The sequence below is a fragment of the Hemicordylus capensis genome, chromosome 4, assembly GCF_027244095.1.
Source record: "Hemicordylus capensis ecotype Gifberg chromosome 4, rHemCap1.1.pri, whole genome shotgun sequence".
NCBI classification, from domain to species: domain Eukaryota; kingdom Metazoa; phylum Chordata; class Lepidosauria; order Squamata; family Cordylidae; genus Hemicordylus; species Hemicordylus capensis.
The window spans coordinates 33818360-33962538 of NC_069660.1; the positions used below are offsets into that span (position 1 = coordinate 33818360).

Consider the following 144179-nt stretch of genomic DNA (forward strand, 5'->3'; position numbering starts at 1 on the left):
ACTAGATGGAGCTTTTGGTACAAATCTCAATAACCTTCCTGGTCCTAGCAACATAGTTTACTCAGAAATATAGGCCTTTTAAACATTCCTTTGCTTTAAATCTAAAGCTATATTGTTTAATTATTACCCTTGGGGTAAGATATCTCAGTTGAATCATGCCTGGCAGAATCTTTTGCAGGCAATGAAAACATCCCAATTTGAGTCTTGTGAGGAAAGAGAAGTCTTGGCAGAGAGAGGAAAAGAATTGGATCCTTTTACTTTTCTTTGCAGGTTTCTCTGTTTGATGAGGTAGGAGGTTGAAGATATCTTGGGGCTTCAAACAGCTAGGCAGAAAGAACTGGAGAATATGAATGCTATCTTGTCTGTGTCCTATTTGATTGCAAAAGTTAGAAATTTGAGGATTTGGGAAATTAAAATGGCCAGGAAGGGTCAAGTTCTAGGTCTATTGATATGGGTATCAATATTTGATATGAGCATTGGCATTGACAATCATATGTTCAAAACTTCAGTTTGATTGCCAACTGCTTAATTCAGGGAAATTCTGTAAATGCCACGTTTATGTTTGCAGTAGCCCTAAAATTCATAGTGTTCTAAATGGACTGCCATTGGGTTTGCCAGGCTGAATTCCAGAGATTTTACTCTGCCTTTCTGATCTCTCATGAAACACAAGACTTGGCTCACAACTCAAGGGGCTGCATCACATTTCTTTAGGGGAAGATCCTCCATATAGCTGCCAAAGCCTTGACTAGGAGGAGAGTTGGTCTTGTGGTAGCAAGCATGACTTGTCCCCTTAGCTAAACGGGGTCTGCCCTGGTTGCGTATGAATGGGAGACTAGAAGTGTGAGCACTGTAAGATATTCCCCTCGGGGGATGGAGCCATTCTGGGAAGAGCAGAAGGTTCCACGTTCCCTCCCTGATATCTCCAAGATAGGGCTGAGAGAGACTCCTGCCTGCACCCTTGGCGAAGCCGCTGCCAGTATGTGTAGACAATACTGAGCTAGATAGACCAATGGTCTGACTCAGTATATGGCAGCTTCCTGTGTTCCTATGACAAACAAGTGGGTGATGCAAGCTGTAGTTAACTTCCCACATTTGTAATCTAACTTTCTTCCAAGGAACTCAGAGTGGCAGAGGTTATTCTATTATATCCTCACATCAGTTCTCTAAGAAACACTATGCTATGAGATAGTGACTAGTCCATATGAGCATCCCAGCTGAACCATAAACAAAACCCAGATCATGATGTGTCCACTATACTATACTATTCGTACCAAGCACCTAAAGTGTTCACTGTTGCACACTGCTATGTGCATCTCAGCCATATAAAACCTTTGATCTTGAGTAAGGCCTTCCTCCACTAGTAGAACAGTTTCTGCATGTGCACAAGTGTGCTAGAATTATCTCAGTCCAGGGCCGGTCAACCATATTGCATAGCATTCACAGCTGTCCACCTTGAACACCATTCCTGTCTTGAGAATAAGCAGTCCTATTCCAGATTAATTAAGGTTTTAAGCAGTCCTATTCCAGATTAATTTCTGCATGCCAATTGGCTGTTAAAGACATAGGAGCTGAGCCCATTAAAAAATGGCAACCTTATTTTCAGTAGGTAGCACCCACAGTTGTATTAGTCAGGAACAAGTCCTTAATCAGCCAGGGTTCCAAATCACATGAAGGTATCCACTGTACAGACTACTTTGCCCAAGGAGGCAAGGGGCAGGTGGACACATCAGTGGTGGGATGTGACAAGGGGGCAGGGCAGGTGGACACATCAGTTGTGGGATGTGACAAGATGATGTGATCCCACTGAATGCATGGGTGAGGTGGTTGTCTGAACAAGGCTCCTGAAGGTGGTTTTTCCATGTAACAAATTGTACTGGATTAGAGATGTATGCACTGCATCATTTGTGAAGGGCACATTGTGTGAGAGTAAGAGTGAGATAGGGATTGCCCTTTTAAAATGCACACAGATCACAATCCAGACCCTGTATGCCAGATGCAAGCAATTTTATCTGCGAAATTCTTAGCAAATTCGCCACAGCAGGCTACAGCTGGATCTCCCACCTGATTTTGTGGCCCTGGATATAATAGACCACAAACTACTCAGAATAGCTCCCCTGATCAGGGTTCCAAATCATGTGGAGGATTGGGCTCTGTCCTGAGCTGACAAATGCCAAATGTTTATTCCCTGGGGGTGGGGGATGGCATGATGAATGGATGTTCTGGTGGCACCGAGCATAGCTTGCAGTCATGATCCTATTCCTTCCTTGTGTGTTTGCTGAACATTTCAGATACATAGGAAGCTGCCGCATACCAAATCAGACCATTGGTCCATCTGGCACAGCATTACCTACTACTCTGACTGAACGAAGCTCTCCAAGAAAGACAGGAGTCTTTCCCAGCCCTCCCGAGAAATGTCAGGCAGTGAAGCTGAGATGTTCTGCACATACAACATGCTTTACCACTGAACTACCGGCCCCATCACCAAGGGAGACCGTCTGCACAGAGCTACAGCTAGAAGCTATCTGCGATTATATGCTATCTTCTTTGGAACACTCTTTCCCCCCACCCCCCAGATTTGTTCAGCCCCCTCCCTAGCTGCTTGTAAGGCCCTTCCTGTTTTGCCAGGCACTTGCCCTTTAATTTTTTTCCTTTTCCTTTTCCTTTTTCTAAATTGTTATTGGTATTGTTGTTGTTCACCACCTAGAGTCTTGGGAGGAGGCGGTATATAAGAAAATTTCAATCAATAAATAAATATGCATTCAGAGTCCTCTTCAGTTCCACAAGATAAGAAGGATTCCAAATCCATCTTCTTGATAGGCAGTGGCCTCAGCTACAGGTTTGGGGGAGCCCTCCGGCAAGAATCCTTCAGTGGCCCTTCGTTCTCCTCACAGCCATGGCTGCTGGCTGCTTGCATGTCAAAAAGAGAACTTATTAGCAGGCAGGCAGGCAGAGGCATAGGAACATAGGAAGCTGCTATATACTGAGTCAGACTGTAGGTCCATCTAGCTCAGTATTGTCTACTCAGACTGGCAGCGGCTTCTCTAAAGTTTCAGGCAGGAATATCTTCCAGCCCTGTCTTGGAGATGCTGCCAGGGAGGGAACTTGGAACCTACAGGTAGATGCTCTTCCCAGAGCAGCTCCATCCCCTGAAGGGAATATCTTACAGTGCTCACACTTCTAGTCTCCCTTTCACATGCAGCCAGGGTGGACCCTGCTTAGCTAAGGGAACAAGTCATGCTTACTACCACAAGACCAGCTCTCCTCTCCCTGCTACTGCTCCTGATCCTCACTGCTGCTGGTGCTCTGCCTCTCTGGGTTGGAGGCAGGGTGAATGAGGAGAAATAGGAAGAGCAGAGCCACCGGGCTTGTGGCAGTAGGCACTATGATAGCATGTGGTAGGATTCAGTAGGTGCCCAATCAGGATGGCCCTGAGATCAGCCTTGCTGTAAGTGAGGTTGGCCAATCCAGATCTGGGTATCAGGCGCCTGGGCTTGTTGCCCTGCCTTGTCAACAGACAGTAGATATTCCTGTTGGGGGTCACAGGCCCCTGGCTTCAGACTCCGATGCCCAGAACTTCTAGCCCTTAGCCACTTTTCATCTCCTTGCTCTGTTGGCTTGCCCAGGTCTGTTGCTTCACTCCAAGAAGTACCCGACTTGATAAATCAATATTTTCTGGCACCTGGGCAGGACCTGGAAGTGGAGCCCAGCGTTTTGGGGGAAGTCCAGGTTCCCAACGCAGCACAATATTCACACCAAGGCGTATAGCTGAAGAAACAACCTTGCTGAGGGCAGGATAGAAGAAACTAGCTACAGACTTGGAAGGGGGGCGGGGAGAGAAGCCAGTCTGTCGCCTGCTAGCCCTGGGCTGACTCCATACTTTGTTTCCTGCCTCTTTTTCAGCCACCTCCTTAACTGAGCATCTCTTGCTCACCTGATGAGTTTCATGGCTGAACAGGGATTAGAACTCGGGTCTCCCTGGTCATTGTCCAACACTCTAGCCACTACAGCACACTGGCTCCTACACCACACAGGCATGGCATTAGAGCAATGTCCATCTGATTTTTGTCCCCATCACTCTGCAGTATATTGCCTCTGAACATGGGGGCTCCATTTAGCTGGCAAGGCTAATTGCTAGTGATAGAAATAGCCACCATGAATTAGCAAGAGTTCCAATCTCCCTTCTGCAGATCGTAACATCTGAAACATTTCAAGTTTGGGGAATCCTTTTGCATGTAGCCTGGCAACTAAGCATGCATATTAAGCAGAAAGTATGCATGATTTGTAATTGACTTTTTGGGTTAGGAATACACACACAGAGAGAGAATTCCAGGTCTGGCTACCCACGACAGTAGTCTGTTACCCTAGGTAATCATCAGACCCATTTATCCAGATACCTGGACAATCTGGACATTGTGATTTCTGCCTCCCACAAGTCATTCTGCTAAAGGAGGCTACAATGTATTGCTCATAAGATGCAGGTCCTCCAGTTATCTGCTAACAGTGTAGACACTCAGGTTTGCCGGCAGGTGGCAGAGACTGCCTGTTGTGTCTGTGACTGGAACAATGCATGAGCAGTGCAGCAGTGTGCTTCAGTTGCAACCTTGCCACGGTTGTGAAGGGGCTGTGATTTAGCACACCCAGCAGCAGCGACACCCCTGCTTCTCTTCTCAAACCAGATGCTGCCGCTGATCCTGCTGCCCTGGGCTCCCCATGCCAATCTGGAGTGAGTAATGAAATCCAACCCTCTTGGCTCCAGTAATGATGCTGGTTCCATGAGCCCCTGTGATGCTCCGATAGTACAGCCGCTGCAGCTCTTTCTTTCTTCTGTTCTTCCATAATCTCAGGCTGTCATGGCGACTCCCAACAATGTTACTCCCACCAACTGCAGCTGGTGGCCCATTTCAGCTCTGGAGAACGATGCGGGCAAATCCATGGAGGCAGAGGAAAACCAGGACCTGGCACACCCTGCTTTCAGATCCAAGGACAGGCTGGTTTTGTATCACTGGACCCAGTCATTCAGTTCACAGAAGGTAAGCGCTTCGTGGGGTTCCAGAGAGCGAGAGAGATTCTTAGCCAATATTATCCCATGCAGATTCTTAGATATTGAGAATGTGAGTCTGATAGTTAAAAAAAACCAAAACCAAAAAACCAAACCAAAACAAAAAAGGCAAAAAAGCAGGTGGCTGTCCCTTTGGGATGCACAAGGGATCTGCTTGGAGTCAGGGTGTTTAAACCGAAGTGTGCTTTGTGTCTGCATTTCTGCAGTTTCAACAGCCTTTGTTTAAAGAAGGGGGAGGGGAGCCCTGTCTGTCTCTGTCTGGTATGGGGGTCAGATTTTCCCGTTGTGTTTGAAGAGGCTTTTCATTTATGGCTTGTTTCCTGGGGCTAAACACTGAATCTTAAGTGAAGGGGGTGGGGGGGAGAGAAGCCTAGAAAACTGAATTCTGTAACACTTGACAGGTAATGAGGGAGGGAGGGAGGGAGGCACGGAGCTTATTTCTTGTATATACATTGTAGAAGGCAGGACTGGGCATCAGTCTCAGAAACGTACCAAAGAAAACCATTATTTCTGACACTGCAGTCCTAGGCTGAAATCCTCTTTCCTGGACTCTAAAGTCTGTCCATAGTTGATGTTGTGTGTTTAAATGTTTGTTTTAAATGAAAAGTAAATGACATTCCCCTCCTGATTTTGGAAGGCTCCATCGGTAGCTCAGGTTAGGGATTTGCCCAGGATGAAACACACCTGACCTTTATTTTCCATAGTCCTCCGCACACGCACACACACAGTACCAGACATTTCTCCTTGCATTTATTATATATGGGAGCTGAATTATGCATAGGGGAGAAGATGAATGGACCACTTTCTTCAAGGCGGGCAGACCTTTAGTTTCCTTTGGGAGTAGAACCATCTCTCTTTGGGAAAGTGATGTGAGGTGAGGGCCCAGGCTGCATGCACAAAGAAATCCCACACTAATCCACTGAGCAGAATATGGGCAAATGTTCCCTTTTTGGGTAGTGGTGCTTGCTCTGCATTTGCTGTACCTGCATAACAGTCTCACTCCTTCATCCTCCCTTTTCTCTCACCTGGCCTTTCTCCTTTTAAAGCAAAACAAAACATGAAAATGTCTTCTTACAGGGATTTTCTTGATGCCTTTATCTTTGCCTCTGCCTGGGGAGGAAAGAGTTAACCAGTTACTCAGACATGCTTTTCTACAACTAGTCCAAAGCTAGCCCCACCTCTGCCAGAATGGATGGGACTCCATAGGCAGCAGATTGAACCATTAAAGTGACAGCACACCAAGGTAGCATTGCTAACTGGGTCTCCACTTTGATGAGGTTCTGTTTTTAAAGATGGTTTTCAAGGAAAAATGGATTCTCGGTGCTCTGAAATGTAATCATAGACTTGATTACATCCTGGGTTAAAGTGCAAGTGAAGAATATTCAGAGTAGCAGAGAAATTATTCAAGGTGCATTTCAGATTAGAACTCCCTTATGCGAATAGTTACATCCCTCTAGCCACAATACAATTTCAGCCTCTTTCTTTGTGAAGACACCATCTCCTTACTGCTGTATGTCAGAATAGGATTCAAAGGTCAAATCCTGAGCACACTCAGAACATTTTCGGATTTAGCTCTCCTTGAAGAGATATATTTTGTCTTTCATGGTGTCTGATGTCTGCAGAAACAGACCATGTCCAGGGTTGAATATGATGCCACAGACAGAGAATCAGGTTGACACTAACAGCTGGTAGCTTTTGTTTCCCTTTGTTCAGGACCATGGCCAGAGCACACAATGAATGTGGCCATGTTCTCCCAAAGCCATTTCCTCTTACAAATAGAGAAGAATAACCCTCACACACTGAGGAGTCAAATCCACTTCTTGTATAACTTAATTACACCATGGGCTTATGAGCTCTAAAACAAAGCCCTGAACATGTTGTTATAGGTTCATCTTCCTAAATTCTTCTCACACAGAGAGCCTGGAATTTTGTGCAACAAATGGGTGACTTTTTCAACCACAAAACCCAACTCCTATTATAGGAATGAGATATTCAAATACTTACTTTGTATTTGCTATATCTGCAAAACAGTCTTTCTCATTCAGCCTCCCCTTTCTCTCACCCTTTCTCCTCCTCTTTTTAACATGAAACATTTATTTTCATTTAACTAACCTAATTTGCATCCTTTAAACAATCTGCACAATTACGATATCTGGTTTTACAATTTTATCTTATTTTATTTGCACATTTTATGGTCAGGGGCTGGGAATGAGAGATGACTACAACTAATAAACAAGGTCTGTAAAGACACAGATAGGAGTATTGGGGACGGACTGAGATTCATGGCAGCAGAAGACGTCCTTGGTCAGCATCTGTTTTAGCTGCAAAAACTAGCAACACAGTTTCAGGATTATCTCTGCAAGCAAGAGAACTAGAAACTTGATTTTAAAGAGAGAAATATGAGATTCTCAGGATTCTGCAAAGCTACTGATTTTCCCATGATATTAAGCACCATATTCAGTTTTTCACAGTGTGTTGGTGATAGCTGTGGGATCCTTAGGCACCTTGCTAAGACATGGAGATTCTTGGGTTCCATTCCCTATTTTGTTTTACTAGCTTGGTTGTTAATTCCAGCTGGGCTAAAGAAACAGATGTGAGAATCATAACTCTGAGTAGGGTTTGCCAGAGTTGTCTGAGGTTTTATCTAGAGTTGTTTCTGCGTATGATTTGATAATTGCCAAGAAATTTAGGACAAAAAAAGGAAGTACTAAGTACTTTTGCACAAAACGCATAAGCAACTTGTAGAATTCTCTACTACAAGATGTAGTGACAGCCAACAACCTGGAAGGCTTTAAGAGGGGTTTGGAGAACATGGAGGAGAGGTCTATCAGTGGCTACTAGCTGGAGGGCTAGAGGCCACCTCCAGCCTCAGCAGGATGCCTCTGAGTACCAGCTGCAGGGGAGTAACAGCAGGAGAGAGGGCATGCTGTCAACTCCTGCCTGTAGGCTTCCAGCGGCATCTGGTGGGCCCCTGTGTGAAACAGGATGCTGGACTAGATGGGCCTTGGGCCTGATCCAGCAGGGCTGTTCTTATTATCTGAGTCACCAGAATTACAATGGGTTAAATCAGCTGATAGTCTGTCCATTCATTAACCAGTTCAGTTACATGCTAGGCTCAAACTATATGTTAGGGATGTGCAGAACTGGTTGACTTGCAAACCCCACTGCCACGAACTGGGTTGTTTCGAGCAGTTTGATTGCAAATGGCTTTGAACCCGTTTGAGCCCAGCTGATTGGTTTAACCAAACTGGTTTGCTTTGGTATAGTTCAGTCTAAATTCAAACCAAATTTGAATTGGAACTAGTTCGCTTTGGTTTGGTCTAAATTCGAACTGAATTCAGACCGAACTGCACCAAACAGTCCATGCACACCCCTATTATATGTTACTTTAAGCACATGCTATGCAGTTGTGTGCTTCTTTTTTCTTTGTCCAGTAGCATGTGGGGTACCATTCTGGATTGGGACAATGGGCGGAGGGGTGCTTTACCCTTTTGCTCGGCCACAATCCTGATCTGGGTTGCACAAACACACCCTGCAGCTGCTATTTCACCAGGATGAAAAGCTCCCATGGGAGCCAATGGGAGATCTTCTCACCCGTCAAATAGCAGTTGGATAGGGTCAGGCTAGGGACCATGGGGTTAAACGGCAAAGGGTTTAAATCTTCCTCCTTTCATGGTTCCAGTCTGGATCACCTAATCTCAATCTGGATCAGTGTCAAATTGGATCACCTTGTATGTTCTTGGCCTTGTGGTCAAGGTAAAGTATGCCGTCGAGTTGTTGTCGACTCCTGGTGACCACAGAGCCTTGTGGTTGCCTTTGGTAAAATAAAGGAGGGGTTTACCATTGCCTCCTCCCGTGCAGTATGAGATGATGCCTTTCAGCATTTTCCTATATCGCTGCTGCCTGAAACATACCCGCAGAGATTTGAACCAGCAACCTCTGGCTTGGTAGTCAAGCCATTTCCCCACTGCGCCATTAGGTGTCCTGGTCTTGTGGTAGCAAGCATGAATTGTCCCCTTTGTTAAGCAGGGTCCACCCTGGTTTGCATTTGAATGGGAGACATGTGTGAGCACTGTAAGATGGAGTGGCTCTGGGAAGAGCATCTGCCTGCTTTCATGCAGAAAGTTCCAAGTTCCCTCCCTGGAATCTCCAAGATAAGGCTGGGAGAGACTCCTGCCTGCAACCTTGGAGAAGCTGCTGCCAGTCTGTATAGACAATATTGAGCTAGATGGACCAATGGTCTGACTCAGTATAAGGCAGCTTCCTATGTTCCTAACAAAGTTAAAACATGCACATAACTGCACAGCACATGCTGAAAGTAATGTGTAGTTTAATTCCAATATTTGATACTTTCTGGCAGCTCTTTGATCTGAGGGTTGTATCAGTCTCAAAACAACTTTGTCAGGTAGTTCATTATTCTCTTTATTGCAGGCAGGGAATTGAGGCACAAAGAGGATTCCAAAGCTTTTTGACGACGGGTGGGTTCAGATGACTACTGGCACATTCTCCCAACTTCCATCCCCAAGATCTGGAAGTCAGGCAGAGAATGTTGGGTGAAGAATCCCAGGAACAGACTTGAGCAGGTTCAAATGTCAAACCCACAAGGAACATTCCGTCTGGACTGAGAAGTTACTTGCTTTTCTGAACCGCTGCCCCCTACCTCATGAAAAGCTCAATAGAAATGAATTAAACAAACAATATTAACAAAGATCTCATTTATTGATTGTAGCAACTTGCCCAAGGCCACCTTGTTTCCTCATAGCTGTGGATTCACTCAAGCAAGTGCTTCCCTTGTAATCGATGTTTAATTTCTTGGAGATAGGATGTGGTTCAGGTCTTCTGGCAAATGATTTTCTTTGACCTGGAAACCTCCTCTACCAAGCGCCCAGTATATGCTGGCTGTGGTTACTCAGTGGTGAGTGAAAGACATTTTGCACATACTCATGAGTAATCTTTTTGCCCAGGAGTCTCGGACTTTAACCAGGAACATCATTATGTAGGCTGCATGCTAGCCTACATGAGCTACTGTGGAATATGTGCTCAAGCCTGAGAGCCCTATCCAGGCATTAATGTGTATTAACTTAGATAGGTTTAGGTTCAGCCCCTGACCTCCAGTATCAAGCCACAAGCTCTTCTCCCATTGCAGTTTCCAATTAAAAGAGTGTTGCTTCCTCTTGTGTATCTTTGCTGGTGTTCTATTCCATTTAATTTAAACTTAAGGTCATGAACAGAGGTTAGTGGTCATCTGTCATTCTGTGAGCTCCTTCCTAGCCATTGGCCAAACTCCTGTGATGTCACAGCATCACATCTTGTTGTGACATGAAGAGAAGAAGGATGGAAACAGCTGGAAGGAGGTACTGGGGCCAACATTATGAATAATTTGCCTTTATGCCCCATCCTTCCTCCAAAGAGGTCATGGTGGCATAATCTGTTTTCATAAAACTGAAGCAGCTCCAGAAGGCCTGTGAGACTTCAGTGGGATCTGACAAGTGGTGGAGCAGGAGAGCACTGGATTATAGCCTCAAGTTATTGAGAGGCAGCTGTGGGTCCTTTTCATGGGCATTGCTGGGAAAGCAGTAGGGCTTCTTACACTCTAGTGCAGGGGTGGGGAACCTTGGCACTCCAGCTGTTGTTGAACTACAACTCCCATCATCCCCAGCCACTATTGTGGCTGGGGATGATGGGAGTTGTAGTTCAACAACAGCTGGAGTGCCAAGGTTCCCCACCCCTGCTCTAGTGTCTCTTGTCATAGGAAAATAGGATGCTGCATTATACCAAGTCAGATCACTGGTCTATCTAGCTCAGTATTGTTTACAGTGAACGGCAGCAGCTCTCCATGGTTTCAGACAGGAGTCTATCTTGGCCCTACCTGGGAGTTCTTCACACATGGCTTTATGCTGTGGGGTATCCAAAAAGCGTATCTGCTTCAGAGCACATTCGAGGCAGTTTAATTTGGGGGATTAGATGGACTGTTCACATAGCTGTCGGCTCCTCCCCGCATTCCCTGCAATCTTTCTCCTGTGTGCGTTCCCGCTCTGGTTTTTTTCTGCCACCAATCACATCCCAGGAGGAGGCGCAAGATGCCTCCCTACATTATTACTTTTTTTTTAGTTTGATAGCCAGCCGGATTTTCACAAAAGTGACAAGCCAAAACAAAAGAGCACTTAACCCCAACCTGCTGAACTGGATCCAAATTTTTGCTGGTTTTTATAATAAACTTGCCTTTGTGAAATCATTGCTTTCTCTGTGTGATGAAGAAAAATCAGCTCAGACACAAGGGGATCAGGTTACATCTAACCTGCAGACTCCATTGTTAAGCTGCACAGACATGGTTAAGACTCCACAACATCTGCATATGTAAAGCTGTGTTCCTATGGTGACCAGGCTTCAATAAGATGAAGCTGAACTTGAAAGCATAGGAAGAACCACATTTTGCACGTGCTTGCATTTAGCTCAGGAATTTCTCCGGCTGAATTATCGGCAATGGCCCCTCCACACATCACAGAGAAACTCTGGGGTATAACAGAAGCCTTGGAGTTGTTTTTTTTTAAGCCACTGAAAACAGAGGATTTTTTTAAAGCCAGACATAATTCAGGCTAAGGAAGAATGTGCAGCCATGATTCAGGAGGAAACAGAGTCCTGTCTGTACTGGTCCCTGATAGCCCGCAGTGACTTCAGGGTAAATTCAGCTAATATGCAAACTGGTACACTCCATTCCAGAGGAGATTTGAACACCTTGAGCTTTTTGGAAGAGCGGTATAATAGTTTTAATAATAAATAAATAAATAAATAATAAAAGCCATGTGTGTAAAGCACACATGGAGATATTAAGGATTGAACCTGGGACTTTTTGCATGCAAGTAGAAGCTCTACCACTGAACTATGGCCCCATCCCTAAAGAAGTTTTCTTCATTGTAAGGCCTGGGGGCCAGTGGCAACCTCCATCAACCCTAAGTGCAGCCCCCTGACTAATTGTTTATTAGGCCTGGGTGAAGCTGAAGCTGATGGGAAGCTGCCTTATACTAAGTCAGGCCACTGGTCCCTCTAGCTGAGTATTGTCTACACCAGGCCTGCTCAACTTCGCTCCCCCTCCCAGCTGTTTTTGGAATACAACTCCCATAATCCCCAGCCACACTGGCCAATAGCCAGGGATTGTGGGAGTTTTAGGCCAACATCTGCAGGAGGGCCGGAGTTGAGCAGCCCTGGTCTACACTGATGGGCAGTGGCTCTCCAAGGTTTCAGGCAGGAGTCTTTTTTGCAGCCCTGCTTGGAGATGCCAGGTAGTAAACCTGGGACCTTCTGCTTGCAGAGTTCTACCACTGAGCTATGGCCCTATCCCTAGCAAAAATGACCACTCGCTAAAATGACCAGTGCTGCACTTTGCCCAGTGTTGGGTAGGGGGCTCCTTTAAGGGAAACTGAGCCCTCTTGAACTCCTGCACCATGGAGGAGTTCTCCTGCCACAGAGTCTTAAGTGAGGGCTGCGTCTCTCTTAAAGGGCTCTCTCAGCACAGAGAAAATCACGGTACTATGTCAGTAAAGTAAGAAATGGCTCTCGCATTGAAGGTCCCCCCACCACCGCCAGAGAGGCCCCTCTGTGAAAAACAGTGAATATCACTGCTCTAAGGGGAATATCTTACAGCTCATAGTGTTTGCATATAGTCACCCATCCAAATGCAAGCCTAGGAAAACCCTGCTTATTGCAAGACTGACCTAATCCCTAATAGTGTCAACCATGGAGGTATAATTAAAATTCAAGAAAAATAAGGATTATCATCTTTGATTATAAGTGATATTTGGGGGGAGCTACCCTTTATTATATACATTTTCCACGGACCCCCTGAATTTACCCTTTGGACTCCAGGTTAAGAACCCCTGGATTAGATTGTTCTGGAGGGGAAATGTCAAAGTCACCAAAGAGGTTGTATATTGTTAGGATGATATGCAGAGAGCCAGAAGGAAAGAGGACCTGAGTCCCGCTAGTTTCTTGACATCCTATTCATCACCTCAAGTCCAATAATAAAAGCCCTCCTGGATCAGACAAAACATTCATCTAGTCCAATATCCTGTTTCCAAACAGATGCTTCCAGGAACCCCACAAAATGGGTATAGAGTCAAGAGCCTTCTCTCCATTGGATGCCACCCAGCAAGTGTTGTTCAGACTGTGGCATATTGCCTCAGAACCTAACAATTTTGTGTAGGCACTGTGGCTAATAACCATTGATGGTGTTATGCTTGGTCAAACCAATGTCTCTTATACACAAAGCCCTCTAGTTTGTGTGTCTGGGGCAGGGATACTAAATCAGTTCTAGGACTATTACACTTTGAAGCTGGCGGAATTTAGCAGGTGCTAGAGCACTGGTTGCCAAGCTGGGGTCCTCCAGATGTTGCTGAACTACAACTCCCATCAACCCCAGGAAGAATAAGGGAGTTGTAGTTCAGCAACACCTGGAAACAGAGGCTCTCTTCCCCTTGGACTTCTGAGTGGAAGCCCGGGGCCTCCATAATCTCCCCCCACCCAGCCAAATGATCTTTTGTTTGTCCTTGGTGGTATGGTGGCCGGACTGTGTCAAGTTACATGTTGGAATGTTTCTGCGGATGTACATCTGCATAAATTGTCTTGTACATCTTTACATTCTTGCAAATTCTGTTGCTTAAATATTGGATCCTTTGGAGACAGAGTGGGGAGTGGGTAAAGAAATATGTGATATGGGAAATCCGTTGAGTTGCTTGTTGAAATGTTTCTGCCAATGCATATTTGCATTAAAAAAAAACCCACTTGTTTTATATTCTTACATTCTTGTGTGTTCAGTTGCTGTTTGTGCCCTCAAGAACCCATGTGTTAAAAATACTGTGAGGCTATTCTCACGAGGGGGGGAAACCAGGCTAAGGGAGCTTAGCTTGTTCCCCCCATCATGAGAACCACTGGGCTTGCAGGCAATCCCAGTGGTTCAACAGCGGCTAGCCACCAAAGTAGCCTTCCCCTTAAACGAGGTTAGCGGAGCAAGTGCTCCACTAACCCCCTCTGTAAGATTGTGAGATGCCATGGCGCAGCTCTGCACCGTGGCAACTCGTGAGTAGACCCCTGACTGGGAGGCTACAACAAGCCTCCTGGCCTCGGCGGTCTCCCCAGAATGCCCTGTGCACTTGCGTGGGGCATCCTGGGACTTCCAGGGGTGGGTTGGCCCCCAATCGCCCCCACCCCATAGGCTTTGTGACGAAGCTAGTAATCATGTGAGTTGATCACTCACGTGGCCGTGTGTGGCCGCCCAGGGCTGAGCTCAGTCTGCTCGTGTTGGGCTCTACACACAAAGTGTGTGTGTGTGTGTGTGTGTGTGTGTGTGTGAAGGTGATGCTTAACTTGCAGTGGTGGGAGCGCTCCAAAGGCCTTTAGGTGATGGTGCTTAACTTGTAGCGGGGAGGGGGGCCTCCAAAGGCCTTTGGGTCCAGGCTTCAAAATTACCTAGGTATACCTGGCTCTGTGGTCGTTAGGACTGACCGGGCAGCACAATCTTTCCTTTTTACCACTGCCTGGAGGGCCCCAGGTTGGAAACCACTGTGCTAGAAGAGTCCCTTTCTGCAGACAGCTATCCATCTGGTAGAGTGAGCCTAAATGGATGCCATCGCAGCTTTCTGCACCGAGCAGGGGGCTGGACCTTTGCTGTTATTAACATCCTATGACTCTAGATCAGGGGTCAAGCACTGGCAGCTTGAGCACTGGTGGTGCCACGCCGCTTCTGGACACGCCGTTTATACTGGTCACACCCCCATATGCCAGAACAGTGATGTCTTGGGGGTTATCCCCAAGCCTGCAGCCAGCACCTCTTCTCAGCAGCAGCCTCTCTTCTTTCTCTTCTTCCCCCAACCTAGCTTTAACTTTAGTGGTGTGGGCTGCTTTTTTGCTGGATTGAGGATTTCCCCAGCCTGGTGAACAAGCAGCCTGTGCTGCAAAAGTTAAAGCCATCAGGGAGAGAAGAGAGACAGAGAGGTAGCAACCGCTCTGTCTTTCTCTTCTCCCTACCCCCCACCCCATCTTTGGATGTAGCTGTGCAGGCTGCTTCTTTGCCAAATTGGGGAACTCCCCAACCCACCAAAAGAGCAACTTGCACTGCTAAAGCTGCCAGGGGAGAAGGCTGCTGGAAGCCCAGGAATGGTTGGCAGGGCAAAAGGAGTGGGGCATCCCCTGGGCCGGCATGCTGCTTGCCTTTCTGCTATGCTGTGCCTGCAGCAGCCCAGCTAGTCCTTGTGTTTCTTGCTTACCTTTTCGGTGCGGGTGTAAGGGAGGGAGGTGGTGTGGAGCTGGCCCTTGGGCAGGGTCAGCGGAGCCAACTCCTCCCCACGCCCTCATCTCATCTTCCAGGCACACTGAGATCCTCGGGGTGCCCAGAAGATAAGTGGGCAGGAGAAGAGAAAGGTGGTGTGCCATGCAAAATCATTTCTGCAATATCGGTTCGCTTCTGGCATGTGTGTCAACCTCTGATCTAGAACAACTAGCACAAAACCAGCAAGCATGTAACTTTGGAAGGGGTCTAGATAATGGAGCATCACTGCAAAGTATCCTAGAGGGGAGAGACAAATAGAGTCAGCAGGCCAGGACATTTAAAAAAGAAAGAAGGAACTCCTTCTTAGTTATGAACCCCGCCGCCTATTAAGATCTTCAGGGGAGGTTCATCGGAGAGTGCCACCGGCTCGTCTGGTGGTGACTCTAAGGAGAGCCTTCTCTGTAGTTGCCCCAGAGCCGTGGAATGCACTTCCTGCTGAGATTAGTGCTGCTCCATCCCTTTTGGCTTTTAGGAAACAACTAAAGCTCTTCAGCCAAGCTGTTTAGCTATTTGGTTGTTTTTATGAGTATTTTAATTTGCTCATTTTAATATGCTTTAATTGTTTTTTAAAAATTGGTTTGTTTTATTGCTGTAAACTACCTAGAGACTTTGGTACTGGGCGGTATACAAATTAGATAGATAGATAGATAGATAGATAGATAGATAGATAGATAGATAAGTTTAGATTAGGGAGGGGGGGAGAGAGAGAGAGGATGTTATTGAGAGAGAGCAACACAGTAATCAGGTACTGAATATTGTCTGCTTACACAAGTGTAGCAGAATGGATCTGAAGGCTGTTTCTGTAAGTGGAGGGGGAAGAGTGTGGGATCATGACCAATGCCATGCCATTGCACAGAAAGTCAAAGTAGAATTGGAAAAGAGGGAGAGGGAGAGAAATGAGAGGGAGAGAGGGAGAGAAAGCAAATAGTTTGCTCCTTTCCTGTTCTACTGAGAGGACTGAAACCTTGAAAGGAAACCATTGGATCTCAAACTGGAGATCCAGCTTTCATGGTGCAATAAGGCCTTTATTTCACTAGATGTTTCTGAGGCTGCTGGACTCAGATTTTAATCCGAAGGGAGTCCAAAAACACCTGGGTGCCTACCGGGCACAAGGTTCAGAGTAAGACTTGTGCACGGTGAGCACCACAAACCAGTGTGGAGTGCAGAAAATGGCAGAGGCAGGCACATGGGTGAGAGTCCCAGGGCAACACAGGAAGGTGCCTTATACTGAGTCAGACCATTGGTCTAACTAGCTCAGCATTGTCTACACGGACTGGCAGCAGCATCTCCAAGGTTGCAGGCAGGAGTCGCTCACAGCCCTATCTTGGAGATGCCAGGGAGGGAACTTGGAACCTTCTGCATGCAAGCATGCAGGTGCACATCCCAGAGCAGCCCATCCCCTAAGGGGAATATCTTACAGTGCTTGAGCACTACTTGAGCAGAGCATCCATCAACAAGCCCACACCTCGAAGCACACTACCCTCAGGAAGTCCAGGTCAATTACAGGGTTTAAAACAAAAGAAGTAAAAGCAGAGGGATCTTCTAAACAGGGGTTAACTGGGTGACAGAAGACAGAGGGTCTTTATGTTAATCTAAAGAAGCAGTGTGGGAGCTGAGTGGATGAGGTAGAACTACCGGGTGGCAACACAAAGCAAAAGGGGCTGTTAATGGAACTGCCTCGAGTGTGATTGGCCTGCACCCCCTAGTTCAGGTGAATGTGGGGAATTTAGCTCAAAAGGGGAGACAGTTCCAATCAGCCTTAATTTGCGCAAGCGTATGGACTCAAGAAAATCAGCTTGAGAGAGAGGTTTGAATTAAATAAAAAAGGAGTTTATTAAAAATAAAATCAGACTAAATTACTATGTGGCCATAGTTTAAAGGCACTACAAATATGCTAAGAAACAGACTATTGTAAGGCACATTTATCTTAAAGTTCCAAATTATGTGTAAATTCCCAGGCGGGCTAGAGAGCTACTTTAAGATAGAGGGGCAAGATTTCAGAAATAAGAGAAAGGGATCGATTCAGCTCCTGAAGGAGCTGGGCAAGAGGCTATATCACCTGTCCTGGAGTGGAACACCCAGGTGGTCTGCTGGAGTCTCTTGTTGAAGTCTGCTGGGGTCCAGAGTGAGAGGCACTGAGATGTTTCGCAGTGGGAGTCCCAGGTGTAATATATACATGAGGAAGCACACTGGGTCATGGAATTAGAGATACTTATATCCCAAAATGTGCCTTGAGGGCACTTGTCTTTTGTCCTGCTGTGCTGAACAGGGGAGCCCAGACAACTTTTTTGTTGTTGTTGTTGAATGCATTGTGTCTTGATAGTCCTTCCTGGATAGGAAGATGTGTGAATCGCCTATGGTATTCAAGGCTGATTGTGAGGACAATTGGAGTGTGCAGGTGCGTTTAAAGAATCTCCTGTGCTGGGACTGACTCCCCCAATAATTCTATCAACAGTTTCAATAGGCACACTTTCAAAGTTACATCAATTACTCATCCCTATTGTAATGGAGGCTGCAGATAAGAAACTTGTCTTATCTGTCTTTTCTCCCTGGTCTGATGGCCAGGTATTGTCTCTTTGTGAGAGGAAGAGGGGAGTTTAGATTTCATTCCAAGGCTGAAATGATCTTAGATGCCAGACACTTGCAGGAGCTAGTCCTGGGAGCCTGCTTAGCTTGGCACCCTTTATAGAGAGTGTGAAGCTAATCCCCTTTCCAGTTTGTTGGCTTGCAGCCAAATCTAGGGGCGACCAGTCCACTGCCAGCTAAGTGACTTGTCCCCATGTAGAACATAGACTGGGAGCTCACATTGCAGTGCAGCTCATGAGCATAGCAAAAGTGCAATTTCCAAGCCTGGAGATGCAGTTGCAACCAGGGAGGCTTCTGGGAGCGAGCTGAATAAGCTCAGCTGGTAACAGGGCTCTGGACATATCAGTTCAAGAATGGGAGAAGCCCTGTTCCTGTGTTATCAAAAGAGCATCCCCAAGGGCTTTCTTGCAGGGCCTGCCCCCGCACCGATGCTCTCAGCAATCTCACGGGATTCTTCCTATGATGCAGAATGCTGGTTTGTCCCTTTGAGGATGGGGCCATGGCTCAGTGGTAGAGCATCTGCTTTGCATGCAGAAGGCCCCAGATCCAATCCCTGGCATCTCCAGGTAGGTGTCGTAAATCTGTCAGGCTAGCCAGACGGAGCGTAAAACAGGCAGAGGCAGAAGTAGAATAGCAAAGTCTTACAGGAAGAAATTCTCCAAACCAGGTTCAGTCTGAGTCAAATCCAATCAATCCAACAGAGGCCAAATCGAAGTCCACAGGCAAGGTCAACACAGTCCAGGGTCCAAACATGGTCAACGCAATACACGAACATAACCGATTAGCTCACAGGAAATTGACATTGCTATCAGCAGGGTTGCTGTGGCACAGTCATCTTAGATAGGCTGACCCCTGGTGCTGTTAATCAAGAGTTCCTGAGTCAGCAGCTTTGTCTGTTGTTCTACGCATGTGGTTTAACTCTTGCTGTCTCTTGGACCGACGCCTCTCCACAGCTGAGACCGGTCATGCCTCCTCCACAAGAGCTGCCTCACCTGGCTCTAACTCCCCGTGCATCGGACCCACTCTCCTTTGCAACTTCTGGTCCTTGCCCTCCCTCCTCTGCTGTAACCTCCATCCCCTCCTCCAGCTCATCCTCGGAGTCTTCCAGCATGCCCATGACAGTAGGGCTGGGAGAGACTCCTCTCTGAAACCTTGGAGAAGCTGCTGCCAGTCAGTGTAGACCAGGCCTGCTCAACCTAAGCCCTCCCCCCTACCCCACTGTTTTTAGACTACAACTGCCATAATCCCTAGACATAGTGACCAATAGGCAAAGATTACGGGTTGTAAGCCAACATCTGCAGGAGGGCCAAAGTTGAGCAGCCCCGGTATGTAGACAATACTGAGATGGATGAACCAATGGCCTGACTCGGTATAAGGCTGCTTCCTAGGTTCCTGTGTTTTCTGATGAGAAGACTCTCTCCACAAGTATAATGTTCATCTCTGTAGACAAACACTGTAAGCATGGGCAGTGGGGTGGGGGGCTGCAGAGTGCAGCAAGGGACAGGGCTTACAAGCACACCCATGGAGATGCTCTACATGAGTGTCCCCACTTTCGATAATGCCTGAACAGGGCTAAGGCGTTGTTCTGATTGAGTTAGGATGGGGTCAGGTGGGTCCATTCAGACTCCCCTTTGTCCTAGGAGCTTTGCTTGCCAGTCTGGCAATTTCTCTTAATGAAAAATGCAAGAGACGTTTCTGCCTTCCTCAGCTTCAAGGGACAAGCTTCTATGTGACAGTCTCACTTGCTGAAATTGAAAACTCAGATCCAAGATGGGAGTGGAGGTGCTTTAATAACAAAAGGCCAGTGGTTCCAGACCTTGGGTCCCCAAATGTTGTTGGACTAGCTCCCAGCATCCCCAGAGACAATGGCTGGGATTTGTAGTCCAACAACCTCTGATGTCCCAATGTTGGAAACTCCTGAAATAGACCTATCTTCCTCCATTATTTTGTTATGACTTCTAACGCCATGTAAGCCAGTGTCCACTACTGCATCTTTAGGCATTCAGTAAGTGAATTCTATAAGGGAAACATGTGTTGTTTGATGGAGCACTTTCATTTGGTGAAGAATGCAGCTGCCAGGGTTCTCTCTAGAAGTGCTCACTCAGAGCATATTACACCTATTCGTTAAAAGCTGCACTGGTTGCCAATTTGTTACTGGATCCAATTCAAGGTCCTGGTTATTACCTTTAAAGCCCTTAACGGTTTGGGCCCTGGATACCTGAAGGACCACCTGCTTCCAAGGGTTTCTGCCCACCCAACAAGGTCATCAGAGGTGCCTTTGCCCCATATACCAATGATGAGAGATGTTAAATTGTCATGCACATGGGACAGGGCCCTCTCTGTTGTTGCCCCCAGACTCTGGAATGTTCTCCCAGTTTACATTCGCTCTGTGTCTGCTTTAAAAAAACAAAACTAAAGACCTTTTTATTTACTCAGGCTTTTACCTCCTAGATGCTGCCACATTTCTCAGCTTTCTTGCTTCTATTTCTTTTTGATTGTTTCTTGGTGTTTTATAGTTTTAATGTTTAATTGATTTTTAGCTTTTAAATGTACCTTTTAGGGAATTTTATTGTGTTTTAACTTTTATAGACCACCTTGAGATGCATTAAGAAAGGCGGTATAAAAACTGATAAATAGATAAATAGATAAATAAAATTTGCCTCTCCGGGATCTACTGCCAATCTTCTTCTGGTGGCTGGTATTGTTAAAAGGGAATTGAACAGAGCTTTCGTTGAGAAAGCACCTCACCATTTGCATGGGTGCTATTGGTGGGGAGAAGTGCAAAGAGGTGAGAAAGACTATATTTTAGAATAAACTAATTAGGATAAAGCTTTCCATGAAGTGCCATTGGCTTCCATTTCTGAGTGCATATTTCACAGCTCATTGATTAGACATGAATAAAACAGAGATCCCTATTGGATACAGCAGTTATCTCAGTATCATTTCTTCAGGGCTATTACTGCCTCTCAGTAATTGAGGCAAATAAATATACATGGGGGCTCCTTCATTTAATTAGTTTCTTTGCCTTATGTTTAACTATAATCTAAATTGGCAATCCCATATATAAATTAACGGCTAATTTCTTGTGGCTAATTTTGTTTAGGGGCTTTTTTCTAAATACACACTTTATTTCATTTTTAGCAAGCTGTAATTCTAAGAACATTAGGTGATGATTAGTTTTTCGGCTCAGGAGTTGCTTCTTAGCCACCTGCTACACATTTTGTGCCATTTTAACTCTTTACACAAATGTGGTCTTTTAAATCCATACGCAGAAGCTTGGGGCCAAATTTGACATGGTGACAAACACATTCTCATCTCTTGGGTCCTTTTAAAATAGCAGCTGCAGGCGAGCTTGAACCAGCTCAGAACAATGATGTGGATGGAGGGGAGGTTTAACCCTTTGCTCCCATACCATTTCCCCAGAGAAAATCCACCTCCCAAAGCAGTTGATTTGCCCCCCAAAGATGCCATTTGCTGCAATTATACTTTCAGGGGAAAATAACAAGAGTGGATTACTGGAAAAGAAATGCTATGAGATCATAGGATTATATCACCCAAGTGGCCAGATTGGGTGGTTCATGGAGTCGTTCTGAACCCACTGATGCCGAGTTGTATAGCAAGTGCTAAGCCCAAGTTGTTTGCAGGCTCATAACTTTCGGCTCATTACCTTTAGTTCAACCCCTCATAATTGGCATGTCTCTTGTGTGCCTAGAGAGCTCTAAAAAATCAGCAGCACTGAAATGCAGCTTTTGCTGCAGCATTGAATCTGGAGGTGTGAAATGAATCTTAGGGCATTAAGAAAAGCTAGCTCTACCTATTAGGCTGGGTGGAATCTTGCTGCATTGAGAGACTGTAGAATTTTCATTGCTGGAGAGTATAAAACAACAAAATTCTAAGCAATCTTCTGCCAAGGATGCTGGAAGTACAGGATTATTTGCTTCACATTAAGAAATTACTGGAGTCTATTCTGAATTTATGGACATATTTGCACTAAATTTTTATCATCAGTTATATGAGGGAAAGCCATGCCACTGGAGAAAAGAGACCACAATTCAGTGGTAGAGCGAACTTTTTCTTGCAAAAGGTCCCAGCCAAATTCAGTTCCTGGAATCTCCAGTTAAATGTTATGTAATAAAACTAGGAAAGGTGCTTGCTTCAGACTTTGGAGTACTCTAACCATTGCTAGTCAGAGTACTGGGCTAAATAGTCCAATGGACTGCCAGCATTAGGCTGTGTCTCATGTGTTTAATCTTGCGGTCACAGCTTCCCTCAAAGAATCCTGGGAAAGGTAGTTTGGTGAGGATGCTGGGAATTTCCCATGAGAGATTCTGAGACTTTATCAAAGAAGTAGAATTCCCCGTTCCCTAGGGAAAAGGAATTACTCTTAACTTGGCTGGTCTGTTGTTTAGCTGTGCCTCATTTGTCCCTGATTCTATGAAGTTTGGAATTGTCAACTCTGATTTTGTGAGGGCCCGCCCCGAAGCTGAGATGCAATATATCACCAGCAGTACCTTCAGGAATGCACCAGTTGTGTTCCTTTATACATAAGATATGATATAGTATCATCTATATATCATAGCAACTTCAAGTGGTAGAGTGTCTATCAGTCTGGAACAAAATGGTTTGATGAGCACTGAGCATTCTCAGTGGGCCCCAAGAGACACAGAATGTTGAAGGTATCTGTTGCCAAAACAAACAAACAAAACCCAGCAGAACATGGTGGGGAGGAACATGGTGTGGAGGGACCATGGTGGTCCCCAGAACATGGTGGGGAGGGTCTCTGTCTGCTTGAGCCATTCAGAGTTTATAGCATCCTGGAGGACGGCCTTCGGGTTAGGAAGATGCAACATTTTCTTGCAGGTCCCATTTCTTATTACTATGCTTTAAAGCTGCTTCATGCCCAAAGTTCAAAATGGCATGACTTTCCTCTGCAGATCATCACCTGTAGTTATTGAGGGGTGTGTGCATGTGCATAAATGTGCTGGGAAACCTCAGCTGGTTTCCCAGAACATCTGCATGCAGTGATTTATGCAAACTTGTCAGTTGTTACACGTGATGATCGATGGAGGAGAATCAAACAGTTTGCATATGTCTCATGGCTGTCCAGTGGCACTTCTATCCCATGTGTGCATGCAACAATTTGCATGTCATCACATGTTATAATCTAAATGAGGCAATTGTGCTAAAACCTACACAGAAGTGACTTCTACGTGGTAAAAAAAGACCCCAAACCCTCTGCACTGTAGGTCCCGTGTTGCACTAGTGAGACAGTACATACTAGAAAGAACCATAAGATTGCATACTATCTACAAGTCCAATCAGGACTTGTTCCTGCTAGTTTCTTTCACAAGGTGAATCTCTGAATCTCACAGATGGTAGCAAGAGAGGTAAGCTTGCCAAGCCGGCTGAGCTGTGCTTCCCCCATCCCCCCAACAAAACTACTGAGCAGCGTGGGTGGAGAAGGAATGCATATTCCATCTTTCCTGTCTCAGCAGATCCCAGCACCTGCTGGAAAAGAATCATGGTCTGGCTAAGCCAAAGAAAAAAACCCTCTCACTCACAGTCCAAAAGCTAGCTAATTTGGCGATGAAACCATCAATCCAATCAGACAGAAGCTTAAGGGTTTTATCCACATTCATTGCTTTTGCCAGCTAAAGGTAGCAAAGCAGGACACTTCAGGATGAAAACAACACAAAGAACTTGCAGAGTTGATTTCTTTGGTGTGATGAAGGCGTTTAAGCAGAACGTGTCAGGATCTCAACAGAGTCCTTGCTCTCTATAGTACAATTCGCAGCACGTCTCATCTGCAGAAAATGCAGTTCTCTTAGGCAGCCATTAACTTACACTTACAGCATGCACAGCCAACCTACATATTAAGAAAAACCATGTGATATAGCCCTATTGGGATTTCGGTGGGGACTGCACCGTTGAATGTTCCCCCACAACAAGAAGAAAAAAACCCCCTCCTGTCCGTGGAAAGCTATCTTGTTAGGGGATCAATGTTCTAGTCTAGCTTTTTCCATGTAAGACTGGGAAAGCACTCAAATTTTAAATTCTTCAGCTGCATTTAAAAAATGCTACAATTCTGAAAAATGCTATAGCGCGTGATCCCCCCACCCTGAACATAGACAGGTTTTCCAATGCAGAGTGGCATCCACAGCCACTTGACGTTGCTTGAAGTTTTAACTAACATTTCATACTTATGTAGTGCCAGGTGCTGTGCTGAAAGTAAAAGAGCAGGCAATCTCTATCTAGTCTCTGTTAATGGACAAGGCGGAGAAGGTGGGGGAGATCAAGAATATACACCTGGAATCTGGAAGGGAGAGTGGTGAAAACACACACACACACACACACACACCCCAAACAAAAAATAAATCCTAGAGTGGGTAAAATGCCACTTGATGTTCTAATAGTAAATGAAAAGATTCTAGCTTTCTAGAAGGGACCCCTTTTGGTTGCATTCTTCCCTTCCTTCTCTGAAGTGAATGTTTGTTATCTGTATCAGACAAAGAGGCTGTTCTCACACACACCCGAACCCAGGCTAGGGAAGCCCGACCTGGGTTAGGCTGCATGTGAGAACCACCAGGATTGGGCCCAATCCTGGCAAAGCAGGATCGCCCAGCCCCACTTTTAAACCCGGCTCTTAGCTGGGGTTAAGGGCTCAAGTGAGCCCTTAACCCAGGCTCCAGGATCATATGTTTGCTGACGCTATGTTCAGCCCCAGCAGACACCTAGATGGGCACCTAGAGTGCCTGTCTCCTGGAGAAATCCCCTAATGCATCATGTGTGCCATGCAGTGCATTGTGGGATATCCAGAGGCTGGGACATGTTGTCCTGTCCTCTGGAGCTGCGTGCTATGCCACGCAGCACTGCTCATCTGGGAGCACGGTCCGCGCTCCCGGAAACATGTGATCGCTCATCTGGGGGGAAAGTTGAGTTTAACCCCGCCTGCCCCCCACCCACCCACCCGGTCATGTGAATGACCTCAATGACTGAATTCCATAAGGGGTCTATAATTTTTACTTTGATCAGTTAGCAGTTCTTAGTTTCTTTCCTTTTTTTGTTTGAATGGTATGTGTGATTATGATCAACTCATTTTAACAATAGTGAGCAGGATGTAGTCTATCACATTCCTATTTGCTCATCCAATAAAGCAGATATTAAAAGGCACCTGAAAAAAGCAGGTAACAATCATAATGTTAAAAACATTCCTGAGAGCCCCGAATCTACATGACTAGCATGAACAGATAGATGGCAGTGGCAGAGCAGATAAGGTAAGGTGATGCTAAGCTGTGGGTGGGGCAGGGGGGGGGAACCTGTATTTTAAGAAATGGCTCTCAAGGAGGAGTTTGAAGGAGGAGAGAGAAGTAGCTGTTTGACATAGTTAGCTACAACGTTGCTGACACTCCTCTTGTATTAGTAGCTACTATCTGATCCGCTTGTAGGAAAGGACTACCATAATGTGTGAAGTGTCTTCTTTGTGCTACAGACACATAGGTTGAGCAGCCAGTCTGCATACGGCCCTCTGATCAGTTTCCTCACAAGGCTGGCTTGGCTGTTACCTTCCTGTTCTAGGCTTCCACTGCATGAAGTAATTCTGTGCTTTACCTCTGAGATAAGCAGACTAATTAAGCTATCCAAAGGTGAATGTAAAATGGACAGCAGGAAGAAGTATGTCATAGAAGAGACACATAATTCCAAGTAGGAATACAGGCTGAAGCGAGGGTTGCCAAACTAGAGACTCTTATAGAGGATATGCGGCTATTTGGGGGCCAAAGGACTTTTCTTTTCTTTTCTTTTCTTTTGCATTAGGAGGAATAGAGACTATTTTGGGGACCAAACAACTTTTTTTGCAAGTGTTGTGGTGTCCGAGGTTCTGGGGAGCAGCTGGAACATTTGTTCACTCAGAACACTTTGCTCTCATGAGCATCTTATCTTCCTCTGTCTCGTTCCCCTTCCTACTGAGCATTTTGGATACTTTTGTGTGTGTGAAGAGCACCCCCTATTTCCACTTATTTGGTATAGGAACATAAAAACATAGGAAGTTGCCATATACTGAGTCAGATCATTGGTCTATCTAGCTCAGTATTGTCTTCACAGACTGTCAGGGGCTTCTCCAAGGTTGCAGGCAGGAATCTCTCTCAGCCCTATCTTGGAGAAGCCAGGGAAGGAACTTGAAACTTTCTGCTCTTCCCAGAGTGGCTCCATCCCCTGAGGGGAATATCTTACAGTGCTCACACTTCTAGTTGGGCCTGGGAACCCTAGCTGAAGCAAAGTTAAAGATGGTAGCTCTCTTAAAGAATGGGCAAATGTATTAATCTAGATTCTGTAGAACCTTGCCAGGTGAATGCCATTAAATTGTAGTTCTGACCTTTGTTGTCTGATGATCTCTTGTGGTCTTCACAAATGATATTAGTGATTTGGCTATAGCCCATTGTTGGCAGAGATGAAAAGTCAGACTGAAAAGAGATGAGAGTCTTCTAAGAAATGGAAGAAGTCTGAAAGGGGGAGTACTGCCAGGAGTGTGTAAACCTATCCTGCTTTTACCTCTGGTAAACAAGTTTTGCAGGTTGTTGCATTGTTACAAAACTCTTCAAAGCCTGTTTGACCAGAGGTGAAGGTGGAACAAAAGAAATGTATGTGCACATGAGAGGTGGAGAAGCCTTTCTTCAGTCTTGCAAGTCTAGTTCCCGCCCCCTTTTAATTAGTAGCTCTGTGGTCCACTAATGTGTTTTGCATTTACCAAGTAAGAGGCCATAATCTGGATTTCTTAACAGTTACAGCAGTGGTTCCTTCTCAGCCTGGGGCCCTCCAGTTTATTTATTTATCTAATTATTTCTCCAATTTGTATTCTGCCCCAAACCTACATCTATGGGCAGTTTACAAGAAGTTAAAACAACTTAAAACACAGAAAGAAAAACCTTAAAATCATTTAAGACACAGTTAAATTAAAAAGCTTAGGTGGAAAGATAAGTCTTTAGGGACTTTTAAAAAGTTGTCAGAAATGGGGAGGCTCGTATCTCAACAGGGAATGAATTCCAGAATTTTGGGACTCTTGAACAGGGTTTCTCAACGTGTGGGTCCCCAGATGTTACTGGACTTCAATTCTCATATTCCCCAGCCCCAGTGGCCTTTGGTTGGGAATTATGGGAGTTGAAGTCCAATTACACCAAACATTGGACCCAAACATTGAGAATCCCTGCTTTAGAACATAAGAACAGCCCTGCTGGATCAGGCCCAAGGCCCATCTAGTACAGCATCCTGTTTCACACAGTGGCCTACCAGATGCCACGGGAAGCCTACAGCAGGAGTTGAGGGCATGCCCTATCTCCTGCTATTACTCCCCTGCAACTTGTACTCAGAGGCATCCTGCCTTTGAGGCTGGAGGTGGCCTATAGCCCTCCAACTAGTAGCCATTGATAGCCCTCTCCTCCATGAAGTTATCCAAACCCCTCTTAAGGCCATCCAGGTTGTTGGCTGTCACCACATCTTGTGGCAGAGAATTCCACAAGTTGAGTATGTGCTGTGTGAAAAAAATACTTCCGTTTGCTGGTTCTAAATTTCCTGGCAATCAATTTCATGGGATGACCCCTGGTTCTAGTGTTATGTGAGAAGGAGAAGAATTTCTCTCTATCCAATTTCTCCACACCATGCATGATTTTATAGACCTCTATCATGGAGCCCCAGGTGTTGTAGCCTTGCCTCATAAGGAAGGTGCTCTTTGCTGGATCAGATGAAGGTTTACCTACTACAGCATTCTTTGCAAGAATCCCAGCAGCCAATTAGCACTTAAAATGTCCAGTGGAAATTGGCCTGTGGCCCACTGGTATAGCTCTGTCTTGCTTCTGCCCATCTCTGGAATACTCCTCTTGAAAAGCAAAGTTTTGACTCAACCACTTTCAACTCTCTTAAAAAAATTATTTGTTTCCAGCCTAGAGGTGTTTCCAGATGGAGAAATACTCCATTGGCAAATGGAAAGCCTTTTTTGCCTACCTAGTCTCTGTCCAGATGATGTTTTTCCCCATTGCACAATTTTACAGCGCCATCTGGACAGGGCATTTACACAGGCCTGCTTTTATGTCCTTCCATCAGCTGTACCTGAGGGAAGATACTGTAACATTCATTTTACTGTGCTCACTTGTCCCTGTGAAGTGGGTGTGGTTGAAATGGTGGGACATGTTATGTTGTATTGTATTTACTATCGAGATATTCATACTCCACTTTTATTGCACCTATTTTAGCAAAAATGCCAGGCAGGTCTGATGAATTTTATATATCCCTCCTTTTATCTTACCTGTACCCAGTTATTTCTGATGGTGGGACTGAGGGCTGGGGCAGGACCTGCAGATAGGGGTGTATTGTTGCCTTATTATTGGTTGAGTCTGGTACAGGTATGTGTCTTGGGTTGTCCAGAGATGGAGTGATGGGGGGGGGTGACTCTGAGGTGGCCATTCCAGTGGTGGTGAGGAATTGACGGAGATATGGCATTAGTAGGTCAGCAGGCTGTTACAGGGGAAGGGAACTCAGAAACCTAAGAGCTGGAATAAGAAATCAGAAACTTAACAGAATATTCAGTTGGTCTATCAGCTCTTTGACTTTGGGGAGCAGTGCCAATCTCCCACAGAGCCTCATCTTGTTATTTTGTAATGCTAGGTCGATCCAAACAAACTGGAGATAATCCATGAAATGATTTTGGATGCAGGAGCTGACCTGCTATACATTATGGAGACCTGGCCAGGGGAGGCTAGTGGTCCAGTCTGGTCCCATCTTCTCCCAGTAGGATACTCTGTGATGGAGCAGGTGAAAGGATGTGTGCGGGGAGGTGGTATGGCTGTGGTCTATAACAGGGTTTCTTAACCTTGGGCCCCCAGATGTTGATGGACTACAACTCCCATCATCCCCAGCCACAATGGACATGGCCTATAAGGACATTGTCTCCTTTACCAGGATCTCCGTTAGCCCATATCGAGTGTCTGTACCTAAGTCTAGGGCCAAGGATATATTGATGTTGGTGTGCAGATCACCTTTCATTCAACAGAGTCCCTAACTGAGCTGATGGACCTGGTTGCAGGTTTGGCACTGGAGTTGTCCAGATTGTTGGTGGTGGGGGACTTCAGTGTTCACAAAGGGACTGGGTTGTCAGGAGCAGCTCAGGAGTTCATAGCAATCATGATGACCATGGGCCTATCCCAGATGGTCTCTGGACAACGCATGTTGCTGGTCACACACTCAATTTGGTCTTTTGTTGTGATAGGGTGATGTTCCATGGGTGGGGACTCCTGAAATTTTCCCATTGTTATGGACGGACCACCATCTGGTAGGGCGTGCAACCACAACCCACCTCTGTAAGGATGAAGGACCCATTAGGTAGATTCCAGATGGTGTCATTTGGAGCCTGTTGCTCTGCAAAGGGAGAGTTACTGTATGGAGTTCCACAAGGCTCCATACTGTCTCCAATGTTCTTTAACATCTATATGAAACAACTGGGAGAGAGCATCAGGAGATTTTGTGTAGGATGTTATCAATATGCTGATGACACCCAAATCTATTTTTCTCTATCAATGCCATCAGGAAATGGCATAACTTCCCTAAATGCCTGCCTTGTGGTAATGGGCTGGATGGGGGATAACAAACTGAAGTTAAATCCAAATAAGACGGAGGTACTTATTGTGGGGGGGTCAAGACCCGACTTAGATCCGCCTGTTCTGGATAGGGTTACACTCCCTCTGAAAGATCAGGTACATAGCTTGGGAGTGCTCCTGGATCCATAACTCTCTCTGGTTTCTCAGGTTGAGGCTGTGGCCAGGTGTGCTGTGGCCAAGTGTGCTTATCAACTTTGGCTGGTACGTCAGCTACACCCATTTCTGGAGGTAAATGAGCTTAAAACAGTGGTGCATATGCTGGTGACATCCAGGCTTGACTACTGTTAATGCACTCTATGTGGGGCTACCTTTGTACATAGTTTGGAAACTATAACTGGTACAGAATGTGGCAGCCAGGTTGGTCTCTGGGACAACCCATGTAATACCAATTCTGAAAGAATTGGACTGGCTGCTGATATATTTCCAAGCAAAATACAACGTGCTTGTCATTATTTATTATTATTATTTTATTTAAAATATTTCTTTACCACCCAAAACTTGTGTCACTGGGCGGTTTACAGCCCTGAATGGTTTAGGTCCAGGGTATTTAAAAGACTGCCTTCTTTGTCATGAACCCTGCTGCCTATTAAGATCATCTGAGATGATGCCTGGTTACAGTTGCCACTGGCTCATTTGGAGGCTACTCGGGGATGGGCCTTCTCTGTGGCTGCACTAGAGCTTTGGAATGCGCTTCCTGTCAAAATAAAGAGCTTCTTCATCTCTGATTGCTTTTTAAAAGATCCTTAAGACACACCTGTTTTCTCAGGCTTGTAATTAAAATTAATTTCAAACTGTGTAATTGTTTTTATCCTGTGAAATTATTTTATTAGTTTCACTCTGTGAATTGTTTTTAATTGTTTTTGTTCTGTACAAGTGGTTTTAAAAAAACATTTTAATTTGGATTGTGTACACCGCCTAGAGCTGCATATATCAGGTGGTATATAAATATGACAATCAATCAATCAAACAAACAAACAAACACAATCTTGCCCCCATGTTGGCTTGCTGGCCAAGGATTAGTCCTCTCATGAGAGGGCCAGTCCACTGGCAAAAACAGAGGCACCAAGTGCTTTGGGTCTCTGTTGGACTGCACTCTCATGAGGTAGGCCATCCAACTATGGTGCCCCCACACTGATGTGAGGCTCCTGCTATCTCTGGTTAATAATTGAACCCATACGCCATACCATACCCTCGCTACTCAATCCTTCCAGATTTCCAAGCAGTCTGGTTTGCTCCAAGTATCCAAGTGGTTTCGGGTAGTCAGAGTTGGGGAAGTACAGCGATGGATATGATGGCTACAGCCAGAAGGGCTGGGCTGGGGCGTTGTTGTGGCATATGTAAGTAGGCCGCTACAGGGTATCCTGGGGCAGGGTACTAGCAGAGTTGAGTGATCTCTGGCAAGTCAGGTAGCCGTGTAAGGAAAAAAACCACATGGATATGTGTGGTGGGAGAACACACTGTCGGGGGGGGTGGGGGTGGACTCTGCTTTGCGGCCACTGCTGGGACATGGAAATGTGTTGCAGGGGTAGCCTTCCCCAGGGCTTGCATGGAACTAGCAACCATTCTGGGTAGCAACAGCCCTCCATCCCACATGTGCATCTCCATGGCCAGGCACTCTCATGTCCTAGGGAGTGTGCATCTGTTGCAAGTGTTTTTGTCACAGTGGGCTCTCGAGTTTGTTCCCTGTTTCCCACTGGATGGTTCCACTCATGAGTTAAGGCTGAGACGACAGTGGTGCAGCGGGGAAATGCTTGACTAACAAGCAGAAGTTTGCCAGTTTGAATCCCTGCTGGTATGTTTCCCAGACTATGGGAAACACCTATATTGGGAACCAGCGATATAGGAAGATACTGAGAGGCATCATCTCACACTGTGTGGGAGGAAGCAATAATAAACCCCCTCTGTATTCTGCCAAAAGAAAACCACAGGGCTCTGTGGGCACCAGGAGTCGAAATTGACTTGATGGCACACTTTACCTTTCTTTACATGCGTGTAACTCAGGGGAAGGGGATAGGCCCTACAAACTGGTACAAAAAGTAGAACAGAGCGACTTTAAAAAAAATCTAGGGGCTATCTTTTCACCCAAACGTTGGGTTATCCCACTGATGATGGACTTTCCTTTGCCAGTGCACATGGTACCACAGCACTCTGGAGTACCTCCAAGCCAAGGCAGTGGCGGGGGGGCGGGGGGCGGGCAAGGCTGAACATTTGGATATACACATCTATATGTGCAGAGTTGAGGGCACCCCTCTATACACTTGGAGGGAGCAGCAGCATCCTTGGCAAACTTAAAAATACAAACACTGTCCAAGCATCAAGGGGAATCAATGCCCTGCTGCCCAACCAGACAGCATACCCAACACCTTTGAAAGGGTGCATTGATGGGCAGCCGCACTAGATCAGGTTTGTTATTCATGAATGAGTTCCTTGTGCATGTGCCCCCTCCCCTTCCCCAGATGGAAGCTGTCAAAACATTTTGTATGGTAATTCCAAGTAAAGGTCCTGCATGCCGGGCAATGCATCAAGGTGTGCCTTGCAGGCTTCTCAAGAAATCCAATCAAATGGACAGAGACAGACACTGGATTTGTGGGGCTATGTGTTGTCTTTTTCTTTATGTGACTGGACAACAAGAAGGTTTCCATGGCCAGGGTTTCTGTGGGTTTATGCATGGGGTTGGCACATTGGTGTTTCTGCCAAGCAACATGGTATCACTCCCCTGGCATGGGTGCCCTTTGCAGGGAAGTAACCAAGTTGCTCAGTTTCTGGTGTTACCAGGGTGTCATGTATTTGTGCACATATCTCTGCTCTGCAGTCCTGCATTGCTTGAGCCCTTTCTTGCTATGCCCATCTTGTTATCCCATTCTTTTTGTTCAGATGGACAAGGAGTTCCCATAAGGCACAGGGGAAAGCAGGCTTTCTCCAATGTGGTTCTCTCCCTTTAAATCAGGCCTGCTCAACTTTGGCCCCCCAGCTGTTTTTGCACTACAACTCCCATAATTCCCAGACACAGCAGCCAATCACCAGGGATTATGGGAGTTATAGGCCAACATCTGCAAGAGGGCCAAGGATGAGCAGCCCTGTTTTAAATGGATGAATGCTAGGGATGTGGCCAGGGGTGTAACTATAATAGGGCAAGGGGAGACAGTTGTCTGGGTGCCCACTGCCTTGGGGGGCCCCCCAGAGGCAAGTCACATGACTGACTCCCCCGGCTGTGCACCTGCCCGGGCTTCCTTCAGTTGTATTCATACTTTGAAATTGATGTGAGTGTTAAGACCTGGAGCTACCAGAACAGCATGTCTTTCTCTAGTTCCATTAAATGACTTGCATCGTCCACGATTTACAAAACCTTTAAAAAAATAATTTAGGATGATGTTCTATTGTGGCACATAGTTTATAAATTTTACTATGCTTTTTGTTACCACTATGCAGCCTCATTTAAGATTTCTTTACTTCATGAGCTGAGCTTCAGTGCAGGGTGGGCATTTTAAAATCTTGTCTCTGGGCCCACTCCAACCTTGCTACACCCCTGGACGTGGCATTCCTGTTCCCAGTCAATGGCAGGAAGAATGCAGACATGATGGAGGGTGTGGCAACAGCTCAGAGGGGTGGCCAGTGAGAAGTACAGCTGGCATTAAGCCTGATGCATTTCTGGGATGCTCTGAGCTGCCCTCTCTATGGTTTCAGGAGGAGCCACAGCATAAAACCCAGGTTACAGCCGTGGTGGGATTTGGACCAAATAATGGCCTTTTGGAACTAGAGGTTTCAGCAGAGAAACTCACTACAAACCAAAGGTTCAAATTCAGGTTTGGGGTCAAAAACCAACCCACATTTGGGTGACAAAACCACCGTTTCATAGATTTGGATGACCACAAACTTGAATCGACCACAAACTCAAACTTCTGGCATGTTTGCCTCTGGTCTGGCATTATATCCGAAGGAGGCCAGTGACTTACATTACAAAGTTGCCAATAAAGATTGCAAAACTCTTTCTAAATAAGAAGCATCATTAAAAAGAATTTTAAAAATAGATATCAACATAAATATATAAATAAATAATAAACATAAAAATAAAATATACATTATAAAAAGCAGCTGTATTACAAAATGATTGGGGTACAAATGAGTTAAGAATTTTTTTACACATAAAATAAAAATTTTTTTTACTTTAAATGTAGAAAATATTTTATTCATATAACATGCTATAGCAATACATAATAGGATCTTTATATGGACGGCCATATGGACTAGAGCAGTGGTTTCCAAACATCTTTTCTCATAACCCAGTTGAAAGCAATCACTCACCCTGAAACCCAAAAGAATAATTAATTCTCATAAGAGTTTTCATAAAATCACAGTAGGACAAAGCATGCTATTGAAACTACTTAGCATTTAACTGACATATTAGACAAAGACATAAAATGGTTTGAACACGATGTAAGATATGATCAGGTTGAATTTCACTTATCTAATGTTATGGGTCATAGAAAATTTAATTTGCAAGGGACTTAGTGCCTAATGTTCCGTGATCCAGTATTGGGTACTTTGAAAAGCACTGGACTAGAGGATTCTCAGGATTCTCAGCACTGGAACAGTAGGAGGTGTTTCTTTGACATATGTTAATTGCCTACATCACATTGTCATTTACTACTTATTTGTGAATGCCTGGAAGGTCTAGTAATGTGCAAAGCAGTCACTGAGATAAGTGTTTGTAGACCAACACTGTATAGTGCCTGAGCACAAAGCACCACTGAAATAATGGAGACAAGTTTGTCATGACTAACTTGAGGTCCATTCGTTTCAATCGTACTTAGTTATGATGACTAACTTAAGACTCTTCCAGACGACAATAAACAGCACTTTGAAAAGCGCTTGCAAAGTTATGTTACGTTGTTTTAAACTGTTTCATGTTGTCTTAGTTTCTGATCATTTTGCTGGTTTTGATTATGTCTCTGTTTTGTTTGTTGTGAACCTCCCAGTGCAGACAAATGGCAGTACAGAAATATAATTAATTAATTAATAATTAGTTGAAAGCTTACTCAGCATCCTCATACTCTCACACCTGTGTCTAGAGCAATCTCACAGGCAGTCACACAGTCAGCAAGGACTTGTAATTTCCACAGTTACAACGGCTGGCCAGCTCTTCTTTTCTATGATTAACCCACCACTTTTCATACTACTTTTCTGATAAATAGGGAAAAGTGAAGGTTAATCACTGAAAGCAAGAGCTGGCTAGCAGGTGGTACTGTGCTCATGGAGAGTCCTGCTGGCGGTATGACCTGCATGTGAGATTGCTCTGGAGAAAAGAACAGGAGTCTGTGAGAGCTGTGTGTGAAGCTCTCATTTTCAAGAGCTGGCCAGCAGGTGGCGCTGTGGAAATTGTGAAAGATCCTGCAGTCTGAAGCTCTTGCCTTCAACTGACTCGCAAGCTTATTTCACAGTGCTGTTTATTGCTGTTTATTTATCTAGAAGAGCCCTTAGTCTGGATCTTGCCCTGTATTTCAAAGCCTACTGAGCAGCACTGAGTCATCTCTGCTTTCATTTCTCCTTCCAGGTCCGCCTGGTCATTGCAGAAAAGGGGTTACCATGTGAGGAGCGGGATGTTAGCATGCCACTCACTGAGCACAAAGAGCCCTGGTTTATGCGGCTCAATCTTGGGGAAGAGGTACCTGTGATCATCCATGGAGACAACATCATCAGTGACTACGATCAGATCATTGATTATATGGAGAAGAACTTCACAGGAGGTAACACTGGACGTTCTGAACCAATGACAAATGGGTTCTAGTGTGGCCTCTCCCAAGCTAGAGTCTATGTTCACCTACATATGCAGATCGATGAGGAGCTAAGGCTTCAATCTTATCCTGTGTACATATACCTGAGAGTATAAGCCCCATTGGACACAGTGAGGCTCACTTCTGAGTCAACGTACCAAATATTGGCTTGTGGTGCAGACGTGAAAGGAAGCTTTTTCATAAAGCTTTCAGTGGATTAAGTAATTGTTGGTCAATTAACAATTTGCCTTTTCAACCGATCAATTAATTGATTAAATTTAAATGAATGTGCATATGGCTTCCTGTGATGCTGAAGGCAGAGAGAGAGCAAGACAGCTTGCAATTTAATAAAAACTCATTCGAAGGAAAGGTCATATTCTTTTTTCATTCTCTCTTATAACAACACACAAGAAGTGAAATGTTTGAAAAGAAAAGTGCCATTAGCATTGTCCTGAAACCTTTGGGAGGATTGAAACTGGAGATATCAGAGACTGAACCAGGGGCATTCTGGGTGCTCTACCCATAGGAAGAACACCCTTAGGAGGCTGCCTTATACTGAATCCATCTAGCTCAATATTGTCTACAGTGGTCCCTCGACTTACGAACTACTCGACAACCGAATTTTTCGACTTACGAAAGGAAAAAGTGGCCGCACGCTTATGAATTTTTCGACATCCGAACGGAAAACCGTTGGCAGTTTTAGATGCGGTTTCCTCGACTTACGAATTTTAGATGCGGTTTCCTCGACTTACGAATTTTGATAATGTGGTCGTTGCCCCATGGCGAGCAATGCTCCGCAGGAGTTTGCAGAGTTTGCGGAGTTTGCATTTTGCATGCCTTTAAAGTGCACTTGATAAAGAGTTTTGCACATAAAACTGGGTGTCTGGGTCTTTTTCCTAGGCTCCGGAACGAATTAATCCGTTTCCAATGCATTCCTATGGGAAACCGCTTTTCGACTTACGAACTTTTTGACCTACAAATGTGCATTCGGAACGGATTAACTTCGTAAGTCAAGGGACCACTGTACATTGACTAGCAACAGTTCGGCGAGGTTTCAGGCAGGAGTCTTGCTCAGTCCTACCTGGAGATGCCAGGGAGTGAACCTGAAACCTTCTGCTTGCAAGTATAAATATGCTCTTCCACTGAGCCATGGCCCATTCCCTAAGGCAGGGCTGCACAACTTGGATCCTCCAGCTGTTTTGGGAATACAACTCCCATCATCCCCAATCACAATAGCCAAATAATCAGGAATTATGGGAGTTCTAGTCCAACATTGCAGGAGGGTGAAGTTGTGTAGTCCTGCCCTATTTTAAGGTTCTCACATGTAGTTGCCCATACAAATGCAAACCAAGGTAGACCCTGCTTAGCAAAGGGAACAAGTCATGCGTGCTACAGCAGGACCAGCTCTCCTCCTTCATGAGTGCACCCATAATAACACCCTTTTAGTGCCCTTGAGCTAGAGCTCCTCCCTAATATGTGAAGTGGGCCTGGAGGAGGCACATTATATATGATGGAACAGGAGGGGCAAGGTTCTAACTGCTTCCCAAAGAGAAGTTTTACAAATGCAGTTTTACTTTGCCGTCTCATTTTTCACTTTGACACAAGAGCCATTTCGGAAGGGCGGTTTAAAAATTGAATAAATAAAATAAATAAAATAAATAAATAAGAGCTGTTGAACATGGGAGCAGTCTTCTCTAGGTTAATATTTTCATTATGACTTCTCCCCTTCACCCCTGTATTTTCTTTTCTAATTCTAAAGCCTTTGATTTCAGAACTATCAGGCTCAGAGACTTCAAAGGCTTAGGAGGGATATTTCAATTTTTTTTCCCTTCCAGTTGGTGTCACAGATCCTGTAATCCAGGCAAGCAAAAGCTCTAAGGATGGCCTTAAAATAACACACACCCCCAAAGGGTGAGGGAGCCTTGACAGCTCCACAGCATTCACATTTGCTCAAGCTCTGTGCATCTGAAAGTGCTTGTCCCACCTCCACCCATTGCTGCATTCAGCAAATATTAACAGGGCAAGGAAGTATTGCAAGCAGAATTTGAGACCTCGGATTAGCTGATTGTGGTGCTGCTCTTTGCTGAGTTCTCCAGAAAGCAGCTGATGCTCTAATTCTAAGCATGCTTAACGGGAAGTCAGGGTGAAATCAGACACAACATTTACAGAGCTGTGGGATCAACTTGAAGGCAGTTCATTGGGCCCAGTCTGAATTTACCTTTCCCCTTCAGTATCCAGTTGTGAAAACAAACAAAAAGTGGTTCCCCAAATTTTCAGCAGAAGCTCTGTGCACAGTACTGATTGACTGGTGCCCGTAAGGTCAGCAAGAAACCTTCAGCTTTCCGATCTCCAGAGCAGTTTTGCACTTTTTAAAAAAATTTCCTATTTTATTGGTAATGCTACAGATAAACAGAAAAATGCATGGATCACCTTAAAAACAAAAAAGAGCCGCAGCACATCTGAAACAGGACGGGTGGGGCAAGACTGAAAGGCGAGCAAGTGTTTGATTTGCTGGTATGCATAAGAGCTGGTCTTCTGGTAGCAAGCATGACTTGTCCCCTTTACCAAGCAGGGTCTGCCCTGGTTGTATATAAATGGGATATTACATGTATGAGCACTGTAAGATATTCCCCTTATTGGATGGAACCGCTCTGGGAAGAGCATCTGCATGTTTGCATGGGGAAGGTTCCAAGATCACTCCCTGGCATCTCCAAGATAGGGCTGAGAGAGACTCCTGCCTGCAGCCTTGGAGAAGCCACTGCCAGTCTGTGTAGACAATACAGATATAGATAGACCAATGGTCTGACTCAGTATATGGCTGCTTCTTATGTTCCTATGTTCCACGTCTGGCAATTAAGTTGTGAAGCCAGGAGCAAACTGGGCCCATTCCAGAGCTGAAGAACCTGCTCTCTTTTTATAGCTTTTTTGGTGTGTCTTCACCTACTGTCAGCTATATTGGACAGCAGCGATATAGGAAGATGCTGAAAGGCATCATCACATACTGTGTGGGAGAAGGTAATGGTAAACCCCTCCTACCAAAGAAAACCACATGGTTCTGTGGTCGCCAGGAGTCAACATTGACTTGATGGCACAACTTTACCTTTACCTTTACTGTCTCATTGAATTCCCTGGGACATACTTCCAAGTAAATATGTTTAGATTGCTTCTGCTCTTTATGCAATGATAAGAACATAAGAACAATGATGTATGCACTAGGAGAGGCTACCCATGTGTTGACCTTCTTACAGGTGAGATGCACAAGTTTGATTTCTTAATGTTACAGAAAAAGGATGAAAGCAGGAGGCACAGTTTGCTCATGCTTCCTGTTTCAGTGATTTTGGAATGTGTTGAGTGTCTATGTGGAATGAATGCTCATTGCTAGCACAGAAACTAGAGCACTGATTTTCAGCAACCAGCTCCAAGCTTAGAACATACTTGTCACTTTAAAACATATAATGAAATGAAATATGACATGCTCATCACTTAGGAGGAGATACTGGTCTCCTCTCTGGAGGAGAGCTTGTCTTGTGGTAGCAAGCATAAATTGTCTCCTTTGCTAAGCCGGGTCTACCCTGCTTTGTATTTGAATGGGAGACTGCATGTGTGAGCACAGGAACATATTCTCAGGGTATGGAGCCACTCTGGGAAGAGCAGAAGGTTCCAAGTTCCCTCCCTGGAATCTCCAAGATAGGGCTGAGAGAGACTCCTGCCAGCAACCCTGGAGAAGCCACTGCCAGTCTGTGTAGACAATCCTGAGCTAGATGGACCAATGGTCTGACTTGGTAGAAGACAGCTTCCTATGTTCCGTAATAAAATAGAATAAAAGCAATGTATTGATCTGGTTACACAGACTAGTCAGATCACACTCCAGAACTTCCCAGTTTAAGAACTGTGCCATGTTTTTGTTGATCTAAATCAGTGATTCTCAAACTTGGGTCCTCAGGTGTTATTGGACTTCAACTACCATAATCCTCAAGCAAAGGCCACTGAGGCTGGGGATTATGGGAGTTGAAGTCCAATAACACCTGAGGACCCAAGTTTGAGAATCCCTGATCTAAATCAATAGCAACACCCGAGGTTGTGGCTATTGCTGCTGACCAGCTGTTGACCGCCGCTCAGTCTGATCTGATGTCAGGTTCACTGGTATTGCAAGCGGTAAGAGGGTCAGAGCTCCGACATCAGGAGGGAGCAAACCCCTAGTCATGTGGGAGCAAAGGCAAATGGTGTTGTGCAAGGCAGGCCAAGAGGTCAGGCTGCAGTTAATGAGCAGATGGGCCAGAGGCAAGCAGCCCGGTTGAAGTCAGGGCAGGGGGCTATGGAGACAGAGTGTGAAGAAGGGTGGCAAGCAAGGGTACAATCTGTCAGGTTCTTCTCACTAGAAAACACATCACTCAGTCTAAAAGGCAGGGACTGGGGTTTTAAAGAGCCAGGGTCATATCCCCGGCCTCAGGAAGAATCCAGGACTTTGACAATACCAGATCTGTACAATTTGCGAACTGCCAAGCTGCATGCAACCCACTAAACTTGACTGGTAGCTTACTAGTGGGGAGGGTTGTGGGTCATACAACCACACAGAATTAGATGGATGCAAATTAGGCACCCCTCAATTGCCTCCAATATTCTACTACAGGAAAACCTCAGGGTTCCATTCTCAGCTAGAAGTGTGGGTACTGAAACTGCGAATACCAAGTCATTGGGGCAATGGAAATCTGGGGGTTGGGTTCCTAAGGGAAGGGAAATGGTCCAAAAATGGTTAAAGACCATGGTAAAAAGCCAAATAAAGTGCCCTACCATGCTCCGTGGGTCCCCAGAAGTCCAGCAATCTCCCCGCCGAGCAAAGAATCATTCAAAAATTGGCCAAAAATCACAGGGTTTTTTTGCCGTATTTTTTGGGAAATGAGCCATAAAATGGCTCCCAATCTCAAAATAGTGACTGGAAATGAGCTCCTGATCAGTGGATATGTGGGTTTAGCCCTCTTTTTGCCATTTTATTTCTAGCGAATTCCGAGGTCAGGTGCCAATTACCTGACCGCGGATATGCGAAACCACAGATGCTGGACCTGTGATTAACGAGGTCCTTCTGTATTATGCATCATGGCTGTAAGCATTTCATTCAATGCTATTTTACAGAGATCAAAAGCCAGTGGCTGACATACTACGCAAAGTTACCCACGTGGTAGAATGTTTACATTTGTGCAGGATGTCAGCCAGTGTGATCTACTGGCTAAAATGGACTAGGGAAACACGAGTCCAAATTTTTGATTAGCCATGAAGCTCACTGGGTGGTCTTAGGTCAATCACTGTCTCTCTCAGCTGAACCCACCTCACAGGGTTGTTGTGACAATAAAAAGGGATGTGTCACCTGATCCTGACTTTTTATTTTTGCAAAAACTATACCTTACTTGGCTTTATGAGCTCCTTTTGGAGCATCAGTCACTTTCTCTGTATTAGATAATGGAAAAGCCTAGACGTGAAACACTTCCCTTATACGGAATCTGGGACCTTCTGCATGCAAAGCATGTGAACTTCCACTGAGCAACAGCCTCATCCAGACTGCCTCTCCAATTGGAACTTGCCTCCCAGAGCAAGGTGCAGCCACAGAGGCCCGATCTAGATTGGGACTGTGGCAGAGGGGGACGTTTAAAGCATCCCCTCTTTCCCAGGTCACCTCCCCGCAACAGCTGCTATTTAATTGGGGGAGGGGGTAGAGAACAAGCACACTGGTCCAAACTATGCATTTAACATAGCATATTGTTTGGTAAAGTGTGCCGTCAAGTTGACTCCTGGCACCCACAGAACCCTGTGGTTGTCTTTGGTAGAATACAGGAGGAATTTACCATTGCCATCTCCTGCGCAGTGTGAGATGATGTCATTTCTTATATTGCTGCTGCCAGATATAGATGTTTCAGTCTGGGAATCATACCAGCAGGGATTCGAACCAGCAACCTCTGGCTTGCTAGTCAAGTCATTTCCCCGCTGTGCTGTTAGGTGGCTACCAAGGATTAACTGCTAGAGACTCTGGGAATGGGGCTGTAGCTCAGTAGTAAAGCACCTGCTTTGCATGCAGAAGGTTCTAGGTCAAATCCCTGGCATCTCCAGGTAGGGCTGGGAAAGACTCTTGACCCTTGCCTGAAAACTTGGAGAGCCACTAGAAAATGCAGACCATACTGAGCTAGATCAACGTTTTTGGAGTCATGGACCGGTACATCCTTTGTCCACAGTTTCCAGGACCAGCAGCTAGTAAAGGGGTTGCCCCCCCTCGCTCCCACCTCCAGGCACCCCCCCAAAAGAATTTCAAATGCTTCGTCATTGGAAGCTCTCCAGAGCTCATTTCTAGGCAGGCAGTCCTCGCTGCTGGGATAACACTCATTAAGCTTCCTCGAAATGAACGTTATCCCAGCAGTGAGGGCTGCCTGCCTAGAAATGAGCTCCGGAGAGCTCCCAGCAGTGGTGGCCCTCATCGGCTCGAAATTGTTTGGTGGGGGGATTAATTCCTCATGGACCGGCGGTTGAGAAACACTGAGCTAGATGACCAATGATCTGACTCAATATAAAGCAGCTTCCTATGTTCCTATAAGCCCTGAAGAACTACCCTCGCAACAAAGACACCCAATTTTAACATGCCTGAAAGTGGGGGGAAATAGAGGCAAAATAAGCAGAGTGAATGATCAGGGTCAGGTACCAGGAAATAAGGAGCATATCTCTTAAACAGAGGCAAGCAGAGTATTAAGACAGTGTCATCCACTTTAGAAACCTGTGTATTGATAGGAGAGTGATCCTTAAAATGTTGCATGAAGTGATATGACCTAATCTGTTATTGACTCTGCAGTCTTACTGTTTGGTCTTTTAAAAGACTCAGTGAAACCACAAGACAGGGACTTAATCAGCAATGTATTAACAACAGCAAGTATAATTCTGGCAAAGAACATAAAGATTATATATCTACTGACTCATACAGATTAGCTGAGAGCATTGTAGGGCATCTTGGACATGCACAAGCTAGTATATTTAATTCACAGTCAAGAAGGAAAGATACCAAAAAACACATTGAAATACCAAATGGGTTCCAGTTTTTTCCTGTAGTGGTATGCTTGCCAATTCGTTTACTGGCCCTGTATCTGTGTCCTTAAAGAGATGTACGAGAAGAAGCACAAACTGAGGTGATGCTTTTCGCAGCAGACTCTCCTGGTAATCGTGCTTACTGAATTTCTGTTTGGCAAGGATGTAGGGCTGTTAGAGGCAGGATATCCTGTCACAAACAAAAAAGTTTGTAATATTTTTTTGGGGGGGGTGACAAATGTATTTGAAACCAGGGGTGGATCTACCATTGAGCAGCTGTGTTCAGTGCATACGAGCTGCCAGGCCCCCCATTGGGGGGAGCTGAGGCAGGCCCCACCATTCACTGCCTCAGCCCCCCCGCACCCCACCATCCACCACCTCACCCCCCCATTTGCAACCTCAGCCTCCCCCCCCCCATTCACTGCTTCTGGTCCCCCACCTGCCCTGTCATTTGCTGCCAGCCTCCACTGGTCTCAGATTCGGTTTAATGAGTCATGACATGACATCAGCACCCAGCGTCTGTTCATACCAGGCAGTGATGTCATTATACCGTGCCCAGGCTGCAGAGACAAGTGGCGAATAACAGAGTGAATGGGGGGCGGGAGCTGAGGTGCTGGTGACAAGTGGGTGAGTGGAGGCCAGCTGGTGGGCGGGGAACTGCAGTAGCAGTGACAGCGGTCCTCCCAAAAATTTGGACACAGGCCACCACCAATGTAGTTACACCACTGATTAAAACCTGCCTCATGAAACAAATTTGAGAACCTCTGTAATTTAAAAAAAAATCGCGTTTTCTCTGGAAAAATCGTCATGAGGGGGCTTTAAAGATCAGCATCAGCACTTTGAACTGTACTTGGAAACAGACTAGGAGCCATTAAAATTCATTGAACATGGCGAGATATCTTTCCAGAGCCTGGTCCCTGTTAGTAATCTAGTAGCTCTCTTTTGAACTAACTTCAGTTTCCTGGTGGTCTTCAGAGGCACCCCAAGTTAAAATCATCCTATTTTCTGAAACTTTCAATTTAATAGCATGGCTGTTATGCTCCTTTACGATCTGTTGGTTGTATTTTCGCTGCTGTTTTATTCTTGTTTCAGTCTCTGTTATTTATTTTTCATTTCATTTCATTTCATATTTTACTGTAAGCTGTCTTGTGTATTTTTTTTATAAATAGGCACGATAGAAGTCTTTTAAGTAAAAGAAATCAGAATAAATATATTTTACACTCTGAAATAAACCTGCTGGCTGATGCCTCACTTCTTTCTATTCTATGATAAATGGTAGTGATTTCTTGACTGTGGGTAAATATAAATATGTTTTGATATCCAGGTCAAATATGTTTTGATATCCAGGTTACATTAAGCCTGAATTTCAAGATCACAAAATCTGGAAAAGAAATCTGACTTTTGAGGGTGTATTCAGATTTTGTAGCTCTATGGGTATTTCATTTTATAACTATATTTTTATTTCACTCATAATTCAGTCTTTTGAAGTGTCTGTATTGATTACAGGATTCATGACTGGTCATTTGAGTGGTATTTTTAAAACTTGTTCCAGCAAAAATTAATTTTAGTCTAGGTCTCCCATGTTCAAATTAAACATGGCATTCTCTGGCTGTCATCCCAGACCTCAAGAGTTCCATTCCAGTAGCTCATTACTTGCAAGCTCTTGCTTCTCATATCTGGACATACAGGGGGACGGGCCAAGGGCAGATCCAGCAGGAAATTACAGGAGGTAATTTCAACAGGCAACAGGATTCTTTTCCCCATAAGATCCCCCGCCCCCAATATATGAAAATATTGGGACTTGGATTTTATCTCTCTTGCAAATGCACTATGCCTGGGGGTCTCAAACTCAAATCCAGTGGTGGGCCGGATTAGATTCTGATGCCCCTCTGGGGAGCCACACACACATAGCCTTGCGCCCATCTCACACCACCTTCTTTCTCCTTTCACCACCTCCTCTCTGCTCTTTCTCTTATTCCTTTTCTTCTACCTCCTCTTGCCTTGCCACTTAAATTAGCTGAATTCACTATTTTGTGTTGGGAATTCTCTCTGGTAAGAGAAACCCTTTTTCATTATAGCAGAGTGCACAGAGGCACAACACAGCGGAATTTAGTTAGGCGTGCGTGTATGCTGATAGTAAAGTAACTTGGAGCCAGTTCATAGTTTCTAATCAATATAAGTAGTATTTATTAGAGAACTCCATTCTAGATAGGAAAGTGAGGAGATAGAATCTCTAATCTATCTATCTAGCTGGATGCAGATGGATTCTGCATCTCTGCACACATGGTGCAGGGGAGAGGAGCTTGCATGTTGCAAGGCAGAAGGAAGGGAAGAAGAAGGGAGAGAGGAAGTGACAAGGAAGGAAGGAAGTCCCTGAGAGTAGCAATCCACATTCCAAAGGGATAGTGTCAGAGCAGTAGAGAAGGGATGACCAATGTCTTGACGTTTTAGCCCTCTGACTTACTAGTCTGTCCTCCTATGTCACTGAGACAAGAGACAGCGCATAGTCCTTCACTTCCAACACCCCCTCTCGATGTCTCGTGACTCAGTTCACAAGATTCATTTTCTCTCTCAGCCTTTCAAAGCAGGGTCTTGGTAGTGAGTATATCTGCAAGCATTTCATTTGTTGGGCAGTAGATCAGCTTGATTAATCCATCCTTTTGCAGATTTCTTACTACATGGTACTTCACATCAATATGCTTGGTACACCTCTTTACATCTTCTTGTTTGAAGAGTTGAATGCAGCTTTGGTTGTCTTCATACACTGGTTTGGGCTGTAGTACATCTATACCTAGATCTTTCAGTAGTCGACACAGCCCTGTGCAGTAGATCTTTCAATAGTCGACACAGCCCTGTGTATCTCGTGACAGCCCTGTGCAGCAGATACATATTCTGCTTCAGTGGTTGATGATGCTGTTATGTCTTGCTTTGTGCTTGACCAGCTTATGGCTCCATCTCCATAGAAAATTATTTGACTGCTGGTGGATTTCCTTTCTGTTAGGTCTCCACCCCAGTCTGCATCTACGTATGCTTCTAGTTTTGGTTGACTGTTAGCTGGTAGCTTGAGCTTAAAGTGAGCAGTACCCTTTAGGTACTTAACAAGTCTCTTAATCGCATTCCAGTCCTTGACTGTTGGTGATGCAGTCTTTCTGCAAAGTAAGCCAACCGCTGTACTAATATCTGGCCTAGTGACTATACTAATGTATAGAAGTTTACCCAATGTTTCACGATATCTATGGTTGTCAGATAGTGGCTCAGTTTGATCTTCTTGCTTTATGTAGTTCACTTCCATTGGAGTTGGTGTAGGATTCACATCTTCCAGTCTGAGCAGGTTTATCAGGTCTTTCATTTTCTGTTCTTGGTTGATGAGGAAACTTCCATCTTTCTCTCTTTGTACTTGAATGCCCGAGTAGTGTGCAGTGTTGCCAAGTCACTTGACTTCCACATTTCTGTTTAGATGATGCATTATTTCCTTGCTGTCATCTGGATTCTCATAGGCAAGAATCAAATCATCAACATACGCCAAAATGTAAGTCCATTTGCCATCTCTGTGTTTCATGTACAGGCAGGGATCAGCTTCACTTCTTTTGAAGTATGCTTGAAGCAGCATATCATTTAGTTTTGTGTTCCATGCTCGCAAAGTTTTGCGTTCCATGCCCGGCAGCCTGTTTTAAACCATAAATGCTCTTTTACAGTTTGGACACAAGGTCCTCTTTGCCTTTCTCTAAGAAACCTGGTGGTTGTTGCATGTAAATGTCCTCTTCTAGTTCGCCATGCAAGAATGCAGTTTTCATGTCTAGGTGTTCAACATGCATTCCTTTGCTAGCAGCAATACTTAACAGAGTCCTTACTGTGGTGTGTTTGACTACTGGTGCAAATGTTTCATCATAAACTTCTCCATATTTCTGTGAATATCCTTTTGCTACTAATCTGGCTTTGTAGCGCTGAATCTCACCATCAGCATTTGAAAACCCATTTGCAGCCTATAACTTTCCTCCCTTGAAGTAACTTAGTAAGAGTCCAGGTTTTGTTTTTCTGTAGAGCCTCAAGCTCTTCAATTGCAGCTTGTTTCCACTTCTGGGCTTCTGGTTGTGGTAGCTGGGATATTTCCTCCCATGATGAGAGTTCTGGTTGTTCCGCCATTCTTGCGAAGTAGGACAGTCTCGGGGCTGGAACACCTCTGGTTGAGCGCCTCACCTCACCCTCTGTTGTCCATTCCATTATCTCAGGTGTGTCTAGTGGATCTCTGGGGGTCTGTGTTGAGTGTGGTTAGATCTGGATCTGCTGTCTCCTTCTCCTCCTCAATTCCACGGAGATCAGGAAGCATAATCCAGTCATCAAGGTGTTTGGTCTGGTTGCTTGCTTCGGTGTAGGCCCCCTCTGAAGATGTAGCTCTTTCATTCTCATCAAAATACACCGATCTGCTTATGGTTATCTTGTTGGTGTTAGGATCCAGAATTCTGTAGCCTTTGAATTGTGCTGAGTAGCCTACAAAAATCCCTTTTGTGGCCCTAGCCCCTAATTTAGTCCTTTTTCATTTGGGATGTATGAGTAAGCCGTGCTTCCAAATACACGCAAATGTGTCATGGATGGCTTATGACCATGCCAAGGTTCATATGATGTTGTTCCTACAGGCTTTGTGTGCATTCTGTTTTGTATGTATGTAGCAGTCATGATGCCTTCTCCCCAGAGTTTCTGTGGGAGGTGTGCATCAGCAAGCATGTATCTTACCATGTCCAGTAGAGTTCTGTTATCTGACACTTCATTCTGTGATGGGTTGTAAGCTACTGTGGTTTGATGCATGATTCCATGTTCTCTAAGGAACTGCTGTGTGCCACTGGACATATACTCTCCTCCATTGTCTGTGCGCAGGACCTTTGGCTTCTGCTCAAATTTGTTGCTTGCCATGACCACATAATCCTGGCGTTTCTCAAGCATCTGTGATTTCTCCTTTAGTAGAAAGACAACCGTATATCTTACCTAATAATCAATGAATGTTAGAAAGTATCTGAAATTACTTATGGTTGCTGGTAGTGGGCCAGATATATCGCTGTGGATCAGCTCCAGGGGTCTTCTGGTCTTCCTTTCACTCTGCTTAGGAAATGGCTTGTTAACTGCTTTGGACTCAAGACAACAAACACAGTTAGTCACAATGTCACATGGTACAAAATCAATGCCATCAACTAATCCCCTTTCCTTCATGTTCTGGATTGACTCATAGTTCCTGTGTCCTAGGCGTCTATGCCACAGTTGCAAGCAGTTTTCATGTGAGCATGACTGAGCAAGGTTCACTTCATTGGGCTGGTATGCTTCAGGTTTGGACCAGGCTGGTCTTTCTCTGTCTGTCTTTGACACAGGTTGCTCCTGCACACTGTACAGGCCTTTGCATTTAGAGCCTACAAGGTAAACTTCTCCATTCTGGGTAACAACACATTGTCCATTTCTAATATACAGTTCACAGCCTTGTTTCTCTAGCTTGGATATTGAAAGCAAGGAGCTTGAGAAGTCAGGGATATACAAAACATCCTTCACAAAAAATTGTTTAATTGATCCACCTGGTAACTTGCAATACAAAATTCCTTCACCTTTCTTTGCTTTAATTATAGTATTATTGCCCAAATGAACAATCTCTTCAGGAATATGAAACAGTTCAGTATAGAAATCTAAGTGATTTGAAATATAGACCATGGAACCAGTGTCCAGAATAAATTTTTCATCACCTTGCATCAAGGAAACACTGAAATTCTTATTTGAATCTCTTTCTGTAAAGTCAGCTTTCCTTGTCTGATTCTTGGAACAGTTCACCACCTTGTGGCCAAATTGGTTACACAGAAAACATCTAAAGGCATTAGTCCCAGTTGGCCTCATTCCAGGAGTAGTCTCCCTGCTTGCAGTCATGTAACCTCTCTCTTGATCTCCTGATCGTGAGAACCCCGGTGGTTCTCACGATCAGGAAAAATCGGGCTAGGCTTTCCTAGCCCAATTTTCCCCGATCGTGAGAACAGCCCCAGGGTGTGACGTCTCTCACATGTACACACATGGTTCATAGGGCCGGGATGGGGAAGAAACACAGTAGCTTGACCAAGGGGAACAAACAAAACAAACACACAAACACACACAAACAAAACAAACAGCAAACAAAACAAACAGCAAAGGGATGGTTTTTACAAAATGTTGGACTTTCCTTCTTGGAGGAGCCCAGCAGCCAGCTTCTTCGGATCTGTAGTTTCATACAAATTCCAAGCAGGGGAGAAGCACAAGACTCCAGCAGAACCAATAGGGCTGAGAGAGGGCAGAATAGAAGTTAAGCCTTTTTTGACTCACTACTACTGCCAATCTCCATGAGACTCAACACAAATTCTCAGGGGGTGCACCTGCACCCTAGCACACACACCCCATACTGAGAAGGGCTATAGCTCAGTGGTAGAGTACATGCTTTACATACAGAGGGTCCCAGCTTCAATCCCTGGCATCCCAAGGCAGGTCTGGGGATGATCTCTGTCTGAAACTTGGAGAGCCACTACTAGCCAGTGAGGCTGTTCACACATCCAAAAACTGGGTAGGACAAGCATCCTACCCAGGTTTGAGAGCTGTGCATACTTCCAATTTTTGGTTGTGTGGAAGCAAGCAAGTAGGTAGGAGGAGGCAGAAGTGACTGTATGGAAGTCATGAGCTGGGTAAGACAAATACCCAGCATTTGACCAAGGCAGAGGACAAGTGGTCCTACCTCACTCCTGTCTCCCACACAATCATTTCTCCCTCCTCCTCAGGGGCGCACCTAGGCAATTTTGGCACCTCCTCCTGGTATGAGGCCCCCCAAAACCTACTTTGGGGGGGAGGCTTTCTGCCATGCTGAACCTCCATGGTTTTTTTTAATTTCAGCCACCACACAGCTGAGGGGTGGCTGCTGGGGATGAGCCCAGCAGTCCTCCTCCCCCCACGCCCAGCGGTGGTGGCTCGAGCGACACTGGGCCTGTCCATTCGGCCCAACATCTCTTTCTAACTGCAAGGCACGCAAGACACTGGGCTGAATGGAGGGGCTTAGCATCTTTCTGGCCACCACTGCTGGGGGCAGGGAGGACTGCTGTGCTCAACCCCCGGCAGCCACCCCTTGGCAGCCACCCCTTGGCAGCCACCCCTTGGCCATGCAGCGACTGAAATTAAAAATATGGAGGTTCGGCGTGGTGGGGCAGGTGCAGGGTTGCTGCTGGAGCCCCCCCCCCCGGGCATTTGGAGGCCCCCCCGACATTGGTGGCCACGGACTCAGGCCCCAAGGTCCAGGGGTTAGAGCTCCTCTGCTCCTCCTTAGTTGTTTGCTTCCACACAACCAAAAATTTGGGAGAGCACACAGCTCCCATACCTCTCTGAGAAGAAGAGGTCATGTGTACGACCTCTCTGAGTCAGAGCACTGGTCCATCCAGCTTAGTATTGTCTGCACTGAGGCTGTTCACACAACCAAGAAAAGAGTAGGGCAAGTTTTTTACCCCCTTTTTGGCTATGTGAACAACCTCAGTGCAGCCAATACTGAGCTGGATGGACCAATGCTCTGACTCAGAGAGGTCGTACACATGACCTCCTCTTCTCAGAGCCGGGGAAGGCTGGGCGGAAGGCATGATCACTCCTGCCTTCCCCCACATAAGCAATGATGCTGCCCCACTCACCGTGCCGCAGACCCAGATGAGTGCTGCTGCAAGCAGCGTTGTGTTCTGCTCATGGTGGCAAGCAGCATGGTGTTCTGGACTCCGTAACCCAGAATTTGGCTTTTAAAAAGCCAAATCTGGCAACAATCTGGAGCCTGGGGAAATGCAGCCTGGCCTCCAGAAATCCCACAATGCACTGCACAAGGAGTGCAATGCACTGGGGGATTTCCCCATGTGCTGGGCACTGTAGGCACAAATAACCAGGGTGTGCGCCTAGAGCCAGGCACACACAACTGGGGACTGAGGTAAGAGGGCATATGCATCACTCCTGCCCTCTTACCTCAGTAAAAGCCTCAGGAGGGGGAACTCTGGGCTACCCAGAAGGACAGCGTGGTGATCAGACTCGATCCAGAGCGTCACACTAGTAGCCTACAAGTAGTAGGGCTACTCGTGTGAACAGCCTTTCTATAAGGCAGCTTTATATGACATGCATTATCCTATTTATTTAGTACTTTTTAGTACCTATTTAGTACTTTTTCACACAACGCATAATCAACATGGAATTCTCTGCCACGAGATGTGGTGACAGCCAACAACCTGGATGGCTTTAAGAGGGGTTTGGATAACTTCATGGAGGAGAGGTCTATTGACAGCTACTAGTCGGAGGGCTGTAGGCCACCTCCAGCCTCAGGGGCGGGGGCCTCTGGGGGGTACCAGTTGGGGGGAATAACAGCAGGAGAGAGGGCATGCCCTCAACCTGCCTGTGGCTTCCAGCAGCATCTGGTGGGCCACTGTGCGAAACAGGATGCTGGACTAGATGGGCCTTGGGCCTGATCCAGCAGGGCTGTTCTTATGTTCTATTGCAAAGGGATAGTTTGCATGGAAACTCTACATAGTTTCTAGTATTACAGTTTTGTCCTGCTTCTGGTTTTGTCCAAACCATCACTGCTAGATTCTCTACAAAGTGTAGATTTGAAATCCAGACCTTGAAATCCAGACTGTATTATGAGAAGCCAACTGGAAACTGTTCCGCAGGCAGAAAAGAGTCTTCTGTAGTAAACTACCAGAATATGCTTGCTTAAAAAAAAGTCATTTCTGAAAACATATAAGTGGTTCACTTAAGTGGATAGTACTGGAAGGTTTGCCACCTTGACCTTTTGCCTCTGATGTCTTTGGGACGACATGCCAGGACAAGCTTTCAGCATGTTCCACCTATGAAGAATAGACACTGGGTGATGCTTACAGAATGGCTCCTAGAACATTCCTTTATTTTAAATCAAGACCAGTTCTATGCTAGAAGCATTAAACTATAGAGAATACATAGGCAGCAAGAATGTTTGTGAGTCATGTCAAATTTACTGCCCATTAAGAATTATCTTTTCAACCCGTAAAAACAAATACCTCTATAAAAGATGGCCCAAATATTCTGAAGAAAAACAGTGTTTCCTTGATTCCAGTGCCATCTCCTCTGAGTTTTTAGAAGCAACTGTGATGAAGAGATGGATGCATGCTGTCTCCAGAGTGGAGCAGTTTAGGGGAAATAAAGCCAGCAATGGCAAGATGCTTAAGTTCTGAACAGAAATGAATAAGATGTGAAACAATGCATATCCATATGTGAGAAGCAAGATCTTGCAAGTGATGAGCGTGACTTACTATAGGAATGGAACTCTAGAAGAGGTCTGGGATGAGAGCCAGGGAATGGGCTGTTAAATTTGGATATGGGAGACCCGGATTCAAACTGTTTTTGGAACAAGTATTTAAAATAGCATTCAAATGAGCAATCATGGGTTCTGTAATTAATACAGATGCTTCAAAAGACTGAATTATGGGTTTGTGTACCCATGAAATACCAATTTACTTGCAAACTTTAATGCCCTTCAAAAGACAGATTTCTTTTCCAGGTTTTGTACTCTTGAAAATCAGCTTTATTACAACCCAGATTTGGGTATCAAAAATTAGACATGATCATTTGTTAATCATCCATAATTTTCTTTTAAGGAGTGTAAAATACACAAATGCAGGTGGTGTCTTGAATCCTGAATTTCTGCATTATTTTCCCCAGCACTGATTTAACTCCCTACAGAGCTGTGAGCGCCCTAGGTGACCTTGAGCACCTCACTATTCCTCAGCCTCAGTTTCCTGTATATAAAATGGGGATAATAATTGCTTTCACTGACTCATTATATAGATGAATGAGATAACAATTGTGAAGGATAGGCATACACCAAGAATGCTAAGTCAATAATACATTATACAGTTTCATTTAAGTGTGTTTAGTAATCTTCCTGTGCAACCGGGACAGTTGCACAGGAAGGTTCAAGTAATGTTAAACAAATATTCAGATTCATCCTATAGACCAACCTGTTCCTGGCCACAACCAGTCAATTGAGATAAAAAGCCTTGCACCTTGTTAGGATCAGTGCAGAGCAATGAGGCCATATGCCACAATGTCCCATGCAGAGTCCTGATATTGTTAAATGCTGATTGTGGACAACTGATGCAGAGCATCCAAAAACCCTGTCAATGCATCCCCAAACCCTGAGATTTTCTGAGTTGGGCCTGATGATGTCACTAGATTGCCAACCCTTAACAAATGGGGAAGACAGCAGCTACTGGGTCTAGAATCTGAGGGAAAGAGTTGTGGTATGCAAGGACAAGGCAGTGGAGTTGAATCAGGAATATTGGTGGTTTAATGAAATAGATATTATGTAGAGAGAGGCAAGTGTCGACTGCTTTTCACTGCTTTTGCTGATGGCTGATTGTTAGCCCCACCACTACTTGAATACAAGTCACTAAAGCCCCATTCAGAAGCTGGCCTGGGTCAAGGAATGGATTGACCAAAAACACCACACTGGGGTGCAGTCCAATTGCAAAAGAGGATGGAGTCTAGCAGCAGCCCCCAAAGACCTTTGCCACCGGCCTGAGTGGGGAGAAAGCAAAAAGCTGGAAACACAGGGTCATTTTTGGGAAACTAGCAATCTTATTTAACTTATGTACTATGTTATGAATGCAATATGTAGATTAAAAACAGAGGAAACATAAAAGCATTGTATATAACTCAAGGCTACCTGTGCTGTTGCTTTTCTTGCCACATTTCAGAAAACTTCACCCAGCTGATTCCTGAAGCGGGGAGCCTCCTTCATTCCAGAGTGGTGCAGTACAGAGAGCTCCTGGATTCTTTGCCCATGGATGCTTATACGCACGGATGCATCCTCCACCCAGAGCTCACCACAGACTCCATGATTCCAAAGTATGCTACAGCTGAGATCCGCAGTAAGTGGCCGCTTAAGCGGAGCTACCCAGGACTAGATCCTGTATGGGTGGATTCATTTCAGTGTAGTAAGAGCCATACCCAGCTACACAAAACACTTCAGGAATGCTCAACATGGGAACTGATGGGGATGAACTAGTGAGCTGAAACCAGTAATCACCCGAACCAGGGCTAGGGATGTGCACAAAACCACCTGGCCCGGCTCGGTTGAAGTTTGAACTGAACTTGAACTGCACCAGGCCAGTTTGGGTTGGGCCCCCTTCAAAACCCACCCACCCCCCAGTACAGCTTGGGGAGGGAGTTTCGATGAACATTTTTAACCCCCCCCTTTTATTAACTTAACCCCCCCCGGGGGCTTCTCCAAGGTGGTGGGGGTGGGGTCTACAGAAGTTCCCTTTCCCCCGGCCAGCCTTCCTTCTATTAGAAATCTCCTGGTTCAGGCATCTCCAGCCTTTCTGGGCCTATTCCCTGGCATGGCGGGCATTTTAGAGACTGCTGTGTCTGCACAGTGGGGCCCTGTGTGTGACCCAGCAGGGTCCCACAGTGCAGGGTCCCACTGCGCAGGTGCGGCGGCCTCCGAAATGGTGGCCATGCCAGGGAATAGGCCCGGAAAGGGCCGAAGATGCCCAAACTGGGCGATTTCTAATAGAAGGAAGGCCGGTGGGGGAAAGGGGAACCTCTGCGGACCCCCCCCCACCACCACATTGGAGAACCCCACTCCCCAGAGGGGGTCAGTTTTTTTTAAAAGAAATTTTAAAAAAAGTTCTCCAAACCCCTGAACTGTGTGTGTGTGTGTGTGTGTGTGTGTGTGTGTGTGTGTGTGTGTTTGGTTCATGGTCAAGCCAAACCAGGGGTGGTTCGGCTCAACCTAAAACCTTTGTACCGAACCAGTTCGATGTCGAACTGGTTCGGATTCAAGCCGGTTTGCACACCCCTAACCAGGGCCACTGCCTAATGCCTGTATACCTATAGGCACTATATACTCAAGAAGGAAAGATTTGCCATGCTGAGGGGAAGCTGGGTTATGTAGGGTTGGCTCAGGCTCCAGTCCAACTCCTGGAAATCTGTTGGTTCGAGAGTTCCTGCAGCTGGCAAACCAGACACTTTGGTCTTACAACAGCTGTGGCTGTCATTCCGAATAGGAGAGTGCCCATATCTCAGTGGCAGAGCACAGGGGCTGCCCGGGGTCTTGGAGGGGGAACCTGGCCAGTCAGAGTAAGTCATTCTGAGCTAGATGGACCAAAGGTGTGATTTAGATAGATAGATAGATAGATAGATAGATAGACAGACTTTCTTACAGTCTTTGACCAGGGGTGTGATTTAGCATAAAGCACCTCCTTATCAGTGAGTTTTAGTTCTGAAGTAAATAAATATAACTTAAACTTGCATGTCAAGTTTATATTAAACTTCCACTGCCAAGGACTGGGTGTGTTGTCTTGTCTCAGCACTTGCAATCCCCACAATGCAGACTTGTCAGTTCTGTCACCAATCTTTACGGTGGACATGGACCAGCACAGGAATGCGGTGGGTGGCGTCATCCTCATGGCACCTCTCTCAGGTCTGGTGTACAAGTACAAGAGGACCAGGTAGCAGAGCACTGAGGTAGCAGAACAGACTTTAAACTTTTTAATTGTTTTTATCCCATGACCTTGTTTGAACTTTTTATTCTGTGCAATGGTTTTAATTGGTTTTTTAAAACTCTGTTCTATATTTGTTTTGTTTTATATAGTGTATACCGCCTAGAGATACATGTATCAGGTGGTATATAAATATGATAAATAAATAAAAATAGATTGTACCACTTCAGACTGCAGTGGAGATCAGGGAGGAGAGCTGGCCTTGTGGTAGCAAGCATGAATTGTCCCCTTTGCTAAGTAGGGTCTGCCCTGTTTTGCATTTGAAGGGGAGACTACATGTGAGCACTGTAAGATATTCCCCTTAGGGGATGGGGCCACTCTGGGAAGAGAATTTGCCTGCTTGCATGCAGAAGGTTCCAAGATCCCTCTCTGGCATCTCCAAGATAAGGTTGAGAGAGACTCCTGCCTGCAACCTTGGAGAAGCCCTGCCAGTCTGGGTAGGCAATACTGAGAGAGATGGACCAAGAGTCTGACTCGGTACAAGACAGCTTCCTATCTTCTTAGACTGCAAGTAGGGATCACATGATGAATCTCCTATGTCAAAAACTCCTTGCAAACTGAAAGCTAGAACTGCAGGCAAAGTGCTCAAATAGAACCTTTCTCCCTGCTCTGCTAGTTTTTTATTTACTGGGAGCTTTTTTACTTGGAGGAACATTTAAACATTGAATCTACCACCCATATGAAGTTGTTAGGCCCAGCCCAAACACCCCTAGTGTCTGAGGTGGGGTGAAGGTGCTGTTAGTGGGGGCGTTGTTGCTGCCACTGCTTAGGCTCCTCCTCCTCCTTCCAACCACTGATCTTGTCTCACTCTCCCTGCCTGGTTTACACAGGAAACCTGAGCTGCAGCAGCGACAGTAGTATTGCTGCCATTGCCAGGTCACAATTAGTAAGGTACAGCAAGTAGAGGTGTGAACAAAACCAGATTGCCTGGTTTGGTTCGAGTCCAGACTGGGCCTGCCCTCTGTTGCGGAGGCCTTTTTGGAGTCCACCGCACATGCCCAATGGGTCTCTGCATGGCCTGGGACCCAGCCACGCATAGGCCCATTAAGCATGCGTGGAGGCCTCCAAAATGGCCACCGCAATGGAGGGCAGGCCCAGAACAGGGCGAAGACTGCCCTAACCAGGGGATTTTGACATAAATGGAGGCCAGCGGGGGGGGGGGGAAGCTTCTGGATACACCCCTCCCCGCGGCCAAATCTAAGCCCCTGGACCGGGTGGTAGTAAGTGAAATTATTTTTAAGTTTTTTTAAAAAAAATTAATCACAAACCCACCCAAATGGCTGGGGGTGGTTCGGTCTGATAGCAAATCAAACTGGGAGGGTTCGGTTTGATATCGTACCATCAAACTGAACTCGTTCAATGTCAAATCTGTTCGCACATCTCTAAGAACATAAAAACATAAGAACAGCCCTGCTGGATCAGGCCCAAGGCCCATCTAGTCCAGCATCCTGTTTCGTACAGTGGCCCACCAGATGCCACTGGAACCCACAGGCAGGAGTTGAGGGCGTGCCCTCTCTCCTGCCATTACTGGCAGGAGACCGGCAAGATGCACCAATCCACCAGTGCTGTTGGTCCACCCATAGGAGTGGTACAGTCCACTCTATCACTGCAGTTTTCAACTATCTCATTCCCACCTCATTCCCCTACATGTGTTAACCAGTCCTCGGCCATGAAGAGGAAGACATCATTCCATGACACTGTTTCATATGATAGTTATAAAGATTTTTCAACAGAAATATAAACATGTTTGTAATTCTCCTATTGGAATCAGTGGGACTTGAAGTGCATACATTTTTGCTGGACCACATCTCCTCCCCCCGCCACCACTTTTTTTTTTGTACAAGTGCTGAGGGCCGGGGTGTAGCAAGGTTCCCGGCACCCGGGGGACAGAGTTCAGCTGGGGGGCCTCCATTGCACACACAAAGCACGGTAGTGCCCCAAAGCTCCAAGCCACTCCCCCTGTGTCTGACATCAGACATAAGCGGCAGGGCACCCTAACCCCCACCCCCAAGCCTTCCCCTCCCCGTTTCTTGAACTCACAGTTTGGTGAGCCTTTTGATGCAGGAGGATAACAACCACCGTGGTGAGCAGCAGTGCCGGCTGGACGGTGCGGAGCCGCCAGGGGTTGTCGTCCTCCACCGAGGGCAGTGGTGGATCGGGGCCAGGCAGCCCCTCCTCTGGCAGCTCCTGCATGTTGGTCAGGGGGCAGAGGAGTGGTAAGGATAGGTCTGCTGAGAGGAGGAAGTGCGTTGGGGGGAGGAGAAAGAAAGCCCCAGCATGCTTCTTCCCATCGTGCAGGCGCAAAGTGCCCCATGCCACAGTTGCAGGGCACCAGCGCCCAGCGTGGAAAGAGAGGCAGTGGCAGGGCAGGGCACACCCTGAGCCCTGTGGGCCCCCAGACCCTCCTTGTTCCCCCTTGTTGGGAGTGTGTGTGTGTGTGTGTGTGTGTGTGTGTGTGTGTGTGTGTGTCTCCAGCTGGATATTCTGTCTCAGGCACCAAAATGCCTTGGGCCAGCCCTGCTGTATGTAGATTAGGTTACAGAGACAGGAGGAATTGGCATCCAACTCTGTACTTGACCTACCAGCATTCATGAAACATTGACAATGCCTAATATAACTCTGCCACAAGGACGTCTCTTAAAATGCCATTCTGCTATGGACAGTGACTTTGTCACAATAATACGGCTGGGTCTTGCACTTCAGTTTCTTTGGATGCCTCTGGATTCAACTGCTCCGTTTACCTTACAAATGCAGCCAGGGGTGGCCCCAGGTATTGTAGCACCTAAGGCAAGGCATTGAATGCTGCCTTGCCCCACCCCTGACCCTGCTACGGGCCATCTCCCTTTCAAAACTAACTTTTCCAAACTTTAAAAGTGTCACAGAGGACCAGGATGGGGGGAGGTTGTCAGCAGCCTCCTCTTCTTTCCTCGTGGTTCTAGGAAGGTGTGCAAGAAGTGTGGAGAGAAGTGCTCCTTTCAAAGCTTGTGAGGGTCGGCTCAGTCATGAAAAGCTGCTCTGATAGCGACAGCATCTTGCGTCCTGCTGGCACCCCAATAATCTGCTGCCTGAGGCAACTGCCACCCTTTGCCTCATGAAAGGGCCACCCCAACTGCTTTTCAAAATAACGGTCCTTGAACTTGGCCTAGAATGTGAAAATCAGGCCAGACTAATATCAGGGGTGGTCAAAGATATTTTGCTGCCTGCAGCTAAGGACAACATTCTCCCTCCCATCTATTAAGATAATCTGGGAAGGTTACGGCTACCATCTGCTCATTTGGTGGCTACTCGGGACTGGGCCTTCTCTGTGGCTGCCCCAGGGCTCTGGAATGCACTCCTTTCAGTGGAATTTGAGTGGAATGCACTCAAATCAGAGTTTCTCCATCTTTGGCTGTTTTTTTAAAAAGACGCTTAAGACACCTGTTTTCTCAGGCTTTTAATTAATTTTAATTAGTTTTATGTTATAAAATTGTTTTAATCATTTTATCTTGTTTTATATTTGTTGAATTTTAACTTAGGAACTCCTAGGGATGCACATATTAGGCAGTATGGAAATATGATAGATAGATAGATAGATAGATAGATAGATAGATAGATAGATAGAATGACACCTCCACCTTCTAGGGGTGTGTGGTCAGTATTCTGGGGCCATGCTGCCAAGGCAGCACAATGACATGCCAACTCTGTCCAACTTACAAGCCAGGCAAGGGGATTTCTAGCTCGTTGGGGGTGGGGCGAGGTAAAGGGTCAGTGTTCTCTCTCATTTTTTTCATCTGTGTGCGGGATGAGTTTTGTTCTTGGTGGCAGTATCAAGGCAGTGTGCGCACACATACATTCAGAACCTGAATGGAATCAAAAATTAACGGAGCGGACATCCAAAAACATGTGAGCATGCACACACGCACACGCCTTAGAGGCCACACTGCCCATGGTGGCGAGAGCCTAGCACTTGTCCTCCCCTGTGCCTTTTCTCACACCTGCGCCTGAGGTCTCCTCCTGCCTCATGGAAGGGCCACCCCTGGTTAACATCTTACAAATAAGCATGGCGTTTTTTAGATGGGAATTAGGGATGTGCCCAAACCATGGTTCAAAGTGTGGTTTGAGCACTTTTAAGGAAATTAGAAAGAGAACTTTAAGGAAATGGAGAGCAGGTGCTTACCTGCTTTCTATTGCCCCTTCCAGCTTCCTGCTGGGGCGGTGCAAGTACCCCAAAGCCCCACATGCGATAAGTACGCATATGGTGCCCGCACATGCACATGGATTTTTCAGGGGACACGCACTGCCCCAGCAGGAAGCTGGAAGGGGCGGTGGAGAGCAGGTAATCACCTGCTCCCCATTTTCTTATAGTTTGCTTTCTAGTTTCCTTTAAAATGTTTGGACCATGCTTCAGACCGTGCTTCAGGCACATCCCTAATGGGAATGCTGTTCTCTAGCAAGTTGTCAACCAATCGATGTCCTCAGACTGGGTGACAGCTTGCCTTTTGCTTTCTCTCTCCTGCCTTTCCAGCTCACTGATATACCAGAGCCTTAATCCCAGGACTTGGCTTGGCTTCAGGCTGATGAGTCCTGGGACAAGTCCTTCCCAGGAGGGGAGGGAGAGTGAGGAGGATGAGGAGGAGTGTCAGGCAGCATCTCTCCTTCTTCATCTCCTTGTGTCTGGCTGGCTAGGTGCTCAGACTCAGCTTGACAGACAGGCTCAGCAGCCAGGAAAATGCTGTCACTGAACATCAGCTGAGCCTATCCATCAGGCTGAGGGAGGGGAGGGCTGATCCTGAGCACCTAGCCAGCCAATCACAAGCAGAGGAGGAGGGAGTGATGGGGCCAGACCAGGGGTGTGCTGTGGAGCCCACAAGGCTCCAGAAGTCAGGAAGAATCCATGGGATATAGTTGTGGGGCAAGGGGTGGGGTTGCCTGTTTCAAGTCAGATTCACTTGAGTTGTATTTTGTTGTCTCCAGCAGCAGCAATATTTACTTGTGGGGAAGATCACAATTCTTGGCTGCTACATATTAAAGAAATGGGGGGTGGGGGCCGAGGAGAACAGTTGGGGGGGGGCATCTTCATGTGTCCCAAGGCCCACTCCAACCTCGTCACAACCCTGGCATCTGGGTGACTGGAAGTTTGTCTTGGAACTTGCAAAGGATTTTGAGAGCTGCTTCATTTCTTTGGCCAAGGGTAGGAGTGCTATTTAACATTTCAGTGAGGAAAGGAATGAAAACATTCTCAGCAAAGTGTAAAGGCCCACTCCTGAAGATAGTCAAGATGAAGCTGTTGACTCTTCATAAACTGAGGCACGTATGTTATCCACTAATGCCCTCCCCAACATTCAGGGCCAAACTGGACATGGTGTTACAAATTTCATCATCTAGTTGGGTATCAGCCTACTTTCCAAAGAGAGTAAGACTTATGTGATCTCCGTGTCTGTGTGTATGTGTCTACCTCTAATCCTTTGCGTGTATTGCTCAATATAAAATTTTTATATTATAAATCAAATTCACAGCACATGAGAGGGGCTCCTAGTGCATCTCATACCTGCCAAGATGTCATCAATTCTCCTTTATAACCCATGTGCTGACAGTAGGATACTGAACAAATTAACAGCACATGGAAGAGGTCCTAAGTAAGAGTCACCATGTTAAAAGAGATGTAAAGTAAAGGTAAAGTGTGCCGTCAAGTCAATGTCGACTCCTGGTGACCACAGAGCCCTGTGGTAGTCTTTGGTAGAATACAGGAGGGGTTTACCATTGCCATCTCCTGCGCAGTGTGAGATGATGCCTTTCAGCATCTTCCTATATCGCTGTTGCCCGATATAGGTGTTTCGCATAGTCTGGGAAACATTCCAGGTGGGATTCGAACCAGCAACCTCTGGCTTGTTAGTCAAGTCATTTCCCCACTGCACCATTAGGTGGCTAAAGTAGATGTAGAACTACTATATTTACCTGAATCTAAGATGAGTTTTCCCCCTAGTTCTTGCCTGTTTAATATCAGGGGCGGGGTAGTTTTAGATTCAGAGTCCTCTTTCTTTTGGGTAAATATAGGTATAACTTGTATTTAACCTCTATCTTTTAAGGCGCCGCCTTACGTTCACAGTCGCCTTCTGTTTGGGTAAATATGGTACTTGTTTTCTTAGCAACTGTGGAGGGAATTGTTACAGAGACAGAGGGTGTTTAACCCTTTAATTCTATGCTATTTTCCCTCCAAAAATTACCCCCAAATAGCTGTTTGCCCCCAAAGATACCATGTGGCAAATGGCACCTTCAGGTAGGTGAGTGATATTAAGTGGGGAAACGGTGCAGGATTAAAGGGTTAAACACCCTCTAGTCCTTCTAATCCCTCCTTCCCTAGTGCGATTTTTTAAAGGGGGTGGGTGGGGAGGGGAACAAAATAATTGTGTACTTCACATCTAGATCCTTTCATTCACTGGATGTACTGTATATACAACCCAAATGACTCTGGGTGGTTTATATCCCAGATATAAACCGTTCGGACCTTAATTATTTTGTCTCCTGAATCAACCGGGAATTTAAAGGCACAGGTGGTACCCCTAGGTTGTGACCTATCCATCAATCTGTTCTAAATGTGGAAGCACATGTGCCCTTAATATGTTTTTAAAATAGCAAAGAGCAATATATTACTTACCCTGTAACGCAGGGTTTCTCAACGTGTGGGTCCCCAGATGTTATTGGACTTCAACTCCCATAATCCCCAGCCCCAGTGGCCTTTGGTTGGGAATTATGGGAGTTGAAGTCCAATTACATCTGGGGACCCACACGTTGAGAAACCCTGCTGTAACGAGACAGTCCTCTTTTCTACCTGCCCTGCCCTGATCAGCTGGGGGCTTGATATCATGTTCAAGACTTGGGTGCACAAAGGTGTAGTTGAGGTATGTTGACCGGTCTGCACGCATTTACTGAACCTGTAGAGCAGGGGTTCTGAGCCTTGAGTTCCCAGAGGTTGTTGGACTACAACCTCAAATGGCTAAGGGCATTCTGACTCAGAGTAGCATTGTTGTCCAACAACATCTGGGGACCCCAGGCTCAGAACCTCTACTCCAGAGTTCCCCTTTGCATATGAAATTATTATTATTACTGTTATTATTATTACATTTACATCCCGCTCTTCCTCCAAGGAGCCCAGAGTGGTGTACTACATACTTTAGTTTCTCTTTCACAACAACCCTGTGAAGTAGGCTAGGCTGAGAGAGAAGTGACTGGCCCAGAGTCACCCAGCTAGTTTCATGGCTGAATGGGGATTTGAACTCGGGTCTCCCCGGTCCTAGTCCAGCACTCTAACCACTAGACCACACTGGCTCAATAGAGAACAAACATACGTCCCGGTGCCTCTGTATATCCTTGCCAAATTTTTCTATTCCATTGTGGATGAGTATATTAATAATAACCTTCTTAAAGAAGTCCTCATTATTTACTACCACCTTGCATCAGATTCTGGACAGCTTTTGTGGGTGGAACGGTTTTTCGCTAGTGACTTTGCACCAACGGAGGACACCTTTTGAAATGATCATTTGCAGCCTCTCAATGAAAACCATGGCACTGTGTGGCATGGGGTTGTTGATACCTCTGGCCGAGTGCCATGCCAGGTCTGTACTGGCATCGCTTACGCAAAGATCGCTGAAGTTTAAGGGCTGCCAAACCCAGTTGGGCAGAACTGGAGGGAGAGAGACAGATGGTTCATGCACTATCAGTTCAGCTAAGGTTCAGGTAATTGATGTTCATTCCCCAACACATTACTCTGCCTTCCCTTTTATCTTTCCCTTCCTCACTCTCATCTACCAAGTGTCTCAGTTAAACAGATCTATCGTCTGCTGCGCTGGTGTGCCACTTGATGAAGTATACACACGGACCTTATTTTCCAATGCGCCCATGTCCGTGTTTGTGTGCAGGACTGAATTCCATTATGCAGCATATGGACATGCCCTAGTCAGACAGTACATTGTATGTGTACACAGGTGTTTCTACACATGTACACATTTTTGTGTGAATGACAGTACATGCATGCATTTAAAAAGTGAACCTGGGCACAAGCCCCCTGAAATGCAAGGTGGAGATAGGAAATGAACAGCTGTACATGCATTGAACATAACGTATGAATGACCGGAAAGCTGGGTTGGCAGCATGAAAAACTGCTCATAGGTACAAAAGGTAAAATAGGCTGAATGAGCACAGTGATAATAGAACTGCCGCTTGTATATGCTCAGAAGCCCTCAAGGGTCTATTTATTGTACCATCCCATACATACATCTCTAGGCAGTAAACAAACAGTGAAAAGTAAAGTAAAGTTGCGCCGTCAAGTTGGTGTCAACTCATGGCGCCCACAGAGCCCTGTGGTTTTCTTTGGGAGAGTACAGGAGGGGTTTCCCATTGCCTCCTCCCACGCAGTCTGAGATGATGCCTTTCAGCATCTCCCCATATCGCTGCTGCCCAACATAGGTGTTTCCCATATTCTGGGAAACATATCAGCGGGGATTTGAACCAACATCCTCTTGCTTCCTAGGCAAGTGAAAACAACAATAAATTAAAATTAAACAGTTAAAAACAGGGCAAACAGTTATATACAGCCAAACACCTGAGTAAAGAAGTGCATTTTCAAAGCCCTCTTAAAGGCTGAAAAAAGAAATAATATCGCCTATTTCGGTGGGGAGTATATTCCAGAGTTCAGGAGTGACCATTGAAGATGCTCAACTCTGAGTGGCTGCTAGCCGAACTGGCAGCAACTATAGATGGACCTCTCCAGATAATCTCAATAATTGGTGGAATTTGTATAGAAGAAGGTGTTCTCTTTCTTAGCTATCCAGGACCCAAGGCCTTTCGGGCTTTATAGGTAATTACCAGCACTTTATATTTTGCCCCAAAATGCGCATGAACTGGTTCGGCACCTCCGTAGGGAAGTGCTGAACCAGCTCGGGTGGCCACAGCCAACTCAGTTTGGCGGTCACCTTACCTGCTCCGCTGCCACCCCGCCACTTTTCTGGGTGTGGCGCTCGCTCTACCAAAGGCCACACAAGGTTGCGCTGCTATTCCCTGCCGCCTGCATGTGGGGAGGGGCACAAGGAGAAGCTAGTGCCCCCACCACCCTGCTGTACATTGCTGCCACTCCTCCTTAACTTGCCAGGGCATGTGGTTCATTTTCCTTGCCCTGAATTACTCCTCCTACCCTCACTCGAGCTAGGAACACCCCTGCCACCCCTGGCTGGCTTGGTGACATCGTTTGAAAGTGCTTGCATGTTTGTGCCGCTGCCTTTGCCACATGGCCTGAGAATGCTGAGCACTTGTCCGTGTGTGTGTGTGTGTGTGTGTGTGTGTGTGTGTGATGTTGTCCTTCACTCCAGGCAGAAAAATATCTTGGGTCTCCTCCCTGGGGAGGAGAGCTGGTCTTGTGGTAGCAAGCATGGATTGTCTCCTTTGCTAAGCAGGGTCCACCTTGGTTTGCATTTGGAAGGGAGTCTATGTGTGAGCACTGTAAAATATTCCCCTTAGGAGATTAAGCCATAGATCCGTGGCAGAGCAACTGCATACTTGCATGCAGAAGGTCCCAGGTGCACTCCCTAGCATCTCCTCCAGGTAGGGCTGCCTGCAACCTTGGAGCATAGGATCATAGGAAGCTGCCATATACTGAGTCAGACCATAGGTCCATCTATCTCCGTATTGTCTACACAGACTGGCAGTGGCTTCTCCAAGGTTGCAGACAGGAATCTCTCTCAGCCCTATCTTAGAGATGCCAGGGAAGGAACTTGGAACCTAAATGCTCTCCCCAGAGCGGCTTCATCCTCTAAGGAGAATATCTTACAGTGCTCACAGATCAAGTCTCCCATTCAAATGCAATCAGGGTGGACCCTGCTTAGCTAAGGGGACATGTCATGCTTGCTACCACAAGACCAGCTCTCCTCTGGAGAAGTCACCACCTGTCAAAGTAGACAAAAATGAGCTAGATGGACCAATGGTCCAGTTAGGTATAAGGCAGCTTCCTATTGTTGTAAGATGCTGTGAGCATTTGGTGGGAGGAAATCGCAAAAAGGGTTGATGCAGCCTCCATTTCTACTAATCCTTTATCTCATATTCTGATGGCCCCTCATGGGAAATCTGGAGGGACTTAATTGTATTATGGACCATTGAACGTGAACGTTCAAGTCAGCAGATTATTGGAGCAAGGGTGTTGCACTGCCATGTGAGACTGAGGAGGGACAAAATGGACAAAATTCTGACCCTAACTGGAGATGCAAAGATTCAGCAGAACCAGAGAACCAGTTTAGGTTTGGTCCTGTAGTCAGGGTGTGCCTTTCATGAGGCAAGGTGAGGCAGTCACCTCAAGTGGCAGACTACTGGGGCACAAGGAGGGTGGCAAGACAAGAGACCCACTGCCATCACCATTGGAACAGCGGTTTGAGACTGATCTGACCCTTGCAAGCTTTGCAAGGAGTGTCTTTCCGCAAACCTTGGAAGAGGAGGTTGCTGGCAACCTTCCCTCATCCCTGCCCTCATGCACTTCCAAATCTCACAAGGGTTGGTTTTGAAAGAGGGCTGGCCTTCACCATGGCATGGGGCAAGGCAGCATTTTGTGCCTTCCTTCAGATAGGGATGTGCAAACTGGTTCAGGTCCAAACCAGTCTGAAATAGAACCGGTTCGGTTTGATGGCTCAATATTGAGCCAACCCCCCTGACCTGTTTGGGGGTTCTAAGTTATTATTATTATTTAATTAACTTAACCCCTCTGGGGTTGCTGCCATGGCTGGGGTGTGTGTGTGTGTCTCTGGAAGCTCCCTCTCCCCCACCGGCCTCCATTACAGCCCCAAATCATGCAGTTTGGGTGGTCTTCAGGCTCTAATGGAGGCCAGCAGGGAGGGGGTCTCCGGAGACCCTCCCGCGGCCATGGCAGCGTCCCCTAGAGGGGGTAAGTTAATTTTACATTTTTTAAAATTTCACTCCCCTGAACCAAACCAAACCGCGGCGGGGGTGGTGGTGTTTGAGGGGGTTCAAAACTGAACTGCTTGGTCCGATTCAGATTTGAACCGAACCAGGCCAACTGGTTTTATGCACACCCCTAGCTTAAGGTGATGCAACACCCTGAGCTACCCATGCCCTATAGCTACAAGGGAAGTCTTTTGCATTGCTTCCTATTCTAATTCTGAATTATGAAAGGATGTGGTATGATACAGAAGTACCCATTGCAGTCATGGCTGAGCATTCATTTGCTTAGCTAGCAGGTGTGACAATTTGCAAGGTAGAATTTGCCATTAATAAAACATTAGCTCTGCAATGTCTTATTTTGTATGCAGAAGGCAGAAGGAAAGGTGGTAGTGAGCTGAGCCCAGCTTAGGGTATTGATCTGTTGTGGGTTCAGAAGTTGCAGCCAGGCAGCCAGCCGGAAATGCAGTCGGAAGCATTCAGGAAAAGTTTCTCAAATAGTGCTCTTGAGGGGAGCTCCACTCGTTATCGAGGACACAAAAAGAAAGAAGAATAGAAAATAATTTGAAACCTTAAGAGGTGAATGGAGGGTGTGTTTGTAGATGCCTTCTGCAGTCTGTATGAACTTCAGCGAGAGAGAGAGAATCACAGAGATTCCTTTCCATCTCCCATCATTAATATGATTGATGCAGGGTTGGGCTGGTGTCAGTTGTGCATGCATGGTCAACTTTTTGGGGTTTTTAAGCAGAATCTTCATGGTCCACTAAAGTGTTTTGAAGGATATCTTCAGTTACAAGTAACTAATCTATGTTAAGTATACATTCTTCTTTAAGAACATAGGAAGTGCCTTGCTTAATCAGACTAAGTCCAGCACTCAAATAATCATAGAACGTTTGACCTGGAAGGGATCTCGAAGGTCTTCTCGTCCAGCCCCTTGCTTAGTGCAGGCATCTGCTACAATATCCCTGGCAGATGGCCATCCAGCTTTTCCAAAAAAGGAGAGTCCACCGCTGCACGCAGCAAATGTTTGCACTGTGTTGAACGGCTCTTGAAGTTCTTCCTAACATCTAGCCTGTATCTGCTTCCTTGAAATGTAAGCTCTCTGGTTCTAGCCTTGTCTAATCCTTAGGAGCAACAGAGAACAAATCCATCCTTCTGTCTGATAGCCCTTCAGATATTTGAAGACAGCCATCATATCTCCCCTTAGTCTTTTCTCCAGGCTAAACACATCCAGTTCCTTTGACTGTTCTTCATAGGACTTGTTTTCCAGACTATTTACACCTTTGTTGTCTGAACTCATTTCAGTTTTATCAGTTTTATAAGCAAGTTTGGAGGAAAACCTGGGTAGAAGTGACTGTGTGGAACCAAAGCAGGAAGAAATGTTACCCAGGATTTCCTCCTACTTTGCTTCCACACAACCAAAAATTGGGAGTGCACACAGCTCCCAAACCTGGGTAGAACACAGTTTTTGACTGTGTGAATGACCTCAACATCTGGGGTGTGGAGATGATCTTCCTTCCCCATTTCCTCATCTAGTTTGAATGTTTAGAGCAAGGCTGCACAACTTGGACTCTCCAGCTGCTGTTGGACTGCAACTCCCATCATCCCTGATAAATGGCCGCTGAGGATGATGGGAGTTGTAGTCCAACAACAGCTGGAGAGAGGAAGCTATGCAGCCCTGGTTTAGAGCAATGGTCTTGGCCTAGTGGGGTGAGATTCCAAGTGGGTCACAGCCTGATCTAAAGCGGGTCACACTGATGGCATCACTGACTTGCCTGTTTGACCTTGATTGTTCATACAGGCTCCATACAGGTGGTGGTAATGTAACAGGTTTATTAGGGTTATAAGCAGCTCTCTGGCAAGGCGTTGAACACAGGCCTACAGCAGAGTTTCTCCCAATCCAGTCTATGAAGGGAGTGGGGGAGAGAGCTTGGAAGCAGGGATTATTTGTTCAATTATTTTTATTTTAGACATTCTTACTACAGTTCTTGTATATAAGGTGTGCCACTAGGCAAGAAGCAGGTGCTAATCTGCTTAATTGGGCCTTCCCCCATCCCAGCAGCTCTTTATTTTATTTATTGGTTTGTTTTGATGTTTATATCAAACTGTGATGTAGTGGTTAGAGTGCTGGACTAGGACCGGGGAGACCCGAGTTCAAATTCCCATTCATACTAGCTGTGTGACTCTGGGCCAGTCACTTCTCTCTCAGCCTAGCCTACTTCACAGGGTTGTTGTGAAAGAGAAACTTAAGTATGTAGTACACCGCTCTGGGCTCCTTGGATATGTTCCAGTGTATCATCCCTGCTTGTCATGCCTTTGTTTGTAGTCAGTCTGTGCGATCTTTTTACAACAGCTGATTAGGTGGTCCACGGTTTCATCTGCTTCTTTACAAAGGCGGCACTTGCTGTTTGTTGTTGACTTTTCTACTTTTGCTCTTATTGCATTTGTTCTTAGTGCCTGTTCTTGTGCAGCCAGTATTAAACCCTCTGTTTCTTTCTCCAAGTTGCCATTCTTAAGCCATTGCCATTGTAGAGAACGAGTGGTTATGCTAGCAGTGTTCATTTTTTCCCCTTGTTGAAAATGAGAAAGTATATGGTAATGCTGCCAGTGCAAGTAGCAGCCCTCTTCAGTGGCGCTGTGGCTTCTGGGTCCACAGCAGTGGTGCCGCAAGTATCAATGGCGATGATGGCCCTGTGCATCATGTCAGCAACTTGGAGTAATACTAGCAGTACATTTACATAGCATCATTCATATTCATGGCACGTTACAAAGGATGAGAGGATGGGTCCCTGCCCTGAGGCCTTATAATCAAGGTGTTGACACAAGGAAGGAACAGAGGAAACTGCCTTATACCAAATCATACCATTGGTCCATCAAGCTCAGTATTGTCTACAGTGATTGGCAGCAGCTCCTCCAAGGTTTCAGACAAGAGATGCCAGAGATTGAACCTGGGACCTTCTGCGTACAAAGGAGATGCTCTACTGATGAGCTACAGCCTCAGCCTCAGCCCCAGAGGTGGCAAACATGGGCCTCCCATCCAGGCACTGACTGCACCAAGACTTGCTTAGCTTCAGCAAGGTGGCTGTATCATGTGGCCTTAGACCAGGCTGTGGGACATGGTGCGTGTTACTGTTGGGAATTCTCTTTGGTAAGAGAATCCCTTTTCATTATAGCAGAGTCACAGAGGCACAACACAGCGGAATTTACTTAGGCATGCGTGTATGCTGAGAGTAAAGTAACTTGGAGCCAGTTCATAGTTTCAGATCAATATATAAGGCATTTATTAGAGAACTCCATTCTAGATAGGAAAGTGGGGAGTTAGGATCTCTAATCTAGCTAGCTAGCTGGATGCAGATGGATTCTGCATCTTCTCTGCACACAGGGTACAGGGAGAGGAGCTTGCTTGCATGTTGCAAGGTAGAGGGAACAGGAAGAGAAGAGAAGAAGGAAGTTAGTCCCTAAGAGTAGCAATCTACATTCCAAAGGGATAGTGTCAGAGCAGTAGAGAAGGGATGACCAATGTCTTGACCCTCTAGCCCTCTGACTCACTAGTCTGTCCTCCACTGTCTGAGACAAGAGACAGCTCAAAGTCCTTAACTTCCGACAGTTACAACAGGGGATGAGAAATGAAATCCAGGAGAAAAGATGGTTGTTGTTTCCATTACATGTACCTAAGCTTAGTAGTGGTTCTCCAGTACCACAGATGGAGACTTTCACTGATTTAGGAGCTGAACCCGGAAACTTCTCCATGCAATATATGTGCCTTACTACCAGGCCAAAGGACCGGCCTTGTCAAGCGGTCACCCAGGGTGCTGAAAGAGGTGCTGAGCTGAGCTTGCACAAGCTGCGCAGATAGACAGCATTGACTATGGGTGGTGAGCACCAAAGGTTCTCTTCACCCAGGATGCTATCTAGCCTAGGGATAGCCCCGACAGGCTGTGACCCTCCTCCCAAAGGTCAGACAAATATGTAGATTGATAGTGAAGCTCTGGACTTTAAATGGAGCTCCTCCCCTCTGAATCTCAGCTTGCCCTATGGCAGTTCCTTTCCTGGTTTATTTAATTCAAGTACGTTTGACAGTTTTCTAGAAGAGGGTGAGATATTTTTGGATGAAATATCAACCCTGTTAAAAGTCTGCTGAGCCAGAAAGGAAATAGGGCAGTTCACAAGATTGGTACTTGCATGGGAGTCCGAAGGATTTATTCCAGTGGGGCAGGGGGTGGGAGCAAAGCCAGCAATCCAATACCCCCCTCCCTGAGAGTATTCCCCATTAAATTCATTGGGAACTGGCTCAATCCAAAGTGGGAAACTGGGGAAAAACTCAATCCAAAGGGGGAAATTATTGCTCCCCCTCTGGATGCCAATGGGTACTTGGGTAGGAGACATATCCTACCCAAGTTCAGGAGCTGTGTACACTCCCGTGTACCGATCGTGTTTGAGTAAAAAAACAAGGTGGGAGGGGAAGTGATCATCTGCTAAGTGGCAGCTGGTAGGAGGGCTCCGCCCTACCCAGCACCTGGACCCAGCTCTTTAATTAGGTAGGAGGGAAAGCCATCCTATCAAGCTGCCATTAGCAGACCAATGATCACTTCCCCCTCACACCTTGTTTTCCCTTCACAGACGATCAGTAAATGGGAGCAGGCACAGCTCCCCAAACTGGGTAGGATGCTTCTCCTACCCAGTTGGTGCTTGTGTGAATGATCCTAGTACGTCACAAATCTTGCAACCATACAAGCCATTCTCTTTCCATCTCTTGCAGGACATTTAGTGAACGCCAGCTCAGACCTGATGAAACTAGACCATGAAGAGGAGCCGCAGCTAACAGAGCCATATCTTTCCAAACAGAAGAAACTCATGGTGAGACCTTCATGCCAGCGCAAGGGGATATCCTTATGGTGGGAGAGGAAATGTGAGAATGTACTGAGCATCACACAGTGTGCTTTTACCAGGCCCCCAATGCCACTGAGGATTTGGACGGATATTCGTATCAGAGAGGATGGCCTTCAGCTGATAACTAATTGTGCTTGAGCTGAGATGATTTATAGCAGACTAGGGTTTCACTAATCAGATGGAACAGTTGCCATCTGCTGCCACTATCCTGTTGGAAGATGCAAGTTGTGGAAGGCATTGCCTCTTTGCCCCGGCATCCCTACTGACCACTAGGGGCATTAGAGAACAAAGATAGGAAGCAAGGAGGCCCTCTCTGTCCACTCTGTTTCTGTTCTAGTTCCCCTTTGTCAGTTTTCATTCTCTCACCTGAGAGACAGACTTTCATCCTCTCCCTTCTTCTCCTGTATCTTATGTAGCTAGCCGCAGCCAGGGGTGTAGGCTCTCTATCAAGCATGTATTTCATAAATAAATCTCTTTACTTTGAACTTTAATGTCATGTCTCTAAATACTCTTAATTAGCTATGCTCCTCTCACCTGTGCAAAACCTGCTGCAGTCAGGGACAGTTGAATAAACTCTCCCTCCATCATTTTGGGACTACACCTGTTACTGCTGCCTGGCTTTGCTGTGCAGCCCAGCCATTTTGCAGCCATGGAGTTCACAGAACCTTCTAATTGCTGAACTCCCGAAATCGAAACATTAACCATAGTCCTTAGGATAGCCCTATTGCGTACAGAGGCTTTCTGTTCGTCTTAATCTTCGTTATCCCAGATCCCCATTTAATCAAATTCCTTGTGTGGAACAACAATTTAATTTATTTATACAATTAAATTTTAAATAAATTCAAAAATTGATACAATTTTTTCCCTTAGAATGCAAAAGCGGGGTAGTACCCAAATAAAAATGTGATACAAAAGCAAGAAACAATGAGTACCAATATTATAAAATTTAAATGCAATGTAATATGAGGTATAGCTTCATAAAAGAAATGTATATTAAACAGACAAGCAAAACAAAGATGCTGATGAAAAAGAAGACAATGAACGATAACTGGAAAACAAATATAGCTGAGTTAGGGATGTGCCTGAAGTGCAGTTCAAAGCACAGTTCAAGCACTTTGAAATACATGGGGGGACTTTCTTTCCAGCTTCCTGCTGGGGTGGCACAGGACCCCCAAAGCCCCATATGCCATCAGCATGCACATGGCATCCGTGCAGGTGCCATTTGCGTGGTCAGCATGGTGTTGCTGACCACACAAATGGTGCCCGAGCATGCGTAGATGCTATGTTCGTGCTGACAACATGGGGGGCTTGGGGGGTCCTATGCCACCCCAGCAGGAAGCTGGAAAGGGTGGTAGAGAGCAAGTAAGTACCTGCTCTCCTTTTTCTTAAAGTCCCCTTTTGTATTTCTCTCAAAGTGCTCGAACCACGCTTCGAACAGCGGTTCGGCACATCCCTAAGCTGAGTCCCAAAATACTGAGAAATTATACACGTAGCACTCAAACTACATTTCAAAATCTTCCTCAGTCCAGATAAGTGCAAGTGATCACTCAATCAGGGAGTTCACTGGATGTTGTCTTTGCTTCCCTTGCTTCTTAATTCCTTGCTGATGATTTGTCTCTCTGCGGGAGCACACGTGCTCCTCATTTGACTAATTTGGTATAAAGCTTGTTCTTGTTTGTATTTAGGCCAAGATCCTGGAACACGATAATGTGAACTACTTGAAGAAAATCCTGGGTGAGCTGGGAATGGCGCTAGACCAGATTGAGGCTGAGCTGGAGAAAAGAAAAATTGAATATCAAGGTATGTATCGTGCTGATATGAAAATTAGGCCAGCTTTGGGTGACTGCTGAGGGGCAAGCATTGCATATTTTGGAGCTCCACAGTCTTCATTCGGTGTGCTTTATAAACCACCTCCTCCTTTTGAGTGCAGCACAGAAGAGTCTAATGTACTTGTCCTAATGTACTTGTACATTTTCTACGCCTGTTGCTCATCAGTAGCTCCTCTCTGCATGGTCCTATCCTGCTTTGGTGGGGATATCATAGAATACCCAAGAAAAAAATTGAGGATTCAGGGCCAAGAGGATGCCTGTTCCAAGAACAACTTCCTGTACCATCGGTACAGTGAAAGGTCTAAGGCAGGGGTGCACAACTCAAATACCCTGGTATGCTGGAACCAACCATGACTTGGTGTGTGGTGGGCCGAGGTCAGTTTCCAGCACACTGTTAAATTAACATTAATTAACAACTAGCTAGGCCGGGCGCAGAGCATCTGCACCTCCGCCAGCCTGCTTTTCCCCGCCCCCATGCCCACTTCTCTCCCCCCTGCCCCATCCGTGGTTTCTGGCTGGTGGGCTGGCCGCTTTCCCGCTATCTCCTCCCATCTGCCCGCCAATTCCCAGTGGCCTGGCTGGCCCGCCTGCTGCTTCCAGTGGCTGGGCCTGCTCCTACTGGCTGGCCGGCCACTGGCAGGAGCAGCCCACTTTGCCCACATATGGTTTCTGGCTGGCGGGCTGGCAAGCCAGCCTGCCACCTCCTCCCTCCCACCCATCCCTGGTGGCTGGGCTAGCCCGCTGCCACCTACTCCTTCCAGCCCACTGCCCACTGCCGGCTGGCATCCCTATTTTCTCCCCGTCCCGTTGCTAATCGGCAGCTGCTTGCGAACTCTCGTGAGAGCTGCCACACATGGGATTAGCGACGGGTACGCCTAGGAGAAATAAGTATATAGATATTAATGAAAGGAATTATTTGCTATTTGTGGATCTTTTCTTCCCATCAAGGGACCCACAGTTTTAACCAAGGATAGCAGACAGAATAGAGATTCTGTCCCTGCTCAGTCAGTGGGGCACCTGGAATGCTTGCCAGCTCCAAACTGTCAAGTCTCTTCCTCTTCCTTTTGCTTTAGGCTGCAATCCTAGGCTTGCTTACTTGGAAGTAAGCTTTACTAGGTACACCACGGTGTTCTCTCTAACAGGGATTCCTAGACATTGTGGACTACAACTCCCAGAATCCCCAGACTCAATGGCTTTTGCTTGGGGATTCTGGGAGTTGTAGTCCACAACATCTGGGAATCCCTGTTAGAGGGAACACTGGTACACCATGGGATATATTTCCAAGTAAACATGTATAGGCTGGTGTTGTAAGGCAGTTTCCAAAGACGATGCCCCCTTTTGGAGAAGCCCACTCCATCCTACCACTACTATCTTCTAGATACTATTCCTACCCAACCCAGTGGCCACCTATCTATTGGTCCACACAACCAGGTGTTTAGTGCTATTTATAACTTGTGAATGTTTATTTACACAGAGTTTACACTAAAACATGTTATTCTTATTGAATCATGATGTTAGGATACTTGCACACATCCAACAGTGACCATAGAAGGGAGACAAGAAGTGAAACAGGAAATCCATTTAAACAGGCACTCCTGATGCAGGGGTTTACAGTTATTACTGCTGTTTTGGCACAATGGTAACCCTGCCTTTTGTGCTCATTCCACCAGTACATGCGGATTAGGAGCAGTTTATTTCTTATTAAAAATAATTATACCTTGCCCCACCAGTACAGTACTGCTCGGGGCAGCTCACAACATTAATAAAACAGATACAATGTAAAACAAGACTAATAAAGTGCAGAGATTGGCCCCATGTTTGATTGCGGGTGGAATTTGGACCACTGACCACCTGTAAAACTTGATGTGTACAAGAACCCTGAATATTAGTACCCCACCAGTAACTAGTTTTTACTGGAGTCACTCTGAGGGTGGGGTAGCAGGTGATGGGCTAAGGATCCTTTGCTACCAGGGGTGCACCAAGATAATTTGGGTGCCCAGACCTCCCGGACCCAACAATCTCTAAACTGTGCAGACGCTCCTCGCACTTTGTTAAAGATATTGGCCCAAAGGGACGCAACCAGCATCCCTCTGGTCTTTCCGTCACCGGGGGAGGGGTTAGAAGGGAAAAGGACTGTTCCACTCCCCCCACCACCACCACAACCACCTCTCGGCTGTGGTAAGAAGTTTTTTTTAAAGGTGGGGGTTTGGTGGGGCAGGCGTGGGGTGGCTTCCTAGCCCCCCCCAGCCATTTGGAGGCCCCCCCCCCAGACCTTGGAGGACCAGACCGGGTCCCCAAGGTCCGTGGGTTAGTGCGCCTCTGTTTGCTATTGTTAGAGGTTGTTGATTTTTACCCACGACAGGTAAAACAGCAGAGCACTAAGGAATGAGCACACACTCCAGTTATAGAGTAGGTAGCAGAGGATGGTTTGGATATTGCAGCTATTTAGAGAAAAACACATGGAGATCCTTGTATGACTAAACACTAAATATTTATTGGTTAAATAAACTTAGATAGGAAAGATGTATATCTAATCTAAAGGACTACATAATGGATAGGTAAGGAGAGAGAGAGAGGTGTTTCCATCTGCTCTCTATGAGGAAAGGAAGGATTGTGACTCAGCCCAGAAAGTGCTGCAGAGTCAGTTCAGGGGTCATAGAGTAGGGACAGATAGGAAGACCCTGACTCACTGTCTCTACTCCCAATGCCCCTAGTGGTCATTAGGACAGTTGGTGCAAAAGGTCGATGCACTGGAAGTTCATCTCCAACAGCTATATGCTCAAGTTGGCTGTGACCAGTCCCATGCCATGCTTGCAGTCACTATGTCTTTTATACACCTATCCTGCCTTCAGAATCACAGCTCTGGGGTGGGGCTAAATGGGACAGATCTGGACCATGGGTGACCAGATGCTGATCCCTCTGTCCCCATGATCGGAGCATCGCAAGGCTGGAGTGAAAAGAAGTGAAGATGGTCCCCTGGACCCTTTGCCTTCTTCTTCCTGCCTCTGTGCCTTTGGTGCAGAAGAACTTGAAGGAACTGCATGCAACATAACTGGTAAATAACTACATGCCTACAAAACTGTACTTGTGTACACTCCTCAAAGATTGTACAAGGTTTGAATATAATGTTTGAATAGGGCTAGTGGCTATTGGAGATCAGTCCTTTTCTACATAATTATTATGTGTCTAAAAATGGCACGTGTCAAGGGACGGCCTGCAGTGGGTCTTTCTGAATGGGTTTGGAAGCCATCAGAGGTTTGCAGCTCAAGTCACTTCTCTTAACATACAGCAATATGCTTCAAAAAAATTCCTAGCAGGCTTGGGTGACTTTGCACAATAGTACCAAGGTGACAGATATCACAGTGAGAAGCAACCAGCAATTATGAGTGCAGCGTGCTGCACAGTAGAGGAGAGAGAGAGAGAGAGAGAGAGAGAGAGAGAGAGAGAGAGAGAGAGAGAGAGAGAGAGAAGGGGTGTGTGAGATGGCCTCAAAGGCTATTTTTAGATACCACCGCTCATGCACAAAATAAAAGTATGTGCCGGTTAGAATCCAGCCAGTTAGAACTCAAACTGGTTTGGTTCAAAGGCTCTGGTCTGGTCTGAGGTAGAGCCAACCCCCCCAGGCCGATTCGGGCCCATTTCAAGGGTGGCTGGGGACTTCTCTAAGTGTCAATGGAAGTGGCAGCTCCCCCTACGCCTTCTGGCCTCCCCACAAGTCTCCTGGGTTGGCTTTTGCCTGGCCGGGCCCAGTTCAGCCTGTCTCAGGCCTCTGGGCATGCATGGAGGCCATTTTGTGACCTCCGCACATGCGCACGGGCCATTTGTGTGATGGCTACACATGATGGCTCCATTTTTTGGCTTGGTGGCTCCATTTTGCGTTCAAAAATGGTCTCCACGCACATGCAGAAGCCTGAGACGGGCCAAACTGGGCCCCAAAAAGGGACGGCCCAGGCAAAAGCCAGCCTGGGAGACTCAGGGGGAGGTCAATGGTGGTAGGGGAGCACCCACCTCTCCCCTCCAGGGAGGAGAGTGAATAGGCACTCTTAGCAAGTCAGACATATCAGTGGTTGCTTGGAGAGGGAAAGTGCATGGACAAGGAAAGGGAGGGATTGCAATCCACCCTTGCAGTCACCGATGTGCCAGCCATCATGTGAAGGGCTTTCCCCTCCTCAAACCAACCCTGTCAAAACTGTGAGTGGCGGGGCACGTAGGTGATTGACACAGCAGGGGTGGAACTTCCTCCCCCCTTTGCCCCACTGTACATGGCTACAGCAGGGCTTGTGCATAAGCTCCTGTCTTTTGCTATTTGGGGATGCCTTGTTGAAAAGCAGCTGCTCAGATAGCGGGCAGCAGAGGGATGCAGCTGAATTAGGGTGGCAGGTAGCATTTTGCCACCCTGCTGGCAGCCCAGTCATTTGTCGCTTGAGGCAACTGCCTCACCTTGCCTCATGGGAGGCTTGCCTCTGGTTGTGGGGATAGCTTGGTCAGAGATCAGCATCCCTCCTGGGGTAAATAGCTGTGATGAGAGGGGGGCAATATGCAGTGGGGCAGAGACTTAAAGTCCCTGCAGTGATCCCAGTCCAGATCAAGGACTGCATGGCTGCCATTTACTTTTTTTTTTTTTTTTAAGACCCAGGCCCCAATCATGGAAAAAAGTATTATCTAATTTGGCCTTGAGTCACATGATGACTCCGGCTGATAAAATCACATGATCTCAGGCTGCATTAGCACTCCTTGGAGCAGAGCCAGGCCAGGCCTTCCCACATGGCTAGCTCCACTGTGCAGGCTCTCTGGGTCCTTTTCTCTCAGCCCAAGAGGCAGCTCTAAGGTTTGCCTTTGCAGGGCAGGGAAAGGGGAAGGAGAAGGAACCGACCAGCAGCCAACAGGCAGCCAGGATTGTACCTGCAAAGCTTCGGCTGAGAGAAAAGAGACCCAGCAAAATCACCAGCAGCATGGAGGCGGTTGGCAGCTTGGGGCTTGCTTGGAGATACTCCAAAGATTGCTGAAACAGCCTGAGTCATCACGTGACTCATCCAGCAGGCTCTGCTGCCTGACTGCAGGTTTGACAGGGAACAGAAGATTAGTTTGGAGAACCAATTGGGGTGTGTGGTGTGTGCGGTGGGGGTGTGGAGAGCCTGTTTTTCATAGCATCCCCTTTCCCCATTTAATTAGCAAGGCCTTCAGCCCATAATTCTAGAGCCCCTATTGGACAGGGTGTTGTTCTTGATAATGAATGATGCCCCAGTCTCCAAAGTCTGCTATAAATGTTGCAGCTGTAGGCTGATCATTCACAAGAGGTCTGTCTTCAACTTCTGACATGAGGAGAGGAAGAAGGAGAGCAGCAGATGGGGAGGGAAGTCCTATAGTTGTGTTTGCTTCTTAATGTCAGTTAAGATTATTTTTCATTCAAGATACAACAAAGCACTCTTGATTGGTTGGCAGATTATTTATCTAATCTAATCTAATCTATCAAATTTGTACACCCCCCCCAAACTTTCATCTCTGGGCGGTTAACAATAACCTAAAACAAGTCAAAAACATACACAGAAACGTAACAATTTAGATGGTTTAAAAGTCATTAGGGATGTGCACGGTCCGGAGAAGTCCGGACCGGCACCGAAGGGGGGCCTTGTTTTTAGGGCGGGGAGGGCTTGCTTAGCCCTCCCGCCTCCTTGCCCCCGCCAGCGCCCGTATTTAACATTATAGGGGCGCTGGAAACCAGCCGCCCCCCCCGCCGCCGCCGCCGCGAAATCACTCTTAAAAACATCCAGCCCTCCCTCCCTCCCAGCTAGCTGCCCGCCCGCCCCCCCACCCACCCACCCAGTCGCTCACCCGGTCGGTAGATACTAAGTGAGAGGAGCTCCGGCACAGAGCTCCTCTCGCTAGGAAGGCCTCGGGAGAATGGTGGCTTGCGCGCGCATGCGCGCGCCGCAAACCACACCATTCTCCGGAGGCCCGGTCTACCCGCCGGGAAAGGGCCGGGTAGACCGGGCCTCCGATCGCTGGGTAGACCAGGCCTCCGGCGATCGGAGGCCCGGTCTACCCAGCGATCGGAGGCCCGGTCTACCCGGCCCTTTCCCGGCGGGTAGACCGGGCCTCCGGAGAACGGCGTGGTTTGCGGCGCGCGCATGCGCGCGCGCGCGCAAGCCACCATTCTCCCGGAGGCCTTCCTAGCGAGAGGAGCTCTGTGCCGGAGCTCCTCTCGCTTAGTATCTACCGACCGGGTGAGCGACTGGGTGGGTGGGTGGGGGGGCGGGCGGGCAGCTAGCTGGGAGGGAGGGAGGGCTGGATGTTTTTAAGAGTGATTTCGCGGCGGCGGCGGTGGCGGTGGCGGGGGGGGGCGGCTGGTTTCCAGCGCCCCTATAATGTTAAATACGGGCGCTGGCGGGGGCAAGGAGGCGGGAGGGCTAAGCAAGCCCTCCCCGCCCTTAAAGATATACCCCCCACCCGGACCCGAACCAGCCCAGTCCGAACCGGTCCGGCAGTTCGGCCATTCTTTGGAATGGCCGCCGGACCGGTTCGGGCACACCACTAAAAGTCATCTAAATTGAATTAAGATTAGCCAATTAAATAGCACTTACATTTATATACCGCTCTATAGCCGGAGCTCTCTAAGCGGTTTACAATGATTTAGCATATTGCCCCCAACATTCTGAGTACTCATTTTACCGACCTCGGAAGGATGGAAGGCTGAGTCAACCTTGAGCCCCTGGTCAGGATCGAACTTGTAACCTTCTGGTTACAGGGCGGCAGTTTTACCACTGCGCCACCAGGGGCTCTTAAAGCAATTAAAGCTTTAATGGCAGATTTGCATGCCCCCCCCCCACCCATGAACTAATCAATGGGGCTGAGATTGAAGAGTTGATTGCCACAGAGACTGCAGATTTGCTGGCTTCTTCTTTTCCTTTGCAAGATCTGAAATGAAACAAATATTCAAAAGTACAGACTTAACAAAATACATAAACCACAAATGCTGGGAGCTGCTGCCAAGGTACTCTAGGTCTCTTACTGGAAAAGCACACTCCAACCAGTGGCTGGCATTCGTAGCATGGCAGCAAGAGAGCAGCCTAATAGAACTTCCCATCTAACTGCACCAGGAAAGTGGCAATTTATGCCACCTTCCTCTTCTGCAGGAAGCCCTTTGTGCCACCTAAAAATATGTCCCTGAGGGTTGCACAGCCTGGATGCTCAAGTGTTTGCCATGGCTGGGGAGGGGGTGGCTTTTGCCAAGCTCTGGTTGATACTTTGGCGGGTACTAGCTGCATCCGTTTCCAGCTCAGTCAGAGCTGGCCATGTGGTTTGTGCCCTCATTAAACTGGATCACTGTAATGTGCTCTGTGTGGGGTTGCCTTTGAAGACCCTCTGGAAACTTTAGCTAGTCCAGAATGCAGCTATGAGAGTCTTAACTAGGTTAAGACTTACAGACCACATTACACTGATCCTTTGTGAGCTGCACGAGTTACCCGTTCATTTCCAGGCACATGTCACAGTGCTGGTGGTGACCTTGAAAGCCTTATACAGTTTGGGGCCAGAGTGGCTGAAGGACCATCTTCTCCTGCATGAGCCTGCCCAGTTTCTACAATTCAATTGGCCCCCTCTTCCACTCCCTCAGCACTATGTATCTAAATAGGCATTCCCCACTATTTGCTAACAAAAAGTGGTTTTAAAACTGTTTTTACCTCTCGGTCCCCCCCCCCCCAGTATTTTATATTGCTTTTGGCTGTCATGATATGCAGTAGTTAGTGTGAGAAGGGCTGCACATTTGCAAAGAGCCTTCAGCATCAAAGCAGTGAATATTTCTTGTGCAGCTAAGCAGGAGCAGAGGAAGAGTGATGTTCGGGTCTCTCACCTTGTTGCAAATGACCTTTCCACTTGCATAAATATGTGCCTGAGGATCACGCAGTCCTCAGGCACATATTTATGCAAGTGGAAAGGTCTTTTGCAGTGGGGGGAGAGACGCGAACATTACTTCCCCTCCATCTCCACACCTGCTTGACTGCACAAGCCGCCGTAATACAGGAACACGGAAGGCTTGTTGCAAAGAGACAGCCGTTCTCTTGCTGACCATCATGTTGGCCAGTATTTTTATTACTGTATTTTTTGTTCCTATTTTGAACATCACCTTGGCACCTCATGTGAAAGGTGGAGTAGATTTTTTGTGTGTTAACAAATACATAAAATGTAGTCAACCTAAATGGATGATCTACTTGGTATGCAGGGCTTTGAATCTGTTCGCACATTTCCAAGTGAGATGGAATATATTTGTATTATTTCTGCTGTGGCTTTTCTTTCCAGGACAGAAGTGTGAACTCTGGCTTTGCGGGTGCGTATTCACCTTGGCTGATATCTTGCTGGGAGCCACCCTGCACCGCCTCAAATTTCTAGGACTCTCTAAGAAATACTGGGAAGATGGCAGCAGGCCCAACCTACAGAACTTCTTTGAAAGGATACAGAGACGCTTTGCCTTTAGGAAAGTTTTGGGAGACATACACACCACCCTTCTCTCAGCTGTCATACCCAACGCCTTCAGGCTGGTCAAACGGAAACCTCCATCCTTTTTTGGCGCTTCCTTCCTCATGGGATCTCTAGGGGGGATGGGATATTTCGCTTATTGGTATCTAAAGAAAAAATACATCTAATGCTGGCTGTTCTGGTGCATAGTTTGGTGTCTCTGTGCTGTGTGAAACCATGATGAATCTTCTGTAATTGTAATGAAATTTGAAACCAATATGAATAACTATACTGTTAATGTAACATTCCATAGTCTAGAAGTAGAAACTTATTACTGCAAGGAAGCGAATCAACAAAAATAGTCAACTTGTAAAATGCCTTTTTTTAGGTTTAAGTATGACAAAATCGTAAACAGGGAATGTGCAGAATGCTTACACAACCACTGTGGAGCAAAACTGCCCTCTAGCACAGGCGAGCGCCATCAGAAGCAAGATGGCAATTCCACCCCAGCAACACAAAACTGAAAGGTGGGGCTCTCTTCTGAACCTTTCCATTTTTCCCCAATGTTTGTTGACCACATAGCACATTTTTTTCACAGGTGCAAATAGCAGGGACTTTTCTCTCCTACGAGCTGTTGTGGTGTTGTCATGAGACAGAGTCTTTTTGTAATTTAAACAAAACTAGAAAGAACACAATCAGTGTAGACCACAGTAGCTTGTGAAGTTCTGGCTTAAGGTGGAAAATGAATAATTTGTCTCCCTTTCTCTCTCTTTGTTCATTTCCATTCAATCAAGTATTTTTATTGACCTGCGCTTAGAACGTATCCACTTTCTACTTCTATTTTTTTAATTTTTTAATTGTATCTATAGCTGAACAGCCAGCAGTTTCTTCTGATTGTAACCTTGATTTCACAGGTGGATTCTGTCCTACTGAGACATTTGCCTCAAGCTTTGTTCATGAATTTGCCAAGCATCGTTCACCAACGGAGCCTTTTTGGACTCTTAACGACATGATTGTTTTCATAAGTTTCAAGCCATTTCCAAAGAATTTATTTATTTTGTTTCAGCTGTTTTCATCTTCCTTTGGGAGCTTTTTCTGACTACTTTCTCATTGTGTATTTTCTTAGAAACACTTTGCACAGAAAATCACCGTTTTTCACTTTCTTGTGCCTTTTGCATGTTGGAAAGCGTAATGAGCATCACTGCTACTCATGCTTACAAAAAAACACATCTAAATAAATCATATGGGAGGAGTAATGGCTTTACATTTCTAAATGTGTTTAGCATCACTTGACTCATTTCCAAATGTAAGTAAGTGTGTGTGTTTGTGTGTGTGTGTATCATTTTCCACTTTAATACATCAGAGGGACATAGAACGCTGCCATTGGTCCATCTTGCTCAATATTGTCTAACTGGCAGCATCTCTCCGAGGTTCAGCACACTGCCACTCAAGGTTTCAGGCAGGAGTCTCTCCCAGCCTTATCTGGAGATGCTAAGTATTGAGCCTGGGACCTTCTGCATGCAAAACAGATGGTCTGCCCCGAGCTATAGCCCTATACACAGCTAGCTTAGTCCCAGAAGCTGTTTTCAGTACCATGAGTGAGGGCTGTTCTACGTTTTCAGTGAAAGGAACTGTACCACTTCAGCTGAGGGAGTACAATATTTGGATGGCCTAACAAACTCTCAGGAAGAAGAAAATTGCCACAGCAGAGACAAAGTTTAGCATACTCCTCTCTCTTTCTACTTGGAGAAATTTTTAAAAAGTGTATATAAAGAACTTCCTTCAAGTGAAGACAAGAGCAGGAAGAGGGCTATGCTGGACCTCACCTGCAGTCTGAAGTGATGCCTACCATTTTACCATCCAACTTAAAACCTGAAATTCTGAACACAAGAAGCTGCCATATACGAAACCAGACCATTGGTCCATTCAGCTCAGTGTTGTCTACCCCGACCGACAACAGTTTCCCAAGGTGTCAGGCAGGAGTCTTACCCAGCCCTAAGACCATCTTATTTACTTTTCTATGTAAATAAAAGCAGTATATAAATAGTAGTAGCAGCAGCAGAGATGCTGGGGATTGAACCACAGCTGTTCTAGCACTGAGCTAACAAAGACGAATGCCTCTGAGTATGTGAAGAAAGACTTTCTGTTACCACTCATTTAACCATAACCAGTCACCCTATTGAGCTCTTCTCACAATCAGAGACAAGAGCTCGTGGGTCATCTGTGGGGAGAGTGAGTTTAGCCTACCGCAGACTATCTCCTGTTCTTCCGTAGGCAGGTGGATTGCATGCCCAGACACATGGCGGCTCACCCAGCAGCTCCATCACCCCACCCCCAGGAGTTCCAATAAAGCACCGCGCAAGTGCACAACACATTACTGGGATCCCGAGTGTGGCAGCCGACACACGATTTTTTAAAAAATGCAAGTTAAGGGCGCGTTCGCTCCCTTAATCTCATTTTAGCAGGTGGCTACTTGGGTGGGTTTGCTGTTGTGTAGCCACCAGGATCAGGTGTGATCCTGGTGGTTCACACAAGCTTGCAAACCTGGACTGGGCTCCCTTAGCCTAGTTTTGCCCACTCATGTGAATAGCCTCTATGTCTGTGACTAGTCAAGGCAGGAAGGGACCTATTCCAGAAATTAACCACTGCTTACATTGAAGGATTCTCCACATAGGATTTGTAGGGGGAACTTGTAGGCCTGGATTCAAAATAAAATATCATCCTTTGATAGCAAAGGGGGTCATTTTCATATGAAGGCTAGACACAAGCACTGTAGAAATTGGAGTACACATATAGCTGTCCTGAATTACCCTTGCTGATGGACAGAACTGGCTACGGCCTAGTTTTCAGTCCCAGAGCTATATGTGGGCCTAAACAAGGCTTCTGCATGGTTGGTATTTCTTTGGTGGAAAGTGTTTTGTCTCTCTTCTCCTTCACTGCAGACTTAAAATAGAAACAGCCAACAGCTGCTACCAGACCCTTCTGTTATCCTCTTGCCTGAGGCCCTTTCTGAGGGAAAAGAACTACCTCTTTAGGCCTCAAGGTACTTTCAGGATACTTCACTGGATACTGCAGGGCTGATCGTGTGGGAGCAAACAGTGATCATCTAGGGAGAAGGCAAGGTTTGGGAAGCCTTCTACCCACCCAGTAGGTTGTGTGAATGGCCCCATCATTTATCTCACTACCAAGAGGAAATGGCATTTCCTTCCAAGTGGTACCTACTGTTGCCTTGGGCTGTGTATGGATGCTACATGGCTTGCAAATATTAAGCCAAGGACCAAATTAGATAAGATAGTGGCAAACCCTGATCTTTAAATACATATTTGCTTCAATCACCCATAAAAACAGGGGCTGGGGAGTCTCATCCACAGAGCAAACAGGGTGCAGTACTGAATCCAAACCCCACCCTCTGAGGCTTATTTCTCCACATTACACACTGAAGTCAATTGGACTTACTTCTGAATAAGCACATAGGCTTCAGCTATTCTTCAACTAACTTCAAAGGAGTTCTAAAACTAGCTTAACTGAATCATGGATCAGACTGCTAGATAAGTGATATGCTCAAGGACATGGGAAGATCTGTGAATTGTAGCCACAATGCATGCTTCCAGATAGTGGTTTATTCCAACATGAACACTGGATTATATGGGAGATTTAAAGGGGCATGCACATGACATAGTCGGTATCTTGTGTGTGATTTGTATGATACCCATAAAAATCTCATTTATTTTCATTCCTCAGATATTCTGACATGAAGACCCTAGCAGACCAACTTACACAATGAGGAAATGTGTAGATGGACCATACTGCAGTTTCTCTGGGGCTCACACCCAGGAAAGTGCACCGAGGATTGCAGTCAAGTCATTAAAGGAGAAGGTTTAAAGTTCCAAGGGGAGAAAATGATTTCAGGAAGTGGATGGTTACAGTAGCAACAATGCCCAGATACACAGGAAACATTTAAAGCCACTTTTTTTTTTTTTTAAGTAAGAGTTCTAACCAGCACAGTTGTGTTTATACACCACCCTGCCCCATTCCAAGCTCCATGGGAGATAGAGACTTATCAAATACTGGAGAATACAGTATATTCCTGAGAAGTTTGATAAACCAGACCAGACTCTATGGGGAAGTGGGGACAGTGGAAGGTACATATAATGAACCATCCCCGTAATGTGGACAGAAAACAATGTGCAAGCACTGCTGGATGTGCAAGCTCCATTTCTACTCCACCTGCAGCACAATGCAGAAACTCACAGAAGCAAGCACAAAAAAGCTCTCCATCTGAAAGCAAGTAATCTCTGTTGCAACTAAATAATATTACAACAACAATTTTTTTTTTGATATTTCAAACTCAAGCTGTAATCTTATGCACACTTTCTTGGGAAAAGGCACCATTGAAACACCTTGGGGGAAGCATGGAACTTACTTCTAAGGAAACATGCATAGAATTGCATTGTGAAGCTACATTTTAAATTATCTGATTATAATGTGCAATTTAAGAATTATTGTTCTATGGCAATTTTGCTTAATTTTTAAAAAATGCATTTGATTGGTGTAACAATCAGGCTACAATCATGTGCTGGAGTGATGACTGGAATGTAATGGAGAATTGAGCCACTATCTATAAATACAAACAACTTGTGAACAAATTCAGAACATGGAAGAACAACAGGTGTTTCTTTTCCGTGATCCTGAATTAGAAGCCACAAATTAAAAAATATGGATGGATGGATGCTTTAACAAATATTACACCATGCACAACTAGTAAGAACCAGAAGATAGATGTGAGAACAAAAGTGTAAATTATAAAGTTCAGCTTCAGGAGAGTTGGAGCATACATTTGCAACACGGTGCAGGAAGTTGGGGGGCGGGGCCTAATCCACACCTGATTGCCCAATCCACATGCGGGTGACTATACAAGGCCGGAAAGGGGACGTGCTATTGGGGACGTGCTATCGCCCTCCAGATCAAAATGCCAACAGTGACTGGGAGCTGCTGGAGGAAATCAGGGAGGCGTCAAGGAGAGGCAGGGCTGTAATTATGGGTGACTTCAATTACCCACACATAGACTGGGTAAATTCACAGTCAGGTCATGATAGTAAAGTCAAATTTCTATATACGCTGAATGACTGTGCCCTAGAACAGTTGGTCTTGGAACCAACCCAAGAGAAGATGACCTTGGACTTAATCCTGAGTGGAACCCAGGACATGGTGCGTGATGTCAATGTCATTGACCCTTTAGGGAACAGTGACCACAGTGCCATCAAATTCAGCATACATGCGGGGAGAGAATAACCAAGGACATCTAACACGGACATTTTGAATTTCAGAAGAGGAAACTTCTCCAAAATGAGGAGTATGGTGAAAAGAAAGCTGGAAGGGAAAATCAGGAGAATAACTTCGCTCCAGAGTGCATGGAGTTTACTCAAAACCACAATACTAGAAGCCCAGTTAGATTATATACCCAAAAGGAGGAAAGGTACCACTAAGTCCAAGAGGATGCCAGCATGGCTAACAGGTACCATCAAGGAAGCCATAAAAGGGAAGAAGACTTCCTTCCGAAATTGGAAGGCCTGTACAAACGAAGAGAACAGAAAGGAACACAAACTCTGGCAAAAGAAATGCAAGGTGACAATAAGGGAGGCAAAAAGAGAGTTTGAGGAACATTGAGCCAAAAGTATCAAGGTGAATAACAAAAACTTCTTTAAGCACATCAGAAGCAGGAAACCTGCCAGGGAGGCGGTTGGACCATTAGACAATGAGGGAGTGAAAGGGATTATTAAGGAGGATATGGAGGTTGCAGAGAAGCTGAATGAGTTCTTTGCGTCTGTCTTCACAGCAGAGGATACTGAGCATATACCTGTTGCTGAACCAGGCTTTTTAGTCATGGAGGCTAGAGAGCTGAGTCAGATAGAAGTGACAAGGGATGATGTTCTATACTGTCTGGGAAAAATGAAAGCTAACAAATTACCAGGGCCGGATGGCATCCATCCAAGAGTCCTCAAAGAACTCAAATGTGAAATTGCCGACCTCCTTGCTAAAATATTTAACTTATCCCTGAAATCGGGCTCTGTACCAGAGGACTGCAGAGTAGCAAATGTAACACCAATTTTGAAAAAGGGATCTAGGGGTGATCCAGGAAATTACAGGCTGGTTAGCCTAACGTCCGTTCCAGGCAAATTGATGGAAAGCATCCTCGAGGATAAAATTGTAAAGCACCTAGAAGAACAGGCCCTGCTGGGAGTGAGCCAGCATGGCTTCCGCAAAGGTAAATCTTGCCTCACCAACCTTTTGGACTTCTTTGAGAGTGTCAACGAGTGTGTGGATCAAGGTGATCCAGTTGACATAGTATACCTGGACTTCCAAAAAGCTTTTGACAAAGTTCCTCATCAAAGACTCCTGAGGAAATTTAGCAGTCATGGGATAAGGGGACAAGTACATGTGTGAATTGCTAACTGGTTGAAAGACAGGAAACAGAGGGTAGGTATAAATGGAGAGTTTTCACAATGGAGGGAAGTAAGAAGTGGGGCCCCCCAGGGATCTGTACTGGGACCGGTGCTTTTTAATTTATTCATAAATGATCTAAAAGCAGGGGTAAGCAGCGATGTGGCCAAATTTGCAGATGATACCAAACTCTTCCAGGTAGTGAAATCCAAAATGGATTATGAGGAGCTCCAGAAGGATCTCTCCAAACTGGGGGAGAGGGTGACAAAGTGGCAAAGGCGGTTGGTTCAGTGTTAGCAAGTGTAAAGTGATGCACATTGCGACGAAAAACCCCAACTTCAAGTATATGCTGATGGGATCCGAGCTGTCGGTGACGGACCAGGAGAGGGATCTTGTGGTCGTGGTGGACAGCTTATTGAAAGTGTCGACTCAATGTGCAGCAGCTGTGAAAAAGGCCAATTCCATGCTAGAGATCATTAGGAAAGAGATTGAAAATAGAACGGCTAATATTATAATGCCCTTATACAAAACTATGGTGTGACCACACTTGGAGTACTGCGAACAATTCTGGTCACATCTTAAAAAGGACATCGTTGAACTGGAGAAGGTACAGAAGAGGGCAACCAAGATGATCAGGGGCCTAGAGCACCTTTCTTATGAGGCAAGACTACAACACCTGGGGCTTTTTAGTTTAGAAAAAAGACAACTGCGGGGAGACATGATAGAGGTCTACAAAATCATGCATGGTGTGGAGAGAGAGAGAGAGAGATTCTTTTCCCTCTCACACAACACTAGAACCAGGGATCACTCCATGAAATTGATTGCCAGGAGGTCTAGGACCAACAAACGGAAGTACTTTTTGGCACATGTGATCCACTTGTAGAATTCTCTGCCACGGGATGTGGTGACAGCCAACAACCTGGATGGCTTTATGAGGGGTTTGGAATGGATGACAGGTCTATCAATGGCTACTAATTGGAGGGCTGTGGGCCACCTCCCGCCTCAAAGGCAGGATGCCTCTGAGTACCAGTTGCAGGGGAGTAATGGCAGGAGAGGGCACACCCTCAACTCCTGTCTGTGGCTTCCAGCGGCATTTGGTGGGCCACTGTGCAAAACAGGATGCTGGACTAGATGGGCCTTAGGCCTGATCCAGCAGGGCTGTTCTTATGTTCTTAAACCAACACATTAGGTACTTGCACCAGCACCTGATTGCCCACACCACATCCGCCCCACCTCCCGCCCCCCAGTGAGCACTTGCCATTTATTTCAGGCAGCATTTGCTGCCTGAAAGCATGTATTCCCCCTTCTCTCCCTCCAGAGAGGGAGAGAAAGGAAGAATAGATGCTTTCAGGCAGCAAGCACTGCCTGAAATGATACTGAAGAGCTTGCTCAGGCTCTTCAGAGCTTGTGGCCATGCCTTCTTTGGCATCACATGCAAAGGGGGCGTGGCCTCAAGCTCTGAAGAGCCTGAGCAAGCTCTTCAGCATCATTTCAGGCAGCGCTTCACTCTGGAGGGAGAGAAAGGGGAATAGATGCTTTCAGGCAGGAAACGCTGCCTGAAATAAATGGCAAGTGCTCGCCGGGGGGGCACCTCTCCGGACCGCAGTTGGGGCAGGGGGTGGGGCATGGCAGGCCCTTTGTGCCCCCTTGCAATGGCACCCAGGGCACATGCCCTGCCTGCCCTACCCTCATTACACCCCTGAGTACAATTTCTGATATTGCCAAGTTGTGGTGGGAAAGACCCCCATCTGAAACCCTGAAGTGTAGACCCAGGGTTTTCAACCTTGGGTCCTAGGTGCTGCTAGACTATACCATTGTCCTGTCAGGCTTCAGACATTGTGGCTAGGAATGATGGAAGTTGTAGTTCACCAACCTCTGGGAACCAAAGTGTAGACAATACTGAGCTAGATGGTTAAATAGATGCTCGCTCTCTGTAGTTCCCCCCAACCACTGTGGGTTCAGCAAATGCTACCTTAATCCACATTTGTTATATATTTGTGTTTTTATCCTTACAGAAAGATTCCCATTACCTGAACATAGGTTATCCAAACTCAGCAATTCCTCCTGTCTGCTATCCCAAACTGTATTCTCCTACCATCTTTTTAGTCAGCAGTCCCACTAACACACTTCTAATCATCTAGGTTTTTAAAATATTTTCCCCACACTTTCCAATGCCAGACATTTTGGGGATATTAACTCTACTGAAAAGGCATACAATTATTAATAATTTCAGTATGTGGATCACTAGCAATTCTGTAGAGTTTTGCATTTTCTTCTCCTGACCCCATGCCTTAACTACACATTACATTGCAGAGAGAGCAAAACCTGCATGTGAGTATTAAGTGTTTTCAATTTAGAAAGCCACTCTGTTCTCTTTCCCATTATGTATTCTAAATGTGCCCTGCTCTAGTTTTCTAGCAGTCCTCTGATTTTCAGAGGAACAATAAAATGTTCTATGGTCAGCATAAGCAATGCTAATTCTTTATTCTACAATACAATGACAGACAATAAGCACAATCCAACATGAGCATGACACCAATCATTGCTCAGAACTAGCAAGTTCTCTAAAGAGCATAGATTCAGATTCTGCTCTCAGAACATTAAGCGGCAGGGCTATGCATTGGTTGGTCTCACATTACACCAATATATCCAGCAAGATAGGATAACTAAGGAAAGTTATCAAAAGAAACCACATATTTAATATGCCAATGTGAAACAGTTGCCTGTCATGTCATATGCTGATGCTGCTTTTATCCATTTGTCCATATAGCTCAGCATGTCTACTGCAACAGACAGTAGCTCTCCAAAGTCAATTCAGAGATCTTTTTCATGAGGTGCTGGGAACTAAACCTGCAACCTTCTACAAGGAAAGCATGTGCCATGAGCAACAGCCCCTCACATCACATTTTCATAATCATTTGCAGGCTCCTGGGACAACAGAAGAAACGTTAAAAAGAAATTTTAATCATTAATCATACATCCTTAAAAAGTCAGCTTGAATTGTCCAAAATGTACAACCTGGTCCTATGCACGCTTACTCCAAAGGAAGTCCCAGTTAATTCAACAGAATTTATTCCCTAGTAAATGTTTCTAGGATTGCAGTCTTAAGAGATATTATCACTTTGATATAATAAACAGGCTCAAGTTTACAGAGTAACTTGCATTAGAAGCAGATATATTGTCTGTTTATAAACTTTTCCACATTTCACAAAAAACAGGACCTGTAATTCTGTACAAATGCAAATGACAAAGTTCCAATGAATAAACTTTAATGGAAAAGGCAGCGTTATTCTGCCCAATATTTTCATGATTACATTTGCTTCTTATCAGCATCCATTCCTACATTTGTACCCTGCTTTTTTTAAAGCATGCATTTTAGAAGGTGAAATACAGGTATCTGTAGCAAATGCTTTTAAGTTCTAAAAGATAATAAACCTCTGACAAAACCCACATCAAATACGGAATTTCTGCCTTGCTGAGTATATCAAATTACTCCATTCTTGAGATGAAATCAGTTGTACTCCACTGGCAGAAAATAGTGTATAAAGTACCTTCCACCACGAAGGGCGGGGGGGCGGGGTGAGAATAGGACACTGGTTAGAAGAGTTACTGTCCGTTAATTCCATAGCATAATACAAAACATGAGGCAGACGGTATTATCCAATGCAAATGCAATCAAAAGGCACAGGAGTAAAAAGAATCCAGCATTTCACCAGTTTTTGAACCAAGTACAGAGCCTTCATATATGAAGACTAAACATCAGTGCATGCATACATCAGCCGATTGTTCCAAAACCAAGGGCTCTGTCTACGAAGAATTTGATATTGGGTCAGACATACTGTATCTCCCAAGGTACACCCATGCCTTTTAATGTCAGGTCCATGGCAATTGTATAAAAGCATCTACAGGGTTTATCCCAGAGAAATACTACCTATTTCAAGCTCAATAATAGCTGGTGGAATTTTGCCATAAACCCCTTATAATAATGGGATATGGATATATCTACAAAGGTACACAGATTTTGTGATAGCGGAGGGGACCACGAGGTAGTCACACAGTATGGAAGAAATCAACCATCTGGTACAAAGTGTTTTCTCCTTAAACCACCATCAGACCAAAGATTTAATGTGCCAAGTGTGATCCTATCATGTAGGCCTATTGTTTGAGGATAGAAAACTGGAGGCCATACACAGGATAGTCCTGGAACAATGCCAAGGTTCATCTACATATGAAGACAGTTTGTCCAGATGGATCTACCCATGGAATATATCTGTAAAAACATTCCACAAGACAGTTCTAGATTCCTCAGTAGCTACAGTTCACAGGAATATCTACATTTTGGTAGATATTCAAGTTTGATATGAGTACACCCACAGGAGTCATCCCAAGGATCAATGTTACACTACGATTACTCCAGAAAGCTGAATATTTCTGGTACAAATTCCTGAAGAACTTATATCCACACCTTTTGCTCAAACAGGTGTTTAATTTAATGTCATCTTTTATTTACTCAGCTTCCTTTCAAGTAATATTCTTGATTTGGGTCTCTGTACTCACCACCCTGTAACCTTCCTCACCCAATAGCACAATTTTCTTAATGGCATAACGCTAAGCATACTTACTTGGACATAAGTCACAGTGACATCAATGAGACTCATGACTACTTGAAAGCAAGTATGATCAGTTCAAGTCCCACAATTTTCTTTACATACTTTGTATTGGAAATAACCCAAGACATCTTAATAAGGCATCTATATTATTACATTTATATTAATATTCTGAGCCTAGCTAGAATGTAAAACTAATAAAACAGTATAACATACATTTAGGGACCCAATATAGGTCAATGTGAATTGTAGTGGGGAAACGGTGTGTGTAGTCCACATCCTGGTCAAGTCAATAGCAAAATGGTAATTGATTTTTATGGATAGGGCATGAATAACAGAAGTTCTTAATACATCTTAAAAGCCAAACAATGTGCAGCTTCCTTAATACTATTGGGATCTTATTCAAAAAAGGCAGCTTAAAGTAGATTTGTCACAGTACTGAATAAGTGAAAGTTCTTAATCTCTAGTAGAAGGTCCTAAATTATGAGATGCCCAGAGCTTTAGGAATATCACCAATTTCAATAGCACTTTTATACTGGATCTGGTCCAGACCAAGAGGATCTGTTCCTGTTCTCCAGGACAGCAAAGAAAAAATGGAGGTAGCATTGTGGCACACAGACTGTAGATCAGGCTGCGGTAAAAAAGAGAAGCAATAATTCTGAAAAGGAAAACAAAAATACTCATGAGAAGTTTAGTCCAGACACCTCTGATCCTTTATTTGGAAGGAATTCCGACTGAAAGAAAAAGGGAATGATGTGCAAACCATGTGACTTTAGGATCAGAGCATTATTGCGATACTACTGGAAATATCCACAGTTTAACAAACACAGTGAGTAGTATCCAGAGTGGCACAGGCCATTTCCCCCAACTCCCCCGGCAAAGCTGTCCAAGTGTTGATGTACTGTCAGCAATGGCATGGGATGCGGCGGAGATGGCTCTACAAAGTGGGGTTGGTATCCCCAGAAACCAGATGGATCTCCACCCATTTGGGGTGTGTGTGTGTGTGTGTGTGTGTGTGTGTGTGTGTGTGTGTGTGTTGGGGGGGCTTATTTCCCCTGAAGTCACCCCTGCCACATATCATGTTGAGGGTTAATCACCTCTCATTAACAGCTCTTTTGTGGGATTTAGGTGGTGCAGCAAGGAACATGGCTTGTGTTTACACTGTTTCACGAATGCCACTCTGGATGCTACTCACTGACAAGCAATCAGAACTACTGGATAGTCCTGATTGCAAAAATCTGCAAAATTCAGTTACAGCTTTAAAATTGCAGTTGATTTAATGAGTCATGGAGAACCAGACTAAAGCCACTGATATGAAGTGAACTGAATCACACGGAGTACAAAAGAAACCAGGTATAACTAAACTCAGCTATTAGTTCTACAATATTTAACATAGAAGTCAAGAGGACTATTTGAAATATTTATGCATATAAATTACAGCAAGGAAAGGACTCTCGGTGCATGTTTTAAGTGCATAGTTTATAAAAAAAAATCCCAATGCATAGCATATCAATACTAAAACTGAAAAAATGTAGTTTTCTATTTGTAGTCAGCAAGATGTCAGCATATTGAAAGGTATAATACTTAGGGTCAGTTCTTACTCAGCATCTTTTTTGCTTCCCAAAAGTTGCAAGGTTCCATCCTCAGGCACACACTGGGACAGGCAAAGGTCAGGGTGAACTGGACTGCACATTGCTATAGCCACAGCTATTTCAATGATTAGAGTGGCTGAAAGAAGCACTGCTACAACTGTGGTAATGACTACTTTTTGCCCTCATGTATAGTCCAATTTATGTATTTGATTTCCACTCTGCCTTTTTATCTAGAAGGATCCCCAAGGCAGCTTTCGTTTTTAAAAGATACAATTAAATGGGGGCTACTTCCATTCCTTTACATATCATTGCTCTATATATCCTGCAAATATATCAATTTCATTATATCCACTGTGGCTATTCTCATCCTATCTCTGACTAGTGGACTTTGGAAGGTCCATAGTCTGGCCACCTGCTTCTTGCTCACAATTTAAGAATGGCTTTAAACTACTTGTATGTAAGGAAATAGAACTGAGTGAACCTACCCTTATCTATAGTTTAGAAGCCACTTAAATATGGTATAGATCCCCAAGTCACCTTAGTCCCACAGAAATCAATGGGACAGGCAGCATAGTCACAAAATTCAATTCATCAAGGTATTTTGTGTGCCTGCAATGAACATCTACGTTTTACATGATGTTTCCCTACAAGCCACAAAAAAGCTGGGGAAATTTAAAAAGCAACTTTTTAGTCCTAAAACAACTGAGCATACAAATATTGCATGCCCCACCACTGGAATTTCCATGCATGTATGCATAAGGGTACAGAAAAATTAAAAGTACTTTTCTTGCATGTCAATATATATGTAACTAAGTACAAATACCCCCACCCTTTAGTGGCTTGCGGTTCACAAACTTGACACAAAATATTCATACAGCGTACTGAAATATGCCTGTCAATTTTTGAGTTCAGGATAGCAGGCTCTGGCTAAAACACAGAACAACCACAACTAATTCTGGATAAGGGTTAGTGACTTCTATAAAAATACTTTGGAACAAAGGGGTTGTGTGGTTCTAAACTTGTGAACTTAAGTACTGCAAATACATTTTAAAAGCCCATATATGTACTAGGCCTCTGAATGAAACATACAAGGCAAGTTCCATTACATATACCACTTTCTATAAATACTTAAAATTAAAAATCACTGAATTTCTTGTTCAGTGCAAGTGACAGAGCTGGAGCAAACATAATACAACTACATAAGCTTTAAAAAAATAGTGTAATGAAGATGTGTGTTGTGGGGGAGCACTCTATTTTTTAATTTAAAATTTCACTTGAAATTAGATCATTTCTGGATCCAACAGTAGGGAACATGCAAACACCACCATTTTTTATATCAGGTTCCTATACAGACTATTAGAGAGTAAATTAAAGTTGTGATAAACAGCCGATACTGTTAATGCTGCAGTTCTGCAACCAATATCCTGCTATAACAGGAACACTTTGACTTTCAGTACAAGTGGCCCTTGTCACCCACAGATCTGGTCTGAGACACGCAGTTTCTTTATCTGTAGTGCAAAAATAGGCTAAAATTTGCCTGTTTGCGGAATGGCCGGAAATGACTTCTGGCCATTTTAGAGCATGGAGCGATTGTGAGACTCTTTCTTTAAAACAACAACACTTTTCCTGCCCAAAATGCAGCTGATTTGGGGGTTTTCAAAAGCATTTCTGAAGCCCTGACGACAAAGTTACTGTGCATTCCTACTCTTATTTCTCCCCCCATTCCCACTTTTTAGGCATTTTTTTCTGTTCGGAACCTACCCTCCTTCCCCCTAATTCCCACAGAGTTAAGGTTTTGTAATCTGCGGAAATTGCGGGAATAGAACCACCTCGAATAACGAGGGCCACCTATATAAAATGTGTTGCAACAGAAATATTACATTGCCACAGAGATCAAGGAACTCAAAGGATTTTAATAACATGGAGAAATAAATTCCAACACAAGAGTTGGGCGAGGCAAGACATTGGAGCTCTTCTCACGATCACAGAGAAGAACTCCCTGCAGGTTTGTGGGGAGAGTGGGTTTGCCCAACACTCCCTACAGATGATCACTTACCCTTCCCAGATGAGCGGCAGCTTGCCTGCAGCTCTCCCGGAAGCTCCAGGGGTCAGGCGTAGGGAAGTGCTGCTGCGTGGCATCCCACCCCCCTGGAGCCCCAATAATGCACCGTGCGAGTATATGGTGCATTACTGGGAGCTCCTCTCCAAGTGTGCCCACCACAGCACAGACACACGTTCAACAAAATGCAGTTAAAGGAGCGCTCTCTCTCCCTTAACCTCATTTAACGAGGAAGCTACTTTGGCAGGTTTGCCAAGGTGTAGCTACCAGGATCGGGCCCGATCCCGGTGGTTCACATGAGTGTGCAAAACCAGGCTGGGCTTCCTTATCCCGGTTTTGCACGCTCATGTGAATGGCCTCATTTTGTCTCAAGAAAAGAATCTGGAAATTAATGTCAGTTTCAGGAGGTGGCTAGGCAGGGCTGGAGACCAAAAACATTTAACAATCTGGAATTGTTGTTTATACACAGCATTGACATAAAGCAATTCTTCAGATTTACTCTGCTAACCCATGGCACTAACTATCTATGGCTCAATGGTGGCCCTCCTTTACCTAAAGGAGTTACATAACGGAAAGTCTTATTTTGCATCAAGCTCCATTCTTGGCTTCAGGACATCACACAACGGAAGTAGATAACTTGATACAAAAGGTTGAAATATTTATAGTCAGAAGAGCAAAGTTCTCAGCTAAATAGCTCCCTTGGCCCCTACATTTGGCTGAACCAACAATGGTTTTTCCATTGCAGGTTGCTACATTTTTGTGGCAAGTTTATTTTTTTTGTTTGGTGTATGAAGTTGGCTTCTTGCATTTCTAATGAATCTGTAGCTGACTGGTTGGTATTTTCCAGGTTTCTGGAATTTAGATTCCACTGCCAACAGTTATTAGTGTTTCCACTAAGTTATCTAAGAAGCTGAACCATCTGCCTCATGATTAGTAGGATTCCAACAGCAGGACCCTCCTACTTAGAATTAGATCATAATCTCTAGCCAGAACACAAAAATATTTGGTCTTTTGCCCCTCCCTTTAAATATGTTCGTTAATAACTTGCATAATATTAAATGTAAATAATTAATATTCTTTAAAACAAAACCTGATTCATAGAAACTGTTTTTATAGGCTACGATTGAATTTCTGGGAACTCAAATTGGTACTTTGGGGAGGAAGTCCAGGAGACAAAGGTGTCAGGAACCAGAATCTGTAAGTTCCATACCAAGCCAAGAGGCCCACCAACGTACCAAAGAACTTTTGGAAGAAGTCATGGAAATATATAGTGGTAGTAAAAAACATCCACAACCAGATCAGAGTCAAGCAACTCAAGGCCAGGAATAACCCACTGACCACTGTGTGCAGCCTAGGGTTCCGGGAAGTGTTCACATTGTGCATCACAGCCATCTCCTCCACAATCATTAGAGCACAGTATGAGAGGAGGAAGCAGTGCCCAGAGATGTCAAAACCATGCCAAAATCCACCAGCCTGCAGGCACTGTAGTTTGCTAGGATGTTCTGAGCGCAATATGTCAAGGGCTGGCGATTTGTAGCAGCTTCCTGTGAGGTTCTCAATGTGCAGGAATACCCTTGTGCATGTATACCAGACAGCAGAGCCAACCATCAAAGTGCTGAGGCGTTTCAAGACCATCAGAGCATTCCGGGTGACGTAGTAGTTGGTGATAGTGATGAAAGGTAGTAGAAGACAGAATGTCCAGCCCCAGGCAAATTTCACAAAGTGGCTGCCAGAGAGAAATAAAAGAGATATACAGTATAGACTAGGTTCCAGTGTAACCAGAAAGACAAATGCTAAAAGATGCAGTCAGAGAATTTACAAAGTTATACTATCTACATCCATCTATATGCAGGATTCTAGGCCTTTGGGGTGAGTTTTGTTCCAGAGTATTATGGAATTTACCACACAATTTAATCTAAAACAATAAGGCTGTTCTTACGAGCAGCCTAACTCAGGCTAGGGTAGCCCTACCAAGATTAGGCTGCTCGTGTAGAGTGCTGGGATCGCTCCTATTCCCAGCGCCCCCGCCAAGCCTAACCCTGCTTTTTGCTCCAGCTCAGCCCCAGCATGTGCACCCTTAACTCCATTACTGGGATTGTGTGTTTGCTTGGGCTACTTGCACCTGCTAGAGCACCTGTCTGATGGGGGAATCCTCCAATGCACCACAATTGGTGCATTGTGGGATGCCTGGAGGCCGGGATGCATTGTCCAACCTTTGGCAAGACGCGCGGCTCCCGAGAGCACAGCATGTGTGCATGGCTGAGCCATGTGGCCAAGGAGAACATCGGGGGTGTAAGAATGTGTGTAGTAACTACAGTGCAGCTTCCCCCTCCCCTCCCCTTTCCCAGATACCGGTTGTGTGAGAAGCCTTAATGTCTAGAATTTGGGGCAAGAGTTAAGCATAACTGAATTGCTTGTAAAGTGGCCACAAAGGTATCAAATTCCATTTTTAAAATATTATAATCTGCTGAGTTCATGGAACAGAGCAAGGTATAAATTAAACCAGCTTACGCATGATTTGAAAATGGCCCAGAAAATCCAACACAAGTTTATTTTCAACATTCTCAAACATGAGATTAGTTAAGGTGAAAGGCAACCAAATGGGTCAAATTCAGAAGATGAATTTCCATGCAGATTAAGACATTCAGAAAATACAGCATGAGGCTAACTGATCTTTGAGCATCCTATGTGGTCTTTGTTCAACACTCCTCAAATCAATGCACTACTCCAACGAGGAGCATGTTGTTTTTGATAGCCTGGATTAAATACATAAGTCGGTTACTTTACTATATTTACAGCCTATTCTTCAGGTGGCTGCTTCCAAGAGCACCTACTACTTTGCTTCCAAGGGCATGTCGTTACCCAGCCTCAGCTTCTGGGATGAAGCAGAATATAGTCAATCCCATCTGTCTCACAGACCCTCGAACCAATTTGCAGGAGAACACACACTCTCCCAGCATAGAGTAGTGGCTATAATGTTGAACTAGGACTGGGAAGACTCAAGTTCAAATCTCCATTCAACCATGAAACTCACTGGGTGACTCTGGGCCAATCATGTATCTCTCAGCCTAACCTACCTCATAGGCTTGTTGTGAAGATAAAAATAAGTATGTACACCACTCTGAGCTCCTCAGAGGAAGAGCAGGATAGAAATGTAATAAATAAATAAATAATCGACCTTGCTCCCCCCACAAAGCACTATCAACAGGCACCTTCCTCCTTAACAACACAGGAACATAGACCAAGTCAGACCATTGGTCTTTCTAGCTCAGTACTGTATTGTCTACACCAGGCTTCTCCAACCTGCGGCCCACCAGATATTGTTGAACTACAACTCCCAGCATACCCAACCACAATAAATTGTGGCTAGGGATGCTGGGAGTTGTAGTTCAGCAACATCTGGGGGACCACAGGTTGGGGAAGCCTGGTCTACACAGACTGACAGTGGCTTCTCCAAGGTTGCAGACAGGATTCTCTCTCAGCCCTATCTTGGCGATGCCAGGGAAGGAACTCGGAACCTTCTCCATTCAAACATGCAGGTGCTCTTCCCAGAGCAGCCCGTCCTCCAAGGGGAATATCTAACAGTGCTCTCACACGTAGCCTCCCATCACCGTATGCAACCAGGACAGACCCTGCTTAGCAAAGGGGACAAAGTCATGCTTGCTACCACAAGACCTTACACCTCATTTCCACCCCTGGCTGGCACGACTGTCGGGAAAGGAGGCAAGCGCCTCTCCCCGCAGTCAAACTTGAGCCTGAGGTGTCGACTCCAGCCCCTTCTTTCAGGCCCCACTTTCTTTACACTCTTGCCAATCACGGTCCCCATCTCCAGAAGCCCCGCCCCCTCCAGCCAAGCCCCGCCCCTGATTCCCTCACACGTTGAGCAGGTTGCGCTTGTTGCTCATGTAGGATTCGGGCAGTGGTGCCAACTCCTTGACGAGCGACCCGCCGAACATGAGGCCCAGGAACCCCCAAGGCATCGTCCTCCGCACCGAGCTTCGGACCAGCCAGGGACGTAAGAAGCGCGCGCAGCGATCTAGGCACTCCATCCCGGAAACTCTGACAACGCTGCGCGGCTGCAAAGAACGACTAGCCCGTGACAGCCGGCCACCGAACTGCTCCGGCTACCGTGCCGTATTCCGTCTCCGCCCTGCACGTCACGCAGCACCGCCCTCTTGGTGTTTCTGTCCCGTCCCCCAACTCTCCAAGGCGCAGGCGCTACGGGGAGGAGAAGGGTGTGCGCGCTGCCGATGTCTCTGCGGCGCGCGCTCGGCCGTTTGCTGAGTCAGTAACTGTCGCTTTCTTGGTGGCGCATGCGCAGAGTGTGTAAGTGGCGTCCCTTGCACTTTTCGAATCTGATTAGAGTAACAAAACGATAATAGCTCAATGCACGATTCCCTGGCAGTGAGTCCTACTGAATTCAGTGCGGCGCATTTCCAGGTTGTTGTTTTTTAAAATGCATGGGATCCAGCCAGGACTGGAAAAGTGTTTGTGGCATGTGTTGTTAGGGAGTATTCGGATGAACAGCCCGCACAGGCGCTCACGAGAGGCGCGGAGTGGACCTCGGGAGGTCGGAGGAGGACTTCGCGATGGGCGCTCTCTCGGCGCCTCCTCTCTGTCTTCATGTGTACTGGATCAGTAGCGCTGGAGCTGGCCCTTGTGTGAATGATCTGCATTCGTTTTAAAAGTGAACCGGAGTACAGGCCCCCTGAGCAGAGAGGAAATGTGCTGCTGCTGTATAATCATTCATTCCAGCCTAACATATGATTAACGGTACCTGCATACAGACCTCTACTCTGTGCACACTTTATGCAGACTGTACCAGTTCTGAGCATGAGTGGCTGGGATGGTCGGATCCAGGAGAGGGAGTTTTGGCCTAGTTTAGGTTGTGGGATGTCTGCTGGGATGAGAAACTGCATCTGCCAAAATTCCCTTATTTGCACAATACTACCAAAGAAAACCACAGGGCTCTGTGGGTGCCAGGAGTCGGAATTGACTTGATGGCACACTTTACCTTTTAAAGTGACAGAATCCCTGCTTTCTAAAATTTGTACTATTTTGTATAGTTTTCCACTTTATGTATGTTTGAGCAACTTTAAATATGGGGGGAATCATTAACAATTTTTTTAGAAATATTGCACCTGGCCTATGCTGATGAATATTTGTATACTGCTCTCCAATCAATGTTTTCAAAGTGGTTTACATAGATAGATAAATAAATAAATCAGATGGTTCCCTGTCACCAATGGCTCACAATCTAAAAGCAGCAACCTGACAATGATTCATATCTATGGTGAATCAAACTATTTATTTATTTATTATATTTTATATCCCGCTCTTCCTCCAAGGAGCCCAGAGCTGTGTACTACATACTTAGGTTTTTCCTCACAACAACCTTGTGAAGTAGGATTAGGCTGAGAGAGAAGTGACTGGCCCAGAGTCACCCAGCAAGTCTCATGGCTGAATGGGGATTTGAACTCAGGTCTCCCCGGTCCTAGTCCAGCATTCTAACCAGTACACCATGCTGGCTCATACATGTTCATACTTCTCAGCATAACTGTGTCCTCGTTAATTCATTTCTCAATAAAGCCTTGTTACAGTTTTGGGGATGGGCTGTAAGATATCCTCAGTTGGTCTTGGGCCAACCTATTATCTGAACAGTTGGCTAAAGGGACTCTTTTTCAGAATGTTTTTGGGCCACTCTGATTATTTTGCGGGATTGCTGGCTTAATAAATTTTATTTATTTTTATTGTAACTTTTGGCTGTTATGTTTCTGTCATTTTGTTGTACTGTATTGCCTTTTCTGTTTTTTTAAAGATAAATTTGTGAGCTGCTTTTCAGACCTATCAGGCTAATAGGTAGAGTCTTTATATATAATTCTCTAAGACATACCCGTGGCTAATCCCATGTGTGGCAGCTCTTGCGTGAGTTTGGAGAACTGCCGGATAGCCACGGGACGGGTGCAGGGAAGAAAATGGTGGTGGCAGTGGTAGCCGGCCAGCCAGAAAGTGGCGGCAGGCAGGAGATGAAGCTGGCGGGGGAGAGAAGGAGCTGGTGCCCGCCCAGCTGCCCAGCCAGAAAGGGGGGTGGGTGAGAAGCCGGCCAGCTAGAAAGTGGCGGCGGTGGGGGGCGGGACAGAGAAGGAGCCAGTGCCCAGCCGGCAAGAAAGCAGCAGGCGGGCGGGTGAGAAGCTGGCCATCAGGCTAGCCAGAAACTGGGGGGGGGGGGCATGGGAGAAGAAGCCCACCTGCCCGCCCACCAGAAGGGGGGGCGGTGGGCAAGAGAAGAAGCTGGTGCCTAACTGGCCAGAAAGCGGTGGGGGGCGGGGTGGAGAGAAAGAAAAAGTTGGTGGAGAAAAAAGGTGGTGGGTGAGTGGGCTGGTCAGAGGCGCAGATGCGCTGCGCCTGGCCCAGCTAGTATTTATTTAAATAAATAAGTAGGGATGTGCATGGAACTGGCTGGCCTGGTTTGGTTCAAATCCAGACCGGACTCAAACCCAACCAGGCCAGTTCGGTCCAGCACTCCCTTGAACACCCCCCACCCACCCACCCCCGCGCTCGGTCTGGAGGTGGGTGGGTTAAAGTTTTTTTTTAACCTTACCCCCCTTGGGGGAGTTCTTGGAGGTGGGAGGGGGGGTCTGTGGAGGTTCCCCCTCCCCCTGCTGGCTCTCCCTTTGTCCAGCTCATCGGCCGTTTTTTTGCCTTCTGCCCTCAGTGCCATTTTGGAGGCCACGTGCCTGAGCGATTGGCCTCTGTGTGGCCCAGGCCATTTTTTACAAAAACGGTCCGCGAACCCCCCAAACATTCGGGGGTGTTTGGTCCGGGGTTGGACTGAACAGGGTGTGGTTCTGTTCGACCTCGAACTGTTGAACCGAACCAGTTTGATTTCGAACCGGTTTGCACACCCCTATGTATAAGTAGTAGCTCCATTACATAAACTGTAATCTTACATGTGTAAGTATGTAATCTGCATATCTGGTTGGTAGTAAGTATAATTGATCTCCATGAGATCAGGCTGTTTTGTGAGAAAGCAGGTTGTATACATATTAAGTACAATGTACAAGTGCTGGGCAAAGACTGTGGATCTCAAAGTCTTTGTAGATACTCATATTTTGATGAACTATCCAAAAGGCAAATACAATGTCAGAGAGAGTGTTTGGGAAGCAATAAAAATGCCCTTTTGCATCCATGCTTCATTCCATTAAAGCTAGAAAACGCATAGAAGAGGATGATAAAAGTTATCAAGGGCATGGAGCACCAGAATATGTGCATGTATGCTGATTTCCACAGAGTGGCAGCAGTTGATTGGCGAAATCTGAACTTTTCTGCGTAACTGGCAATGGGCTTTGCTTGCAGAAGTACCATTATTAGGTCTGTGTTACGGAACTGGTTTTCGTTTTCTTTTCCTGGTTGTTCAAGCTGTGCAAGTACAGGTAAAAATGTCCTTTTACTTGGCTAGAACATATTCCTTTATATAGCTTCAAACTCTAGAGAGCAGTGCCAGAGGTCTGCCAGCTAGATTTTTAACTTCTTTTGAATTGCATGGACGTAGCATTTCAGGAGGACTGGACTGAAAAGCAGCAAATAAGCTGCCAGTTAAGATTGTCTTGAGGGATCCTTCTCCATGTGCCCCATCTTCAGAGGTGAGGTGAATGGCTACCAGAGAAAGGGTCTTTTAAATGTCAAGAAAGAAAGAAAGGTAAAAGATAAACAACAGCTTCTTCCCTGTTCAAACCATAGGCCATCATCATTGTATTCCCCAATAAATTAATATGACATCCATGACCATGAAAACTTCTGAAACTAAATATGTCATTGATGAATCAGACCAGACCAATTTTAATTGACAGAGGTACACGTTACATTTATTATTATTTAGTGCATTTATCCCACCTTCCTTTCATCATGTGATGCATACAGAGTTACAGTTCCAAGACAGACTCCCATCCATGCACTGGTGAAGGGTTGTAACTCAGTGGCAAAGCACATGTTTGGCATGCAAAAGTTCCCAGGTTCAATCCCTGGCATCCCCAGATAGGTTTGGGAAAGGCTTCTATAATAAGCCAGGGTGATCCTCTGCTAGTCTGTGGAGATAACACTGACCTAGATGGACCAATTGTCTGACTTGGTGCAAGCCAGCTTCATATGACCAGATCCAGACTGCTTAGTCTGGATCTGGTAGGTCCTATAGGGGATCTAAATAATAAAGCAAGAAAACTTCCTCTTCATATTGCTCCAATTTTGGTCCAAATTTGGACCTTTTGCAGGCAACTTCTTAGTAGGCAAATGTAGTTATCATGTAGTTCTTGGCTTTCACAGAGTTTTCTGATTGGGTTGTAAAAGTTAAAGGGAAAATGAGCAGCCTGTGCCTGTTTTCAACTGAGAAGCAGTTGGGGATTTAAAAGTTAAAAGGGTTATCCCAGCTGCTTCTCAGCTGAGAAGTGGTGGTGGGTTGCTCATTCTCTTTAACTTTTAAATCCCCTACCCTCTGAATGGACAGTCCACACACCCCTTCTCAACTGGGAAGAGGTTGGGTATTGAAAGGTTAAAGTGAATGAGCAGCACTCCACAACTTCCCAGGAACCTAACTCCATTTTCCAAGTGAGATTTAAGTTTTTAATATTGTGGTTTTAACTGTTGTAGTACTTTCATGGAATGTTATCCCCACAATATTCAAGGGTTTCCTTTATACATATGTATAAAATGGCACATAGTACTTTCCGTCCTAGAAGAGGCATTCCTCCTTCGCTCATATACAGAAAGGAATACCTCTTCTAAGATGGCACCCGCTGCAACCTACATGCACCCTCTAAAAATAAAGCATGCCTTTTGCTTTAAAACCATTAGGTACATGCAAATTTAAGCCTTCAGTTAATTAGTCAACTATTCATTTATTTATTTGACATTATTTCTTTAGTCAGGTGACAGCCTTAATAATTAGTTTTGAACTTCACAAGGTTCTATCATATTGCTTGGATCTTGGGTGTTCTCCAAATTAACCACATTTGCTGGATGTAGAGTTAAAAGGCAAACAAGTACATTGTAAGGGGTTCTTCACTAATTAACTATATTCACTTTTTTCCATGGAGATGCAGAGAAGACTCAGTCAGCTGTCTAATAAATAACTCTCAGTTGACATTGGAGGTGGTCTCCCCACAGCAGTATCTGTCAGCTACACAATACAGTTGTACTTGAGTTCCGTTGGATGAACTTAGTCAGGATTTATTCAGCTTAAACAATTGATTTGTTTACCAAAGGAGGTTCTTACTTAGAGTTCCCAGGAATAAGACTGCTGCAGTAAGACTTTGCAGGGGTCTCTCATTCAGTATTAACAATATGCATCAAGGAAAACTAGGAGCTTTTCTAGCCTGGCGGCAAATTATACATTGCACACTAATATGTGAACTATAAGTCTGATCTTTAAATTCTTGCTCTCAGAAGGTGCCATTATATTTTGCTTCTGGTACATGACAGAGCTAGCTTCCCCTGTGATGCATGGTTATGATCTTCAAGAGATTGTCTCATCCAGCCTAGCTCTTCAAGAGTTGATTTCACACTCAAGCTCTGCTAAGGTGTTGCTTTTCTGTAATCAGCTGGAAGTTGAATTAAAATTGTGTTTCCACATTTGAACACTTATTCAACACTATATTATCCAGCAATGCCCATTATCCTTCAATGATGGTTACTCAGTAGTAAGTCCCACTCAACAAAGGCACCCCACAATAGTAATCAATAACTTCCTCTTTACTTCTTCTGCTCCCGTAATTGCTTCCTCATGTAAGGTCCCAGGTGTCTCAAACGAAGGCCTTCAGCAGTCAATCTCTGGTGTCTTCTGTGCTATCAGCATTCAGGTTTCTCAGCAAACCAGGGAAATTAGATTATGTGAATCAAGGATACCCTCTAGGCTGCAGTGCTGGTCTGATGTTTGTCAGCTGACTCCTTAATCTAAATATGGTCAACCCATAAGCTAATGAGGATGCAGCAGGCTCTATACCAGCTCTCCAATTTCAGCTTTTTGGGACTAGGTTACCTAAGAGAGGGCCCACAGATGCTGTTGGATTACAACTCTCATCATCCCTTGCCATCAACCATTGTGGAAGGCTATGATGGGTGTTGTAATCCAGCAACATCTGGGGACCCAAAATTGAGAACTGCTGACCTAAGAGAATGCCTACTTCTGTATGATCCCCATCACACATCCAGATCATCTGGGGAGATATCCCTGCTGCAGGGGCGACTCTCCCATAAGGCAAGGCTAGGTAACGGCTTCAGGTGGCATTTGTGGTGGCAAGCATAGGCATGCCACCCTGCCCCTACCCCCATAGGTGTCACCTCATTTGGCTGTGGCTGTTGCCACTGCTCCCTGGCTCCTTGCTGCCTCACTGCTCTTTTTCTGTAATCCCCTCCTTGTGTTCTGGCCCAGCCCCCTAATGCTGACACAAGCATCAGGGGGCGGAGCAAGCCCCACCTGCCTCACTGGCACTGCCCTTCCCTATTTTCTGACTACTTTACCTCTGGGCATGCTGGGGTTTTAATCTGCAGCTCAGCAACAAAGGCAGTAGGGTGGGAGGTGAGGTGGAGCTTCTAGCATGGAGTGGCAGCCTCTACTTGTTGCTGCCACTTCACTAACTGGGTAGCTTTCTCTCTCACTCTCTTCCCTCTGTGTTTTCCAACAACAGACTTGTGTGCTTTGTCTGCTCCATTTTGGGAACAAAGCTCAGCCACTGCCATTGCTTGGTGGAACAGAGTAAGCAATAAAACTCCACAGTGCCCAAAGAAAGATTTTGCAGTGTGGAGCACAGATTTAAAAGAAAGAATGACTTTCAGTTTTCTTCTGAAAGTTATGTGGGCAATGTTCATTTAAGTGTTTTGAAGTGGGCAAATGTTTACCTGATTTTATTCAATATTATTTTCTTTGCAAATATGAGAGATGTGAGACTGCGAGGAGACATGGTAGAGGTCTATAAAATTATGCATGGTGTGGAGAAAGTGGAGAGAGAGAAATTTTTCTCTCACAAAACACTAGAACCAGGGGTCATCCCATGAAATTGACTGCCAGGAAATTTAGGACCAACAAACGGAAGTACTTTTTCACACTATGCATATTCAACTTGTGGAATTCTCTGCCACAAGATGTGGTGACAGCCAACAACCTGGATGGCTTTAAGAAGGGTTTGGATAACTTCATGGAAGAGAGGTCTATCAATGGCTACTCAGGGGGCTATAGGCCACCTCCAGCCTCAGAGGCAAGATGCTTCTGAATACTGGTTGCAGGGGAGTAACAGCAGGAGAGGGGGCATGCCTGTAGGCTTCTGCCTGTAGGCTTCCAGTGGCATCTGGTGGGCCACTGTGTGAAACAGGATGCTGGACTAGATGGACCTTGGGACAGATCCAGCAGGGCTGTTCTTATGAAAAAGAGGAGCAGTGGTATAGGTTGAACCCAGAGGGAGAAGGTATGTGAATGGACAAGGCGAAAAGGGGATGGACATACAGGAGACCATTTTTTAATTTATGGGGGTTCCATTCCCACCTCTTTCCATGGATAACGAAACTGCAAATAAAGAGACCATAACCCTATGGATATTGGGGTGGGGGCAGGTTAGGTTCCTAAGCACACTGAAGTGTGTTGAAAATCACAAAAAGCAGCAGGGAGCAGAAATAAGCACTAGGGATGTGCATCAAATTGTTTTGGTGCATAACTGAGGGGGTCCCTTAAGAGGAGGTGGGCAGGTCCTATCTGCCCATCCTTCAAACCCCTGCTGGCCTGCCACAGCGCTATTGCTACAGAAAGACTTCTGTGCAAGTGGCAGCTTGTCCTGCTTGCCGCTCTAAAATGCCGCACCGCAGCGATGGGATGTATCCCAGGCATCCCTCACATGGCGATGGCACGTAAATGGCGTTGGCGCATGCTTCCTCTTCAATTACTTACAGAGGGATAAGTAATTTCTCTGCATCATTGAGTTATGGGGGCCAGTTGTGAAGCAATAAGCTGTGAGTTAACAAAGAGTTTGTAGGCAGGAAAGCCAGACAAGATGACTACTTTTGCATCTGTGAGGAGGAATCCCAATGTTCAACTGCTCAATGAAACAAACTACAGAAAATGGTCCTTCAGATTGAAGATGTTGCTGAATACTCTTGAACTATCTTATGTTCTGGAGGAACAAAGACCAACATAGAATGAAGAGAAAGAGTGAGAATGGGATTGTGCAAACAAGCAAGCCATGGGACACATATCTCTGACTGTAAGTGACCAGTAAATCTATCATACAGAAGACAAAAATACAGCAAGGGAGATGTGGGAAAGATTTGAACGTATTTCAACAAAGAACCATGAATAGTCAAGTTTCTCTTATGTTGCAGTTGTGAATAAAACATTCAGAGAGGGAGAGAGTTTGGACTAGCACATGCACTCATTTTTGGGAACACTAAGAAAGATGGGATTGCAGGAGATGTCTGAACCAGCAAAGACTGGACTTTTGCTTAATACCTTGCCTAAATAATATGAGAATTGTCAATTTTCTGTAAATTAGAGAAAATGTGACTTGAGTTTTATGCAGGAACATTTGCAAGAGTTTAGTTTGAGAAAAGCAAAGAGAAAGGGAGGAATCAGTTAAAAATCAAGCCTACAAAGTTGCTGATGGTAGGCTACTAGGTCTGGATGTGAGGGGTGTGCATGAGCAGTTTGTGCAGAACCAGTTAGCCTTGAACCAGGGCTGGTTTGAAAGTTTGGTCCATGACCGAGCCAAACCAGGCCTGGTTTGGGCAAACTGGTTCTGCACAATAAGGGGCAGCCAGGTGGGGGCGGCAAGAGATGTAAAGAGCTGCTTACCCTGCTGGCGCAGCTGCCCGCACTACCACTGGCAGCCCCAAGCACGCTCCCCCTCATTTTATCAAGCCCACACTGGCAAGGTAAGCAGCTCTTTCCATCGCTTGCCTCCCCTGTACAGCCACCTCTTACCTCGTGAAGGTCCCCCCACCCCTGAACCTGTAAAGGGGAATCTTCACTGGATTCCCCTGTACAAGTATAACCCGTGAACTGGCCTGCGAACTGGTTTGGCCCAGTTCAATGGCCAGACTGACCAAGGCTGGGCCAGTTCAAATCTGGTTCAAATTTGAACCAAGCTGGTTCCGTGCATACCCTTAGTATATGTTGAGTTCTATTCAGAAGGGACCATTGCTTTATTTTCAAAGGAGGAAAACATCTGATGAAAGGCAAGTTGAAAGATGATCAACTGTTTGAAATAGATTGCAAAAGTGAGCAAGCTAATGTTGCAAGTGAGTGTGCACACAAAGATTGTATCACTGATTTAGGCACCTAAGCAAGAAATGCATTTCTAAATTAGTAAAAGAACAATTAGCAAGAAACCTACAAGTTAAATTATGCAAAACTGAAGTCAAATCAATGAATGTGTTAAGGCAAAAGCAACAACAAGAGGCACTTATTTATCAACCACAGAAAGGCAATCTGGTGAGGTTTTGGATTTGATTCACAGTGATATTTGTGGGTCCTTTCCAGTAAAGACACCAGGAAAGAAGCTCTATTTTCTGAATTTCATAGATGATTTTTCTTGCTATACTTACACGTGCCTACTCAAAGAGAAAAGAGAAGTATTGCTAAAACTTAAAGAATGGAGCTCTTCTCATGATTGATGAGAAGGGCTCCGGGGAGGTCTGCAGGGAGAGCGGGTTTCACTGACCCTCCCTGAAGATGATTGGCCTCTCTTCCCTGGGTGGATCGCCCATCCAGATGATTGGTGGCAAACAGCCATGGCTGACACACGATTAAAAAATGAGGCTAAGGGAGCAATTGCTCCCTTAACCTCATTTTAGAGGGAGGCTACTTAGGCGGTATTGCCGCTGTATAGCTGTCGGGATCAGGCCCAATCCCAGTGGTTCACATGCACGTACAAAACCAGGCTGGGCTCCCTTAGCCTGGTTTTGCACGTGCATGTGAATAGCCTCAATATGTGGCTAGAGTAAGCAACAAGTTTGGAAGAAAACCTAATACTTTGCACACTGATTATGGTGGGGAATATACTGGAAAAGATATTGAGCAATACTTAAAAGAACAAGGAATTAAACACGAGAGAACAGTATCTTATACTCCAGAACTGAATAGAGTGGCAGAGAGAAAGAACAAAACTTTGATTGAAATGTCTGGAACTGCTTCTTGACCCAAGTCTGGAAAACAAATACTGGGGAGAAGCTGTAATGACTGCTACTTATTTGCAGAATAGATTTCCAACTAAAACTAAAGGATTAACACCCTTTGACCTGTGGAATGGTACAAACCCTAACTTAAAGCATATTAGAGTATTTGGATGCAAAGCATATGCATATATTCCTAAAGAACTAAGAATAAAATTAGATTGCAGAAGTGAAAAAGGAATATTTATAGGTTATGCACTGAATAACAAAAGCTACAGAATACTTGATCCTATCACAGAGACTGTTAAACTGTTCAGTTTTGCATATTTTGATGAGAGGCAAAAGGCAAATGCCAATGTGATGTCCTACTGTGACCTAGATTTCCCAATAAGTGAAGAGGTTGAACAACAATCACAGCAACAATGAACAAGTAATCAAGACTGTGATTTAACAGAGAGACTCAGTAGAAAAGAGGAGATTGAAATGTAACAAGAAATGAGACACTCAAGCAGAGTTAATAAAGGGATTCCACCTAAAAGATTGTCACTGTTAGTCAGAGAGGAGAAAATTCCAGAACCTACAGATTGCCACAAAATTGAAAGCATGCCTTATTCAGAGACAGATAAATGGCTTCAGATGGCAAAATAAGAGATTGCATTACTTTATAAAAACAAAACATGGAGCTACCTGAGGGCAGAAAAGCCATAGGATGCAAATGGGTTTTTACAACTAAATATGGTGCAGAAGGGGGTATCCAGCAGTATAAAGCAAGGTTGGTTACCAAAAGTACACAAAAATATGGAGTAGATTATGAAGAATCATTTGCACCTGTGGTCAAATATACATTCATTAGGCTGCTGCTTACTGTTGTGGCATCAAGGAAAATGGAAGTACATCACTTGGAAGTTAAGATAGCATTTCTATATGGTGACATCAAAGAGGACATATACATGAAACAACCACTGGGTTTTGAGGAGCCAGAAAAAGACGCAATGATCAGTAAGCTTCAGAAAGGCATTTATGGATTAAAAGAAGTTGCCAGAGCTTGGAATGAACAAGTAAACCAACTGCTTCTAAGAGAAGCATTCAAGCAAAGAAACACTGATCCCTGTTTGTATACAAGGCTCAGAGATGGAAGATTGACATATATTCTCATATACATGGATACCATCATCCATGTATTCCATCAAGCTAAGACAGATCATGATGAGTTAGTGAAAAGTTTAAGTAGAGAACTGGAAATTAAAAATCTGGGAGATATCTCCTATTATCTAGGAATTCAAGTAAAAAGGTGAGAAGATAGGAGCTTTACTCTAAATCAAAAACAAAATATTGCAGACTGAATTGAATGTCTTGGCTTGACAGAAGTAAATAAAATAAACACCCTAGTGCAAGTGGGTTTTCTGGGAGTAAGAGAACACAGTTAACCACTGAAAAATAGTGAGTCTATTCACACGATTGTAGAAAATCGGGCTAGTCTCTGCTAGTCTCATATATATTTGATATATATAGCAAATGTTTTAAGACCAGACACTGCAGCAGCAATTGAGATATTTTGCAGAAGAGTGAACTTGCCAACAAAGAGAGTCTGCACTGCAGTTAAAAGGACTGGACAATATCTAAAAGGCACAGCAGATTTAGAGTTGCTGCTTCCTGCCCATAAAGAACCCAGACTGGTAGGTTATATGGATGCCAACTGGACTGAGGACAAAGAGAATAGAAAACCAATCAGTGGTGATATATTATTTTATGGAGGAGGAATGATTTCTAGGATGAGTAAGAAACAGTCCATTGTCACCCTCTCTTCAACCGATGCAGAATATGTATGCAGCACAAGCTTGTCAAGAGGTGGTGTGGTTGCATAGACTCCTCCTGGACTTTGAGATAAACAAACCAGCACCAATTACCATGTGTGAGGATAAGCAGAGCTGCATTCTCCTCTCACAAAGTGACAAAACTACCAAGGAGCGAACATATTGACACTAAATATCACTTTGTGAGAGGCTTACAAGACAAAAATTTGATCCAGCTAAAATATTGTGCCACAGAGGAGATGATGGCAGACATTCTTACAAAACCTCTAGCCAAAGGGCAATTTCAGAATTTGTGAGAGGCACTGGGACTCATGATTTAAAGAACAAGACAGTGAGAAGGGGAATATTGGGATTTGCCGTAGACATTGTCTCTGTTCTTGTTCTAAGACATGCTTGTATATAGTTGAACATGTCTCTATGTACTGGCTTTGCAGATGAAATCACTGTGTTTGTCTCCTCACTTGCTGACTTAAGTTCAAAATGAGATGGTTCTCTCTCTCTCTCTCTCTGCATAAGAGCCTGTTTATTTTTTTCTTAGTCTATGCTGAGTAAGTAATAAATATCAAACTCTTGTTTCTCAGTTAAAGTTGCTTCCTTTTCAATTACTTCCAGAGGATAAGTAATTTCTCTGTAACACCTATGACCCAACCACAGATATGCGAAACCACAGGTGCTGGGACCGTGGATAACGAGGGGCATCTGTACTCAAGGAAGGACATCTTGTCGAAGGGCCCAAAAAGGCCTGGAGCCAGTACTGAATGTAATTGAACATTGTTAGGAAATTATAGAACAAGCTTCTTGTTTGGGAACAGTAGATGGTACTATTCTTCAGTAGATGGTACTAGTCCATTTGTGTTTTAATTTTGACTAGAGTTGCTATCACCAATATTTCATCCAAATTTTGAAGTGAATTTGGAATCTTCCTCAAAGAAAATACAGGAGAACCCTGTTATTCATGGGGGTTCCATTCTGTGGGGGCGGGGGGAGGTGGATAGTGAATCCACAAATAACAGGGAATTAGGGCAATGGGAATCAGAGGTTAGGTTCCCAGATGCCAAAAATTGGCCAAATATTGGCCCAATATGGCAGATTTTTCTACCAGTAGCCCCCCAATAGCCCCTCAAAGTGCTCTACTGTGCCCTACTACTGCCCATGGTGCTGAAGATTGGCCAAAAATCATGGGTTTTGCCTTCATTTTGAGCCATAAAATGGCTTCCGATTTCTCCAACAATCAAAATGGTGGCCTGAAATGACCTCTGAGGTTGTTTCTGGCAATCCCCAACCTGTGGATACATGGGTTTAAACCTTTCCCCTCCCGTTCCCCTCCCATGTATAATGAGGTCGGGTGCTAATTACCTGACCCGGATACATGAAACCGTGAGTGCTGGACCCGCAATTAACGAGGTCCTCCTGTATCTGAAACATTCTGGATTTAAGAGGTTTGATGAAGCTAGTAAAGATTTGTCAGCATCCTTAATTTTGATGTTGTAAAAACCATTTAAGCTTGAAATGCCTTGTCGATGTTTTCAAATGTGAACTCATTTGAACATCTGAGTCATATGTTGCTTGCTGGCTATTTAAGGGCATTTTTCAATTTTATGTGGCCATTGTATTCAACCTGTTCAGACTGGTGAAATATTTTGTTATATAAAGATAGGATGGGCTAGTGAACTACAGTAACAATAAAAATCAATTTGGGCCCCCAGAAGACTAAGGGGCTATTCTCACAATCAGCCAAAATTGGGCTAGGAGAGCCTAGCCCGATTTTGGCTGATCGTGTAAACCACCGGGCTTGCAGGCAAGCCCGGTGGCTTTCAAGCAGCTAGTCCGCTTTTTTAGCCCGCCCCAAAGCCCAAGTTTGCGGAGCGAGTGCTCCACAAAGCCGGGCTTTCCGATCGTGAGTAGCCGCAGCTACTCACGAGGAGACCCCCGGAGGGGAGGTGAAAAGCTGCCTCCCGGCTCCAGGGGTCTCCCCAGTATGCCCTGTGTGCTCACGCAGGGCATACTGGAGCTTCCACATGGCCCCCGAACTCCCCAGTCCACGCTGGCTCCATCACAGAGCCAGCAATCGTGTGGCCGGCGATCTGGCCACCCAGGGCTCCCTCCCTGCTCGTGTGCGGGGAGAGCGGGCTTAGCCCCGCGCAGCTCCTGAAACCGGGTCTCACTGATCGTGAGACTCGGCTCTTAGAGAGGCTGTTCACATGAGTGAGCAGAGCCGGGCTAAGGGAACCCAGCCCAGTCTTGCTTGCTCGTGTGAACCACCGGGACTACACCCAATCCCATTGGCTACATGGCGCAAACCCGACTATGTGGCCTCCAGCTTAAATGAGGTTAAGGGAGCGAGCGCTCCCTTACCATCATTTTTTTGATCATGTGTCAGCAGCCGTGGTGGGCACACTTGGGGGTGGGGGTTAACTTGGAATGCTTTTATTACATGAAATACAGGTACCATGATGGGAGGCATACAGAAACCTTTTCCTTGAAGACATCACCCTTTTGCTGGTTCCTCCCCCTTCTTCAAAAATAAACTTGCAATATTTGATTTAAGAGGGAGCCTGCTTTTTTTTTTGAAGAAGAAGAAAAATGGACTTCCTTAGCCCTCCTAACAGACAGCTGCCATCCTTTGATCCACAGTGCTGGCATCTTCCCTCTGTCGAAAACCTTATGTTGTCTTCCAATATTTTGTGTTCACTGTTTAGTGAAAAAGATAGCAATCCCCATCTAGAATTAGCATCACCAGGTCTGTTGCTAAAACAGAAAGGCATGGCTTCCAGGAGCTTGGAGTGATGTCCAAAATGCTTCCTGCTTGATGCTTTTCAGGGTGTGGACAGGATATACCTTCAGAGACTTGGCAAATAGTCTGTGAACACAATCCAGCCAATGTAGGGCATATTTGAGACCCACTTATTTGAGTGGAAGAAAATTAACTCTTTTTTAAAAAAAAATCAGTTGAACATTGTGATTTAATTTCTCTGAATTATGCCCTGTTAAGTTATGGAACAAACTCCTATAGTCACATAATGAGGCGAGTCTCACAATCAGTGAGACTCGCCAGAAGTGGGTTTGCTGGCAGAGCGGGCTTAGCCTGCTCTTCTCGCAGACAATCAAGCCGGCAGCCCTGGGCGGCCAGATCGGCCACCCACATGACTGCCAGCTCCGTCATGGAGCTGGCGGAGGTTGGGGGCTGCATGGCCTCTGGAAGGTCCTGGATGCCCCACGCAAGCGTGCGGGGCATCCTGGAGAGACCCTCAGGGCTGGAAGGTGTGTTTCAGCCTCCCGGTGAGGGTCTCCTCATGTGTTGCTGTGGCGCGGAGTCGCGCCACAGCAATACACAATCACAAAAATTGGGTTAGCGGAGCACTTGCTCCACTAACCCCAGTTAAGGGGAGGGCTACAAAAGCAGGTCACGTGCTTTGGAGAAACTGGGCTCGCCTGCGAGCCCGGTCGTTCTCATGCTCAGCCAAAATTGGGCTAGGCTTCCTTAGCCCAATTTTGGCTGATCATGAGAATAGCCTCAAAGTCATTGTGGGTCATTATAGCCCATCAGCATTTTAAAAGTTTCATATTGTTACATCATCCCTACTTTGCCAAGCAATGAGAAGTTCCAGGGTAGCACTGCTTGGGTCTAGTTTCCTTTGGATAAGAGGGCAGTGGATGGAGACACAACATTTTTATAATATTTGCTTTACTTATTAATATACAAGTACAGCAGAGGTGAAGACAAACAGGAAGCACTGTTACAAGGCAACAGACCCACTACCTCACATCAGATCACCAAAAAGAGGCTCTGTACCTTGTGTTGGAGCTAGGACCCTGGCAGCATCAACTCTCAGCTGCAATGTCTCATAGTAACCACTGAGAGGTTTTAGGGTCATGGATAAAAGTGCTGGACTCCTCCCCTCTTTGTTCTTCCAGTGTTAGTCTCCATTTTGTCTCTCCAGAGATGGCTGTTTGTTTTGCTCTCTCTCTTCAGCCATGAGCTACAACTGAAATAAGCTGCAGGCTTTTTCACATTTGTTTGTAACCTTTTCTTTAAATAAATCTTTGTAGTTCTTCAATACTAAAGAACTGTCTCAAGACCTCTTGCTTTGCTGCTTTCTCACCAAACTAGTTTTGCTCTCCTATTTGGGTGCTAAACTGCCATTCTTCCCCTAGACCTTGGAAGTGCTTTCTGCCCTCTTTCTCTGCCTCTGCCTCTTCCAAATGGAAAAACAGCTTTTTCTAACATGTGGTATGCACCTTCCCATAACTAGGCAGGGTTACCTTCTGCAGATTCTGATGATTATCTCCTTTAGCTCAAGAGAGATCTTCAAGTATATGATATCCTGACAATTAGCTCTCATAAAGAGACATCAACCATTCTCAGCTAGTAACATAACTAAAACTACTTTATTAGCAATATTCTGCTACAAAAACACACACCAAAAAACAGTTGTCCAGAAGCCATAAAATCAAAGTATCCTTATATATGTCTCTATGTATTTGCATGTGCCTGAATTTATAATAAAGGCGGCCACAACTCTCAGTTTAATTACACAACTAAGTATCTAGAGGAATTATGAGGCTATTGCACATCTGTGCATTGACATCTGTTAGAAGTGGCATTCATATGAATGAATGTAACTGAACAGCACAGAGTCCCTGAAGATTGCTGTCGTATGCAGAGAGGAACATGAGAATACACCGTTGTGAGAACAGTTCAGGAGTTAAAGCACATTTGTACTATCTAAAATAACTGTTCATATAAACATGGCTAGCAAATGTCTACCTATGTTTCTCACTTCTATACTCTGCCTTTCTTCCAAGGAGCTCAGGACCATGAGCTTCGATTGGCAGACAGGGGGGCAGAAAGAAGTCTACTGAAGATGTGTATGTTTCTCTGCACCAGTGGTGGCATCAGGCCTCTACCACTCGTAATGCCCAGGAAATTTTTCACACAGGGCTTTTAGTTTGCATCTTCTCCAGAATGGAGGGTGTGCATGCACGTATCAGCCAGATTTACCCCGAAGTCCATGCGAGCTATTGGGGAGCACTTCACACATGATTTGGGTTTTTCATTGTGTGTTAGAGTGTAGCCCGATTTATATCCAGGGTAAAAAAAAAAACACCCACTTTTTGCATCTGTTTCTTGGGACAATTTCAAACTCACAGTAAAGCCTTGCAGTAAACTCAAGATAAAGCCTACTGTGTGAAAAACTTCCAGGTCAACAGCCACTTATAAGACATGTGCACTACAGAGAAGGACTTTAACACTTTGCTGGGTGCCTGTCTCATACTTGCGTCTGACTGTTCTGTCTTTTCAGAGATATGCACCACCAGCAAACTAATCAAGATGAAACAAAAAAATATGGTGTTAACAGCACAGGGCGGCAGCAGCAGATTGCGTGAAAAGAATAGAATAGATTCCGTCAATATGGCTGCAGCGATGCACAAACATTTCTACTATTGTTATGCCTGTGGAGTAGGATTGCAAGACAGCAGTGCTTGTGGTGGCACAATCAATATCTGGAAAATAATCTACAGCACCTCACCTTCCTTGATTCAAGGCTATTCTCTAGCTACGGTAGCTGGATATGGTCCAGTGTTTGCATTGGCTGACATTTAATGGCTTGAGTGAATGAACTAATGAATGGAGTCCTAAACGCATAAACAGTTTTTCTGAACTATGAATTAATTGATGCCTCAAGAGATTGGCTACATTTACATCCTTTCCCTTGGATGGATTATTCTAAGAATAAATCCATTCTTCGCTCACATCCTTTTGCAAGCTTTAACATTAAGATGAAATGACACATTATTATTTCTCTGTGTAAACCACCCTGAGCCATTTTTGGAAGGGCAATATAGAAATTGAATAAATAAATAAAATAAATAATACCAATTATACATGATAATGATCTGCTACAAAAAATAGTATCCCACATTGAGTTTTCTCCTCAGCCAGCATAGTGTAGTGGTTAGAGTGTTGGACTAGGATCAGGGAGACCCAAGTTCAAATCCACGTTCAGCCATGAAACTCACTGGGTGACTTTGAGCCCATCACTTATCTTTCAGCCAAACCAATCTCACAGGGTTGTTGTGAGGATGAATGTAACCATGTGTACTGCTCTGGGCTCCTTGGAGGAAGAGCAGGAAATAAATATAAACATTAAAAAATAAATGAATACAGGATCGCTGACCCTATCTATATCCTGCTCTGCAAATGTACATGGTGCTTTTTATTCACACAACAACCCTGTGAAATAGGGTAGGCTGAGAGATAAGTAACTGGCCCTCAGTCACCCAAATGAGCTTTTGAGGGCTGAATGGGGATTTGAACTTGGGTCTTCTCGGCCCAGTGTCATGGCATTGTCACTTTGTGCATTTCCCTACCCCACTCACCAGGGAGCAAGAAACTGCACCACAAGATGATGCCACACTATATAGGTTAAGCGGTCCTAAATATTACAGGAGAGTGAGGAAGAACTCTACACTGGCAGCAGACCCAAGTTGCCTGTAATATGAACATAGGCACATAGGAAGCTGCCATATACTGAGTCAGACGATTGGTCCATCTCGCTCAGTATTGTCTACACAGACTGGCAGCGGGTTCTCCAAGGTTGCAGGCAGGAATCTCAGCCCGATCTTGGAGATGCCAAGGAAGGAACTTGGAGCCTAGATGCTCTTCCTAGAGTGGCTCCATCCCAAAGGAGGATGTGAAAACGAGTGTTTAAGTGCCTTGACTTAAAAAAACAACAACACAGTAAGAACATAAGAACAACCCTGCTGGATCAGGCCCAAGGCCCATCTAGTCCAGCATCTTGTTTCATACAGTGGCCCACCAGATGCTGCTGGAAGCCACAGGCAAGAGTTGAGGGCATAACCTCTCTCCTGCTGTTACTCCCCTGCAACTGGTACTCAGAGGCATCCTCTAGTTTTCCTTTAAAAGACTACATTCTTTCAAATGGATTTATTTATTTAATTTTTTAAAAAAAGTTGTTTTATTGAAATGCCATACAAACATTTGTACCCATGTACATTTTTAATGTGAATGAACGTACATGTATTCATTTTAAAAGTGATCCTAGGCACAGGTCCCCTCAAATGCTGGGTATAGATAGGAAGTGGATTTTTGAATCTGGCTTGAACATAATGTGTGAATAACTCTATGTGCACACAGAACAGTATATGCATTGAACAGAGGGCTCTAGTCAGGATTGTAGATGTGTGAACAGTGCTCTGATTTCTTTGGGAATAATTCATAGGAACATAGGAAGCTGCCATATACGGAGTCAGACCATTGGTCCATCTAGCTCAGTATTGTCTACACAGACTGGCAGCGGGTTCTCCAAGGTTACAGGTAGGAATCTCTCTCAGCCCTTGTGCATACCTACTTCCCAGCATTTCACTGGGTACGATAATAAAAAATAGAGATATAAATTTAAAATAAACATTAAAAATGTTTTGTTATATTATATTAAATATAATTTTTAAAATATGGGCACTCTTGTGTACTTAACTTGTATCCCATCCAGGAACATCATGTGATCTCCCCTACCCTGCAATTACGTATTGCTCACCGCTTTTTTCCTCCTGCTGTAGTCACTGAGGTCATTCACCAACCTTTGAGAGTACCAGGGAAGGTAAGAGAGCATCTACCTTCCCCTAGATCAGGCCTGCTCAGCTTAGGCCCTCTAGCTGTTTTTGGACTACAACTCTGATAATCCCCAGCCACAGCGTCCAATAGCCAGGGATTGTGGGAGTTGTAGGCCAACATCTGTAGGAGGGCCCTGCTTGAGCAGGCCTGATCTAGGGGAAGGTAGATGCTCTCTTACCTTCCCTGGTACTCTCAAAGGTTGGTGAATGACCTCAGTGACTACAGCAGGAGGAAAAAAGCGGTGAGCAATATGGCTTTATAGGTTACAACCAGCACTTTGTATTTTGCCCGGAAACCAATTGGCAGACAGTATAGTTCTATCAACAAAGGGTGATATGGTCTCTCCAAGATGATCCAGTGACAAACCTGGCTGCTGCATTCTGTACCAACTGGAGTTTCCAGACTACATACAAAGGCAGCCCCACATATAGTGCATTGCAGAATTCAAGTCTGGAGGTTACCAACATATGTACCCCTGTTTTGAGGATGTTCATCTCAAGAAATGGGCACAGCTAGCATAACAACCAAAGTTGATAGTAAGCCTCTGTGGCCACCACCTCAACCTGAGATACCAGGAAGAGGTGTGGATCCAGAAGCACTCCTAGACTGCGTACTTGTTCCTTTTGGGGAAGTGTGACCCCATCTAGAACAGGCAGATTAAAATTGTCTTTTAACACTCCTGTTCCATCTTTTAAATAGGCTGTAGGCTTAAATAGGCTACATAAATAGGTTTTCAGATAGACGCTGGCTAACATCCAGACTAACAAAGTGCTCATGAAGTGATGCTGCACTGGTGCTGCAGGGTACGGGCAATTTTTGTCCATCTCCCCTTCCCTCTGAACCTGACTGACTCCTGAAGATATGTCCCTGAGAGTCTAGCAGCCCTCAGGGACATACTTTTGGTAGTCACAGTGGGCTTCAAAGGGAAGGGGAGATAGATAATCACTCCTCTACTGCAGCACCAGCATACAGATCAAATAAATAAGAGAAAAAATTCTTGTCTTAAATTGAATAAGAGAAAACCTTCTTGTCTTAAATTGCTCACAAATTATACCCATTTGTATATTTTAGATTGTGAGCCCTACTGGAACAGGGAAATGTATCAGTGTTTGTCATCCTCCTCCTCCTCCTCCTCCTCCTCCTCCTCCTCCTCCTCCTCCTCCATTAAACAGCCACTAGGTTAGTTCGCATGATTATTAATTGGTTAGGACAAGTGTCCTACCTAGAACATAAGAACATAAGAACAGCCCTGCTGGATCAGGCCCAAGGCCCATCTAGTCCAGCATCCTGTTTCGCACAGTGGCCCACCAGATGCTGCTGGAAGCCACAGACAGGAGTTGAGGGCGTGCCCTCTCTCCTGCCATTACTCCCCTGCAACTGGTACTTAGAGGCACCCTGCCCTTGATGCTGGAGGTGGCCCACAGCCCTCCGACTAGTAGCCATTGATAGACCTCTCCTCCATGAAGTCATCCAAACCCCTCTTAAAGCCATCCAGGTTGTTGGCTGTCACCACATTCTGTGGCAGAGAGTTCCACAAGCGGATCACGCGTTGTGTGAAAAAGTACTTCTGTTTGTTGGTCCTAGACCTCCTGGCAATCAATTTCATGGAGTGACCCCTGGTTCTAGTGTTGTGTGAGCGGGAAAAGAATCTCTCTCTCTCCACTTTCTCCACGCCATGCATGATTTTATAGACCTCTATCATGTCTCCCCGCAGTCGTCTTTTTTCTAGCTTCAGGAGATGTGCACACTTCCAATTTTCTGTTCTGTACTTGTAAAAACCTAGGTAGGAGGAGGGGAAAGTGACTGTATGTGAGCCATGAGCTGGGTAGGATGCCTTTTCTTCCTGCCTCATTAAAATGCTGGGTACAAGTGCTGAGTAGGACGGTGCCATCCTAGCTCAAAACTCACAGACTATCACCTCCCCCTCCTCCTACCTAGGTTTTTACAAGCACATGATCAAAATTCAGGAGCACACGTAGCTACCAAAGCTAGGGGTGCACATGGAATCGGAACCTGAACCGATCTGCCCGATCCATGAGTCAGTTTGATAGAACCAACAGCAGTTCAGTTCAAGCTGCTGAACCAGGTCAAACCATTTTGATCTGGTTCAATTGCCCTGCTTCCATAGGGAAATCCAGTAAGGATTCCCCTTTACAAGCAAAGGGGGTGGCAGGGTGTGTGTGTTCCCTATCTAAAAATGGGTTTGGGTGGGCAAGAGGGCGCCTTACTTGCTCCCGTGGTGGCAGGGGCAGCTCTGTGGCAGCAGTGGCCCCTCTTGGCCCTGCCAACATTCCCCCAGACACTGCTGGCCGGAAACAGGCCTCCTGCCAGCCCATGGTGCCAGGGGGTGGGGAGCACTGGCAGGGCAAGAAGAGCCACCTTACCACCATGAGAGCCAGTAAGATGCCCTCTCACCTGCCACCCATCCCATTTTTACATAGGGACACCCCCCACCCGCTCGTCCCTTTTGCTTGTAAAGGGAAATCCATACTGGATTCCCCTTTGCAAGCAGGGCAATCTAGTTGGTTGAACCATGCTGAACTGGTTTGATCCGAACTGGGTTCTGTTCGGTTCGACCTCAGACCAGCCCCGACCTCAGACCAGCCCCCCTTTTTTAGGGCCAGTCCGATTTGAGTATGAACTGGTCAAGCCGGGCCAGTTTGAGTCGAACCCAGGCTCGATTTGAACTGGTTTGCACACCCCTACCCAAAGCCGAGTAGGATGCTTGTCCTGCCCAATTAACAGTTGTGTGAACTAGCCTACTGTTTTTCAACCTTTTGAAAGTTTACTAATGATTAAGACTTAGCATTAAACGGGACATTCTGCATGCCTGCAGAGATCAGGTCATCCCTATTGAGTGTACAGTCTAACACAAAAACTGATTGTTCACCAAGAACATATGATACTGAGGAGGAAGTCTGGATGAAGTTGAAGAAAATAAAAGGAGTGAGAGAGCTGAAAGACAGACAAATGATTTGCTATATTGGGTATTGCTATGTTAACCATCCAGGAACTTGTCTTGGTATGCATGTTTGTCCTGGACACAGTTTGAGCTGTCTGAAGTATTTCTAGGAGAGAAACTTAGGCATAATAAGACACCACCGAGGCTTCGAAACTCCTGCATCTTAATGTGACATGATTGTTGGGCTCCTCATTCCAGGAGGGCAGTGCCATATCATATGACACGGAGTAAGCTATGCCAGTGGGGTCAAGAGAAGAGATGAGATACTGAGATTGTTTTCAAGACCAGCCCTACCTGGGTAGGACAGTGCCACTTGTGTGGGTGCACGGACAATGGAGCCCAATAGAGGATCTGATTGTTTGGTAGAAAGCAGGTAGGTTCCTGCCTTCCCTCCAGCTTCCCCCCCCCCGCTCCCGGTTTGGTTGTGAGAATGACCTCACTGTTTCTTTCCTTTTATTTGTGAATGGTCTCTGGCCTCTCATAGGGGAGGTCTCAGGCTCATTACTTCATGGCCGGTTCTCTTTTTCTGGTCTTCTTTTTCAGTATGAGGTACATTGGTCGTCTGGGTAAAATGCCCCCCCGTCCGAGCTTCTAAAATGCAATCCTATCTCCCTGTGGAACGCTGTGCTTGCTTCTGGCTCTCCTTCTTTCCTTGCTTTGGACCTCTAGGCTCTAAAAGCCACCCCCATCTGATTGTGCCCTCCCTCCCCTGGTTAAAACCTGCCCTCCCCAGGAGCTTTCCCAGACAGCAGGCTTTACTACAGGTTTACTGTGAGGCTTTACTGCGAATTCGAAGTTGCCACAAACATCCAATGCAAAAAGTAGATTTTTTTAACCCTGGATATATCTTGTGCTACACTCTAAGGTATGATGAAAAACCCGAATTGTGTGTGAAGTGCTCCCTGATAGCTCATAGAGACTTTGGGGTAAATTTGACCGATATCTGAACGCCCACCCTCCATTCCGGAGGATATGCGAGCTAAAGCCGGGTGTGAAAAACCTCCAGGTGTGGCAGTTCCAAGTGTTAATCTGGGCAGGTCCCGGCTGGTCCTCCTAACATTCCCTGGCCTGCAGACTGGCATGAGCCCACTCTCATCCACTGGGGACCAGGAACCACAACAATAGCATTGCATTGTGATTTTCTGAACCCCACATTGTTGGCTGCCACTTGTGGGGATGGGGAAACTTGCATTGCTATGTCATCGTATTGTGCATTTGGTTTTGCTTGGTGTTATAGAGAGAGAGGAGGAGGAAGAGATGGGGGCTACTGTTTTGGGCATCTTCCATAAACTGAAGTGATTCAGCAGTGCATCTCCCCTTAAAAAACCAAAAAGAGAAAGAGAAAAAGAAAAAGGGCAAAGCAAAGTTTATAAAGCTGACCTTTCAAACACCTACAGTATACAACACCTTTGCTTTATAATATGCTGTTTTCTTACCTGTACATTGGTTTACATTTCTCACATCTGGCCTACAGCTGCTCAATATAAGATGCCAGCTATGTTTGGGGTTAAATATTTGATTTTATTCTGTTTTATGGTCATATTGACTTTATGTATAAAGCAGCTGCAGCATGACCATGAGACGGAGTCGTCTGGGTGTTCAGAGCACTGCTCTCTGTATGTCGCCTGGAGCCCCAGGTTCTAGACCTGCCTCCTCCTCTTATTTTGGAGCCATAGCTCAGTGATAAAGAGCATGCTTGGCGTGCAGAAATTACTGGATTCAACCCTTGCCTTCTTCAGGGCATTTCCCAGATTACACGCAACAACGGTTTCGTAATGTGTCCGTTAAGTGCCCCTCCGCATTGTGCGTGTTTGGACATGGCATTCGCTGTGTTGTCCTCTGGTGCCATCCATATTTCCAGTGTCTTGATTCGGGTTTTATTGATCAGTTATGGCCCTATAATGTTGTAATAGAGGGGCAGGAAAGTAGCTGTATTTTTCTGCTGTAGGAAGGCTTGCCCCATTTCGGTGTGGTGTGGTGTGGTATGGTGTGGACAGTTATTTTCCTTCCTCAAATAACTTTTATTTGACTGCTGAATCTTTACTATGTGCCAGTTTGAGAAACCTTCTGTGTGTATGTGGGGTGGGTGGAGAGATCTCACCCACCTTTGCCCCACCACAGCCCAATGCCATTTTTCTGTTGGTGGTGCCATTTTCCCTTTCCTTTCTGACATGGCCTGTCTCCCACCGCCCACCCGCCGCATTTGTGAAAAATGCTTCCAGCCACTGAATTCCTCCTTGTAAAGGCGCTCCTCCTTCGAAGCCAGGCTGCTGCGGGGAGCCCCACTGGGCTCGGCTGCCTCCTGCCCAGCTCATGACAAGGTGGCCGCTGCTCGGTGGCGGCAGCACTTGGTTCCATTGTGTGTCTGGGGCAAGAAGCAGCCGGGCGTGCAGTGCCTCACACTAGACACTGGAGCAGCTCCAGAGCGGCTCGCTCACTGCCCGGCTGGCTGGCTGCTTCTTGCCCTGGGTACATGATGGAGCCAGAGGAACAGCCGCCTCCGTGTGAGCAGCTGCGTGACGGAGAAGGAGAAGGGGGGCTGGGGGCACAGAGTCCAGGCCTCTTCCTGGGCAGCCTGGGCAGCGGCCACCTGCCTCCCCCAGCGCTGTGGAGTGGAGCCTCCAGGCAGGCAGGGGCGGAAAGTGCAGGGCCAGGGCTGGGCAGCCACTTCCCCTGGGGTTGGTGCTGCCCCCTCCTATTATGACCCCCTCTCCGCCATGGGGACCCCCCCCCTGAAATAACTTGCACTAGGGTGCAACGATGCAATGATTTGTTTTGGAATGGTGCTTCCCCCTGCTGGTGGATTTGCGCAAGGCAGCCGAGAAATTTTTTAAAAAAACATTTAATGTCCAACACACACACCCCACAACTCAATTGGCCCAAATGGAGCAGGAGGAAGGGCAGATAAACACGTTTCAAGGAGACTGTAGACACCCCTGCCTTGAAAACACGTTGCAGTGGATGGAAAATATGAATGGCCACCAGCCTACAATGAAGCATTGAGTAACGCTTTACTCTTGGTTTGAAATCGTTGCCCTATTCCATCACACTTTGCAACGCTTTACCCGTTGCAAATCTCGTGGTCCAGAAAACGGCCAGGAAGTTTTTCCCATGGGGCTTTTAAAGCCCTTTAACTCGCATCTCCTCTGGAATGGAGGGGGTTGCTTTCACATATCGGCCAGATTTTATCCTCAAAGTCCCTATGAGTTATCGGGGAGCAGTTCACACACAATTCGGGTTTTCCACTGCATGCCAGAGTGTAGCCTGATTTATATTCGGTTTAAAAAATCCACTATTTGCCTGGGCTTTTGGGGACAACTTTGAGTTCACAGCAAAGCCTCCCAGTAAATTTGCAGTAAAGCCTGCTTTGTGTAAAAGTCCCAGGTAAAGGCAAGCAGTGATGGGAAAGACCTCTTCCAGAAAGCCACTGCTGGTTAAGAACAGACAATATTGGGTCAAGTGGACCAATCGTCTGACTGACACAGTATAAAACAGCTTCAGATGGGAAATCAATGCATGTGTAAAATACATTTGTACTGATGGTTTCTGTCTAGTGATCAGGTATCTCATATATGTTCTTATTGGTCCAAGGGCACTTGAGGCATGCATGTCTCTTGCTTCATGAGTGGATGATTTTTGTCTGTTTGCTCTTGAGATTGTGTAACTCATCCCAGACATCATGTGCCAATGCTTCTCTCTTGGTATATTTACAAACAGGGACAAACAGTGCAATCCCAAGAGAACGTCCTGAATATTTCTTTGAACATATTTGCACGAGTGCTTCAAAAGCTTCCGCTCTGTTTAAATATTTTGCAAAAGAGCATCATTTTGCATTTTGGAAATTAGATCAGCTGATGGAAGACACATTCAAACTGTGAAGGTAAAATATGTATATATTACAAACCAATTCAGCATCATCCTTCCGTTTGTCTTCTTGCCCCCTTTTAAAAACAAACAGATATGAAATAACATCCCCAATAATTAGGCAAAGAAGCACCTTTCAACGTGGTGATTCTCTTATATTTAGCAGGGGGGAAGCAACTGGCCCCATCCAACCCCACCCCAGCTGCAGCTCTTCTGAGCTGGCATAGGACTGTGATGACATGTCTGTTGAGCAGACACAGAAGCTCTTTGGGGTTTGCCAAGAAAGAATGCTGGCTTTATGGCTGCAATCCTATGCGTCATTACTTGAAAGTAAGTTCCATACTGAGTAAAGTAAGACTTGTTTGCTCCAAATAAACATCCATAGGATTGGGCTGCATGCCACATTTCACGGGCTAAAGGGAGGAGACTTGAATCACGGAAACATGATGTTTCTTCAGCAACAACTCAGTGAGAGACAGGGATCAGCGCACACATACAAGGCCCATTTCTTTTCGTGTGTGTGTTCATGTGTGTGGGTATATGACCACATGGAGAAATATTTGTGTGGGAGCTGTATGCTGTATGGAGACAGCTTTAATTATTTCCATGATGGCACTGACTTGCACCTGGTCATGGAAAGAGCTGGCAGCTCCCTTCATGTTTCTCCCATATCACACTGCTTTCCCATGCAGTCATATATACAAACGTGTGTGTGTGTGTGTGTGTGTGGTTTGTTTTATCCAGACATCGAGTCCTTCCCAAGGACCTAGGATGGCTGAATTTTATTGTCAATGTTGTTGCTGCTGTTAGAGATATCGTCGCAGAATATAGGCTGTTCCCAGTAAAGCTGCTTTTTGTAATTGGCTGATGGTGATTTTTTTATTTTTATTTTTTTTGGTAATTGGCTGGATCACTGTAACACACTCTACATGGGGCTGCCCTTGAAGAATATTCAGAAACTGCAGGTGATGCAAAATGTGGCAGCTAGGACTGTATCCAGAACTGCCCATTGGGATCATATTACACCCACTCTGAAAGAGATGCACTGGCTACCAATTTGTTTCCAGGTTCAATTCAAGGTGCTGGTTTTGACCCTTAAAGCCCTTAACAGTTTGAGCCCTGGATATCTGAAGGACCACCTGCTCCCAAGGCTTTCTGCCTGTTTGACCAGATTACCATAGGGGGCTCTGCTCCACATGGCAATGGTGAGAGAGATTTGGTTGTTGAGCATGCGGGACAGGGCCTTCTCAGTCATTGCCCCTGGGCTTTGGAATATTCTCCCTACTGAAATCCACTCCTCGGTATCCTTGACAGTTTTTAGGAAACAAGTAAAGATGTGGCTCTTCACCCAGGCTCTTGAGTGAGAGTACTGGTTTTTTTAACTGCTGCTGCTTTGTGTTACGTATTATTCTTTATTTATTTACACAGTCAGACAGGTGTTATTGACTGGTTTGTTTTATCCAGACATCGAGTCCTTCCCAAGGACCTAGGATGGCTGAATTTTATTGTCAATGTTGTTGCTGCTGTTATAGATATCGTCGCAGAATATAGGCTGTTCCCAGTAAAGCTGCTTTTTGTAATTGGCTGATGGTGATTTCTGTGGCCCCTATGGTGTTGAGGTGCTCTTCAAGGTCTTTTGGAACTGCACCCAGGCCGCCAATTACCACTGGGATTATTTTTGTCTTTTTCTGCCACAGCCTTTCAATTTCAATTTGTAGATCTTTGAATTTTGTGGTTTTTTTCTATTTCTTTTTCTTCTATTCTGCTATCCCCTGGTATTGCTATGTCGATTATTTTGACTTGTTTTTCTTTCTTCTCGACTACAGTTCTATCTGGTGTATTGTGTGGCAGATGTTTGTCTGTTTGTAGTCGCAAGTCCCATAATATTTTTACACCTTCATTTTCTTCTACTTTTTCAATTTTATGGTCCCACCAATTTTTGGCTACAGGTAGCTTGTATTTTTTGCAGATGTTCCAGTGTATCATCCCTGCTATCTTGTCATGCCTTTGTTTGTAGTCAGTCTGTGCGATCTTTTTACAACGGCTGATTAGGTGGTCCACTGTTTCATCTGCTTCTTTACAAAGGCGGCACTTGCTGTTTGTTGTGGATTTTTCAACTTTTGCTCTTATTGCATTTGTTCTTAGTGCCTGTTCTTGCGCAGCCAGTATTAAACCCTCTGTTTCTTTCTTCAAGCAACCATTTTTAAGCCATTGCCAGGTCTTGGTGATGTCTGATTTTCCACTTATATTGTGCAAATATTTACCATGCAGGGGCTTCTTTTTCCATTTTTCTGCTCGGTTCTTGACTTGTTCTTTCTTGTAGGCCTGCTTTCTTTCATTGGTGTTGAATAGTTTTGCGTTATTGACCATTTTAAGTGCATCTTCTTCACTGTCCTTGATATATTCTTCAAGGCCTCTTTTCTCCTGCTCTGCTGTTTGATGGACTTGCAGCATTCCCACCTGAGCTGCAAAGGAGGTATAGCCTATCGACATCACTGCAGGGGTGCAGAGCATGATTGATGGTCATGATTTTCCTGGTCTTACGATCCAGCGTCTCTAGCTCTGCCTGGGTCCAGTCTATTATTCCTGCAGTGTATCTGATAACAGGTACAGCCCAGGTGTTTATGGCTTGTATGGTGTTTCCGCCATTGAGTTTAGACTTGAGGATTTTTCTAACTCTCCTGATGTATTCACTTCCAATGTTTCTTTTAACTTCAGTGTGTGCGATGTTATCAGCCTGGAGAATGCCCAAGTATTTGTAAAGTTCTTTCTCTTCCAGGTTCTTGATCTTGCTTCCATTGGGCAATTCTATTCCTTCTGTTTTTGTTATTTTCCCTCTGTTCATTATTAATGCAGCACACTTGTCTAGTCCAAACTCCATTGCTATATCGCTACTGAATATACGGACAATGTTTAGCAGTGATTCGATTTCTGACTGGGACTTTCCATACAACTTCAGATCGTCCATGTACAGCAGATGGTTGATTTGACTTGATGTTTTAGATGTTTGGTATCCGAGGCCTGTTTTGTTTATTATTTGTGAAAGTGGGGTCATGGCGATTACAAACAACAGAGGGGATAGTGAGTCCCCTTGGAAAATGCCTCTTCTAATGCTAACCTGTCCAAGTGTCTCACCATTGATTGTTAACTGTGTACTCCACATACTCATTGCTTTTTTAATAAATATCTGAATGTTTTTGCTGACACCAGTTGTTTCTAAACATTTTAGTATCCATGTGTGAGGCAATGAATCAAAGGCTTTCTTGTAGTCAATCCATGCAACACTTAGATTTGTTTTTCTTCTCTTGCAGTTTTCTAAAATCATTTTGTCAATCAGCAGCTGGTCTTTTGTGCCTCTGGGGTTCGGGCAATTTCCTTTCTGTTCAACTGGAAGCTGTTTGTTAGTTAATAAGTGTTGCATGACTTCATCTGCTATTATTCCAGTTAATAATTTGAACATGGTTGGCAGGCAGGTTATCGGTCTATAATTACTTGGAACTGCACCTTTTGCTGGGTCTTTCATGATGAGATCAGTTTTCCCAGTTGTTACCCATTGTTCATATCACCGCCTTTCATAATGTGATTGAACTGTTTTGATAGTTGTTTATGAAGGCTTGTTAGGTGTTTAAGCCAAAAGCCATGCAGTTCATCGTCGCCTAGAGCAGTCCAATTTTTAATTTTCTTTGCTCTTTCCCTTATTAATTCTGGTGTTATTATTAGATCTTGCATTTGTTGGTTACATTTTTTGACCTCTTTCATCCAGCCTGCTTTTTTATTATAATCTATTGGATTGTCCCATAATTTTCCCCAGAATTGCACTGTTTCTTCTTTATTTGGTGTTTCTACATTCCTTGCAGTTTCTCCTTCTATGCTTTGGCAGAAACGTCTCTGATTCGACTGGAATTGGAGATTCTGCCTGTGTTGTGTAATTCTGGCTTCATATCTGCTAATCTTCTTTGACACTGCTGTTATTTTCTGCTTTATTATTTCCAGGACTTCTCTAATTTTCCTTGAATCTAGGTGGTATTTTTGGATCAGATACTGTTTGATGTTTTCATTCTTCAGCTTATTGTCTTTCATATCTTTCAATTTACTAGCATCTGATCTAAGCCTGGAGATTTTATTTTCTAATCTAATCTTCCATTTAGGTGATATACTGCTTTCTTTTTTGACAGGTCCACTGATCTTATATCCGAACTCTTGTGTTGTTATTGTTGCTGCACTGTACATTAGTTGGTTTGTTTCTTGCAAATTATTGGTTGTTATTTCTGCAAGTGCAGCACTGACATCTTTTAATGCCTGAGCGAGTTGTTTTTTGGCAACTGTTTTTAGAGCTGGAAGTCGAACCCTGGTGGTGGTTTGGTTCATGTCCTCAGTTATTTTTTTCTTTAGTTCTTGTTGCTTTTCTGTTAAACGGCATTTGGGTTTTTGAGGTGAAGGCAAAGGGGAGGTTGCCTGGTTTTGATTTTTAAAGAGTTCAGCAACAGTGGTATCCTCTATTTCCAACACCTCCTCCACCTGCGCCTGAGCAACTTCTTCAATTGTTGATAATTCTTCTTCCATATCTTGAGCCTGTGTTGCTCTTTGCAATTCTTCAAGCTCAACTCCTGTGAATACTTTATTTCTTATTATGAATCTTCTCTGGTCTGCTAGCATTTGTTCTGTTATTTCTGTGTCTGGATGCTTCTCTTTCCAGATTTGGTACATTCTTTTTAAATAACCTCTTCTAGTTGGACTAGACTTGTAATAGCAGATCATTATTTCCTTGTTGGCATTTTTCGTATATTTTTTTCAGTTAAGCGACGTTTCTTCCAGTAACTTTGCTGTCTCCAGCCCTGGTTGCCAAACTGAAGATCCTGAGTCCTGTTGCCCACTTGCCACCAGATGTCCAGGGACTATAGCATCTGGCGCGGTCCTTGTTGACCCGGGCGACGACCGATCCAGTATAGATTTATTAAAGTTACGTCTCACCATATTGTTGATGGGAGAGGCACTCTTTGTCTGGCTCCTCTGGTGAGACCTGTCAAGTATGGTTGGACCTCTGGCATAGCTCTCACCTTCCTCAGAGCATGCAAGCCCCATAACCATGCCAAGGTAGTGCCTCGCTGGGGGTTGTTGTTGTTATTATTATTATTTTATGGGTTATTAAATTTTCATATAGAGATTGCTTTTGTAATTATCTGTACTTTTGTATTATATATTTTAATTTTTGAGATTATCTGTACCTCTGTATTTTAATTTTGCATTGTTTTAATCATTTTGGAAACTGCTTTGCGATTACTTTAATGAAAAGCGGTATATCAAGTGAACAATAAATATAAATAAATGAGTAAAAATCTATCCAATCTGGAAAGTACTTTCTTATGTAGATACCCACTGTCTATCAGGCTAAACAGATGAGATGGATGCATGATTGGATCTCCTGTGTCTTTAAATTTTATCAAATAGTAGCATTAGGGTGAATCCTGATTTGGATCAAGGCACTAGGAAAGAAGGCAGGGGCGGAGTTAACACTGTTCCAAGGTGTTCTTGGAACATGAACCGCTCTTCATGGCTGCCTCCTTCGCCTCCCCCCCCCATTGGCTGCTCCTGCTGCCGCCGTTGCTGCCTGCCTCCCACCTTCTCACTCACTTTGCACCTGCACCTGCCTCTGCTTGCTAGCACTTCCTGCTTCCGAGGTTCCTGCTTCCGAAAACAGGAACCGCTGTAAGACAGGGGAGGACAGCAGAAGCAGACGCAAGATGCCACCGCCATGCTGCGGGTCAGCATGGTTTGCCATGGGGTGGGGTGCTGCTGCAGGGGGCTAAGACAGGCCCCTACTGTGCTAGTTATGCCCCTGAAATAGGAGGCAAATTTTCTTTCCAGACCCATTTTCCAGAATAAAATTTCCCCCTGAATCTGTTGTTTGCTGCATTGGAATAAACTTACCCAACAGTATGTGCACATAACCCCGTTTAACTTGGCAAAGAGACACTTTTTAACATGGTAATTCTCTTTATTTAGCGGGGGAAGAGTAACTTTCCCTATCCACTCCCAGCACAGTACCTCCAGCGACTGTTGCTGGTGTCTATCTTACGTTTCTTTTAGATTGTGAGCCTTTTGGGGACAGGGATCCATCTTATTTATTTGTTATTTATATGTGTAAACCGCCCTGAGCCATTTTTGGAAGGGCAGTATAGAAATTGAGTAAATAATAATAACAATGTAAGATTTCCCTAGTGGAACAAAAACAGCAGGTTTTGATGAGCGTGATTTTCATAGGGAAAGTGGTACAGTGGAAATTGTTAATCCTCAGCCCAGTGCCATGGTTCTAGTTGGAATTGGGCAGGGGGATCTGAAAATGCTATTTGCTAAAATTTAAAAAGACAGGAGCAAGGGTGTAGGTATTATTGAATAAGGAGGGAGGCCCTTCCCCCCTCTGCCCTTTGAGAGAATGGGGGCCTGTCAGCTGAGTGACAGCTTTCTCTTTGCCTTCCCCCTCCTACCTCTCTGAAGAAGAAGTCAGGGAGGTTGGGGGAGCAGAGAAATCTCCAACCTTGTTACACCCCTGGACAGGTAGCAAGCATGACTTGTCTCCTTAGCTAAGCAGGATCCACCCTGGTTGCATATGAATGGGAGACTAGAAGTGTGAGCACTGTCCAATATTCCCCTTAGGAGATGGAGTCCCTCTGGGAAGAGCAGAAGGTTCCAAGTTCCCTCCCTGGTACCTCTAAGATAGGGCTGAGAGAGATTCCTGCCTGCAGCCTTGGAGAAGCTGCTAGATAGAACAGTGGTCTGACTCAGTATATGGCAGTTTCCTGTGTTCCTATCTCATCTAGTATGGCTCTTGGTAATGGAGATACACAATGCAGGGCCTTGACAATGATATGTGAGTGGGTAGATTTGTATGAGCAGACCTGGCCCTAGGATAAACAGTGTCCTTGATGAGAAGTGCCTTGGCCCCCTCCCCCATTCATAATTGATGGAAGTTCATTTTGTAGTTAGTATCCAAACAACCTGTAGCGCTTTGAATAAAAAGTTAAAGACACTGGCTGACATCTTGACTACCACACCATGAAGTCGTACACACAACCTCCTTTCCTTGGAGCCGGGGAGGGCTGGGGAGAAGGCATGGTCGCTCCTGCCTTCCCCCACATGAGCAACTGCCCCGCTCTGCCCTGCATACTTGAGGCCAGGGAAATGCAGCCCGGTCTCCAGAAATCCCACATTGCACTACTCGAAGAACGCAGCGCATTGGGGGATTTTCCCCAACATACATTTCCCCCTGCAGCCCGAGCAGACACATCCCCTGCTAACTGGGCAAAGAGGCACCTTTTTACCGTGGTGATTCTCTTTATTTAGCAGGGGGAAAGTAACTGGCCCTCTCCACCCCCAGCACAGTACTTCCAGTGACTGTTGCTGGTGTCTCTTGTTTGTTTTTAGAATGTGAGCCCTTTGGGGACAGGGAGCCATCTTATTTATTTATTATTTCTCTGTGTAAACCGCTCTGAGCCATTTTTGGAAGGGCGGTATAGAAATCAAATTAATAATAATAAATAATAATAAATGATATCTGTGCATCATGTGGAGAGCAGAGAAGAACTGGTCTTTTGGTAGCAAGCATGACTTGTCCCCTCAGCTAAGCAGGGTCTACCCTGGTTGTATATGAATGGGAGACTAGAAGTGTGAGCACTGGAAGATATTCCCTTCAGGGGATGGAGCCGCTCTGGGAAGAGCAGAAGGTGTCAAGTTCCCTCCCTGGCATCTCCAAGATAGGGCTGAGAGAGATTCCTGCCTGCAACCTTGGAAAAGCCGCTGCCAGTCTGTGTAGACAATACTGAGCTAGATAGACCAATGGTCTGACTCAGTATAGGGCAGCTAACTATGTTCCTATGATAGGACAGAGGTAAGAGGGCCAGTACGTGCTCTCTTACCTCAGTAAAAGCCCAGGGGGGAACCCCAGGCTGTCCAACAGGGCAGTGCCAGGATTGGCCTCAATCCCCGTGTTTCAGATGAGCAGTCCTAACCAAGTAGGACTGTGCAAGCCTGAACAGTGCTGCTAATGTGGGCAGCCTTCATGTGTGCTTCTAACATCAGTGCACACACAGCAGTAACCCCAACGCTAGACCCCATGCTTCTGAAATATGCCGACCAGTGTAGTAGTCAGAATGTCAGCTACTGCTTTTCTCTCTCTCCTTAGCTCACTGCATATACTACATTCAATAAACACATTTTTAAAAAACGGATTAAGCATTTATTGATAAGATGGGTTAAAAATGGAGTGCTCAAGTGACTTGTTCTTTCCTCACCCACACACCTATGTCACAGCCACTGGTGTGTGTGGAATGTGGAGAACTGGTCTTTCGGAAGGATGGATTGTCCCATTTGCTAAGCTGGGTTTCCCTTGGTTTGCATTTGGATACGTGCCGGCATGGAATATCTAAGATATTCCCCTTAGGGGATGGGCCGTTGCTCAGTAGTAGCAGAACATCTGCTTTGCACACAGAAGGTCCTGGTTCCAAGCCCTGGCATCTCCTGATAGGTCTGGGAAAGAATCCTGCCTGAAACTTCGAAGAGTCACTGACTGTTTCCAGGCTCCACCCCTCCTGCTCGCCTCAGTGAACTATGCGTTTTTACTCATGGTACATCTGTCAGTGTAGCTGAGCTGTTCCACTATGGCCCTCCTGCAGATGCTGGCCTACAGCTCCCATAATCCCTGGCTATTGGCCACTGTGGCTGGGGATCATGGGAGTTGTAGTCCAAAGACAGCTGGTGGGGGGAGGTTGAGCAGGCCTGGAGACAGTATTGAGCTAGACGGACCAATGGTCTGACTCGGTATAAGGCACACACAATATTTTCCCACAAAAAGTGTGGAGAGTCAATTGCATTTTGATTTGTAACTTACAGAGGAAGAGCAATGACTCGGTGGCTTTTGGAGCTGCCAGTCTGGAAGGATCCCTGAACAACTAGGTCGAGGGAGGTGCAGACTGTGTGGGTGCTGAGGGAAACCAGAAGAGAAACAACGATAACAAGAGCGTGTTGTGAGATGGCAGAAATCTGCCTAGGAATGGGTGCCAGCTGCTCACTTTCTGTCTTAATTTTGGGTTTGGAAAGAAAGTGAGCAAATTAAATACACAGAGGTTACGCTGCAATTGAGGCTTTCTTTCCAGCATGAAAATTGCACAGTAGCGGCTGCCAGGGTGTCCTGGTTTCACTTCCTTGGGCCTTGTACTGGGACACCAAACTGGCCTTTGAACAGGGAGCTGCAAAACAGTAGCTAGCTAATACTACACAGCATCCAAGCCATGGCCTTTGTCATGAGAGGGGTTTCTAGAAAGCACTTATTTGAATTAATTAACAGTGAGTGCGTGAGAGAGAGAGAGAGAGAGAGAGAGAGAGAGAGAGAGAGAGGCAGGCCATGGTGGGGATGCCAGGCCTCCAGGAAGCCCACAATGCACCATGCTGCTCATGCAGTGCATTGCAGCCATTCTTAGGGCTAGGACATGTCTTACCCCAGCCTCTATGGTATCACAAGCTGCAGGCAGTCAATTGAAGCACAGCTGCCACACAACCGGGTGGTGGGGTAGGAGAGTGCATGTGCGCGTGCGGTCTCCTACCTCACTTTTAGCCCAAGTAGAAAATCTGGGCGACCCGGAAGAGGAGATAGGTCCCAATCCTGGCACCCCACATGGCCAGCCCTACCCAGGTAGGGCTACACAAGCCCGGGTAGGATTGCTCGTGTGACCAGCCCCTGTACCTCAAAGCTCATCTCATCACAGTTTTCAAACTTTTTCCTGAGCTTTATCATTTTTTGATTTGATGTGATTTGATTTGATTTGTATACCGCCCTTCCAGAATGGCTCAGGGCGGTTTATAAAGTCATTATAAAGTCATTGCATATAAAAGTCATGACTGGTTTGGAGAAAGTCATCAAAATAGCAAATGTTTTTCACTTTGCATTAAACATACCATATTAAAAGAGAAGACATGGAAATGTCTGAGGTCAGCTGACAATCATTCTGCTTGGAGGGAGTTGTGTAGGGGTTTTTTTGTATATAGTAGCTGCAGCATGGAGAACAGGGGCAATCCTTCCATGGGGTAAGGTGACATGGTCTTCCCACTCAATGGATTATTGGGGTACGAAGATGCCCCCTGCTGCTACCATTGGAGCAGCCCTTTGAGACTGATCTGACACTTGCAAGTCCTGTTCCCGGGAACCAGACTGAGCTCTCCCAGTGGGCGTTATCGTCTGAACTTGCCAACCTCTGGTTCTCAAGCTTTCCATCCAACACTTGCCAGACATTCTCTGATCATTTGTAACTTACATAAGAAGTTAAGGTGGAGAATGTCAGACAAATGCCGGGTGGTAGGCTCGGAAACCAGAGGTTGGTGGATTCAGACCACATACCTGCCAGTAGTATGAGTTCCCTGGAAACTGGACTTGCCGACAGTCAAGCCACTCATCGTGTCTGAAAATAATTTCACAGGTGATATTCTTTATATATTTGTCTTTTCTCCTTACAAGTGATTAACAATAAAAGAAATCTAATTCTAGAGATTACTGGATGCAATAAATACAAAACAGGGAAGTTTTTTCATGCTGCAAACAAATTAATCCATGGAATACACAGAAGGGCACATGTTGATGAAAAAGTAAAGTAACTAGGTTCAAAAGGGACTAGGGCAATTCAAGCAGAATGGAAATATCTCCTTGCATACTTCGCAGGCAAAATTTGGAATGATTCATGATCTGGTGGTCTCTTATTTTTATGTACCTGTTAGATTTTTCTCTTATTGGCAGAATGCACATAACTTGAAATTGGTGGACTCAAAAAACAAATTAAACAGTAAACAGTAAAGTAACAGCTGGCTCTTATGGCATGTGGCAACTAGCTCCCTTTTATGTCCTAAATATTAATTTCTTGTTGCTATAAAAAGTATTGAAGGGAAACCTTTTTTTAAAAAAAGTCTACTCAACTCCCCACAAGTATTTATTTCTTCAGACTGTTGAAAAAATGTCTCACCTTTCAGAGTATATTTTGGTGTCTGGGCTGGTATAAAATCTCCCACTGGTTTCTTTACAAATGTTTAGGAATAAACTAGACATGTATGGGAACAATTTTGTGCCCTTAGGTTTTCTCAATTATCTATTTATTTCTCTTAGACGTTCCCGTCGCTAATCCCATGTGTGGCAGCTCTCACGAGAGTTCGGAGAGCTGCCGGATAGCTACGGGGACGATAACAATGGGGATGGGCAGCCAGCCGGTGGGCCAGGAGTTAATGGCAGCGGGCAGGCAAACGACAGTGCTGGACGATGGGAGAGCAAGGAGGCAACGGTGGCAGAGGTGGGTGGGGAGGAGGTGGTGGAGGTGGGTGGGGACTGGGAGGAAACTGCGGCAGAGCTGGGCAGGCAAGGAGGAGGAAGGAAATGGTGAAGGGGGCAGGCGGCCGGGCAGGAGAGGGGAGACGGGGCAGGTGGGAGAAAGATGTGATGGTGACGGGCAGGTGGGGGAAGGAGGAAGGAAACGGCTGCATGGGGAGAACTAGAGGCGCAGATGCTCTATGCCCGGCCCAGCTAGTACTGCTTATAGCAGTATAAGGGGGTACAATTTAGACTGTGCCATGAGGTGGGATAGCTTAGAACCACCACACCCTCCAAACTCCACATTATGGATCTGACCTAATTTACCTCCTCCATCTGTAGCTGTTTGCTGAAATAGAAAAAGACGTTGGGAGTCCCAGTCATGGAATTTCTGCATCATGTCTAATCTGGAGTCCTATTCACACATTATATTCAACACTCCTACAATGAGTATACAGTGTGCCCTGGTACAGTTATTTTCATTAGCCTTATCCAGAGGTTTTTACTAAAACTTACCAAACACACTTAGAAGCACTGAAAGTGGGTCTGAAAGTTCTCCCTCCAGCTGGCTTGCACCATTTATGTGAAGAGGGAAGCACCCTAACCTTGATGGCTAGCACTGCCATGAGCAATAGTCTGGATCACCCAAGGCTGCCGCTAATGGAAGCATTGGCCATCACTGTTAGGGTGCTTCCCTCTTCACACAAACGGTGCCTTAACCATGAGCAGGCCAGCTGGAGGGGATGAGTGACAGTGCTGAGGCAAGACTTCCTACCCACTTTTCGTGTTGTCAGGATAAGAACATGGAGGGTGGGGTTCAGTGTCTCAATTGGGCTTTTCTATAGCGCTGTTCAGACATGTTGTGGTACGAGTGTACAGATATCTGTACACTTGTACGTGCTGCTCTGTGAAAGAATGTACCTGCCTTCATTTTAAAAGTAAACCTGAGTACGGGCCCCTCAAATGTACGGTACAGATAAGAAGTGTACTGATATATCTGTGTTTAACATAATATGTGAATAATGGTACCTGTGTACAGATCTGTACCTGTGTATGCTTTACACTTATACATGTGTTGAATATATTGTGTGAATAGGGCTTATCTGTACCGTGCATTTGAGGAGCCTGTATGAGTGTACAGACATCTGCACACTCATAATATCTTAAAAGGCGTTTCTCTAAAGACCAAACAATACATAGCAAAAGCAATAGCAATAGCAATAGCACTTACATTTATATACCGCTCTATAGCCGGAGCTCTCTAAGCGGTTTACAATGATTTAGCATATTGGGGCCATTCACATGACCAGGCGGGAGGGAAGGCTAGTCCAACTCACCTTCCCACCAGATGATCACTGAAATGTTGCTGGAAGCACCAACCATGCTCCCTGTTGATCTGCACTGCATGGCACAGCACGGAACTCTGGAGGCCAGGACCTCCCTGTTAAAGCTGTGGGGGATGTGCCATGAGTCAGAGCTCGATTCGTGTTTCGTGCACATCCCGGCACAGCGCTACTTCTTATGCAACTCCACCAGGGCTGGATTTTATGTGCACAGCAACTCCAGCAGAAGAGAAATGCTGACAGCCACCATTTTTATCTCACTCATCTGCAAGAACACAGGGCACCTTGAAAGTGCTATAATCTTTAAAAGTAGCCACAAATAACTTTAATACACCCAGTCCAGTACACAAAAAACCATCTTGCTCTGAGGGGACGACAGAAGAGACAGAGGACAGAAGAGACAGGTCGAGGGAGCTTCCACTATCCAGCTCCCATAATCCAGCTTGAGGAGGCTCATCCCTCCCTAACTGCCACCATTGAGCTACCTAGGAGCCATTTTGCTCTGAGGGGAGGGGAGAAGAGACAGACACAGGTGGGGGAGCTGCCGCCATCCAGCTCCCATGTTCTAGGCGGAGGTGGCCTCTCTTTCCTCCCTGCGCCACAACTACCACCACAAAGTGACTAGGGACCATTAAGCAAAATCCTATTAAAATCTCTCATATTCGGGCCAAGCTGGATTCCACAGTTACTGCAGAGTCTACTGTGGAGGTGTCCAGCAACTCCTCTCATGGGATTAGACTGGATCATTTTCAGTTTGTGACTCCTAAGGAAGTGGACAAACTGCTTCGGACCATGAGTCCTACAACCTGTTCTCTTGACCCTTGCCCAACTTGGCTTATCTCATCTGGTAATCATATTATCAGAGAGGGTCTGATAATTTTATAAATGCTTATCTGAGGGACGGCAGGATGCCTCCTTGTCTTAAGGAGGCTATTATTAGACCACTTTTGGGAAAAGCTGCAGTGGATCTCTTAGAGTTAACTAATTACAGATCTGTTTCTAATCTCCCATGGTTGGGCAAGGTGATTGAGTGGGTGGTGGCCTCTCAGCTCCAGGCAGTTTTGGATGGCTTTCTTGTGGGCTATGGGGTTGAGACTGCTTTGGTCGGCCTGATGGATGATCTCCAACTGGCTATCAACAGAGGGAGTGTGACTCTGCTGATCCTTTTGGATCTCTCTGCGGATTTTAATACCACCGACCATGGTAGCCTTCTGGACTGCCTGACAGAGGTGGGATTGGGTGTTTTACAGTGGTTCCACTCCTACCTCTCTGGTAGATTCCAGATGGTGTAGCTTGGAGACTGTTGTTCTGCTAAGCGAGAGCTGAAGTGTGGAGTCCCACAAGGCTCCATACAGTCTCCAATGATCTTTAACATCTACATGAAACCACCGGGCAAGATCATCAGGAGGTTTGGTGCAGTGTGTTATCAATATGCTGATGACACCCAGATCTACTTTTCCATGCCGAATGCATCAGGAAATGGCATATCTTCCTTCAATGCCTGCCTGGAGACAGTAATGGGCTGGATGAGGGATAACAAACTGAAATTGAATCCAAATAAGATGGAGGTACTGACTGTGGGGGGCCGGGACCCGAGAGATGGTTTAGATCTACCTGTTCTGGATGGGGTTACACTCCCCCAGAAAGGTCAGGTACATAGCTTAGGAGTGCTCCTGGACCCAAAGCTCTCCCTGGTTTCTCAGGTTGAGGTGGTAGCCCGGAGCACTTTCTATCAGCTTCAGCTGATCATCAAATAAGTCCATTTTTAGAGGCAAATGACCTTAAAACAATGGTACATATGCTGGTAACCTCCAGGCTTGACTACTGTAATGCGCTTTACATGGGGCTGCCTTTGCACATAGTCCATAAAGTACAATTGGTACAGAATGTGGCAGCCAGAATGGTCTCTGGGACAACACGAAGGGACCATATAACACTAGTTTTAAAAGAACTGCACTGGCTACCGATATGTTTCTCGGTGAAATATGAAGTGCTGGTTATTACCTATAAAGCCCTTAATGGCTTGGGTCCAAGCTATTTAAGAGAGCGCATCCCTTGTCATAAACCCTGGAGCCTGTTATGATCTTCTGGAGAGGTCAGGTTACGGTTGCCACCAGCTCGTTTGATGGTGACCTGGGACTGGGATTTCTCTGTTGCTGCCCCAGGGCTTTGGAATAAGCTCCCCCACTGAAATAAGAGCATCTCCTCTGTTTGTTTTCAGGAAGACCCTCAAGACTCACCTGTTCTCGCAGGCTTTTAATTAGAATTAATTTTAATAATTTTAATAATTTGTTTTAATAACCATTTTATGCTATTGTTTTATTGTGTCTCATGTATTTTAATCTGTGTTGACTTTTAAATATTGTTTTAAATTTTGTATACCACCTAAAGATGTACATATCAGGCACTATAAAAATATGATAGATAGATAGATAGATAGATAGATAGATAGATAGATAGATAGCACAATATGTAAAGATGTGAACAACATTTTGCTTGCTGTATGGTTCTTTACTGATGCTTTCATGTTAACCACTTTGAAAGGTTCACCTGAAAAGTGGTATATAAATGCCATAAATTAAAAATAGATAGATAGATAGATAGATAGATAGATAGATAGATAGATAGATAAGATGGAAGACATTATTTCCCCAGGGTTCAGAGGATGCAAGAGCAACTCCTTTCTTACCAAATGAAAATACTATCGAATAGACTTCCAGTGTTAGTTACTTTAGCTCTGTGCCAGGACACCTGGAGGTAAGGAGTGTAACCGTAAACGAATACACTTGACAGCAAGGTCAAAAATGTGCCCTGGCTGAGTATGATTTGCTGACTTGAGGCTACAAGCATCAGGTGACACAGACGGATTTGGAGGAGCAACTCAAGTGCAATGAGAGGGCTCTTCAGCTATTAGACAGAGGGCACAATCCAGCCAAAGCTGAGCACTTTTTATTTGGGGGAGTAATTGATGATCATGTCAGGGGTATAGCTATAATTGAGCAGATGGGTTCAAAGAACCCGGGGGGCCCAGCTCCCACCCCTCCCTATTTTCTTCATTATCTCTCTCACTCCGAAGGGCCGCAGGAGGGCCTCTTCCCTAGCTATGCCCCTGGATCATGTTCACTGTCCACAACAGCTTATGTGATTTCTCAGTTCTGCTTCACATTTTAGATGAAAAGTTGCATCAAAATGCCAGCAATGTATTTAGAATGGCTTTGAAGGGGAACTGGTTATGGACCAAATCTGGCCCAACAAACGGGGGGGGGGGGGGATGGGAATGGTGGTAACTGGAAAGAAAACAGGGGGAGGGGGATGAAACAGAAGGGATAAAGTGTTTCTTTTTAGAGGGATGAAGTTTGTGGACATCTAAACTCTTCATATATGTGAAAAGTGATTTTTCTTCAATAAAGCACAGGGGTCCAGCAAAGGGGCAAGCAACATGCCGGGCATGGTGGGGCACTTGACCCTTGCCCTCGCAATTACCCCAATGTTCCTGGTAGTCCTATTAAAATTCAATCGAGCTATTTAACTCTTTCCAAACATACTCCTAGAATTTGATTGCACTCAAGGCAGATGAGCTGTGCACCAAAACACACTTACTAGACTGCTGTTTGAAGTGCTTCCCTCCAACAATACAGAAGTGGACTATCCTGAGCTGAGATGGCCATTTGTTCACATTTTCCAGCCAAATAATCCAGTTATATAATCCACCACTGGAGTTAGACTCTGTACTGTGGCTCACCTGATCTGTCATTAGGTGTAAGGTGGTATGCCCTGTGTCTAGAATGTGATGCCCCAAATTTGGGTGCCTTGGCTGCTTTGTTATGTCCCATTCACTTCAATTTAGCATGGCTGAGTTTCTGACATCCACCACGCCTTTTTACAGCCACAGCAGAGGTGAAATGTTCAATTGAACGGTCTCTGCTTTCATAGAAGCTACACCACATCACTAGATGCCAGCTGGCCCTGGATAACATCAACATTGGCCAGAAGACGTCATTTTTCTGTCTTGATGGTTTAGGAGACACTGACCACTAACAAGATTTAAGAGTCAAAATGAGGTGGGGGTCAGGGAAAAAAATCACATGAAATCAATAAACTAACAACCCCTAAATAATCCTGCAAAATCCAACAAATAAGCTTGGGACATCTTGCCTCACTTTCACTGCAAAGGTCCTTATGAGAAACGGAATGTCACCTTTTCCAGCACAGTACTCAATTATTCTGGGAAGCATCAACCTTCATTTTATGAGGGCTTCATTTTTAGGCTAACAATTTGGCTACTGTGTTACCTGAGTTTCAGTAACCTCTCCTCCTCAAACACATTTATTTCCATGTGTAAACACTGAAAACTTTCAAGTTTACTCAAAGTTAATCCATTAAAAAAGAATGTAAGAAAAAGCATTGCAATGGAAATCCACTGAAAAGGGATACAGGGATACTGAGAAATGATACCACCCAAAAGATTGTAGATGTAAAGAAATTGCATTTCAACATTGCCTGTTCATCAGAAAACACAAACTTGATCGTATATCATGTTTGCACTCTACAACCATCAAAAATACTTTGGGCAGAAATCAGGCAGAAATGATCATGACTAAATCCCATTGAAATTAATGAGATTTAAGTTACTCATAACTAACGTCTCATTTATTTCAATGGTACTTAGTCATGGGTAACTTAATCTGAATCCTACCATTTGATTGCCATGGTATATATTTTGCCAGGCAGGGAACATTACAAACTCTTGGCATCACCATGATTATCTGATGGCTAACATGCAATCTTGAACAGTACTTTTTTGACTGGTTCTCAGGATCAAAATCAGGATAGGAGGACCATCCAGCCAAGCTTTAAGCTCTGTGTATGCTCCTGGGCACTGGTCATGTGTCAGTGAACACATCTGTTGCTGAGAAATTACTTATGCTCTATAAGTAATTGAACAGGAAGCCAACTTTATTTATTTTATTTATTGTTAAATTTATATACCGCCTTTCATTAACACAATCCCAAGGTGGCTAAATATGAAACAAGAGTTTGATATTTATTACTAACTAAAACATAGTCGAAGAAAACAATAAACAGACAGTCTCTTATCAGAGAGAGGGAAAACCTATCAGTATGAATTCAAGTCATCAAGTGAAGAGCAGACAAACAAATGGTGACTCCACTCCCAAGCCAGTACATAGCTATATTCAAATCTAGACAAGCATGCCCCATACAAAGAACTGAGACAATGTCTATGGCAAAATTCCAACATCAAGGTAGGAAGAGGGGGAAGTGATAGTCTGCTTGCCCTGAT

The 144179-nt window shown here is 45.4% G+C and overlaps 2 protein-coding genes and 2 long non-coding RNA genes across 5 annotated transcripts; 2 read left to right on the top strand and 2 right to left on the bottom strand.

The window, feature by feature from the left end:
* Positions 1-4566: 4566 nt before the first annotated feature.
* Positions 4567-82326, top strand: GDAP1L1 (ganglioside induced differentiation associated protein 1 like 1). Of its 2 annotated transcripts, XM_053244661.1 has the most exons (7): positions 4567-4723; positions 4845-5030; positions 35160-35352; positions 53178-53351; positions 70660-70757; positions 72476-72590; positions 80915-82326. In XM_053244661.1, exons 2-7 carry the CDS (start codon positions 4851-4853, stop codon positions 81256-81258), a joined length of 1104 nt encoding a protein of 367 aa, XP_053100636.1. In that variant the 5' UTR covers positions 4567-4723; positions 4845-4850; the 3' UTR covers positions 81259-82326. The 2 variants fall into 2 exon arrangements, with proteins under 2 accessions (XP_053100636.1, XP_053100637.1); XM_053244662.1 differs by having other exon boundaries at positions 4571-5030.
* LOC128322764 (uncharacterized) lies at positions 33728-42922 on the bottom strand. The gene is made up of 3 exons (XR_008305952.1): positions 42878-42922; positions 42436-42628; positions 33728-33911 (listed from the first exon to the last, which is right to left on the bottom strand). It is a non-coding gene; the product is annotated as an uncharacterized LOC128322764 (long non-coding RNA).
* A 964-nt stretch (positions 82327-83290) lies between the features above and the next one.
* On the top strand, positions 83291-85723 carry LOC128322763 (uncharacterized). Its single transcript, XR_008305951.1, has 2 exons — positions 83291-84113; positions 84812-85723. It is a non-coding gene; the product is annotated as an uncharacterized LOC128322763 (long non-coding RNA).
* Positions 85724-90454: 4731 nt separating this feature from the next.
* Positions 90455-100017, bottom strand: FITM2 (fat storage inducing transmembrane protein 2). The gene is made up of 2 exons (XM_053244663.1): positions 99646-100017; positions 90455-97495 (listed from the first exon to the last, which is right to left on the bottom strand). The coding sequence occupies exons 1-2, from the start codon at positions 99816-99818 to the stop codon at positions 96880-96882; spliced, it is 789 nt and encodes a 262-aa protein (XP_053100638.1). The 5' UTR covers positions 99819-100017; the 3' UTR covers positions 90455-96879.
* Between the last annotated feature and the right edge of the window lie 44162 nt (positions 100018-144179).

Coding starts and splice junctions, on each gene's coding strand:
- GDAP1L1 (XM_053244661.1), top strand. CDS start 4,851: ATGGCGACTCCCAACAATGTTACTCCCACCAACTGCAGCTGGTGGCCC. Junction 35,353..53,177: donor GGAGAAGAACTTCACAGGAG/GTAACACTGGAC, acceptor GCCACATTTCAG/AAAACTTCACCCAGCTGATT. Junction 53,352..70,659: donor TGCTACAGCTGAGATCCGCA/GTAAGTGGCCGC, acceptor CATCTCTTGCAG/GACATTTAGTGAACGCCAGC.
- FITM2 (XM_053244663.1), bottom strand. CDS start 99,818: ATGGAGTGCCTAGATCGCTGCGCGCGCTTCTTACGTCCCTGGCTGGTC. Junction 97,496..99,645: donor AAGCGCAACCTGCTCAACGT/GTGAGGGAATCA, acceptor TCTCTCTGGCAG/CCACTTTGTGAAATTTGCCT.